The sequence below is a fragment of the Malania oleifera genome, chromosome 12 (genome assembly GCF_029873635.1).
Source record: "Malania oleifera isolate guangnan ecotype guangnan chromosome 12, ASM2987363v1, whole genome shotgun sequence".
Classification (NCBI taxonomy): Eukaryota; Viridiplantae; Streptophyta; class Magnoliopsida; order Santalales; family Ximeniaceae; genus Malania; species Malania oleifera.
This window is the reverse complement of record NC_080428.1, coordinates 86,391,619-86,535,797: the sequence shown is the minus strand read 5'-3', so window position 1 is coordinate 86,535,797 and position 144,179 is coordinate 86,391,619. Positions and strand designations below refer to the sequence as shown.

Genomic DNA, 144,179 nt, shown 5'->3' with positions numbered 1-144,179 from the left:
ACTAAATAAATTGTAAGGTTAGATAAGTTAAAACGAGTAATATTTTCTCGTGATTCGGGTTAACACTGTTGTATTGTTTTGTTTTCTCCGTAATGGTTTTTCTATTAACTATGGTGAATGATTATTTTTTATAAAAATATAGTTGTTTTTTTTTAACTACTTAATGCAGTTAATGAAATGAACAAAAATAACAAGACTAAGGAGACGATAAATTATATTTTGATATAAAAATTTACAGTAGAAAGTTAGTAAGTGGAAGCACAATTAGTTATTTTCTTAAGATTGTATCCGTCATTAATATGGTTTAGAAAGCACTTGATGTATATCTGCTTTAGGATATTGATAATTCAAATTAACTGACAAGGTACATACCTAATCAATGTCTGCAAATTAAATTTGATTTTAACATAATTTAAAAAAAAATATATATAGGAGAAAATATAAATTGAGTTTTAGCAATAATACAAAGCTAGTAGTAGATACATTAAATAGAATTGGTAGGAGAGTAATATCTTTTTAAGGAAGTGCGCCAATATTGAACAAACAAGAAAAACAAAGATATAAACACAAAGGAAAAGATTAAATAATTATAGGGCCCTAAATAAACATTAAAAGCAAGTTTTAGTAACAATTATTTATTTTTATTAATTTTTATAGGCATTTATTATCATTATTATTAAATAATTATTATTATCATTGATGGGATAAAATTATCTTTGTGGATATTACCACATGACAAGTAAACATTGACTTTAAGAGAATCCTTATGCCTTAAAACTCGACCTTCAATAATGGATTACCCATCGTCATACTTAAAGAGATTGATTTTAAAATATGAGAAATAAAAATTACTTTTAAAAGTTAAAACTCATCAAAGTTAAAAACAGTGTGAATATTATAAGAATATTTATTCACACCTATACCACCATTGCTTGCCCAGCTTCGACTAAAGGGAGGGCATCGACTAGCCTACCAAAAATGCTCAACTCGAACTACAACCCTTTTGTATTTGTTTTAGTTTTTTTTTCAACAACTAATTGAATGAAATACCTTATTTAATAAGTTGCAAAAACAAAACATCACCCGTTATCAATATTTTGTTTTCTTTTGAATTTCAATTTTCTATAACAAACGGACTTAATTGTTATTAAAATAGTAATACTATAGTGGTTCATTTTTTTTTACTATGAAATAACAAGAAAATGATTGAGGGATTTTATTAAATTTGCATATTTATGTCTTTAGTCATTCCTCACATTTGAGTATTATTATTGTATATCTTCTCCATCATATAATATTTTTTTAAAATTATTTTAATAATTACTTTAATTCTTATAATGTCTTTTGTACATTATAAGAATCAAAGATAAAATCCAATTTAATAGAATTTGTAATTTTTTATCGTCTAATTTGTAAGAAGATTTTTTTTTTTCTACTAGGAGTTCGAAAAAAAAAACTCAAAATTTTTTCGTTGTGTTTTCTACTTTGATTTCAGAGTTTCAATCACATTTTTAATCGCAAATATTGTTTTATGTGATATATTTTTTGCCTCTAAATTTTATTTGTTGCAAAAACGTTCGTCCCTTGAAAACTTTTGCCTTCTCCACTGATTCTTTACGATCTTGATTTAAGGACACCGTCGAATCATCAGCCCCGTCCGATCACACCCAAAAAATATACATCCGAAACTTGGAGCTCATCCAACGGTGACAACACATCACTACCCATTTCTCACGACCCACTAGATTCCCGCACGCTCCCCTGTTCCTTATCCTACGCGCACTTCGCTCCCCCCACCCCCCGCCCGCCCCACCTCCACTCCCCTTCTGTAATGGCAGAGTTACAACCATCGGAAGCCCTGGTCGCCGCCGCTCCGTCGACGGCGCCTCCTCCCGTCGACAACAATCTTGGACCGACCTTAGCCCCCAAGCGCCAACGCCGTCCCAGCGTCCGACTAGGGGACATCGGCGACCAACCGGCGACGCTCTCCTACGAATCTCACGGCCGCAGAAGCAAGCCCTGGCGGTTCACGAAAGACCCCGCCCTAGCTTCCAAATCCTCCAAGACTCGCCCTCTCACCAACCTCGTGAACGGCGGCGACTCCCTAGAAACCCTAGACGCTGGTGCCGCCGAGGAACATAACTTCTCCGGCGACGGAAATCTCGATAATCGAAGGTTGAAGGAGTCGAAATCGAAAAGGGGAATAGCCGCAAAGAGAGTGAGATCGAGTTGGGCGGCGAAGGTCGACGACGCCGCCGCCGCCGAGCGTGACGAGGCGTTCGGTGGAAGAGAAGACGCCGACGAAGGGTTCAGGGAGTTCGAGCTGGATGGCTCGGAGAGCCCGGTACACTCGTTCGATGACTTAGGGGTCGATTTGTGGCACGCGCAGCATCGGAGGCCGCTTAGGGCTAGGGCTTCGGAGAGCCGGGATCAAGATGCGATTGAATTGGACGGCAGAAGTGATCGGAACTTCGCCAGCGAGAGGGATACGAATCAGTTTCTAGATGACGGAGTGAGAGCGTGGCTTATTGAGCTCGGGCTAAGTCGGTACGCCCCGATTTTTGAGATACACGAGGTGGACGATGAGGTATTGCCAATGTTGACGTTGGAGGATCTCAAGGATATGGGAATAAATGCTGTTGGTTCCAGGCGAAAAATGTTCGCTTCAATCCAAAAGCTTCGCAAGGGACTGTCCTAGTTCTACACCGCTTCATGTACTGTAACTTCTTGAAACCCTAAGCCCATAGTAAATGAGAAAAAAGAAGAAGAGAAGAATCAGAAGATACATGCTTGTCTGTGATGTTGGTGTTCATTTTGCTAATATTGATATCTTTATTTTGGATCAAGATCCTCTAGAGTTCTTCTTTTTTAGAGTTTGTGGAGTTGAAAGTATATACATATCCTTCTCATACAAAAACTCTCTCGAGTAACTCTAGAAGATCTGTTTTCCTTCTTTTGCAACTTCCTTGTTTCCTTTTTTGTTTTCCGTTGTTTACAATATGTTCTAATTGGTGCGGTTGACAAAGGAAAGAAGTTGGAATTGGACTAGGATTTTTAGATATAATTTGTCATTCTTTGTTATATTTAGTTTGTAGTGCAAGCATAGTAGTGCTTTTTGTATTGGCTGGTGTTCTTCTTTCGTCACTAGTTTGGAACGATTGATCCGCCTGCCATGTCTGTGCTTAGCTGCTTGATTCTTGAACTCAAATTCCTGCAAAATTGCTGACCTTCTCTTGCAGCTCTATTCATCGCAATCATGGCAAGTCCTTCCTTTCTTTAAATGTATGCGGGCTTCTAATTATTGATGTTATTTTCATAATGTCTACACTTTCAAGGCTCTTAATTTGATATGACAAGTAGGGGGAGTTTATGCCAGCATGCAAAATGTAGCTTACAAACTGTTTCTGACTCTACTTATGGGAGTCTGAAATTCCTTTTAAAACGAAGAAAGCCTGTAAATGGTAAAATTTTTATGGACTGATTTCTAGCTGACCGAGAAACTACATTGTGTTAAATCTTCTTAGGGAAGGTGCAATAATGTCCTAGTGTATCCTTAAGAAGAATGTTTTCTTTGGTATGGTTGAGCTGGAAGAATTTAGGGGCCACGAATTTAATGGCCACCCTTCCCAGGAGACAGCAGCGGTTTGTATTAGTGTTTTTAAAAAATAGTATATTGCAGGAAGATTATGTGGGTGAGGACTGAGGAGTTATGCTGGTTCTGACCGTGGTTTGAATTGCACTTTATCCAAGAGAAGGTTTAGACTTAGGGTATGTGTTTTCTCTGGTTCTCTTCTGCTCACCCTAATTATTTTTATGAAAGTCCAAGCATCTTGGTGGTGCAGAGCAGCAGCAACGGTTTATTGCAAGAGAGAAATAGGGGGAAAAAGCAGAGAAGACAATGGAAGAAGAAGGAAGAAGGGAGGAGGAAGACGGAGATACAAGGGGAGGGGAAAACAATGAGTTGACTTCTCAATTCAAATTCACCGGAAAACTGACTCTTACATGGATTTTGACGCCCTAATTATAAGAAATCTTAAATTTATAATAAAATTACAAATAAAACCCTGATGATACTAGAAATCGCAAGTAAACCCCAGATAGACACAAGCCTAACTTAAACTAAACATGTTCAGGTTTTGGACCCAACGATCCTTTGACCTATTCTTTAAATCTGGCCTCCAAAGTTGGGTCAATGTTCCATCCAACTCCATTTCCCATCCCACATCAATTCCCTTCTTCCGAAAAGAAGTTAAAAAACTCAACTCTGCTGAGTTGGGGAAAGCACGAATAAGTCCACCGCCATGAAAGGAATCATTATGTTTCTTAGGGAAGGAAGTGTGTGTCAACATTAAAGGAATCATCGCGCTTCTTAGGAGGCCTGGATAGAATATTATCCTCTATCTGAGCGGCAACTTGTGCTGCATACGACATGCAGCAAGCTTGAAGGTAATAGATGGCTTAAGCCCTTTCTATGTAAAGAAATCACCATATCGCCTTCGAACTCTATGATGGCATGAGTAGTCAAATGATAGAACCTATGCGTGTTATTTGCAAATGTCCTGTCTTCTTGCTTCAAATAATTAAGATGCAGACGAACATGCTGCATGTAGTTGGGAGGTACAAATTGTTCTTGCATTGCTTATTTCATCTCATCTTATGTTTTGATCTCACTATATCTCTTCCTTTTGAAGATTCCTGATGTTTAATCCCCAAATTCAAGTAGTTTTTTCCAATTGGTCTTCAAGCAACACAAAGTGTGAGGGACAACTGTGCCACTTTCCTATTTGGTAGGAAGATCAACTGGCATCTTGCCCAAGGCTGCAACTGTAGTTGTTACTTGTTAGCTTATTCATAGTACTATACTAATAGTAATAATCTGCAAAGCATTTTTCATGTTTTGCAGCCTACCAGACAACAGCTCTACCTTGCCAGGTAATCTAATATTAGTCACCATATTAGCCTTTTATTTTCCTGATCTTAATCACCAAAGATCCTTAACACAATTTGCGAATAATATCAATCTATTCATGTAATGTTCTAAAACTTGATTCTTATTTTGTTATAAACATCTAACGTCTTCAAATATGACTTTATTCCAGAATATCTAAAAGAAATTAAAGAAAACTTCTTGCACACAACTCTCAAGGTGCAGCAATGTAAGCTGAAGACTAATAATAGTTGAGTTCTACTGGATAGCTTTGAAGTAAGGTGAAGAAAATCTAAATTCATGTCCAGAACAATGATTTAACAGGACTGGAGTTTTCGCATACACATTACTGGTTAGTGGTGACTTCACGATGATGGTTTTCAGTGTGAAGGCAGATCAGGGGATGACGAGTCTGTTGGTGGTGGTAGTGTGTCAAGATAAGCTATGACTGGAAATTTTGTCACCAGTGCATGGTACCACTTACTGGATGCCTCGTTGGAAGGTGATGAAATTTGGGGGAGGGGCCTTTTGGATGTCTCTTGTCTATGTTGGTGGTGGAGGTGTCGCGAAATGATGCTTGGAAAGTGGGGTTTGAAACTGGGGGACATTGGTTGTAATTTTTGGCGAAATGATAATTGAAGGGAGATTGATATCCTGCCTCACAGCAAGCCAGTTGAGTCTGTACCCAGAAGTTTTGGTGTACTCTGTGTAGCTTGTCAGTAGAGGATCATATTGGTGAAAAGTGTGTAGCTTGTTAGATCCTTTTCTTGATCTAAACTTCTTGTATAGGGTATTTGGCTTTTTTTTTATCCTCAGCTGATCTAATATATGAAGATAAATTCTTACTAAAAAAAATAGATAAAAATATATTATTGGATTAATTCATGTACTTGTAATGTGGACTTTGGTTTCTTTTTTTCCAATAAAGGAAAATGAAAATTGAAAGACCATCTTTTGGATGCTCCTTTTTCTCACTCACCAGCAAAATCCAAAAGGCAATTTTCTTGCTGACTTCATTCTCATTTTTGTTTTTATTTTATTTCCTCAATTTTTTTTTTTTACTAAATAATTGTGTAATATCATTTCTCTTTTTCTATAGAATTGTCATTTTTGACGTAGGATGCGATGCTAAATTTCTGAGATTAACCTGGAAGAAGTTTACCAGTAGGTATGCCAGCGGGTCTTGTATGTCATCACTTCAATTGTAAGGTGCTATGAACGTTTCAATATACCATTCTAAATGAGTTGCGCCTGCCCTGCTTCATTTGTGTCTACTTTCTTTCTCAATAATAAATTTCCAGTGCTCTTCTGTGCCAATCTCCTTTTCCTTCATAGGCGCTTGGTTTCCAAGCCACCTTCTTCATATTTAGGATGGCAAACACGTCAGGTGTCGCAATAATCCTCTAAATTGAATTTGTTATGGAAAAGGGTAAAAGACACTAGTCTCTTTGAGGTTTGACAAAAAGATAATAATCTTTCCTAAGATTTTAAAAATTTCAGAAATCTTCCCTGAGGTTTCAAAAATTAAGGGACCTCACTTGAGGTTTTTATCAAAAATGTACAAATCTCTCCTTGTATAAAAAAATAAATTTATTTTGAAGGGAGATTTGTAATTTTTTGACAAATCTCAAGAGAGGTCTATGATATTTTTGAAACTTTAAGGGAGGTTTGACAAATCTCAAAGGAGATCCTTGAGATTTTTTAAACCCCAAGGAGGTATAACCTTGAAGGCGTAGAAGTGAATGGATGAATACACCTTATACTTTTCTCAGCTGAAGCCGCAAGAAGATTCGTGCAAACGCGTGTTGTGTGAATCCGCAAATCCGCACAGATCAAATGCAGCACGAGCGCACAACACACATCAGTGGGGTATGAAGCTTATTGAAATAACAAGCATAAGGAATCAGTGGGCTCGAAAGTCCAATGGTTTTGCTATCTACCTTGGGCTTTCAACTAGTTCAGCCCAATTCAGACAATCATGGGCCTCATCCAGCCCAATATTGAGAAATGGCCCATCTTTCTTCCTCCATTAATAGTTCCAACAACTCATTTCGAATTTGTGAACAGTATCGGCAACCAATGTTGCAAGCTTTAAAACTATTAAAGGCTCAGAACTCCATCTCAGTCGGTCCAATTACTAAAACACAAGAAAGAGAAACTAAAGGTCGAGAGATTGCTGGGCCTGGGCTGCTCCATGCAAGATTGCTAGCACAAGCCTGTTTGCTCATCATATATTGAGGCCTTGCAACCTATTTTGTTGTAAAATTTCAAACTTATAAAATTTAATATAATTTTATGTTTAATCATTCTTTTTCTAATTTATTTATTTTAAACTATCCTAATTTTAACACTCTGCATATTATTAATGACACCTTAGAAACATGAAAGCATCAATTCTACCAATATCATCATCTTGGAGTTGTCGTTACTTTTATTTATTTTCTTACCATTAATGTGTTGGGTTATTTCCTTTCATGTGGAGGAAAGCCCAAGTGGGTTTTATTAAAAGCCCAAAGTCTAGCACTTTAATGTGTTAACCTATAGAAAGTTATAAAAAGAGAGGGAAGAAGGGAGGAGCCATCATTTCTCAAAAAGAAAGAGAGAAAAACGTTATTTTTCTCATGCTGCCTAGATTTCATCAAACTCCGTCCCGCTTCATTTGTGATCCGATCGAGTTGAAATTTGGAGAAAAGGTTCACGACTCAAGGAGTTACAATATGAACGGTGAAGATCGGATTTTGAGTTCGAAAGTTGGGATTTTTGGCCGTGAACAGTAACTACGATTTTGGTATATTTCTCTAATTCTCTTTGTATTTGCCAAGATTGCTAATATCTTGATGAGATATATTTGTAATTTCTAATTGCGACTAGAGAAGACTTGGTGTACCTATTATTTGGTTGATAGTGGAGGTTTCAACTGAATTAGGTCCTGTGGTTTTTCTTCCTCACACTGGGAAAGTTTTCCACGTAAAAAATTGTTTGTGTTCTTATGCCTTGGTGTGATTGATTAGTTTTAATATTATTTTCAATACCTATACAAGTAGTGATACACTATATTTGCTTGCATATAGGGAGAAGAATTATTCCGCTGTGGATATCTCTCCCAACAAAGTGGTATGAGAGCTCGGTTGACAGATTGTCAGATTGGCAGTTTGAGTTATGGAAGCAAATACTAGTAGAATGATTAATCTCAATGGTTCAAATTATCACATATGGAAAGGAAAAATGGAGGATCTTCTTTATGTGAAAGATTATTACTTACTAGTGTTTAGTGCTAAAAAACCAAGAAAAAAAGAAGAAGAAAAGTTTGATGTTGAATGGACTTTATTACATTGATAGGTGTGTGGGTATATCAGGTAGTGGGTAGATGATAATGTTTTGAACCATATTATTGGAGAGGCAAATTCACTTTCTCTATGGAGTAAGCTTGAACAGCTATATGCTAGAAAGACTGGAAATAATAAGTTGTTTCTGATCAAACAAATGATAGCTTTGAGGTACTAGGACGGGACTCCTTCATCTAATCACCTGAATACATTCCAAGAAATTATTAATCAGTTGTCTGGAATGAGTATTAAGTTTGATGATGTGATTCAAGGGTTATGGTTGCTTGGCTCATTACCGGACTCGTGGGAGACACTCAAAACTTCATTGTCTAACTCCACTCTAGAAGGTGTAATCACAATGGATATGACCAAGAGTTGTTTGCTAAATGAAGAGATGAGAAAAAAAACACATGGATCCTCTTCACAGTCAGAGATCTTGGTTACAGAAAAGAGGGGAAGAAGTAAGAGGAGAGGTCTAAAGAACAAAGATAACATCAGAAGCAAGTCCAAGAAGTTTGCAAATGTTGAGTGTCATCATTGTAGGAAAAATGAACACATCAAGAAATATTGCAGGCAATTGAAGAAAGAGAACAAGAATGAGAAAGGGAAGGGAACAAAGGATGGAGATGACAAAGATGGTGATGATAGAGTTGCCACCACCACTCCTGCAGACTTCCTCATTGTTTATGATAATAAGATGATAAATGTTGCATACTATGAGACCAATCTGGTGATTGATAGTTGTAATAGCCTGCCTCTATTTTACCATATATTTTTAATTTTTTTTCCATAATAAATACTCATAGTAATTCTAACACCTACTAAATTGATGTAATCATGATCAACTTGGACCCATGGGTACCAGGGATAAACCTGTCACATAACTCTGATACATAAGTAGTAGGAAACATAATTTACAAACATGTCATCCAACTAACCACAATACCAGAGTCCTACTAAATCTATTATATATACAATCATCCACTAAAAGACCAAAAAGTAACCTAGGGTCACTTCCCAAAAATAAATCTAACCCTACTTCAACAACTCACCATTTTGACAGGGTAGCTCAATCGGACTCTACTGTCGCGGAGCTCTATCTGCTCCTCTACCTGGATTTCCTTAAATGTTTGAAATATTAGGGTGAGACACCTCTCAGTAAGGAAAATAAATTAACATCAGTATATGGCATCATGAGTACTTTCGTGTTATATATATAAACAATATAATAAACATATCTTGTAAAATCTATCTATAGCAAAACTGAGTAAAACATTATTTGTCATATCATAATAAGGCATACTAGATTTCTGTACATGAAAATGATCTTATATAACTGTACAATATTGAAATAACCCCCAAGATAGATAGCTAACTGATGTCATGTCTTACCCCCACATGACTAGGTAGTGCATCCCGAAGGCGGGACCTAACAATGGTTGACCGACCATGCTAGATCAATCATGAGTCTATAAGTACGATGGGCTTGGCTCTCCTGGTCCCGAACTGCTAGGGGAATAACTCCACTTTACACTAAAGTCACATTGACTATTATCTCCCACACTACTGATCATGTGGTAGCACTATCATAATTTTGAATATATAGCTACGGTATCGTGCTCTTGAAAATCGAACTGAACTATACCATTTGGGTTCTGATAACATATAGTATGTTTCATATACTGAACATAACTGTTTCTGTAAGAATCCGAAATATGAAAAATGGGTTTAAATATTAAGAGAGGGGCAAAATTGGAAATTGCTGGGTCAAAGGGCTATAGAAGGAAATTTCCTTTGCTTCCTCATTAAGAAATCTCAAATATATATATATATATATATATATATCTCTCTCTCTCTCTCTCTCTCCTCTCTCTCTCTCTCTCTCTCTCTCTCTCTCTCTCTTTTCTCTAAACCTTTCCCTACTCCTTCTCTCTAGAATTCTTCGCCGATCGTTGACGGAATCGGAAAAGGGAAGCTACCACGAGGATCGTGGAAGGATTCTCTACAACTTCTACGGATTGGAATCTCGTTTCGGAGATTTTTGGGTTTCGGTGTAAAATCGAGATAAGGTTCGGTTTTTAATTCTAATCCGGTCGATTTGTAGGTAACTGTCTTGTGAACATATTCCGTACTGTGATTTGTAGGTTTTGGAACTCGGTTCGCTGTTTAGGGATCTTGGAGTTTGGGATTTATTTATGGGGTTAAGGTAAGGGGAACTATGTTTATATTGGTTATTTTTGAAATCGGACTCGGTGGAACTGTAGTCCACGGTCCTATGTGTATTTTGGCTACTCATTTGGGGGGATCTAACGAGGAAAACTATGAGTTTTTCATTATTATAGTTTTGGAAAAAAAGGGGGCGATAGGCTGAATCCCGAGTTTTGTTGAAAACCGAGTATATATGTGATTTCTACTGTGATATTGGGATGACCGTGCCTTGACTTGTTTAAACTGTATTTGTTTGGAAAAACATGATTTAGATTACCAAATGAGTGTGGTTTGTTTGGTTATATGAGCATGCATGTGTGTGTGATATGTTGAAATGCTAGTAGGAACGCGGTTCCGAAATTGTTCCAGGTATTGAGAGTGTTTGACTTTATATCCGAAGGCGTGAGCCTATTCTAGCAGATCAGGCCGAAGGGTGTGGATCCACTAGTTTAGCGTCGGTACGATGCCATGGGAGTCGAGGACTAGCCACGTGCCGGTGGCGCCGTGTTTGCGGGTTGGCTATGGGCCAACGCCGTATGTCGCGGGCCGGCTTTGGGCTGAAGAGTGTGACGACATTGAGGATTACTGATTATGTGTATGTATTGTGACGGGGCTGCATATAAATGGCCGCTATATGTGTGCGTGTATGCACTGTGTAAATTAGTACTGGAATGCATTTAACTACGTGTATGTTGTATCATGATAACACTCAAATGTCACATACCGATATAACCTGTATTTTTCCTTATTGAGAGGTGTCTCACCTCTACTGTATGTACATTTTTGTAGGTTTTTTGGATAACCAGAACTAGCGTCCTAGTGCAGAGAGCGTAGTGGCTGGTTTAAAAATCTCAAAAAGAGATATAAAAGATTAGTAGAATGAATTCAAAAAAAAAAAAAAAAGAAAAAGAAAAAAATTATTAATTAATTAATTAAACGAATTTAAAAAAAGAAGAAGAAGAAGAAAAAAAAAGTAATTAAAATTAATTTTTATTTTATTAAAAAAATATTATTATTAATATTAATTAAATATTATTATTATTATTATTATTATTATTATTATTATTATTATTATTATTATCATCAACAAGCTTCAATTCAAACTTATATTTATTATTATTATTATTATTCTTCTTCTTCTTCTTTTCTTTTCTCTACAACTCTCTGAACTCTCTCTCTCTCTTCCTCTCTCCTCATGTTCTCTCTCCCTCTCTCCTCGATTTCGTGACGGATTTTCGTCCGATCGAAAATCTGAAGATACCACTGGACTCCATTCGCCGTTGCCGTCATTTCTACAGGAGCGGATTAGTGGTTGGAGCGGCGTAAGCGTATTCCCTAGGATAAGTCATTTTTTCCTTTTTCTTAAATTTCTTGCAAAATATAAGCTCAATTGACGAATGACCACCACCACGAGAATCTAGGGATGATTCTCTACAAGTTTAGTGGGATGGAATTTTCGTGGGGGTGTCGAGCCAAAACCTCAAATTTGGGATGCAGGGGTTATTAAGGGGCTTGCTTTTAATTAATTAACATTAATTTAGAAATGCTAAAATATTAAGCATGTGAGGCTGAAGTAAGATTTTTGGAATTTAGGGCTCAGGTGAGTGCCGCAGGTGTAATTTTGGGACCCGCAGGCAAAATTCAGAAAATTAAGTGGGGATGTTAAATAATAGTTTAAATATTAATTTAAGATATATGGAACCTAGGGAAGGCTAGATGAATATTATTTTGGAGAAATAGATTAATTAATCTGGGAAAAATATAAATTGTAGGAGTTAAATTTCGGGCGCCAAGGGCGTAGTATTTGGGTCCTAACGAATTTTTTAATAGTCAGGTAAGGGAATAAACTAAAGTAATTATTTTTCATGTAAATTATTATTAAATATGAGTAAATTTATTTTCAGAAAAGCAGATGCTATATTGTTTATTATGAAGGAAAGGTGCGATTGGAAAAATACTGTTATGATGATTAAAATATATATGTATGTATGAGATGCCGAAAAATCATGATTTTAGAATATGAAGTATGACTTTTAACAGTATATGTGTGGCATGAATATTATTTTATGTGAAATGTATTATGATGTGAAAGATTTTACGAACAAAGAATGATTTCAGGTATTATGAAAAGATGAGTTATGTTATGATGAATTTGACGAATATATGATAAATGATTTATTATATATATATATATATATATATATATATATATATATATATATATATACCTGAAACGATTTTGGCGCGAGGCCATGTATTTATGTTATCGGCACGAGGCCATATTTATGTTTTCGGCACGAGGACGTATTTATGCATGATTTCAGCACGAGGCCGTAATTACTATATTTTTGGCACAAGGCTGTAATGATGTTATATATATAACCATGTATTATATGTTATCACAATCAGGATGTTAGTTTAGTTCAATTTAGGGGCTTGGTACCGTAGCTATATGTAGATCAAATATCTACGCTCAGATTAGTACTAACCATTCCACGAGAGGATGGGAGATGGATAATCGATGTGACTTTCAGTAGAGTGTGGACGTCCACTTGGTAGTTCGGACTAGGGTGTGGCGGACCCATCGTACTTACAGACATATTTGACTGGGCAGGGGTTGGCCAGCCATTGTCGGGTCCCGCCTTAGGGCTGCACAATCCGTCATGGGGGGTAATACATGATACTAGCTAGCTATTCATCCTGAATTTGTTTTCAGTATTACCGGTATAACAGATGTTTTATGTATGATATGACTTACTAGAAAATACGAAAGCATGTGATTTTTCAGTATGGTATAATGAATGTTTATGAAATATGAAATGTACTGTATACGTATAATTGCATTAAATATTCATGTTGTCACATAACTGTATTTAGTTTACTTTCCCTTACTGAGAAGTGTCTCAACCCCGAACTTATTTAACTTTTCAGGAAACCTAGAAAAATCGGCGGGTCAAGGCCGCCGTTGAGTGAGTGGAGCTTCTCTACTAGAAGGGTAAACGTTGAACTAGGACTAGGAGATTTTTGTTGTATGGTCCTAGTGTTGTTTTGACTTTTTGGTAGTTGTGTATAAATACAGTATTTTGATGATGTAATAAACTCTGGTATTATGTATGATGGATGGATGATTTCAATTTTATACTTACTGCTACTTAGGTTTCCTCTGTAAATAACAGGTGTCTCTGTTACCCCTGGGTTCGGGTTGACCATTTTATCTATTATGTGACATTTTATGTTAAGAAATTGAGGGACATTACAGCCGGTGTACTGCGTTAGCGCTTGGGTAAGTGCTAGGACTGTAGTTTTGTTGGGTTGCCATTTTGAGTTGTATTTAGGCACCCAGTTTGTACGTTTTGTTAGAGCCATGCTCTGCTCTTGTATAGACTCTGGTATGGTACTGCATATGTTGATATAGAATGACTTTTTCCGCTGCGTATATGATTATGATTGGATGTGTTTAGGGTGCATGGGAACCCCACGGGGTCGGACCCTCATCCTTTGTGCTGTATTTGTGATGATTTGTATGATACAGGGATAGGTTAGATTATATTTTCACCCTCAGGCCCCATTTCCGGGTTCGGGGCATGACAGTTTCATATTTAATAATAATATCTGACATGGTAATATTTCATGAATTCTGTCTTATCATACATGATTATGACATCTACACCAACATGAATCACGACATCTGTGCCAACATGAATCACGACATCTGCCCTTGGTATATTGGTCCTTTTGAGATACTGGAGAAAGTAGGGTCAGTTGCCTATAGGCTATCTTTGCCGCCAGCTCTGGCTAGAATTCATGACGTGTTTCATGTTGTTATGTTAAGAAAATATGTCTCAGACCTGTCCCACATAATCAGCTATGCAGAGCTAAAGCTTAAAGAATCATTAGCTTATGAAGAAGTACCAGTACAGATATTGGATAGAAAGACACAAAAACTGTGCACTAAAGAATCATGATATAGAGGAAGCTTATTGGGAGCTTGAGCAGCAGATCAGACAGAGATACCTTCAGCTATTCCAAGAGGATGGTGATAGCAGGTAAAGTATAAATAATTAGGTAAAGTTTCTTTTGCTGGTACATGTATTGAGTTAGATAGTAGGTAGTCTTAGAGGAGGGAAGAATGTAATAACCCGAAAAAATTAGAAGGGTTCTCGTTGACGAATATAGGGGATTCGTCGACGAGGATATAAGAGTAGCTCGTCAACGAGGAAAACTTATATAGATGCATCGTTTTTTTCTGTAATTTCTTCATTAGTCCATTTCTTTTAAGGGTTTATTGCAAGAGAGAAATGGGGGGAAACAATAGAGAAGAGAATGGAAGAAGAAGGAAGAAGGGAGGAGGAAGACGGGGATTCAAGGGGAGGGGAAAACAATGAGTTAACTTCTCAATTCAAATTCACCGGAAAACTGACTCTTACATGGCTTTCACTCCCTAATCATAAGAAAGCTTAAATTTATAAGAAAATTACAAATAAAACCCTGATGATACAAGAAATCGCAAGTAAACCCCAGATAGACACAAGCCTAACTTAAACTAAACATGTTCAGGTTTTGGACTCGACGATCCTTTGACCTATTCTTTAAATCTGGCCTCCAAAATTGGGTCAATGTTCCATCCAACTCCACTTCCCGTCGCACATCAATTCCCTTCTTCTGAAAAGAAGTTAAAAAACTCAACCCTGCTGAGTTGGGGAAAGCACGAATAAGTCCACCGCCATGAAAGGAATCATTATGTTTCTTAGGAAAGGAAGTGTGTGTCAACACTAAAGGAATACTCGTGCTTCTTAGGAGGCCTACATAGAATATTCTCCTCTATCTGAGCGGGCAACTTGTGCTGCATATGACATGCAGCAAGCTTGAAGGTAATAGATGGCTTAAGCCCTTTCTATGTAAAGAAATCACCATATTGCCTTCGAACTCTATGTTGGCATGAGTAGTCAGATGATAGAACCTGTGCGTGTTATTCGCAAATGTCCTGTCTTCTTGCTTCAAATAATTAAGTTGCAGACGAGCATGCTGCATGTAGTTGGGAGGTACAAATTGTTCTTGCATTGCTTATTTCATCTCATCTTATGTTTTGATCTCACTATATCTCTTCCTTTTGAAGATTTCCTGATGTTTAATCCCCAAATTCAACTATTTTTTTCCAATTTGATCACTTTGGTCTTCATGCAACACAAAGTGTGAGGAACAACTGTGCCACTTTCCTACTTGGTAGGAAGATCAACTGGCATTTTGCAGCCTACCAGACAACAACTCTACCTTGCCAGGTAATCTAATATTAGTCGCCATATTAGCCTTTTATTTTCCTGATCTTAATCACCAAAGATCCTTAGCACTTTCGCCAATAATATCAATCTATTCATGTAATGTTCTAAAACTTGATTCTTATTTTGTTATAAACATCTAACATCTTCAAATTTGACTTTATTCCAGAATATCTAAAAGAAATTAAAGAAAACTTCTTGCACACAACTCTCAAGGTGCAGCAATGTAAGCTGAAGACTAATAATAGTTGAGTTCTACTGGACAACTTTGAAGTATGGTGAAGAAAATCTAAATTCATGGCCAGAACAATGATTTAACAGGACTGGAGTTTTCGCACACACATTACTGGTTAGTGGTGACTTCACGATGATGGTTTTCAGTGTGAAGGCAGATCAGGGGATGACGAGTCTGTTGGTGGTGGTAGTGTGTCAAGATAAGACTAGCAAATGGGCTACTCTGAAGGGGCTATGACTGGAAATTTTGTCACCAGTGCAGGGTACCACTTACTGGATGCCTCGTTGGAAGGTGATGAAATTTGGGGGAGGGGCCTTTTGGATGTCTCTTGTCTATGTTGGTGGTGGAGGTGTCGCGAAATGATGCTTGGAAAGTGGGGTTTGAAACTGAGGGGCATTGGTTGAAATTTTGTGAGAAAATTGCACATGATGAACAGTGCAAGTGTCTGGTTTGTGGAGTGCTTCGTATGGCTTTCTGGGAATTTTATGATATAGAATAATAGTAATGTTGAAGGGTTCTGGTTTGCTGAAGTCAAGATTGTGGAATTGAATTGATGAGGCTGTCATACAAAATGATGCCGGACAACCGTGAGGATTTACTGCAAGAAAGAATAGGGAGCAAAACAGAGTGAAGAGAAGTGAAGAAGAGGAGGAAGGAAGAGGGTAGAAGGGAGGAGGAAGAGGGGATACAAGGGGAGGAAAACAACACGTTAATTTCTCTTTTCAAATTCATAGGAAAACTGACTCATATACATGGCTTTCACACCCTATTTATGGGAAAGCCTGAGTTAGTAGAAAGTTACAAATAAACCCTTAAAAGAAATGGACTAATGAAGAAATTACAGAAAAAAACGATGCATCTATATAAGCCTAACTACCAATTAAACTTAACACTTTGGATTTAGGACCCACCAATGCTTTGACCCTATTCTTTAAAATTGGTGTCAACTTGTGTCAAAATGATCCATCCAATTGCATGTGTCCCATGCCATTTGGTTTGTAGCAGGCATATAGTTTATGACAATGCCATTGTTGTTGTTGACAGTATGGTGGATGGGATTTGCTGGTAAGATAAGCTAATTTTTTTATATATAATTTTGTTTTTTTTTTGCTAGGTTATATATGTAAGTAATGAACAATTGTATTAGAGAGCAAGATATTACAGCCTATGGAGCACTGATGCATGGAAGGGTCCTTTATGCAGAAAGAGGGAGAAGATATTCTGGGATGTTGTTCCTTTGGCTGAGGGCAGGCCTTGGATCAACAGTAAAGTTGCTCCTTTGTGACTGCTTGGTCATGGGTTCGAATCCAAGGAAACAGCCTCTCTGTATAAAAGTAGGGGTAAGGCTTCGTACACTGTGACGGGGAGCCTTCTGGCTCAGGGACGCCCTTTTCTTTTAGTTCCTTTAGCTCTTTTCTGGCTGGTCTGGAAAGATGAAAGCACAAGAGCCTATAAATGAGTTTAGTTGTTTTTAGAGAAATTAAAGAGAAAATGGTTTTTCTGTCTTTACCTTTTGATGGTGGGCTGTTTTTGTGAGAGCCCTGATTCCTTTGTCTGGTTTACGGAGGGTATTTTTTTGGTTTCAGATTGACTTGTTCTTTTGTATATGTTTGTTTTGGTTTCTCCCCCTCGGTGGCATCTATTTATACAATTCTTGTGCATCACAAAAATTCTATGGCACCATGTGGATGCGGGCCCAAGTACAGGAGCACAAAAGAAGCATCAAGGATCAAAGACCTCAATCCATGAAGTGAGGCCTGGCGAAAAATTTCTGGGACTCCAAGAAGACAAAATACAGAAAAGAATCCATTTTTTGTACAGATATCTCTCTCCCCTCAAAAGCTCTTCTATTACTTTTTCCTCCATATACTACAAAACAGACTAAAGGGATTTAGGGAGCAACATCTACACCCTCCCTCCATGTATTTATATCACTACTCTCAAGCTTCCAACTGAAGAAAAGCCTTAGGCAGCGTCACCCAAGATGCAGCAAACCATTGCCAGGTCAAGCTCCACTTGTTTCTTAGCCTTACTCCAGTGGAAGTAACAAGTGATTTGTGCACCCCACTGCCTGCTTACACATGAAGCACCTGTTGACAAGGATCAGGTCTCTCCTCCTAATATAATCCCCTGTAAGAACACCCTCCCAAGCCAAAAAAAGCTACTATCAACTGTACATCGCTTCTCAAGGAAAGCAGACATCAACTGTGCTTCCAGTTCAGCTATAGAAGATTTGACACGGAATTTTTAGATTTTTAACCACCTAATGGATTCCTCCCCATTAGCACAGATTCTGGTTCTACACAGGCTGCTCGAAAGCTAATGTAACATCATCTACTTCCCAATCTTGAACCTCCCTTCCAAGATATAAATTCTACCCTACACCATTCTTCTGAAGAAGAGTTCACATTCACCACCAATTCGCTTTGATCTCTAGACAATCTAAACATGACTGAAAAAAAGGCATCTTTTGAGCTTGTTTTCCCATGCTAGACATCCATTGGAGATCTGATCCTATTTCCATTTCCCACCTACGTAGGGAACCCATACTTCCATTTCATAATACACTACCAAAGACCAATGCCAATCCCATTAGAGAGACAAAGCCATGCCCCATTCTACTTGGCTATATTTACCGTCAATTAATTTGGCATGAAGCCCAATTCAAGACTTGGATACCTCTTATTCCACAATCTACTTTTGAAGGGTTTGCTTCCTATGAACCCCCAGACCAGAATGCTGTCCGAAAATTGAACTCTCAATGCTCTGTAGACAGGATCTAGAGCTCAGACCGAGCAGTTACTCTCCTTCTGTGATAGCATGGCTTTGATAGATTCCTGTGATAGATTTCCTTCATTTTATGCAAGAACTTGCCTATCAGAAGGGGAAGGAAAAATGGGAAACTCATGCAGCCATGCTGCTGTTTGATGCTTTTAGTTTTATTGGGTGTTGGTAGCAAAGAATTGGAAGGTTATTTTGGTCCGGGGCAGAGACGAAGGAAGATGCAGAGCAAGAAGTAAGGGCTAAAAGTCAATTTTACTTTAATCACCCACGCCACACCCACATGGATATCCCGAGTTCCCATGGATGTTGGGCAATTTAACCGCCAGGTATGAGATTAGCAATTTTGTTATTGTCTTCTTGTTTAAATTCCTTCTGAAGTTGTGTGTATATGTAGTAATTTGATCCCTTCAATGGCCTCTACATGCTTCTGATATTCTCTTCTACAGATGGACTTTTTATTGTGTTGTGCACATCAATCACGCTGCCTGGGTGGGTTCACTTTTGAACTCTTAATATTACTTACAGGTAAATAGATTTCATGGGTGGGGTAGAAGTGATTGTTTTGAGTCATTTGAAAGCTGTCCCAGAGGCCTGGAATCAGTAGTTCCTACTTACCAAAATAAAATGGTATTCGGTCTCAGGCTTCTCCCGTATATTATGCGAGAGACTTGGTTTGGATTTGTGCGTATTTGAATAATTGGATTTATAAAAAAAAAAAATTTAATATAATTTTATACTATGTTTTATTTAAATCCACATAGATCTAAATCTAACATGCTTCCAAATGCACAATTGGAGTAAACTTCATCACATGTTCATTTCAAACCCTTCCTGTGCTCTCTATGTTCCTACGAAGTTGCAAGGACCTCCCCCTCCTTAATCCCTTGAGACTCGATCCTGCCCAGTCTAAAGGCTTACTTGGGCTTTATTCGTGTAAAAATTAAAGCCCAGCCCAGTTTAAAGATTAAAAGATTGTTGCACAGATGGCCAAATTGACAAAATTAATTGGTATTTTTGGTTCATTCATCTAATGTGAGTTCGACCTCTAGTTGGTCAAGGTTCAATGGAGAACACTACATGAGTTTTGAAAATAAATAAATAAATAAATAATTATTAACATAATAAGATCGCATTTGAAAATATGAATTTTTTGATTTTGAATTTAGATAAAATTATTATAATTTTTTTATTATAAATTCAAAATAAATACTTGAATTCTAAGTTTCCAAACATATAGATGAGGTTACCATGGAAATTATAATTCCTTGTCAGTATTTATAGTAGTTGAGCTTTAGTTGCTGTAATGGTTTATTATGACACGATTGATTTAAAAAAAAAAAAGGGGGGGGGGGAGTTGGAGTTTTTTTTCCCCTAATTTTATTTTAATTAAAAATATTTAAGAAAAGTTCGGATGGAACTTTATTTCTATAATTGATGCGCCTAAAAAAATATTGGACCATCCAGCGCTTTTTAACTAAAAGATGCTGAATGGTCCAGGGTTTTTTAATGTTCTAGGAGAGCTCACCTATTGACACATGACGGTTGAAAAACGCTATTTGGAATAGTGTTTTTTGCTCAGATATATTTTTTCTTCCTCCTTCCTTTCTCTCTGAGAAGCAAAGAGAACAGAGAGGAGACCTCTAGACGCGATTGGAAATTGTAGGTGAACATTGAGTTTAGATTGGACAATCCAAACGTTTTGCCACCAAGTATAATCCGAACGTTGAGAAGGTAGTATAAAAGAAGAGAGATGAAGTATGTTTCTTACATTAAATCTTGTTCTTGTTTTGCTAAGATTTTGAAATTTGAGTTGAAATTTTTGTTAGTTTGTATTTTATACATTGAATTTGGATTAGAGCAAATTTGGTGATTTGAAGCATCCGTTTGGGAACTCCCAATTTGAGGTTAGGATTTTTTCATGTTTGAATTTTTGCATATTAAATTTATTTGAATAAATGATGAATGCATATGAAATTTTGTGTTTGATAGCATGAATTATATTATAGGATTTTTATTTTATTTTATTTTATTTTAATCTTTTCTTATTATCAATGAGTTCATTACCGAGTTCAAAAATTAGTTAACATTTCTATATCCATTATAGTAATATTAAATAATATGTAAATTCAATTACAGTTCATATACTTGTTTCTAAAATATCAAACATAGTTGATGAATTCTCCGTGTATTGATAATGATAAGAATATATCGACATTTTTTTCCCATTATAACCACTAATCGTAAGTTAATAACTCCCTTAATAAACGCCAATGCAAGCTTCACTCGACATTCCCCCTCCCACTAATTCTGATAATTCCGTATACGATCACCTCAAGCACGTAAATTTTGTCGGACTTTGATGCCGGAGAACCTTTGTTCCCATTAGGGATAGAAGGGTCCTTGTACATTTTCGTAATATATGGAAGACAATGAACTGTAGTAAGGAGGGAAACAGAATGCATGCCAATCATGTTATTTGCATCCATAGAGTATATGTCCAAAGTCCCAAACATATTGTTTCATAGCATTTTTCTAAAATATAAGTTAATAACCATTTTTTTACAACTATTTTGGTATCATTTTGTACAAAGAGGCATTCCTTTATTGATTACAAACTACTAAGCCCATGTTCTCTACAAGCATCAAAGACTCTTTGCCCATTGAATTGAAATACTTCTCTACCAACTCGGCCAGACCCTCACAAATGCAAGCAAGCAAGCAAAATTCCCTGAAGGGTTTAACCCCCTCTTCTTCCATCAGCCCAAAGAGTTCAAGTACCTCACTCCCTCCTCGATTGTGACAACATCCCAACACCACGGTGTTACAAAGAACCACATCTCTTCAAGTTGTCTCCCTAAAAATCACGTTGTTCTAAATTTTTAAAAAATTAGTTCTAATGATAATCTTTAATTTAAAAATCTTTTAAAATTATAAATGATTATCTAAATGTATAGAACACATGTATAATTGTTTTTGTTTTCTAAGATTCGTAATGTAAATATAAATAATAGAAAAATTGTTTAATTGTGCAAAATAGTTTGTTATTTTCTTTATAGATTTCAAAGTAATACGTAAAATTTATTTTTCAATTAAGCAAAGTCTGAAAGATACGATTTTCTGCTTCTAGTAGGTTTTTATTATTTCGGGAGGTATGGTCTAAATGACAAGAAGGTCAAGTAGTGTTTTGGTGATTGCCTTGTTGTACATAGGGAGGAGGGGGGGGGGGGATTATCACAACAGTAGATGACGTTGGTTATAGTACTAAGCCAGTTAGAGTAATCCAAATTGCCAAGAGGGCAAAATTAAACAAATCATAAGGTAAGATATACAAATATTTGCATATTGTTCCAAATCAGTATGCATTGCGGTTGACTGCAAGATACCCTATGCAGGGGTTAAATGATACAATACTCTTTGAGTTTGTTCCTATAATAGATGATTATGGTCTGCACATTGCATTGGACGCAAACAACTCCTACCTGAGAATATTTATACTGTGGAGTTATATGTAGAGATCATTCCTTATATATCAAATACGGAAGTTGGTGTTGCTAAGGATACGCAAACGTTGACACCTGGGGAACAAGTGGCTGAAGTGGAAGAAGACACCCAACGAACACCTTATTACAAAATGGTTGCATGTGGCATGGATGAGCAGTACCGGAGTGTGGAGTTTGGTGGGGATAATTTGACTAATGTGGATTTGACCAGATCCCTCTTCATATGTGGACTCAGTGCCACGACGGTGGACGAAAGTATAAGAACATGACCACTAACCTTGTTGAGTGTTTCAATGCTGTCTATAAAAGAGCTCATAACTTGCCAATAACGACCCTTTGTGCAGTTGACATTTTGTCATGTTGCATATTATTTTAATAGTCAATAGGAGGTCGTAAGGCAGTTGCTGGAGGAAATGCATTTACTCCACACATACTGTTATCTATGGAAAGAGGGAAAGTTAAGATGAGTGAACATCGAGTCACGATGTACATCAGGTCCACTGGTCAACAAGGACCATATAAAAGAAACAATGTTCAGACTTTGAGCATCAACGGATGTCAATGCGCATGTGGGAAGTGACAAGATTTACACTTTTCCTGCTCCCACCTGTTAGCTGCATGTGATGAGACACGGTTGAACGTTGTTAGATTTGTTGACCCATGTTACAGTACTATTGAATACTATGTTACATATGCTCTAATGACCTCAAAATTCATATAAATTTTTTTTATAGAAATATATCTTTGCATTTACATCCATACCTAAGCAGCGGAACATAAATCATGCAAACATTTACATATTTACTATGCAATACCAGAATTCTATATAGATATAAACCATGGTCACACAAAAATACCCTTCCAGCTTCATCTATTAAAAAATATACAGCTCTGACAAAAACTCACCTATAACCAGGGTGATCTGACTACTTTCTATCTGCGAGCCTGATCTACTTGCCTAACTGGCTCACCTGAAAAGTGGTAAAGTAATGGGGTGAGTCGACGCTCAGTAAGTGGAAATATGTTATTACTAGTGTGTGACAGCTAAGTTAAGAATACTTTTAAAAATAGCAATTGAATTGTAATGCAGCAATCTGTAAAAATACATCTTTCAAGCATGTCTATCCTTCTCAATTTAAAATATACTGTATCGTCTGTATTTTCTACTTTCATACTGATAATATCAAACTATACTCATCGTATACTGTAAACTGTATACATATATTTAACTGTACTTATTCCCTGGGACTCTGTACGTCATGATTTGACCCCTCATGATAGGGTTGTGCGGCCTGGAGGCGGGACTCTATCTGGTCGGCTCTCCAGATAATTCAATATACTCTACACTACCTCAGCCAGACCAAACTGCATCCTCTCCTAAGCGCGAGACTGGCTGCTACCTCGTCTAACTGGCCCCCTCTACCCAGCGTACTAGAGAGCCGCATCCTCTCTGAGCACAGTTAGACGGTACCCACACACTATCTGAGATATGTGGTTGCACTCTATCTGTATATAGCAACGGTACCGTGCTCTGTAATCTGTATCTGTATGAAATCTTTCTACAGAGATATGATACTATATACATATATACATATATACTCTTTTATTGTTTCCCTCATGTTTCCAAAATTACTATAACTCTATCTTTCTGTACTGTATATTCTGTAATTTCTGTATACTGTATCCGTAGCATCTTGATGCTACCTCGCTATATATATATCTGTCTGTATCTCTGTCTATATACTCTATATGTTATGGTAATAGGAAACATGACATGCTATAACTCTATATTACCGTTCTGTGTAAAGCTATAATATAAATACTGATATGAATAACTGTATACATGTGTATGTATATATATGTACATATCTGTTTCATGAAACTATTAATATAAAAACTGCATATGCATGTACATTCTCCATATAATCTCTGTGAATATATATATTTATATATATATATATATATATCTATATCTGTATATACTGTGTAATCTCATATACTGGAAAAACTATATAAACTGTATATGCTGTTAATAACTGTGTTTTCAGTATAATATGATACATTATAAAAAATTTATAAATTTCTTCATCACATGAAAATCCACTCAGGCCACACAACATTTAAATTCATATTCTGTAAATACTGTATAATAAACTAGAATAAAAACGCGTCTATGAAATCTCTGTTAACATTATAAAAACTCCTAACATAACATATTTCCCTTACTTTAGCTTTGAAAAGTCCCTTAACAATTCTGGCTCTATACCCGCAGAATTCCTAATTCAACGTCCTGAAAACACAATATCCTAGAACAAAATATTAGTATTTTTCAGCCTACCTCATTTCCTATAACGGTCACAAGGTCAAAAACTGAATAAAAGACCTTATCCTGAATTTGGGATGAAATTCAACTTTGTTTTCCCAACGATCTGCTCTGGCAGACTTGTAGAGAACTCCACCAGAAGCGTCGTGGTAATTTCGGATAGTCGATCCGGCAACTGGTGGGGCCGAAATCGAAGAGAGAAGGGAGAGGATTCGTAGAGAGAGAGAAAGGAGAGAGAGTGGAGCGCTGAAAAATGGATAAAAATCCTGGTTTTCAAATATTTATACTGCCAGATTCGTTGATAAGACACGTCACCTCGTCGACGAGTCCTTCATTAAATTCGTCGACGAGTCCCTGTATTCGTCGACGAAATTCAGACTGCTCCATACTCCCTCTCGGTATTTTCTCGTCGACGATGCCCTGTATTCATCGATGAATTTCCTTATGTACTCATCGACGAAACTCTATATTCATCGACGAATTTCCTTATGTACTCGTCGACGAAGTCTACTGCCTCCTTCTATTTTTGTTTCCATTTTCCTCTCTCTTTAATATTTGAATATCAATATTTTCTGGGTTGTTACATATGCAACGAATTTTAACCTGATTAAACACGAGGACTATTGACCAGCATCCTTATTGCCAACAATGTACGCAAATCTTGCGTTAGCTTGATACAAAGGTCGTCCTAGGAGCTCACAACTACGTAATGAGATGGAACTAAGGGAAGGTAACAAAAAGAACATGTGGAACATATGCCATGAATAGGGACATATATAACCACACAAGGTGTCCGGAAAGGACCCTACCTGGGGATGGAGCTGACCCATCACATTGAGTGATCATGTCATTCGTGGATGAATTAAAATCAGGAAACTCAACATGATACAATCGATAAATGCACATACACAAACCCGATTTTATAGAATATGTTATTACTTTATATTATTTCATTTAGTTAATGATTATATTCATCTTTTCCTTTTTGCAGCATCGATCCAAGGTCGAGTGATCATTCTTTTATGACATTGTTAGATCAAAACCGGTCTGTCCGAGCGTGGACCAACAGTCATGTTGAGCCCCTATACTATCAAGGGGGGATACAATTTTTAGAGAACTTATTTGACGTAGATGACTGCATCATTGCATGGGTTCGCACAGCTGGATTCTACAGTATCTACCAGATCAGCCATATCCAATTGTATTGGCATCTGGTGATGGCCTTCGTGGAGCGTTGGAGGCCAGAGACACATACCTTCCACTTACCACACGATGAGGTGACAATCACATTACAGGACATCACCATTTTATTTAGATTGTCCATAGACGGAAGGCCCGTCACTGGTCATACTTGCAGACTAGCAGACGGTGAGATAGACGACTAGGGATAAGTGGCATTGCACCGTATGTGCTACCGGTTGTTAGGAGTTGTGTCACCTAATACCGCGATACTAGGTTCCTGCATTTGCATGAGATATCTACAGGATCAATTTATTCATTTACCAGCGGGTGCAGATGATTAGACGATCGTATTCTTCACACAAGCCCACATTTTTCGCTTGATACGTGGGATGCTATTTTGCGATATGTCGAGAAGTTATGCTCATTTGATGTTCCTCCCACTGTTATTGGGTCTTATGCAGATTTGTTCCTATAGTTGGGGATTTGCGACACTTGCGTGGCTATACAAAGACATGTGCCACTGCATACACCCATCCAGGAGGGAGATCGTTGGTCCTCAACATTTGCTTCAGATATGGGCATGGGAGAGAAGACCCACCCTAGCTCCTTCCCGCCTGGGTATGCTATAGATTGCGAAGGACGCAGAAGGTTGTTCAGTTGATCGATTACCACTGGCATACCAGTTAATTAGAACTTCTATTATAATCTAGTTGTACTCTGTAATATATGGATTGAGTAGTACGCACTACTTGGTTATATTCTAAAATATATGTTTTTATTTTGTACTGGTGGAGGGACGACATGAGGGCTCTACCGTTGTGCAACATATATTGTCTTGGTACAAGTTCGAGTTGGACATGCATCAGGAGCATGAGGTACTTTCTTCATGAATCACAATTTAAGTTCATAACACATAATCTATTTTTCTGTAAGAGATATGTTGTAATATGTGGCTTATATTGTAACAACCCGAATTTTTAGAATGAAATTTAAATAATAAAGAAAGGAAAATTTGAAAAAAGAAAAGAAAAGAAGGGAAGCTGCCAAGCTTCGTCGACGAACACAGGGTTTCGTCGACGAAGGCTTTAAAGATTTCGTCGACGAACACAGGGTTTTGTCGACGAGAAAATACCGAGAGGGGTTCTGAGGCAGTCTGAATTTCGTCGACAAATACAGGGTCTTGTCGATGAAATTTATGAAGAACACGTCGACGAAGATCAGGCTCGTCGACGAATTCCGCCGCCTATAAATATGAAAAATTCGATTTTTATTTGATTTTTCACACTCCTCTCTCTCCCCTTCGGCTCTCTCACTCTCTCTCTTCGATTTTGGGTTGGTTTTACGCCAGATCAAAGATCTGAAGCTACCATGACACTCCTGGCGAAGTTCCCTGCAAGTTTGCAGGAGCGGATGGTCGGGAAAACGGAGTTGAAAATCATCCTTGAGTTGAGGTAAGACTTTTTAAGACAAATTAGACTTTGAGGTAGTTGTAGAAATTGATGTACGCATGAAAATACTGATGTTTAGTACTGGAGATTTTGAGTTTCAGGATATTGAGTAGGAAATCCTACGGGGGTCAGGCTAGGATTTTGGGGGGCTTTCTCAGTAGCTAGGTAAGGGAGTAAATTAAAGTAGTTATTTTCCATGCAATATTATTATTGATTATAAGTAAATTTATTTTCAGAAAAGCATATGATATACTTGTATATTATAGATGAAATGTACTTTTGGGAAATACTGCTATTATGATGAAACTTATATGTATGTATGAGACGATAGAAAAGCACGATTTTAGAATATGAAATATGACTTTTAACAGAGCATGTGTGACATGAATATTATTTTACGTGAAATGAGATATGATATGTATGCTTTTACGTGTAAAACACAAATTCAGGTATTTTGAAAAGATGGATTATGCTATATTGAATTTGACGAATATATGATAAAAGAGTTAGTTTTTTTTTTGAATGTAAATACCTGAAATGATTCGGCATGAGGCCGTATTGATGTTATCGGGGCAAGGTCGTATTTATTGATGTTATCGGCGCGAGGCCGTATTTATTATGTTATCAGCATGAGGCCGTATTTATGTTATTGGCGCGAGGCCATATATATATATTTGCTATGATTTTGGCACGAAGCCATACGTATGATTTCGGTGCGAGGCCGTATCTATGTTTTCGGCACGAGGCCGTGTTGATGTTACGTATGTTCATGTATTATATGTTATTGCAACCAGAATATTAGTTTAGTTCAAACCAGGAGCTCGGTACCGTAGCTATGGGTTGATTTTGGCACGAGGCCTTATTAGTGCTACCGTCCCATAAGGGGATGGGATATGGATAGTCAATGAGGCTTTCAGTAGAGCGTAGACGTCCACCTGGCAGTCCGAACTAGGGTGCGGCGGGCCCATCGTACTTATAGACATAGTTGATTCGGCAGTGGTCGGCCAGCCATTGTCGGGTCTTGCCTTCGGGCTGCACAACCCGTCATAGAGGGTAATACATGACATTAGCTAGCTATTCATCCTGGGTTGATTTTCAGTATTACAGTTATAGCAGATGTTTATGTACATTACGAGTTACTAGCATATATGAAAATGTATGATTATTTCAAATGATATGACAAATGTTCTCCGACTTATGAAATGTACAGTATATGTATAATTGCACTAAATATTCATGTTGTCACACAACTGTATTTAGTTTATTTTTCCTTACTGAAAAGTGTCTCACCCTTAACATTATTAAATTTTTCAGGAGCCCCAGAGAGACCGGCGGGTCAAGGTTGCCGTTGAGTTATTGAGATTATCCGTGAGAAGGGTAAGATTTTGCACTAGGGTTAGAGTTATTTTGAGTGACCCTAGAGATATTTTGATGTATATGGATATGTATAGAAGTACAGTATATTAATGTTAATATAAAGCTCTGGTATTATGCATTATGGTTGGATGATTGTGATTTTATTTTACTGCTACTAGATTTTTCTGCTGCGATTGACAGGTGTCCCCGTTACCCACGGGTTCGGGTTGACTATTTATTTAATATGTCGCGTTTTTATGGAGGGTCGCTACACATATATTGAGTGGAATACAAGTATAAAGAAAACATGGTGAGAAAATAGAGAAGCTAGTTTTAGAGGAAACCCGATGGATTTAGGCTCAGGAGAAAACCATCAACGGTTTGGCAGAGAACTTCAATGGTTACATCGACGGTTTGGTCTCGAGAGTAAACTGTTGAGGGTATGTCTAAAATCGTCGACGGTTATGCTTGGTTACTTAGCTCTGTTTTTTGAATTTTGAATTAGTAATATGAATAGGTTGGGATTTTGGGGGGAAAACCTTCGGGGGGTTGAAGAGGATTAGCATATATACAATGTTGTATGTTGTAACTCTTGTCTTTTGACCCAATATAGTGAGAATTACAACTGTTTGCTCCTGTGGACATAGGCATTGCCGAACCACATTAATCCTTTGGGTCATTGTTTTATTGCTTTACTTATAATCTGTGTTATTATGCATTTCTATATTGTTCATTGTTGATTGCTGCATTGATCTGAACGATTTGTTTGTTTCCGTTGCGCATTGATTTGTTCAGAAAATTGGTGTCAGAGCAATTGTTACAATGCCTTCTGGGATTTCTTCTATAAAGTTTGATGTTTTCAACTTCAATGGATCAAGAAACTTCTGACTATGGCAGAGGAGGGTTAAGGATCTATTAGTGCAGAAGGGTATGGTGAAGGCATTATACGGAAGTCAACCGGAAGGCATGGACGAAACAGGTTGGAAGGAGTTGGAAGCGAAGGCTGTGGCGACTATCATACTTTGTCTAACTAATGATGTATTGTATCACGTCATGGATGAGGAATCTTCGGTGGCTGTTTGGCAAAAACTAGAAAGCCGGTATATGTCCAAGTATTTGACTTAAGATGACAGAAGGTTCAGATTTGAACCAACACTTCAATGTATTCAATTAGATTATCAATGATTTGATGCGAGTTGATGTAAAGTTCAAGGAGGAAGACAAGGCATTGATGTTACTGAATTCCCTACCTGCGTCTCATGCGTATGAAAATATGGTCATAACTCTAACGTGGAAGAAAAGAAACCTTGAATTTGGAGGAGGTCACAAGCGCTCTGTTAGGCTTTCATTAAAGAACGGAAGCCAGCAATGAGATTTCACAAGGCGAAGGGCTTGTGGTGAAAGGTAATTAGGAACGTGGGAGAAGCAAATTTCGAAGTAGATCGAGTAATAATAAGTCTTGGTCGCAGTCTAGGAAGAAGAAGGACATACAATGTTTTAAGTACGAGAAAAAGGGTACATAAAATCAGAGTGTTCAGAAAGGAAGAAGGGGAAAGTAAAAAATTAAGAGACTTCTTCAAAATCGGCGAATGTAGTGGAAGAAGGAGACTCGGAGAGTGGTGATGGTGATATGTTTTTTGTTTCATTGGGTTCAGATCACCTCACGGATTCTTGGATCTTAAATTTGGTGCGCTCTTATCACATGACACCAAATAAAGATTGGTTCAGCATTTATAGGTTAGCAAATTCATGTTCTGTTCTAATGGTAAATGATGCTTCATGCAAAATTGTTGGAATAGAAAACATCAAAATTAAAATGTTTGATGGTGTTCTGAGAATAGAAAAAATTGTTTTCATTGGGCACTTTAGATTGTAACGGGTTTAGTTTCAAGTCTGAACATGCAATAATGAATGTGTGTAAAGGCGTCTTAATAGTGATGAAGGGGCAAAATTTAGCAGGGAATATCTATGCACTATTGGGTACTATAATTGTAGGAGGAGCTGCAACTGCAGAATCTGAGTTTGATAATACTGTCTTGTGACATATTCGGTTAGGGCATATGGGTGAGCGTGGGATGAAGGAGCTTCATAAGAGAAATCTTTTGAAGAGTGTTAAGACATATATGCTGAATTTATGCAGGTATTGTGTTCTTGGGAAACAGAACATGGTGTAGTTCAAAACAACCAACACAAGATAGAGGGGATTTTTGACTACATTCATTAAAATGTTTGGGGGTCGGTGAGGGTAGCATCACAGAGTGCAAATATGTACTTCATGAGTTTTATCAATGATTACTCACAAAAGGTGTAACGACCCTCAATTTCTTAACATAAAATGTAACATAATAAATGGAAAAGTCAACCCAAACCCGTGGGTAATGGGGACACCTGTCAATCACAGCGGAAACCTAAGCAGCAGCAAGTATAAAATCTCAAATGGGCAACCATAAAACATAGTACCAGAGTTTACGATATCATCAAAATATTGTTCCTATATACAATCTCCAAAAAATAAAAATAATACTAGGATCATATAACAAAAATCTTTTGATCCTAGTTCAACGCTTGCCCTTCTAGTAGGGAAGCTCCAATCACTCAACGGTGGCCCTGACCCGCCAGTCTCTCTAGATTTCCTAAAAATCATTTAATGTTCGGGGGTGAAACACTTCTCAGTAAGGGAAAATAAACTAAATACAGTTGTGTGATAACATGAATATTTAATGTAATTATACATATACAGTACATTTCATATATCTTGAAAACATTCATCATGTCATACTGAATAATCATACACTTTCATATTTTCTAATAACTCGTATCGTACATAAAACATCTGTTATAACTGTAGTACTGAAAACATAATCAGGATGAATAGCTAGCTGGTGTCATGTATTACCCCCCATGACGGGTTGTGCAGTCCGAAGGCGGGATCCGACAATGGCTGGCCGACCACTGCCAAGTTAAATATGTCTGTAAGTACGATAGGCCCACTACACCCTAGTCCGGATTGCCAGGTGGACGTCCACACTCTATTGAAAGCCACATCGACTATTCATCTCCCACCCCCTTATGGGGTGGTTAGCACTAATCTGATCATATACATCTGATCTATAAGCTACGGTACCGAGCCCCTGAATTGAACTAAACTAACATCCGGGTTTTGATAACATATAATACATGATCATATAATACATCATTACGGCCTCGTGCCGAACATATCATAATTTTGGCCTCGTGCCGAAATCATTTTAGGTATATACATTCTGAAAAAAAATCAATTATCATGTATTCGTCAAAATCATCATAACATAACATATCTTTTCATAATACCTGAAAACATACTTTACTCATAAAATCTTTCATATCATAATACGTTTCACGTAAAATAATATTCATACCACACATGCGCTGTATAAAATCATACTTCTTATTCTAAAATCGTAATTCTCTAGCATCTCATACATACATATACATTTTAACATAATATCAGTATTTCCCAAATGTACATTTCATCCATAATATACAAATATAACATATGCTTTTTTGAAAATAAATTTACTCATAATTAATAATAATTTACATGGAAAGTAACTGTTTTAGTTTATTCCCTTACTTGACTACTGAGAAAGCCCATAAAATTTCCTGGTCTAATCCTTATAGGATTTTCTGATCAATACCTTGAAACTGAAAATTCCCAATATTAAACTTCAGTATTTCTACGTATACATCATTTCTTATAACTATCGTAAAGTCAAATTTGGCTTAAAAAGTCTTACTTCAACTTAGGGATGATTTCCAACTTGTTTTCACCAACGATCCGCTCCGGCAGATTTGGATAGAATTTCCCCAGGAGCGTCGTGGTGACTTTAGAACGTCGAACCGGCGTAAATCCAGCCCAAAATTGAAGAGAGAGAGAGAGAGAGAAAATCGAAAAGAGGAGAGAGAGGATGAAGTTAGCTTAATAGGGAAGTTAAAACTTGGATTTTGATATTTATAGAACAGGGGAATTCGTCGACAAGCCACGTCATTCGTTGACAAATCCTTTAATATTTTCGTCGACGAAATTCAGTCCTCGTCGACAAAATTCAGTTGATTTTATACCTCTCTTGGCATTTCTTCGTCGACGAAATTCAGTCTTCGTCAACGAATTCTCTTCTACCCTCGTCTATGAATCCCCTGTGTTCGTTGACGAGTCCTCTGGGTATTACCTTTCCTCTTTATTATTTAAATTCCATATTTATTCGGGTTGTCACAAAAGGTCTGGGTGCACTTCATGTGACATAAGTCAAAGACGTTTGCGAGGTTTAAATTGTGGAAAACTAAGGTGGAAAACTAGATCGGAACGCTAATTCGAGGTTCATGGAGTTGTGCGAGCAGCATGGCATAAGGAGGCACTTTACAGTACGCAAGACACTATAACAGAATGGTGAGGCGGAAAAGATGAACCAAACTCTAGTTGAAATGGCTCGGTGTCTTAGGTTGAATGCAGGGCTTGCAAAGAACTTTTGGGCAGAGGCAGTGAGTATGATGTGTTTCCTGATTAACAGATTACCAAGGGTATCACTAGATGAGAAATTTGCATCTGAACGATTTGTTTGTTTTCGTTGCACATTGATTTACATAACATATATACTACGCTCATCTTTTCCAAATTATGTGCAATTTATATGGAGGCCATACACCGATGACGTTATACTCGACTTATTTGCCGATTATCAGGTTGGGAATGACTTTTGTGGGGCCACTCATATGTTTTCATATTGTCGAGTGGTATCTCCCTGACCAATTTTTGTGTCAATTCAGCTATTGGCAGGGCATTCTCGATCCTTGGTCCACATCGGGGTTACATCTTCATGGGTATGACCTCTATCATATTAACGAACGCGGTCGAGGGTTGACCGATTAGAGGAATTTGTATAGGATGTATGCGGATTTATGGGAGGATCGAAAAGACCATATCATCATAGTCGAGCTAGAGGATGGTCCTTTGCGTCCAGAGGATCCATGTGCCAGATGGTATAGGTCCATCACACAATGCTTCGTGGATAGGACCACAGTTGTATATATGAGCCTCGTAAGTAGACATTAACACACACATTGTAGTTCTATTATGTGGATTTTATTATGTGAATGTACTAACTAAATTTTGTTTTATACTGTAGACCGACATATTGCAAAAGGTAGATCTGATCTCTCTTGATCCTTCAGTACATAATTGGTGAGGGCTAGATTGAGGATTGTCCACGAGGATAGACGATGTGAACATGTACCTTGAACTCCCCCGCCTACATGACATCTAGTTGGAGGTCTAGCTCCTCTAGTATGAGGAGGACATACTCGGTGTGCGAATAGTGGTTTACGGAGCCAATCTGATGAATCTTTTGTAGAGTCACCAATCATACATAGTGAGGGCGTACTTGGCACGTCAACACCACATACCTATTTTACGGGACCTGATATTGCCGAGCTGTCTAGTAGCAGACCATATCTTGGAGATGTTCCTTCATTCTCTTGTCCTTAGGTTTGAATACCCTGTACGAATCTCCTACCACCCCTTGTACGCCATTTCAGTTTGACGACATTATAGATGCTAAGGACGTGGAAGTACTAGTCATTTCACCTAGTTCTCGTCTGGCATCATTATATGAGTCATCTCCCCATCCACTTCATATGGATTATGAAGCAGTACCTCAGGGCGAAGATGTTAGAGCTACAAGACGAGGAGGAGATAGGAGACTGGATGGGGATGACCAGTAATGAGAGGGCGGATGCAAACGACAGCCACCCCGATAGCGGATACCACCTGCATGTGGCACTTAAGCAGTCATTTTATATATGTACTTATTCCTATATTATGTCATACATTAGTCTAATTCTTATGTATTAATGCTGGCCTCATTGCATTATTTCTATATAATTGGGAATGTTTATTTGTTGTTCCCTAATATGCATATGTAATTGGAAAATACTGCTTGCATAGTATGAATGTATACAACTATGTATGAAAGTTGTGAAAGTACTGTGATCGATTGCCGATGAAAATGGTTTTCGTTGAATAGGTGCAAGCATGGATGGGTATATTTGATTTTAAGAGGAGACTCTACTGAAATTTTTATAGAAGTTAGATGTAGTATGAATGTATATAGCTGGGTATGAAAGTTGTGAAAATATTGTCATCAATTGCCAATGAAAATTGTTTTCTTGGAACAGGTGCAAGCATGGATGAGTATACTCGATTTTAAGAGGAGATTTTGCCGAATTTTTTATATTTTTTCAATTATTCTGTTGTACTTGGGTGGCATCGCCTTCATGAATTTTCTCCCTATTTTAGAAATTATCCCTTTGCTGATAATAATAATAATAATAACAACAATAACAACAACAACAACAACAACAACAACAACAACAATAATAATATTATTATTTATTGTAATTTTTTTTGGTAAAAGGGAGTATGATGGTTGTTTGGTGGGGTGTAAATGCAATGTCAATTTTGAGCATAAGAGTGAAATGCTAGAAGCAAATTATGTATAATATTTTCTTTTGTTTCCTTTTAAGCCTTGATGAAGTGATGTGATATTCCTAGACTAAATTTGATGAGAAGGAGATATTGAATGTATATTTGCCTTTTATATGAATTTGATGTCATGAACGTGTTGGATTTAATGAAAATAAAATGTTCTTTCAAAGTAGGTACATGATGCTTGATTTTGATTTTCATGATGATGTATGTGTAAAATACAATGCAAATGAAATGATATATGGAAATACTAATCTTAAACTAAACTAGATGCAAATGAAAATTCTATGCAAGTGCAAATGTTAGATTTGATGTAAATGATTTACTTAATGCAGAAGAGGTTAAGCTTAACTGTTATTATTGAACTAGACTTCATGTAATGGATGAACCAAGTGTAAAGTGGAATTGCAATTTCAATTTTTTTAAAAAAAGGGGTTTTTCATGGAGCTCATAAGAAAACCATGCTCATTGAAGTATGATGTCCCAAGTTGAACTGTGAAGACACATTAGCCTCGGATTTTGAAATTAGATGATTTCTTTTATTTTCTTAAAATTTGGGGCTCTGGTTTAAAAAATGAATGCCTACTTGATGCAATGCATGTATGCTATCATTTGAGGATTGAACGAAAATTCCTAGTATGAGTTTCCTAGATCAAAAGACAAAGGTGATCTAGTAGCATAATCTAAACTTGAGGTGCTTCTCCTATGAGTCTCTTTTCATAAAGAAGACAATTGATTGATTGATTGATCAACCAATAATTTCATTTTACTTTTTCAAAATTATCTTTTATGAATTTGTGAGCATTATGGACTTTCAAAGAAGTTGAAATACGTATTATGCAAAACCTCAGCTCTGATGCACTTGACTTCGCCTATGAAATCTTGACTTTACTCAGTCCATCAATGAACATCCTAGTCCGAACTACCCCAATGTACATGATTATGCTCATCATGTTTAAGTCACACGTCTCTCCAATGACATTGCTTGGATTATCTACCCTAGCATAAAGGATTGAGTTACAACACTTTAAATCTATCATCTCATAATGACTTGATGTTGGGAACTCTAATTCCTTTTGTCCCAATGTATATATTTTTAGGTTATTGTTATAAAAGGATCTATGTAGTTAGACCCTTGCATCAAAACCTTCATTCCCTTATCTTGACAAGACTTGTGCCCTCATGCAGTTAGGACATCTTCTTATTTCTTGGATGAACTCAATGAGCCAAAGAGCATATGATTCCCATCATAACTAATTGAACACTTCAAAATAACTAATTCTTGTCGACTCTTAATTGTCTTACTTTAAATTGAAATGGAAAAAAATTGTAACAAGTATTTAATATTCATTTTTGAAGATTATTTATAAGTAACTAGTTTGGAAGCTTGCCTTTTTGTCTAAGACACCACCACCACTTTCAATAACAATAATAAAAAATAACAAGGCGTTAAATCCTAGTAGATGGGGTCGGTTACATAAATTATTTTCTACCACTGCAACAATTAGTTTATTTTTTATTGATTTAAAATTGTTAGGTTGTTACATTTTTCCTTTTGTGTATGCAATTTGAATTTTTTTTTTTTTTAAATAAATGTATACCCTACATTAGTTCATGACAATATTTATTGAACCTTATCCACTATAAACTAAAACTACACATTCGGCACATAAAAATATAATGAAATTAAGAAAATAGTTCTAGATAACGAGTTCATAAACGAGTCATAACTTCTTTTTAAAATTTTATTATACAAACTTTAGAACACACTCATCATTATTGAAAGTGATAAAAAGATTTAGGAATTAAAATTAAAGGCAATCAGTTTAAATACTCCTAATTTCGATTTATGATTGGTGATTTTTTCTTTTAAATTATTGCTCGTGAATCAATAAAAATTATTGTGACATAAAGAGATATTTTGTTTTAAAAAAAATGCACAATTATGGATTTACATAATAGTAATTATAATTAAAAAAAATTCCTAACATAAAAATAATATTTCAATTGTTGAAGGTTGCTCAGGTCATGCAAAAATCGCTGGTCCAAATAGCGTTTTTTTTTTTAATAGAAAAATAGTACACTAGGTAGCGTTTTTTAATAAAAGATGTCGGACGATCCAATGTCTTTTATTTAAAAAACGTTGTATGAACCAATGTTTTTTTGAGACATCAATTGTGGAAATAAATTTTTACCTGTATTTTTTTTAAATGTATTTAATTAAATTGGAAAGAAACTCAAAAAGGGCGATCATAAAATTTTTGGATATGCATAGAAAGAAAAGGAGATGGATTATAATGATCATTGTGTAGAAGTCGGGCACTAGACATGGTGGGGATGATGGATCTCATTCATTCTCATGCATCCATTGATTTCAGCTTCCGAACTTTTAATTATTACGATGGGATCAGATAGATGGAGATCACATGATGACGCAGTTGACATGCATGCATGTTTACATATGATTTAAAGAAAAAAAATAAAAATAAATCAGGGACAGTGTGCATGTGATAATGCTCAGTGCGCCCCATAATAGTTATACAATCCCAAAGCCATCACCCGCTTTTCTTGCATGCACTCTCTCTCTCTCCCTCTTGGCTGCTAGTGGCTTAGTGCTTCTGCTCTCTCTCTCTCTCTCTCTCTCTCTCTCATTATTCATGCGCTAGTGAAATGATTATATCACTGAAACGTAGACTCTGTTTTGGCATAAATCTTTGCAAATTTTCATATTTTATATTTAAATGTTGCCCATTTAAATCAAAATTTAAGACTTTGTTTGTAAGTACAAGATTAGTTAATTTGATTTCTATCGGCATAATGGTATTTTTATTTAATTTTAATTCTAAAATAAATTTAATATCAACTACAAATTGCTACCCTTGTGTAGTATACATTTAAAGAGCCTTCCAATAAATTAGAAAAATTCATAAAAATGTTGAAAATTTCACTTATAAATTTGTCCTACATTATAAAAATAATAGAATGAGAAATAGACTCTTTTATATATATATATATATATATATATATATATATATATATAATTAGGTTCAAGTCTTAATAGGTTTAAACTTTTGGGTTAAGTCTTAATACGTTTAAGCTTTTGGGTTTAGTTGGTACTCACTCATGTGTATGAAGACCACTCATGGACTCTTTCAATGTTAACAAGTGGTATAAGAGCCGATGTTTCATAACTTTGAGGGAGCGACATCATAAAGTTGATGTGTGATGCTAATTCTCCTGATGTGCTGCGTAATTTAAGGAACATAAATGCGGCGGTAAGACTCACTTGAGCAATTATTGGAGAATTAGGCTTACTTTCACAAGGAAGATACAGTTTCTGTTCAAGAGATGATGGTTGAAACTCACAAATGAGGGAGAAATTGTTAAAAATTCTACTTGTTGAGTTTATCCTACATTAGAAAAATAGAACAGAAGATGAATTATATACATAAGTAGACCCAATGACCCAACATACTTAAACTTTTGGATCAAGTTGGTGCTCATTCATGTGTATCAAAACTATCCATGGACTCTTCCAATGCAAACGAAAAATGGTCATCAATTTATAGTCGATATTTTTATTTCAAAAAGAAAAGTCAATCCTTTAGAAAATAACCCAACTACAAATAATTTAATTTGGGACAAATATCAATCTAACCTCTTAAGCTCAATTCTTTACGAAATTAAATATATATTTACGTTGACGTTGGTATAGACTGCCAAATTACAAATCGTAGAGATAAACATGTAATCGATTGCTCAAACCCCATCATCAACTAAATATATAAAAAGTAAAAAAAATTAATCGGGTTGTTTGAAGTGATTAACCTATTAGCTAGTTGTTTTCCAATTAAGAGAGAGGGGTAATTAAGTAATAGAAAGAAGTATAGAATTCACAAGGGTGAAAAAGAATTAATAAGGAAATAAAATTAAGAAATTAATAAAAAGAGGAAAGAGAAGAGAAGGGGTCTCATAATTTAACAATGATACAGCGAGTAGACTGCCCACATGAAATTAGTATAAGTAATTAGACAATTAATTAATGGGTGGAGGAATTTAATTTCATACTTTAGAAAATTGATTAATTAATTAATTAACCGATCAATTAATTTAGGCACTCCTACCATAGTGTATCACCATGACATGGTCGGCCGTTGAGGAGTGGTCCGGCAGTGGAATGAAAGTTACGGAATTGCCCCTCGTCGTCCTCCACACGTTATCCCTTACGTGCTCCAAAGTCAAGAACGGGAGTAGCTGCTGCCCTCTACACGTTATCTCTACCTGTTTTCACACGTGTGCACACCTACGTTACCATGCATGCCCACTATTCATATATTTAAATATATAAAATATTAATCATGACTAAACGTGAACGCATATATAAATAACAAATAGTAAATATGTGCATAAGACTTATAAATAACAAATAGTAATTATGCACATAAGATATCTAAAAAATTTATAAATAAATGCGTCAATGGGTGAACATGAATTTGGTGTCGCACCATAGTGTTCAAAGTGACACGATCATGACTGAAGTTCTCATGTTATCAAAAAAATAAAATAAAAAATAAATTATATATTTAAAAATAAGATATGATTTTTATTAAAATTTATCTAATATTAAATTTGGATGGTATTAGATTTGGATAAAATATAATACAAAGTTGTATTGAAATCTTTTTAAATCTAAATTTAGAATACAAAATTCATGTTTTCAAATGCAACATTAAAGCAATTCTAATTTTGATACTTGGTACGAATGTAAAATTTTAGAAAACGATCTTCAATATTTTCTACTTAAGATGTTTTTAGATAAACAAATTTAAATATTCTATGATTAATATTATTAATTCATGCCTTAAATATTTTTTTAAAATAATTCTAAACAAGACAAATATTAAGAAGAATTTTCATATATAACTCGTTGATTTTACTTCTAACTTTTCCCTACACGATCATAAATAAAAAATTTTAGTCCAAGGGAATAGTGAATGGAAGATTCCTCATAAATTCAAAATATATTACGCAATATATGGGTCAGCGGTCAGCGGTCCATACCGACAATTCGAGGCTGCCCCGACCCGCTCCCCCGACCCTACTTTTATCATTACGGGGCCCCACCCAAGCTTTGCTTGTAAGCCAAAATTATTATCCGTTTGGACTTTATTTTAATATATTATATATAAAAATAAATATATAGATATACACCAGTTTCAAAATCCACCACCACCACCTTGGCCCCTTTATATAAATAAAATAAAATAAAAAAAGAAAATAAATAAGCATGTACACACAAAGACTTTGTTTTGAAAAGAGAAACTCTAACATTAAATAATTATGCTATATTGTTAATAAATAAGTAATAAAGTACAGCCAGATTGGCTCAAGTGGCAAGCATGACTTTGGTGATCCTAAGGTTACGGGTTCGATTTCTCCTTGAGAATTTACCCTGGTGAATTACCAGGGGCGCATCAATGGGTGGATAACTTTCATCCCTGAATTTGGTGTTGTACCAAAGTGTCCACAGTGGCGCGATAGTGGTTGGAGCCCCCAAATTATCAAAAAAATAAAAATAAAAGAATAAAAAATAAAAAAGCAATAAATATCATTATATTAATCCTAAGTTTTGATGTGATTGACTTATGAATCCTTCTTTCAGTATTACGTATTTAAACACTTATTTCTCCCTCAACAAATCAAGATAATAATTAAAAAAAAAGAAACACATGTATAGGCATGAACAATCCCATGCACGTCTTCTTCACGTTGCTTTCTTTCTTTCATAAAGTCTTGTTTCCTCATCTGAAGGTCAACATTAATACTCCCCCCAATTCCACCTATATATGCGTCTACGTACATTAATTAATTAATTAATTCCTCAACTACAGCTTTTGCTTTAATTAATTAATTAATTAATTATTTTCTTCAAATATAATTAATCATATTCATTATTTATCAATTTATACTAATTTTGATGCTTATTTGTTTTTGGTGCTGGTTTGTGGATGCCATGATGAGGGCCTAAAAATTCTAACGCAGAGTTTGCACCACTCACAGCGTCTGATGGGCCTTTTGGAGGGCAGTCCATGGGAAAACGGAGGGCCCATTGGGCCCAGCATTGCTGAGATGTGCTGGCGAAAGCGTGACGAAATTAAGGACAAATTAAATATAGAGCTACCCAATTGTACCTTTCAGCAGGAATTAAAAGAGAAAAAAAAATTAAAGAGGAAGAATTTAGGAAAGAGATAGAGAGAGAGATGGATTAGGGCATGCAGAGAGAGAGAGAGAGAGAGAGAGAGAGAGGTGGGTGGTGAGAAGGACAGTGTCCACGTGTGATATTGAAGACCCTACGATATGATTTTGATGTGTTCATATCATATCATATGATATCATTTCATATCACAATCAATTTTCTTTTTTAATATTTATATAGGTTATAATGAGTGCATGTCAACTATATCTATATCTATAGTTTATGCCAACATAAAAACAAAATTAAAATTTTTTTAAAAATATTTTATGGTACATCTTAAAGTCAATGTAGTACTCTAAAAAATTAATGTGTATAAAAAAATAAAGGATCAAAAAGAAATTGTCCAATTCAATTCAATACCCACCTTACTTTGAAAAGTTTATAAAATTCCATTTTAATTTAATTAATGACTGTTTAATTAGGATTTTGCTTTGATTTTTGTAATAATATTTATGAAATTCAAAAATGCATGCATGATCTAAAAGTTAGTGGCTAATCATCATGATTGCATGATATTCATAGTGTTTATGTGTCCACATGTATGAAAACAAAATAATGAAGCCCCACATGCAAAAAATCGGATCAAATCACCCAAGATACATGTGTCCTTGGAGAGAGAGAGAGAGAGAGAGAGAGAGTTGTAATAGTAAATGATGGAGGAAGAAGAAGAAGAGAATTAAAAATAAAGTTACGTTGGAAGGATATGATCATGACCATGATCATCTCATCTTTGGTGCACTCTGATAAAAGCTAATGATTGAGTACTTAGTTGCATGTTTGGGGAAGGTGATGGGGTTTGGTATTGTGGAGACAAACAGAACTGTTTCCTAATATATCCTACCTGCCAATATATTATCAAAATTTTACTTTTCATTTTTAGTAACTCGGAACTCCAAATCCGAACAAGCCTTTTAGACCTCACCAGTGACACAAAACAAGAGGCAAAGGCCGAAGCAGAGGCTCACCCTCAACCGTGCTCAAGTTTGTAACAATTCACCCTGATGCAAAATAGCTAAACACCTCTTATTATTTGAAGTCTTACGGTCCGTTCGTATCTATTTAAACTAATCCTTAAAAATTATTATTACTTTTTCTAAGAAATCTTAAAAATTATTCTTATTATTATACTTTGATTTAACTATACATGTTGATTGTCACAAGTGTGAATGATTCCCAATATCACCTGCCCATGCATATATATATATAAGGTAACTAGCTTTAGGGTAGATGACCTCATTAGAGAGAGAGAGAGAGAGAGAGAGAGAGAGAGAGAGAGAGAGAGAGAGAGAGAGAGAGAGAGAGAGAGAGAGAGATTGGGTTGTTGTTGGAGGTAGATGACCTCATTAGAGAGAGAGAGAGAGAGAGAGAGAGATTGGGTTGTTGTTGGACGTAGGTGTTTAATGTGAGCATGATCATGTTTAAATTAATTTAGTAATTGGTTGTCACCTCCTGCATGCATTAATGGCGGCCATGGCATGCAATACAAGAAATCGGGAGAGAAAGAAACTAAGAAAGAGAGATGCATTCAAATTAAATTAGGGTTTAAGGGTTGACCTTAATAAATACTGCCTCACCAATATGAAAGATACTTTGTTATATAAACTTTTGTTTTATAAGAAAAATAATTAATTTGTTATATATAGAAGGAGAGAATGACATCATATACTTGCAGGAGATATATAGTTCAAATATTATTCCACACTAAATTAATAGGAGAATGGAATATTCAACAAGCTCCCCACACAAGATTAAATTAATTATAAGCTTTCAGTTGTAATACGTACAAATGAACTAGTCCAGCTTCCATTTTGTCCTCATCATTCTTTTCTCTATCTTTTTTTTTTTCCCTTTCCAAAATATTTTCTTGGCAAGAAAAAATAAATTTTTTAAAAATATTTTGAATAATCAATTATCTTATCTTTTAAATTTTTTTTTAAAAAACCGATTAGCTGATTTCTTTTCTCTGGATAACCAATATTTGAGAGACTTAAAAAATTAAGGACAATTTTCTTGAGAAAATTTTGGGGCAGAGAACTTCATTTGATATTGCTTTAAAGTAAGGCTTCCTTGTATCAAGAATAGGGCATTTCTGCAATTTTCTGCTAGAATTTTGGTTTGGAATAGGATTTATATGGATTTAAACAAAATAAAACAACAAATTTTATATTTCTTTTTTCAAAATTTACACAATTATGATTTCATTAATAGTAACTATAGCATAGTTATTTTTAGACCCTATTTGGAACTTGAAAAATACTAGGAAAATGAAAGAAAAATTTATAGAAGTCTACTTTTTTGTTTTTGATTAATTATCAAGGAAAGTAAGGAAGAAAATAAAAGATATATTAGATTATTAAACAAAAAATTGATTGTACACATCATTAGCATACTATTTTTTCCCTAAATTTTAATCATATTAGAACAAGAAATAGTTTTTTTTTTCTTATCCCTTTCTTTTTATTTCCCTAAAAAAGCAAATGCTTGATTCCAAACAAATCCTTAATTTATTAAAGGCAAAATTGGCATTTGCGTATTTTGCCAACAAGTATAATATCAATAAACTCCACAGGAACCAAAAAATGGTGAGAAATTGAATGAAAAAAAAACAAAAAAACAAAAAAAAATTATTAGCGTCGGAAAACGCAAACATATCCTATAATACAAAATAGGGCAAAAGACACTCACTTCTCCTGAGGTTTCAAGAATGCCATAAACCTATCCTGAGATTTTAAAAATAACGGATACCTTCCCTAAGGTTTGCCAAAAGGGCATAGAGCTCCTCTTAAAAATTTGTGTTTTTTAATTAAATATAAGGGAAAAGTTTGTATCTTTTTTGTTAAATCTCAGGGTGATCATTTGAATTCTTGAAACCTACCTGAAATTTTTGAAACTTCAAAAGTGGTTAGTGTCTTTTGCCCTACAAAACAAGTAGACATATATATATATATATATATATATATATATATATATATATATATATATATTGTTGTTATAATGAATTTAACACATTAAAGATTAAAACTTTTTCTTAGACTCTAAATATAAAGGTGATTCTTATTTGGTACCAAAGCATCTCTAACCTAAAGAACTAGGGTTCAAATCCTAATTAAACACCCATTCTTAATTATATTGAATTTTAACATAAGGTAAAATGATAGTGTTTGCTTTATCCATACCTCTAAGCCCACTAGACTATGCTTGAGGATCAAGATATGTTATACACACACACAAACCTTAAAAAGATTTAGGCATCATGCATTTACTCATTGCATGAGTCACCAAGGTTGATACTTCCTTTCATTCTTTTAGTTTTTTGTTTTTCAATTTTACACTAGCAACACATAAAAAATGACAGGGGAGCTGACCAACTTATGCCAAACCTCTATGATCAAGATATAAAATTTGACATTCCATATTGTTGACAGCACTCTACTATGCCTATTAGGCAAATAAAATATGAAGATCATTTTAGCAATTAAATAATTGTTGTCAAATTGATCAATCATAGTGGACATATTGAACTATTTTCGATAGCTATTATGCAATGTTTCATAAAAGAATGCTTTACACATTATGAAATAACTCAAATTAAAACCGTAAATATTTAAATTGTTAGGTGGATTTCAATATGCTCGCGTACAAATCTTTGGACTCAAAAGGGCTAATGAAGCATAGGTGACTCATCATTTTATCTTCTACTGCTCACGATTCGAACTCCTAAGTTATAAATTACGCATGATTTGATCCAATATTGAGCAAACACACACTCATGCTTAAAATCCAATGGTTGGCCATTTTATGAAATTCTAGCTAGATTAGCATTAGCTTACCTCGCGTCTTAACAATAAAGGATGGTTGTTTATTTTAATGATAAAACTATTGGTGGCAAAAATTATGGTGCGTTCTAGTTCTAAGGGGATATTATCTATTTTGGCCTCATAGTTTTACTCCATAGCTAGAAGGTCCTTCATAAGGTTAAGACCTAACCTCTCATACTCATATTTTTAAGACCAAAATCTCTCTCTTCTACACACCCCACAAATGTGTACAGGATTAATTTTAACACTAGCAGGAGGAGTGACTAGCTAAGAATAGTACAACGAATAGTGGCAAAAGTTATATTTTTCATTGTAAGAACTTAGGGATATCACCTTATATCGTACGATACCGAACCTATATTGTATATTTTTAAAAGCAAATTTAAATCCATTTATATTCAAATTAAAGAAGTCATAAATTCATAAAGCGTAAAAGTAGGCTTACATAATAACCTATATTTTATTAGTTATTATGTAAGCCCCAAGTGTCCTTTTGATTCTACGGTATTCTTCCGCCATAAGTGAGCGTTATTAATAAACTTAAGATGGGACCGCTATGTGGGTGATTTCCGACTCTTTCCAAAAAAAATTAAAAATTATTTGTTTCGTTTGTGTTAGTTTATACAATGGTTTAAACTTTTGGGTGAAATCATTCTTAAAGGTGATCTTGGGGCATGACCTAAAGATTTAAGAATGTGCTTTCTCATTGTCTCTTAATTAAAGTTCACCATAGACTAGTGTACATAAAGAGATTTTTGTGCTCTAGTTTCTAGCCTAATTTACTTATAAATGACAGTGTGTACGTATTTCTAGGAACTTTCTAATTAATAGCATAATTCTTCTATATTTAGTTTTTCATAAAGAGTACTTCTATGATTTAATTGCAAAATGAAGTGGAGTTAGAATATTGTAGGGGTGAAGTGAAGCATCAAAGTTTACTAAAGTCTCAATAAATAATGTCCTAATGCTTGGGTATTGAGCTTTGTGCTTATTGAGTTTTGTGTTGTTGGAATATGTTTAATAGAACAGTAAGATATATTGGTTTAGAGAATAGATTGTCAAATAATAAATGAGCCATGGATGAGACAGGAATTTTGTATGGAAACACAAGGTTTGCTTCCGCAAAAGGTTTGGGTGTCCGAGTTTATTCAAATTCGATCAATGGATCGTAAATGAGTGCAACTTTACTGATCTCAAGGAAATCTTTTAACATATTAAAATTAAATTGTAATAGAACACTTATATGTCTTTTTTCTCGGTTTATTTTTTCTTTTTTCTCAAATAAACATGGTAATAATTATACCTAAAATATATACGATAGATAATAAATTAAACTTACTCTTTGGCCCTCATCTAATGGCTTCACAAGAAAAAAAAAAAATCAATTTTCTAGTGTTGAATTTATCAGTGACACCTCAAAAAAGGTTAGGCCAGCATATACCAAAAGTGTTAGGTTTGAGTATCAATAAAAAAAAAAAAAAAACAATTTTAGGGACCAACTATCTATATCAATCTTATATACTACCTAAAATATTATAGATAATGAAGAACTTAACAAAATATATATCTTGGTTGAGTGATTCTTCAATATGATATCCGAATCTCAAATATTTCGACACAAGGTATATGTAAATTCTTAGACATGTCCTACTTTGGGCTTAATGGAATTATAGATGTGTCAGCACATGCTACATGTATAATAACTCCATCCTCTAAAACAACTTAAGCTCTTAGTTTTACCTTTGAGTTTTCCTTCAACTCGAGAGGAATAGGCTTCAGAGAACTTACATACGTACACGAACGTGTTTATTATATTATATGCATGTATATCACTCTCCCGATCAGACCATATATATCACACATGCATTGCACCTATATAGTAACTTAGAAGATCTTCTACTCTAAGGTTTCCAATCACGAACACCTACCTCCATTTCTCTTTCACCTGTATTTTTCCAATGGCCTAGCCTCAAAGCTTCTCACATTCTTATATATATATATATACATATATGGGGGAGATGGATGATGATTATGAATGAAACTTTGCTTTCACGAATGCATATGTGTGCAGGTGTGGACTGAGCTAGATGAAGAAAACAGTAAAACCTAAAAACCCATTTTGTGGAATAGCGAAAGCCCATTCAACTCCCATTTGGTTTTGGGGTGGGAAGAGGGTGTCAGGTTGTTTTCTGATAACTCCATCTCCTGCATTCCCTCACATTGCTCCACCAAGCCTATAGCTACCATACTCACCTCCTTCAACCTTACTACACCCACCATCATAACCACCTTAGATTCATCATCATCATCATCCCATCATATAATCAATCTAGCTCTTAAACCCTAATAACGAACAAGCACAAGCTGGGCACGTGAGGATCATGGGGAGCAAACATAAATGTGATGATAATCGGATTTTTTCCCCTTAATTGAACAAACATTTCGTTGGGAGGAATTAAGGTTATGACAAAAAGGGGATTATGGGATAAAGAGGCCAATGAGTACAAAAAGAGAACACATATGCCTGCATCCCTTCATCCCTAGACGCATACTTCCCACCTACTTTTACTTATATAATGCATGTTCTCTAATCATCACAGCTATTGTAATTTAATTATATATATTTTCGTATTTAGTTCTGCTGTATCTGTCATGTTTCCGGCCACCGGCACCAACCGTCAGCCCGGCGGACGGTGGGTTCTGTTCTATACATGCAGCTATATATATAGCTTATTTAGGAGTTTCCGGGAGTGTTACAGACATATATATGAAAATTGAGAAACACAATGCGCATGAATCTGAGAGAAGGGAAATTAATTGAGTAGGAATAATGAGAAGGTGATCAAGTAGTGATGGATATAAGTTATAAATATAAATACCTCTGATTCGCTACCCAGTTCCAGCTTGTTAACCAGATACTTCACTAACAATCGAACTGTCATCCTTCCATCTCTGCTAGCTCATCAATATCATCAAACCCCAAAAAAGAGCAAAAAGCAAAAAGAACTCGTAAATATATATATGAAAAAGTGAAAGCCCTTTTTGTGAAAATTGAATTTAAACAAAAAATAAAATAAAATCAAAAGAGATCTAGAATTAATGGCCCAAAAATAAATAAAGAAATTACTTAATTCTCAGGTAGCTCTTTGGTATCTGAGGCAAAAAAGGTTCTTTAGCTCTGCATTCACAAATCAAGTTCTTCAAATTAATATCCCTACCTAGCTTTAAATTTGAGTGTGTATGTGTGTGTGTGTGTAATTTAAGTTACGTTTATGAGATATGCACTTACTGATTTTGCGAGGCTTGAAGCATACACCAAATTCCCGAATGGGGTCGACGGGGAGCGTCGATCACTCTCAGGTCGGAGCTCGGCCCTGCACCCACATCTACTGCTGCGGCGCCCGCCACTTGGAACGGTCTCCCGAAGTAAGCCCCTCCTCCCGCCTGCGGCGGCGGCATCATCATCATCAAAGCCGCAGAAGACGACGGCGATGACGACGAAGTCGAAGGAGACGAACACGACGAAAACCCTGAAGCTAAACTTCTCACCGGTACAGGCCTAAACGCCCAGTTAATCTCTTGATGAGGAAAATAAGCACCGCCCCCTGACCCACCACTCCCCGGTTGCCACAAAAACGACGTCGCAGCGCCGAACCCTCCGGCACCCGAAGGAACCCGAAACTCCGGGACATGGTACGAGGGGGAAGCTGTAGCGGCCTGCGGCGGCGAGCCGGAGAAGAGGTCAAGCTCGACTGGTCCGCCTCGCCGGGACGTCGTCGGGTCGTGGCCGGCGGTCACATGACCTCCCCCAATACCCAATTGAAGCCACCCAGCTTCATTATCTTCATTATTATTATTGTTATTGCTTTCTCTCTCGTCGTCTTGAGCAGCGATGTTATTTTCCTTGGAGCTCGAGGGAGCTGGTTCGTCGTTGAGAGTAGTACTGTTAGTTCTGGAATCATCTTCCGCCATGGAACTGTTGTTGTACTGATCATAAAGATTAAAACCCTCTAATCGGCTCATAAGACCTCCAGCGCTTAAAATTTCAGAGAGGCGAGCTACAGAAGGAACCATGGTCATACCAGAACGCAAAAACCCAAAACCCCTACTGATGTTCTCTGATCTCTCTGCTTCTTCTTCCTGCCGCTAATCTCGATCTGCTTCTTCTTCTTCTTCAGGTTGTCCATGAGTTGAGCGGATCCTGCGCCGGATTAATCGACACGGGCATGTTTGGAAATTGATGAAGACGAAGAAGAAGAATTGCAGGAGAAGGAGATCGTGCCCATGAAGATGAGAATGGAGAAGACGATGAAGGTGGTTTGGGGTTTCAGTTTCATGGAGAGCTAGCGTATCAGAGGACAACCACCAGAAGAACAAAACTTGCAAATCTCACTTTCCATTAATTCTCTTTGTTTGGAAGCTTGTGGAGATGAAATAGTTGCCGAAAAGAGAGAGGGAGATTGGTGGTCAGTCATCAGTTTTATATATAATATATACATGATATAATTTTTTTCTTTCATATAATATTATATTGTATAGTTTGTATGTGCCACCTGTTTTTTATTGAAAAGAATAAGTTAATGAAGGTCCATGTAACAACTTTTATGTTGAACAAGCTAGGGCATGTTTGGGGAGCGAAATTACCGAAAAGGGTCTGCATTTTTAGCAATATGACAAAGAGGTCCTCCTGGGACATTCCGGGGACGGGGGGGGGGGGGGTGTTAGGATAGGTAACCCACACCTATAATGCGCAAGTTAGCGGGTGACAATTAGCAAATCTTGGTCATGGAGAGAATTTTCGCGAGTTCCTCGTTATGCTGCTTTTGACTCTGGCTGCGTCATAATCATGTTTACGGATGAAGTGCTCTCAAACTTATTTCAATGCATCACCTTCTATTACTAATTTCACACCTTAATATATATAATAATTAATATATATATCATTAGCAAAACCCAAGTAATATTTTATTATTATTATTATTATTTTATATATATATATATATATATATACACACACACACACATATTAATGTACATTTGTAGAATGCTTTGCTAATATTAAGATGTCATCAAGTTTTTTTCATGACTTATTTTTTAATGACAACAGCAATTTGATTGCTGCATTCCAAATTTAATATATATATATATATATTAAATATATTATATATTAAACCTCATTGATTAAGTATTATATGACACTGATTAGAAGTAGAGATGTTTTATTAAGGTTTTGACTTTGAATAATCAAGATGAGGAAAAAAAATTACAACAATGCGTTTGTGTAAGTATATAAATTCAAAAAAGAAAACAACAATGAGCGACTAAGATTTTTTATTTGACAAAATATTTATAAGGTTTTCACGGTCGTAAAAAAGATTTACAACATCAGACTAAATTAAATTGTTATATTCTACTTTTTGATTTTATAAATTATTTGTCAATTGTATGACAAAATTCAATCAAAGCGATTAGGATTAAGAGTACTCTTAATTAGGCTTAAAAATTTCAAAATTAGTAAAACTTTGACTAATTTGACAAATGTTTAAAAAAAAAAAATGCCTTCTAATTCTTACCAATCCATCTGGGTTTGCATGAGTGGTAAGGATGAAGTTTTACTTTCCAGATATTAAGATCTCAAGTTCTATTTCCCTTTTGTAATTTACCTATTGAATTATTAGGAATGTACCAATAAATAGACGGTAATGATTTCATTTTTATGCCTAATTGAATCGGAAGAGTGGCTCATTAAAAAGAAAAATCTTTATCTTACCTTGCTATATGCAAATATAACATGGTTTTTTTTTAATATTATATGTGTGTGTGTGTATATATATATATATATATGATGGCACTAGCTAGTAATTGAGAAAAAGGGGAAGGAGGGGCGCCTGAATCAATGGCAGGGCATAATGAGTTGCATTACCTGTCAATAAGATTAAAAAAGGGGAAAAAAGATTAATTAATTAAAATAAAGAGGGGCATGCAAGTAAGAAGAGGTGGAGGGGTAGCTGCCATAACACAAAATGAGGTACTCATTAATTAATTAATTAAAGGGGTAATTATAAACAAATGAATGGAGAGGGCGGTTGGGTCATGGGTGTTTGTGTGTGTGTGTGCATGCATGATGATGATCATCATCATCATCATGCCCTTTTAATTTCCCTCACCCCGAGATTCATATATATATATATATATATATATATATATTAAATAACTTCTCCCATTTGTCTATATATAAATATATAGAATAGACACGCACACATGGCGACGTGGCAAATGCCCTCCTAAGACATTCGTTGTCTATCCTAAGCATGCATGTGCCTCTCACCCTCCCTGCACTTTTGTACGTACGGTCTATCTTATGAACTCTCTCTCTCTCTCTCTCTCTCTCTCTCTCTCTCTCTCTATTTGGAAATTAAATTGATGGATGAGAATATATATATATATATGGTTGGATTGATAATGATTTTTATGTAGTTAATTCCCATGTTTGTATAAGATTTTGGGAGAGAATAAATAAATATATATGGGTATCCATAATTTTCAAAAATTTCTTATGCCAAAGAATAGGTTGATAAAAATTTCATTAAATAAAGAAGACAAATGAGAAAGGACAAACAAGAAAAAGAAAAAGAAAAATGTACAAATAAGCAAAATAATTATAATAAATCATAATAAGAGATGCATTTAAATATATAAAATAATTTTTGACATAATTTTTTGGTCTGTTTGGAATTTGAAAAATATTAAGAAAAATAAAAAAATATATAAGAAGAATATTATCTTTATATTCCATTAGTCATTTCTCGTGGATAAGATAAAATATGTGATACAAGGGGGTTTTATTTGTAGAAAATTAGAATGAATTGGATAGATTTTGTCCCACTTAATTAAAATTAATTTTACCTCTAATTTTTAGTCATGAGAGTTTTCAATTTATTTGAAAAAAATTACAATCTCTCCTAAATGTTTAGAGAGACTTTAAATTTGAATGAAGTGTAATATAAAATTAGATTAAGATTTTTTCAAATTTACTTAATTCTAAGTTTAGAATCCAAAATCCGTACTTCCAAATGAGGCATAAGTTATAAAGAAAATTTTCACTAAAACTACACGACTTATGCATTTTGAATTAATTGGTGAGCTAAAAATATTTTAAATTAGTAGGGCTGGCCGACCCATGTTATATTTTATTCAAAGATTAAATAATCAATCTGGCAGTGTGCTAGTTTTCTAATTAATAATATTTTGGTTAGTGAGATTTGAGCGTTCAAACTTCGAAGTCATGAGTGTTTTTGTGTGTGTGAATTGGACTCTGGCTGTTCTTGCATGCCTCTCATCCTGAAAAGCTGATTAGTTTCTTTCCGGCCCATTAAACATGCTCCTCTCTCTCTCTCTCTCTCTCTCTCTCTCTCACACACACATACACAGAAATGAACCTTATTTTATTGTTATAATTAAGGTATTTTCGATGTAATTGCACCTCAATATCGAATATCATAAAACATGTAAATAAAAGTGATCATACATAATGATAATTTGAACTCCACCCAGTTAGGTCAGTTCAAGTGGTAAGGGCGACTTGCGATTTTGGTGATCCCTCATAGGTCGATTCCCACTTTAGGCATTATGTTTGTAAATTACCAATGGTATGGCAACGGACATACGACTTTCATAACTGAATTTGATACCACACTATCGTATCCAAAGTGACACGATGGTGGCTGGAGTCTCCAAATTATAAAAAAAAATGATAATTTGAACTCTAAGATGTCGTTTGGATTAAGATTTCATTGGAGAAAACAAAAAAAAAACAATTATATATAAACAATATTAAAGTTTTAAGAATTCAAAGCTAATGACATGTTAAAGAAAATTCTATTCACTAAATTACTATTTTTCAGATAGTTAAAAATGAGAAAAACATTCTTTTCTTTTTTTTGGGTTGAGCCTAAAAACGAAATAGTCAAGAATGAATTAAAACATGTAAAAACATATATAAATTATGAATTGAGTAAAAAAAAGAGTGAATCACGTGTTTCAAAATAAAGAAAAAGGAGATGAGGAGTGCGTGGAGTCCAATGAGAGTGCATGGGCGGGGCATAATTCATATAAGCAAATAAATAAAAGAAAGACTGAATATAAACAGCTTGGGATAAAAGCATACATGAAGGCTGAAGCAATATAATGCACTTTCCTCTGTGATGGATAGGGAAATCTTTCTACCAAAATTTCACCCTCAAGATTAATCTCATGAGTGCTCCCCCCCCCCCCTCTCTCTCCCTCTCTCTCTCTCTCTCTCTCTCTCTCTCTCTCTCTCTCTCTCTCTCGCTCTCTCTCTCCTCTCTCTCTCTCTCTCTCTATGCCTGGAGGGTATACTTGTCATTTTAATGGAACAAAATCGCCATTTTCTTAAAAAAATTTAACGTACAAATGAAAAGCAAGCAACTTTTATGTAATATATAGTTGACTTGTAAAACAAAAAGGCTCCATGCCATCAAAGTACTCTATGCCTCAAAATATTATTTGAAGTTTTTAAAACGTTATATATATATATATATATATATGCAAATTTTTAAATGCCGATTCTCAATTTTGACTGACAACATAAATATTAATCGACGATAAAATTAAAATAATATAACTTTTAATTTACTTTAATTCCTGCACGGTTTCATTACTTCATTATCTCTCTATTTTATAATTAAGAGATTAATTATTACTATAAAAGAGATGTCTTAAATTTGGATTTATATCAAATTTTAAAAAGATATAATATAAAATATATTAAAATTTATATAAATTCATTCAAATGTAAATTTAAATCTAAAATTTATACTGTTAATTAAATGCGGTATTAGAATTTGAGTTCCAGTATTTGCAAGGTAGATGTGGAGTTGGGAAGGGTTTAAAGGGGGTTTTAGGATAGGGGCTTATATATATATATGTGTGTGTGTGTGTGTGTGTGTGTGTATATATATATCACGTAATTATATTAATAATGCATGGGATGTTTTCAAGAGGGACACGAGAGAGGGACGGTATTGGATGGATGAGAGAGGGGCAGGGGAATTTATAATGAATCGTACGAACAGCAGGGAGGCAGAAGATACAGGAGGAGGAAGGAGGCTAGGGGGGGTGGGGGGACCGATTTGTAATAATGGGGTTTTGAAATGGGGATGTCGCCATTACAGAAAGTGCGTTCACCTTCGCTCCCGTCCCCCCCCCCCCCACCCTACATATACACAGTTTAGTGCAATTGATATTTATATATATGTATGTGTATATATATGAATACTAAATGAAAAGCGAGGTAGAAAGAAGAAGTGAAGTGGCTTCAAAGATTAAACTCCGGCTGGAATTGAATTGAAGGGACTCCCTCCCCCCCCCCCCCCCCCGGGGGGATTTAACAGTCGTCATCATGCCATCATCAATGGCATCATCACCATTCACCACATATACCTATAAATATTTTAGCTTTATATATAATTAATTAAAGAACGGGTGGGGATGCATGTGGGATAATGAGTGCCAATGTCAGTCCATGGACATGTTGGTATTATTGAAAGAGAAAAGAGTACCGCATAGGTGGTGAGGGTAGGATCAGCTCACATTCATCTGTGACTTTTGGACCAGTGCAGCCTTCCCCCCGATCTCTGCTCTCTCTCCGTTATATATTATTATTATATATAGTGTATAGAGTATGAGCAGAGAGGAGAGAAGAGATGACGAGTGAAAGATTTAGAAGAGATTGGAGAGAGAGACGCACCACACAGAGAAGGTACACTGCAGCAGCTTGAATGCTATCGTAATTTTCCATATTCTTGATTCCCTCTGTAAGTGGGTTCAATGTTTTTTAGAGAGAGAGAGAGAGAGAGAGGTGTGATATGGTCAAGTCTCCTCAACTGACCTTACACAGGGTGCTGCCCAAACTATATATATATATATATATATATATATATATGTGTGTGTGTGTGCGTGTGTATGTCGAGTACGTGGGAGATTTGCAAATTTGTAGCTGTAGGCCAACGTACATTATTTACTTCACTGTATTCTTATGTAATCACTTCATTATATATATATATATATATGTTGTAATTAATTAATTAAGCATTTGATATAATAACAATATATACAGTAGTTCATTATTTTTAGTATTTTATTAAATAAATTATGCCCCAATGTTTAAGATAATCATTCTATATACTCTTGTCTAATTAATTAATAATGGAGCATTAATTTAATCATCAAGCAATTAATTTTATATTTCAAAAAATAATTTTATAATTAATGAATAATGTCAACTACATGTAATTGCCACCATATATTTCCACCCATTCACTTGCAATGCGTGCATGCATGTTATCCAAATACAACCATATAGTATTATTATTTTTAAATAAAAAATTAATATATATATATATATATATTATATATGAAAGAATTGGTGAGGCCTCCAAATTGCCATAATGTTACTTGGAATTCGTACGCGTTTCAATACCAAAATCAAATACAATTCGTTCTGTTACCCCTCAAATGGGTATTTCTAGTAATTTATTAAAATAAACTCTTAAGAAAAAATTCAATATTTGTTTTAAGGTCACCCGACCAAAAAAAAAAAAGGTATCTGTATTAGCGAGTGCCGGTAGAACAACCAATTGGAATTCAATCGTGGAGTTTTTTTGGTTTTTATATCTTCATGCATAGGGTTTTACATCGAGCATCGATCCCATCTCAGTCTTTAAAGCATAAAGCTGCCCCACCCCCAAAAATAAGTGTGGAGACGCGGAAAGCAATAATGGAAGCCCATCGACCCATGCATGCATGATATATATATAATAGGTCATGCATATATATATATATATATATATATATGCGCACACACACACATATTCAATGTTCAATCATTTCATCTATAGCCAGACGGTCACTTTTAAAGAAGGTGATATTTGATATTTTGAATATAGATTGAATTTATGTGAATTTATATAATATATATATATATAAAATAAAATCTATGTTTAAAAAAAAAATATTTAAAAGTTTAATAATGAAATTAGATGGAGATAAATCAAATTTATTATTTAATTTATTCATTTTTTTCAAAAACTTGTTTGTTTGTTTTTTTTTTTTTTTCACAAATCAAAGGTAATATTAGTACTGTTCACGTCATATTAATATGTGATCCCGTATTTATCTCAATTTTGAGTAACAGAAAATAGAAGATAAAAGCCTATTAATTATAGGAGTGTTGATCTTGGACTTTTAGTTCTCTTGGCCTAAGTCTTGTTTATTGTTGCCGGTACAATTTATATGATAAAGAAGTGCATAGTCTTCCAAAAAGGGGGAAAATGCAATATTATATTCGATCACATGTAATTGTCAAGTGCCTTAACTTTCCTCAAACTACTTCAATAACACATTCTATATTTTATGAAATGGCTTTTTTTGTTCCTAATAATGTGTATCGCGAAAAGAAAAAAAATGGTTGTGCACCTTTATCAATAATAAGCTATATCATTTGCACTAAACACAATTGTACCGTGAAATGAAACTCATTCTAGGGTTTTTGAAGTCAGAAAAAGTAATTATGAGTTAATAAACATTATTATACACAATGAAACTTGAGAAAAAACATAGTTGAAAGTTTTTGTTTTTTTCCCTTCTAGGTCGTTTTTATGCTTAGTAAAATTGTCATGTATGACATTGGTTTGGTATAGAGAGTGGGATGGATATCTACCAACGCAGACCGATGTGCATGTGGGCCTAAGGACTCCTTAATTTGTCTTATCATTCACTTCTATTATATCCAAATTTTTTTCTTACTCTTGTGCAAACTATTTTAAACAAGAAACTGATCGAGGGCAGGGTAGTTTGAATTCGAAAGTTCGCACCAATCTTCCAAATTACTGAAAAACTAGATCTGTTGGGTGTATATAATATGACACAATAGATTATTGTCTATCCATGCACCTTTCCTATCCCTTCTAAAATTAAGAGTTCAAAATATAAACATAAACGATTTCATTTCACATCGATCATTGAAAGAGAGTTAACACAACTACACTGATTTCATTTATATTCCATTAAAATATAAATCGTATTCATTTCGATACTAACTCAATTACATTTGACTGGGAAATCCTTTCTAGGTTTTATGTAGTCAAAAAAATAAGTCATTTTTACATAAATGGCAATTTATTATAAACATGAACGTGATAAGGATCATAAGTGATTTTTTTTTTCTTGTCTGAGATTGGGTGGGATTTAATAACAAAAACTAAGTTATATGGGCCAACGAACTCTTAAATCGTCCTATCGATTTTAACTGTATTGGACATTTAATTTATTCTTACACTCAGCATTTTGCAGATTTAACAAGTGAAATGATCAAGGATACACGTGTTAGATTTCAAATTTCAAACTTCATGCTCGAATCTTTCCATAATTACTTGATTTGAGAACAATTTTTATCTATTGGGCTTGGAAAGGATAGAATAGAGAGAAAAATTTTTGGTAAGATACCAAAAAGGTGTATATCATTAAGCTTATATAAAAGTATATAGTTGAATGTATCGCACAATTACTATAATAAACCAAACCAACATAAAACATGTGGATTAAACTAACTAATATAAAGTTTGAACATCAAATACCTATGTAGAAGCACGATATTTGATATCCTTGATATAGATTATATACAACAACCCAACAATAACATGTGGAATGAGACACCAAAGAATACAAAGATTTTGAGTAATCACATAGCCTAATTGGCGATGAAGCATGGAATGATGATCATTTGATATCGTTAACCCGTCCCTCACAAATTGTGAGGTGTTAAGGTTGTTTGGGTAAGGAAAAAATTTACAAACAATAGGTCACTACAAAATACAAAATCGCCGCAGTGTGGGCCTTGTGAAGCTATCTACAACTGATTGTTGGTATTAAAATAACGAAAAAAAAAAAAACATGTATCGTTTTGTTAACACACTTTCTCTTACTAATATAAATTGCTAATCAAGTGCACAATATGCGTAATTGAGGCATGGAAAATAGGCTTAGAGGTCAACGCTAGAAGCTTCGAGTATGCGGAGAGAAAGAAGATAAGAAGGTTAATGAATTGACGCTAAAAGTGGGATTAAGAGCCCCTAACACAATAAAAGAGATGATGATTGTCATCATCAACTTGGCCTTCAATAGAAGATAATTGATCAGACAAGAAATTGGCTTAGGACAGATGTAAGAAAAGCGCATGTCTTGAAAGACTTTGTTGGAGGTTTGAGTTGACGTTTCATAATGGAAAATCCGGCTTCGACTGATGAAGCAAGGGCTTGCCATGAGACAAAAATGAGTATCCAAATCATAGAAGAGAATAGAAGACTACGAGCATGAAGGACAAATAGAGGAGTTAATTGATGATCCAAACCCTATTCAGTAGAAGTAGACGTTGGTCACAACTTCTGCCAAAATGCTAATGTAAGCCGATTCACGAAAATCCACTCTTAGGCGATCATTATCATACAAAAAAACATAACAGGAGAGCGACGGTTAGATCTTCAATAAAAGAAGCCAATTGGTGCCCTTGAAGATATGTTTAAATTGAGCAGCCCACACAAGATTGTTTGTCTCATCAAGTTTGATAGAGACAAGTTGTGTTGGATTGGGCAAAACAAAATTGGATTGGGAGGAGGAACCAGACTCAGACATGTTTAAAAAATGGAAGCAGGATCTTAAAGAGTAAGCTAGATAAGCTCTGATACCATGAAATATAATAGAGAGGAAAGATAGTTTTGGCAAGATACCAAAACTGTGTATATCATTAAGCTTATATAGACTTTACATTTGAGATATCATATTACAATAATAACTAGCATAACATGCAGGTTATATACCAACAGAATACAAAGTTCGAAAATCAAATAACCTAATTTGATTCATTTCATATCCCTCGTCCAAAATACACATAAACAAACACCCATAATTACTGTTTTTGAAGAAAAGAAAAATCATCGGGGGCCGGTGACACCATTGACATCACATGCCCACTTACGCCACATGGATCTATAATAGTCATAGTCGTTATAGGCTCATGGCATATAACATCACTTTAGAGAGAATTGGCTAAAATTTGGTCTCTTATTTGATCATGTTAAATTTTTTGGAGAATTTTGCATGTATGTATGTTGGGGTTAAAACTGAATTAATCGAGTAAATTCAGTCGGTTCAATTCGGTTAAAAATTTATTTGATTCAGTTTGGTTTTAATTTTTGTTGAATTTCAAATTTTGATTTTTCGCTCGATTTTTGGTTCGGTTAATTTGGTTAACTAAATTAAAATATTTATATATTATATATATATACTAAAATTTTATTTATTTTTATATTATATATATATATTGAAATTTATACATTATTTATATTTTATATATATTAAAATTTTATATTTTATATACATTAAAATATTAAATCAACCAAAATCTGTTAACTGATTTAACCAAAATTCAATTGGACCGGTTTTGAGTTCAGTTAAATATGAAATTTTGGTCAGCTTGCTCATGTAATAAGGGCGACTTGTGACTTTGGTGACCCCAAGATCACGGGTTCGATTCTCCTTTGAGAGTTTACCTAAATGAATTACCAATGGTGTGTCAATAGGCGAACAACTTTCACCCCCTAGGTTTAGTGCAGTACCATAATGTCTAAAGTATTATGATAGTGGTTGGAGTCCTCGAGTTATTTGTTAGCCTTGGTGTATTCCCAAGAGGGGGGTAAATTGGGTATTTAAAATTTCTTCCTAGGTATGTTCAAATCAGTAGCAGTAATACTCAACCTAAGGTCTGTCTATATACTCATAAATCCAAATGCGCAGATAAATAAAATGTGCGGAAATTAAATCACGCACAACATTCACAGAATAATATACATGTGTAGGAATGTAAATTGCGGAAATATAAACAGTGCACATACGATATGTTATCGGGGTTCGGCCAATACTGCCTACGTCCCCCGCCTTGGCTCACCAGCACAAGGATTTCACTATAAACCCACTTAATGGGTGGAAGAAGAGGAAGAGACACGTATACAACCGAAAATGTCAATACACGGTGTGCACGAACTTCAAAAACCTACGGATCTGCAAATCTTGTACATTAGGATGGTGCACTAACTTCTCTAACGTTGGTGGTCTGTGTAAGCCACTCCGTCCGCGTGACTATAACAGGACTAATCTCCTCTTCAGGGCCCACGCCGAGATACAACAGCGATTTAAAACTTTGCGTACACGGAACTCATTGCATTTACACAAGAAAGTTTGTATCCTACCATACGCACAGTATACCTCAATATGCACATCAATAAATAGTCTTATAAGTTGAGTTGAATGTGTATGTGTGCTATCAACACTCAGAAGATATAATCTCAGAAGTCATAACATAAGGTAGTCAAGACAAGTTACTTTTGAAACAGGATTGGATTAACAATTTCACTATGAGGATTGGAGGTTCAAAATGCTATAAGAATATTCAAACCCACTCGCGACATATTTCCTCAATGTAGATAAACAGAAGAGTGTTTGAAATAAAGCTTGTGATATAACTTTGACACACAAAAAAGTGTGCATAAGAATCTTGCAATAACAAGGTTAAGATCCTCAGATGAATGCGTTTTCCCAAACATTAGATTTATTAAGTTAAATCTGTGGGAAACTAAGCTATCTCTCAAAATCAAACAATCAAACAACCAATATGATAGAGAGTATTAGCAATTGAATAGAGTGATAGCCCAATAGGAACTCTCACAATACTTTGGATTAATAAAAGAAAGAGTGTATGAGAGTAGTTGAAGTTAGTATTGGCAAATAGGCTTTTTAAATTTGAGAGATTTTTTGGTGGGCTAATGATCTACTAATCTTTGCTAACTTCACAAATAAACCCTATATCTCGAAGTGAGTCAATGTATTGACCGTTGGGGACACCAAGGTAATTTTTAATATTGTTTTAAAACCATTTAGAAATATTAACCTTGTTTAACCGTGGTAAAAATTAAAAAAAAAACAAGAGTTTCGGGTGGCTGATCCACGGTTCAGTTGCCCGAATAGACTCAATCAAAAAAGTTATTTTTGAAGGTTCGGGTGCCTGAGTCAAGGTTCGGTTGGCTGAATTGAGGCGATTTTCAAAAGGTCCGCGATTCGGTCTCCTGATCCATAGTTCGATTTACCGAACTCATGTGTTCGGTTGCCCGAGGTTATTTTGAACATATAAGTTCAGGCTGTTGTTGTAAAAGGGGGGGGGGGTTGTTGGGTGTAAGAGTCCGGAGTTGGTGGGGGAAAAAGTGAAAGTCAATGTTCGATTGCCCGTGGACGCTGCCTTCAAAATGTTGGTCACCGAAAACCGCAAGTCAACATGTCTGACCTCGTAAGTGTCGGTTCGCCTTGAGGTGTTTTGAACACCCGGGGTTCAGTCGCCGGAAACTTCACAATTTTGCCGTTTATGTTCATTTTCACTTCAATTAATTCTCCTAATATGTTAATTGATTTTGGGACATCTTATGTGCTTGTACATGGACTTGAGGTCTTTCTAAGGTTTTTTTAAGCTATTTAACTTAGCCTAAAAAACCTAGCGTGCCATCAAATGATCTTACTAATATGAGCCTACACACAAACTTGACAGACACTAAATATCTTGTATTTGTCATTATAAAAAACGAGATAGCATTCAAAAAGTCAACATTATTAGAAAAAAATTATTAAAAAAGAATTAAAATTGTGGTCAATTCAGATTTTTTAATTAAACATCACCCCTGTATTCTAAGTATGTATGTTATAATAAATGCATGCATATATATATACACACGAATAAAGCCATGCCACTATGCATATGCCAGAACCATCCAACAAAGCCTTGCCGCCTTCAAAACTCATATATATATATATATATATATATATATATATATATATAGTGTATTGGAGATAAGTGGAGGGGTGCAGTGTGCAATGATGATGATCTCATTTCAAAGTGAAAAGGAGGCCAACTTTCCACAAGAGCCACCACTCCCTTCCTTTTTGGTTTTACACTTTGCGTTGCATGTTCATCTTCCTTTTATCCCCTTCTCCCTCCTCACGTCCTTACAATGAATATTCTCTCCCATTTTCCTCCCCCTCCAAAACAAAAACGTCATTTGGGCGCTCCCATTCATGATTAATTACACGCCTCCAACTAAATCATATAATTAATAGCAAATATATTTTACATTCAATGAAAAAAAAATCAAGAATAATGTTCATCATTATCCGATAATATTGTCTGTCATTATTAGGCAATATTATTGCGAAGCACCACTAACTAGTTCCCAGCGTTAATTGATGAGACGATAATCATTATCAACACTACCGTTGATCGTCGCGACTATTTTTCATCATCAATATCTATATGATGGTCGATTGCAAGTTTTCACCAATCATTAACAACTACTATTTCCCAAAACCATAACTTTTAATTTTAAACATTTATTTTTTAAGGGTTTGCATAGGTATAAGAAAAATGGTTTGATTAAAAGTTTAATCTATTTATATAATCTCAATCCCGACAAAATTGAAATCTAGTTATAATATCGAATCAACATGTTTCTCTAATAATTAACAATCGCACTAATGGCGCGCACAAAAGTAATGCTCGTGATGACATAATAAACAAGCTTTTGAAAAAGGATCATGTCGATGAGGAAGTTAAGTGGGTATGATGATCTTTAAGCGCATTCAATATCGATAAACAAATCATAATCAGTAAATGATCAATTGCAATTAGCATATGACTGTCATATTACTATCGATTTAGGTGACTTTTTAGATGGAAATATAATTAAGAAGTTAAGAATTTTTTAGTTATCAATAAAAATAAAAATTAATAATTTCCAACTCAATAATTAATTAAATGAAGAGCAACTTTAGTTTAATGTTCAGCTGTATAGCTTTTTTTTTATAAGAAGTATACTCATCCGTGACAGAAGAGGGAATAAGAAACAGGGCACGCTTGATTCGACCGGAGCGAGGCACACACATGCATGAGAAATTACGAATGCAGAGGAGCAAAATATTAAAAATCAAAATTTTCCAAAAAGAGAGAAACAGAGACAACGCAGTGTTGCCCTTTTGCATGTCACCAAACCCTAAATATTCCATTCTTTTCCATTCCTTTAATTTCTTCTCCTCTTCCCTTCACTACTGCTTCCCACCCTCCATCATCACCCGCACCCTCATCATTCCCAACCCTCTCTCTCTCTCTCTCTCTCTCTCTCTCTCTCTCTCTCATGTATATAGATATAATTATATATACGTATGTATGTCATCTCTCTCCTCTCATGTCTCTCTCAGTATGTCTCCCTCTCTCTCCTATCTCTTCTCTCTCTCTCTCTCTCTCTCTCTCTCCTGATCAGATTGCTTTCCCCACACAATCTACCACTTTCTTCCTTCTTATCATCATTACCATCCCATTTGTGATTATAACTTTTTTTACTACCATAGGGTACTAGCAATTACAGTCTAATTGACTCTTACCCATCTCATCTCCCTCTTTCTCTCTCATCAGTATATATGTTCCAACACAGCAAACAGACAAGATTGGGCTACCAATCAGTCTTGTGAAATGGCTTTTCCAGTATTATTAAAAAATAAATATGTACCATTTATTCCACATGTTTAATTATAATGAGAATTTGTTTCCGGGTATAATGTATAGAAGAATTCTTGAAAGTATTGTATTATTAATTATTATTATTATTTTTATTTGCAAGAAGGAATGGTAGGAAGGTCATAATAATGTAGCTTTTAATATATATATATATATATATATATATATATAAAATAAGTAAAATATTTATTAAAAAAATTAACACTAATGCCAAAACGCCTTGAAACAATATTATCTTTTTACGACGGTATTATAACACAATTTTGTATGATATTATACAAATTTATTTTACTTTCAAAGTTGACAAAAAACCCCTATTTTATTTTGACATTGTCCAAAAAGAATACTTTGTGTCGCCATTTAAGAATGCATGCTTATTAGAGTAATGTCTTTGGAATTTAAAAAGTTAATATGTTGAAATTATGAGTATTATGTATGTACGTACATTAGACAAGTAGTTAGTTTAGAAAAATTTTAAAAGACGCGTTCTAATCATATATGCACATTTTTCAACATTGACCCACATTTTTTAGCATGTGATATACTTTAAAATGCCTAAGGTGCTTCACATTGTTTTCAAATTTTTTATGCTTTTTAGACCAAGTTTGCAAGAGTTTATTGCAATCAATTTTTGAATAGTGTCAAACTTCTTAGAAAATGCATAATGGCCTCAAGGAGATCTCTTTAATGCACAAGTCAACAAATTATTAGAGTGAAGAGATGAAGTAAATTGGAAAACAAGTATGCACAACTTTTTCTACTCTAAAATATTTAGGGTGGTCTCGTTCTTATCTGGGCAACATTATTGATTCAATGGATCGATATATAAAACCTTGGTACATGGTTGATGTAATATAATCTTTTGTTATTTATTGGTTATCTTTATCTAACGCTTGTTTAGTTGGAAACGATTGATAGGATGTTGAACTTAAATCATAGTCTGGATTATTTTATTTGAGGTATAGCGCATTCTGGGCTTCAAAGCCCGCTATTGTTATTTATATGTTTTTGATAAATGCCCCCCCTACTCTTCAAATGGAGGACCCTAAATCCCATGCTTCAATTGTGTTAGTGAGCAGTGGAAGATCATCTTATTCATGTAATTCTCAACTTAACATTACTATGGATAAGGATATGCTTTGATAGCATAAGAAAGATAAATATTGTTTATTTTTCAATTGAATGATTTGAATGTTACATTCTCATATGATTTCCAATGGTCCATCAACACACTCCATCAAATTTTTCACTTTTGGGCATTTATCTAGGCCTCATACTAGGTTGACAACCCTTTTCTCAAGCTTTAAAAGCATATGCATGCCTTCCTCTAACGACCCTTGTAACGCCCCAACCTAGGTCTATTAGGGAGTACTGTGTCTCTCCGGGAATACTGTGTCTCTCCTCCTCCACCTGGACCAGACAACAGGGGACGGACCTTATCAGACTAATGACTGACCCCACAAACCAACATGTGTCTTTTTCAGTGTGTTTTGTCCTCACTCACATACTACCTGAGAAAACTTCCCAAGTGGTCACCCATCCCAAGATTGCTCCAAGCCAAACACGCTTAACTATGGAGTTCTTATAGGAAAACTCCCGAAAAGAAAGGTGCACCTTATTGATATGGGTAGTAACATCTAATCCTTTTAAGTCTTTCATCCATGGGGTATCGTAACCCTTGTAAATAAAAGCTTTTGTGGATATTTTTCGTTAATTGGAAAGCAACACTAGCTAGGTCCATACTAGATAATAGGAAGTAACTCATCTTGCATCTTATAACCCTTCCCAATCCACTCAATTAGGCTCAAACTAACTTGAGACCTTGTTGGAATTGGTGTATTCTCAAGAGGGGGGGTGAATTGGGTATTTAAAAATTTCTTCCTAAGTTCGACTATTCAGATCAGCAGTAGTATTACACAAACTTAGGGTCTTTCTAGATAATCATAAACCCAATAATTCACAATAGTAAAACATAAACATTCAAGTGCTGAAATTTAAAATGTGAAAATTAAAAGTAAACACACGATATGTTATCATGGTATGGCCAATACTACCTATGTCCCGGCCTCAACTCGTAAGCTCGAGGATTACCACTGTTTCTCACTTAACGGGTGGAGCGACACCGATTATAACCAGGTCAAATTCCCAAAGCTGACCTCAACCTTTACAAACTCTCCTTACGGGGCAGAGAAGGCCCTATCGATCCTTATGGGTTAGATCAACACCCCCTCAGGCCACGTTTGGAATACAACAGTGAGTATCAAATTTTCGTGTACAATTCTAATGCTTCTAAACACAAGCAGATTCGTACCAATACGCACATGCAATAATCAATGCACCTCAAGCAGATAGATCTATAAGCTCAGTGAAGATATGTGAACCTACTCTCAAGATATTGTCAATATGCAATCAAAGTATGAAATTGTGTTACAATAATATCTTTGAAACAATGTATATCAATATATCAATCACAAATAAAGGTTCAAAAATTTTCAAGAGAAAGATCAAATATCTCAAAATGATTTTCAAAAACTTTAAGCACAAGAGATACTTTGTAAACAAAGTTTGTCAAAAATATTTGCTTCACAACACAAGACAAGTTTAAGAATCTTGCAATCAAAATGCAAAGACTCACAAGCTAGCAAGATTTTCCACACACAATAAATTTATGAACTAAATCCATGGGGAAATTTTTTGGCTTAACTCTCTTTTAGAAAATCAACAATCAACACAACAATGAGAGTTTAAGTAGTGTAGGATGATTTCAAGTACTCTCACTCAAATAGGTTTTGCAAAAGAATGATCAAAGAATCAGTATTTGGCTTTGAGTATGAAGAAGGAGCTCTTCAAAATTCAGAAGATATTTTCTTAATCAAACTCCTTAATTTTAGCTTAATCTTGCAAATGAACTCATATTTATAGATATACTTAAAATTTTGACCGTTGGGGACATAAGGGTAATATTTAAAATTGTTATATATGTTTAACCAAAATAACGCTAATTTGTCCTTAATTATTGCGGTAAAAATTGGCCGACCCGAGAGTTTCGGGCGTCTAATTCTTGGGTTCGGTGGCCTGAACAGACACATGAAGAAAAGTGAACTGCATGCATTCAGGTGCCTGGTGAGAGGTTCGGTTTGCTGGCAGTAGGTGATTTTCCAACTTGCTCAAGGTTCGGTCTCCTGACTTTACATTCGGCCTGTCGAACTTCAATATTCAATCGCCCTAGGTGAGTTTGAACATGAAATTTGGGCGCTCGGGGCAAGTGGAAAAATCAGCAATATAAGTTCAATCGATCGAGAACACTCAGTTCTTTTCGGTTCAGTCGCCCGAAACCTAAAACCTTCGGTCGACTAAAGTGAGCCCTAAAGTCTGTCTCTGTCTATGGCCCTTGATTTTTCCTATGGTCCTTACTGAACTTATAGTCCTATTATGCATGACATACATTAATTATTACAGACTTTGAATTAATATTACAGATTCAAATAAATAAAATAAAATATAAAAATACAACTTAAAAGACACAAAGGCTTCATGCTCTGCTCCTTGACAATTCCATGGATTACACCAAAAAATGTACTCGTTCAAGTGCTTGTCGGCCTCCATTTCTCATCTATCAACCGTGCTTTGAAAAATAAACTTGTTCATACACTTAACACGTAGATGAGATATTGTGGTTTGTTATAATCAAAACAGGAGACGGACTCAAAAAGTCAACAGATCTCTAAGAAAAAATTTCAAATTTTAACCACTAGGATGTTCCTTTTGTGAACCTCTTGTAAATTTACGTCATCACATAGTTGTTTCGTACATGTAAGGCTTAAACTATAAAGATGAGGTACTAGTGATGCTCTACAGAATTCATGAAGGTGGATAGACTCATATGAATGCTTTGATGACATTTTATATAGATAGGGCTTCAATTTGATTGGATGTAGGTATTATTTGTCTTGCTTGGAAGCATTGAACTTGGGATTAAGCTCTTGAATTAATTCACTCTACGTAGTGGATCAACTTTCACTTCCCTAGCATCTTACTCGATCGCCCTTCTTCCAATAATTAGCTATGTCCAACCAGGAGTCATTAAGAGTCTCTTCTTAGTCAATATTTATTTTGTCTTTCATATTCATGCCAACTATCAAATCTTAATTATAATCCGCATCATTATTAGTATTAGAATTTATAGGCTTTGTTGGTAGTTAAATTTCTAGCCTTAGGGTGCATCGGATTTTTGCCCCTTCTAGAAAACTAGGGATCTATCCTACTTCATTTCTAAGGGTGTTAGTAAAATATCTCGCATGTAGTTTCCACTAGATATCCACCTACTAGTTCACCACTTTCTCTTTTGTTGGATTGCTCACTTCTAAGAAAGTGAGCTCTACAATTTATCCCTTAGAACCTAAGCTTTGTAGCTAGTCAGGATCGATCAATATTATATGAAAAATGTTTCGAACTATATAGACCAGTAAATGAGTCTTTCAAATAAATAACGCTTACGTATTATTTACCTTAGGTATTGATTTGTATTATCACATTAATTTATGTTGTTGGATCCTACAAAGGCACAAAAGAATGATGGTCAATTTGTAATTATACCCAACATTAGCAATTTTGGATCTTAAGTGAAATGGAGACATAAAATACAAGAATTCAAAAGCAAGCATTTACAACTAGAGATGCATTTAATTCGTTTCTATACATGCAACAAAATATTCAATTGGGTCTCAACCTAGAAAATTTAACTCAAGAAATTCAAGTTAAATTTGTTTGATCATATTGTTGTTGACATTAACCTCAACTAGACTACAATTTCTTTTAAAAAATATCCAATTTGATGGAGCTATAAAGTAGTATTAAGAGTAAAATATAATAGGAATGGTTGACATTTGAAACCTAAGTTATAAAATGATTGGCTATTGAAACAAGAGAAATAAAAATTACTTGCTTCATCTTTTAACATGCATACATATTTTTCATAGATATATATGGTTATCTTTATATTGGTCAAAACTAACTACTTTCTCAATAAAACTAATCTAGAAATGATTCATTAGATTTATCTTAAAAACAGAATGATAAAAAAAATCTTATATTATTTTTTAAAACGATAGAAAAGTCCATGTTTTTTCTTTAACAATTGCCTAGAGTGATGAGGGCATTAAGTCTTTTTATTTTTTTTTCTTAGAGTCACTCTTGTGCAATTGCCTCACACTAGGACAAAATGCTCCTACAACTACTACGTATAAACGACACGACGATCAAAGCCAAAGGCCTAAAATAGAAGGGCATAAGTGTCCACAAGTTAAGAACCATCAAAACATTGTATATACAAATCCAAGGCAACTACTATGGATACCGCATCTGTGAGTAAGAATCTGAGGATATCAATCATCTTTTCGATCAGTCTTAGGGATATGGGCCTTTCCTCGATCATGATTTTGGGCAAGAAATTTTTTACAAATTTAGCTTTACAAGTTAAAGCATGGACAATTAGAGAAGACATGATGTATGCAATCAATCATTCTGGGTTGATTTTTGAAGCGATCCCAAATGCTAAAAATATAATTGTTAATATTATTTCGAGACAATGTCATGATTGGGAGGCCTCTATTTTGGTACATGATATTTGCATTATTAGAAACAGGTTTCTTGTGAGCATTTTCTATTTTGTCCAAGAAGAGAGTACAATGGTGTGACTAACTATATCATTTGGTGTGTGTAAAAAAATGATTCGAACTTTTATTTGAATCCACAAGTTGGACTTTTGTCTTATAACAATACTATACGATGTAAAGGCGCCATACGGATGACACATCTTATGGGATGATCCATGTTTCATATCTAATGAAAATTTTGTTTTATGCTTCAAAAAAAAAAATTATAAACAAACAAAAATAAACAAAAAATAAAAAAATAAAAGAATAAAAAAATAAAAAAAAGGAGAAAGAAAACAAGGGACAAACATGCGCAGGATAGCGCGAGGGGTAGGGGTGGGGGAAGCACAGGATAACAGCTAGCGTACGCTCCAGAAATTCCCGACAGGAGCTGGGCATAAAATTCCACGCTCTTTTTTTGAGCTTTTGCATGGACGTGCGTGGGGAAGAGTGGTCCCCAGCCCCTGACTGCGCGTGCGAAGCCGAACTTCATGGGGGTGCTATCACGTGGGCCCCACTTTCACCACATACAATCCCATTTCCACGCACGTACACTCTTCCTCTCCCTCTCCCTCTCCCTCTCCCTCTCCCATTTTTATTTTCGTATATATCTTTTTATATAAGAAACTAATAACTTTTACATATATATAAATATATATACCAATATATATATATATATATATATTTATAGTACCGCCATCATTACACTCCCAATACACGTAATCTTTCTTTTCCCCCATCTCCACTTTCTCCCATCCTTTTTTCAATTAAGCTAAAACACGTACTCATGATTTGACAGTAGAAAGAAATAAACAGATAACCATTCTCTCTCTCTCTCCGCCCTAAGAATCAATCGTTAGGAATAAATTAATTTTTGCAATTTTAATCGTTATTATATATATATTTTAAGCTTTATTTTATTCCTTTTAGTTACATGATTCTAAGCTAATTATGAATATTATTTTATATATTTTTATAAAATTTAAATGTGTGCAATATATTTCATTCAAGATATTAAGATCTCATTGGCGATGAGTTTATTTGGTAATTATTTTACACATTTTCTAGGTTTGAACAACCTTTTGGATCTGGATTTTTTTTATGAATCGGGATAAAATATTAAATCCACTCAAATTTAAATCTAAGTTCGGAAATTTAAGCTCCCCAAATATAGTAATTTTTATTTTACATTGATATTATCTTAGTTTACTTCACTTGAGAAAGTAGATTTCGTACTTTGGATTTAGATTTGAGTAAATTTTTAAAAAAGAGTAAGTATAATTTTAATTTGATAAAGAGTTTGTTACAAAACATCCAATTTAAAGCTTTAATTTGTATTATAAATCGTTCTTATAAATATACTTTTCAAACAAAAATTGTAATCTTTCTTCGTTAACAAGAATGAGAAGAACTGTTAATAACTTTCAAAAGTTGGCATAATAAAAGTCAAATAGATTTCTTTTTAACTATGAACAAGGACCGCCTATCTTGTAAGGATTATAAAGTTATCCCAGGTTAAAGTTAGTTTGGTTACACAACATAGAGTCGTAGTATTAGATATACATATTAAACAATAGAAGAGAAGTAGTGGCATAAACATCACAAGAGGACTAGATGGTGGAACTTGAAGAAAGATAATACAGTAAAACTCAAAAATAAAATGAACAAAGAATGTGATTGGATGATAGGGGATAAGGTTGATGCAAATATTGTTTGGAATAAAATGACAAATTCTATCATAAAAATAGCAAATGATGTTTTAGGTGAGTCCAAATGAAGACACTTGGGTAGTAAAGAAAGTGGGTGGTGGGATCAAAAAGTTAAAAAATTCTTTAAGACAAAAAAAAAAAAAAAATGGTATAGGATATGACAAAATTGTAGAAATATAAAAATATTGAAAAATATAAAGAAGCGTGAAAAATTCAAAAAAAGACTATCAATGAAGTTAAACATAGAGTTTATGATACTTTATATACTAAGTTATATACAAAAGAAGAAGAAAAATATATTTATAGACTTGTTAGAGCTAGAGAAATAAAATGCAAAGATTTAGGTTTTGTAAAATGTATAAATGATGAAAATGATGATGCCTTAATTAGAGAAGAAGACAAAAAATAAATGTGGCGAAGGTATTTTGATAAGTTGTTCAATGAAAACCAAAATGAAAGATTGGACTTGGAAGTAACAAATGAAAAGAAGATTAAAATAGGATATTCGTAAAATTAGAATCCTTGATGGCACTAAAAAAGATAAAAAGTGAGAAATATATAAGACCAGATAAAATACCAATTGAAGTTTGGAAATATTTAGCGAATAAAGGAATTATTTGGTTAATTAATTTATTCAATAAAATTATAAAAAAAATCAAGAAAATGCCAAAAGAATGGAGACATTCAAAACTATAAGAACTATCGTGGAATTAAAATTATGAGTTATACGATAAAATTATGGGAAAGGGTAATTGAACATATAATAAGATTAGAAATGAAGATTTTAGAAATTCAAATTGGTTTTATGCCTAGGAGATCAACAACAGAAGTTATTTATCTTTTAAGAAGTTTAATGGAAAAGTTTAGGGAAAATAAGAAGGACTTGCATATGGTTTTTATTGATCTAGAGAAAGATTATGATAGAGTACCTATGAAAGTGCTTTGGTAGGTATTAGAAAAGAAGAGAGTTTGCAGTAGATATATGGAGCTCATTAAGGATATGTATGATAGAGTAGTGACTAGCGTTAGGACCATAGGACGAGAGTCTAGAGAGTTTCCAATCTCAATAGGTGTTCATCAAGGTTTTACTTTGAGTCCTTATTTTTTTACTTTAATAATTTATGAAATTACTAGGAATATCCAAGATGAGATCCTTTAGTGTATGTTGTTTGAAAATAATATTGTGTTAATTGATGATAGTAGGAGCAAAGCAGAATCTAAGTTAGAACGTACCTTAGAGAGTCACATTAAAGTCTACAGGGTTTAGAATAAGTAAGAATAAGACTGAATACAAGAAATGTAATTTCAGTAATGTAAGGAGTATCAGTAGAGAGACTATTACAATTGGATAATCAAAAGATTAATAATACAAAGAGATTTAGTATAGTAACCCCGAAAAATAATAGAATTTAAATAAAGAGAGGCAAGGTCTTCAGAATTTCGTTGACGAACACAGGGCTTCATCGATGAGAAAATACCGAGAGACGGTTTGGGCTGCTCTGAATTTCGTTGACGAACACAGGGTCTCGTCGATGAATTTTATGAAGGGCTTGTCGACGAGGTGATGTGTCTCGTCGACGAACCTGACCCTATAAATAGTGGAAATCCAGGATTTTTATCATTTTCACCGAGCTCTCTCTCTCTCTCTACATCTCCCTCTTGCTTCTCTTTTCGATTCCAGCCCCACCTGTCGCCGGATTGACGATCCAAAGCTACCACGACACTCCTGGCGGAGTTCTCTACGAATCTGCCGGAGCGGATCGTCGGGAAAATAGAATTGGATTTCATCCCAAATTCAGGGTAAGGTCTTTTATCCAGTTTTTGACTTCCTGACAATTATAGGAAATAATGTAGGCAGAGAAATACTGATCTTATGTTCTGACATATGTTGGTTTCAGGGTATTTTGTAGGAGGCCCTGCGGGTGTTAGGCTTGTTTTCCCTATGGGCTTTTCAAAGTTAAAGTAAGGGAAATATGCTGTGCTAGGAAATTTCTAAATATTATACAGTGTATTTATTTACAAAAATTATGTATTAAAGTATGGTGTGGCTTGTGAATATGTATGTAGTACGGGGTTATGTTTTACGAATTGTAGTTTCATGATTTTTTTATCAATTTCAGTATCATGATTTTACGGATTTTAGTACCATGATTATACGAATCTCAGTACCATGATTATACGAATTCCAGTATTACGAATATACAATTCCATGTTATGATTATTCAGATTTTAGTACGTTATGCGGCATCATGGTTATTATGATTACTTCAAAATCATGGTAAATCAGATAGATATGTATAGAAATATATTATATGATATCAGACCTTGTTGGACTTGCAGCTACAGAGTACGGTACCGTTGCTACAGATACTATGTTACTTTATGAGTGCAACCACCTATTCAGATAATACGTGATAAGGTCGACCACCTAGGCCCTTGAAGAGGTTAGGCTCCCCATCCAGATATGGGTTGAGGTGGGCAGGTCGACTGACAGAGTTCAATGATTTATTCCTGGTTGGCCGGCTAGGGTAAATCCAGCCTACGGGCCGCACAACCCTGTCATGAGGAGGGCAAGTCATGACACAGATAGCCACAGGGAACAATTTCAGTTACTATTACATACGTACGGATTTACAGTAACAGGGACTATACTTATGTACACTACAAGTATTTGAATTATAACCATAATACTGTCATGTTAAGCAATAGGGGAAAAGGGGTGGTGTATTCTATTATTTGTACTGTACTTTTGTATCCAGTTATTCATGTATATATGAAAACAGATTTGCCACACACTAGCAATAGCATATTTCTTCTTACTGAACGTTGGTTCATCCCAGTGTTGATATATTTTTCAGGTGATCCAGGTAGGCGAGCAGACCAGGCTCGCAAATAGATGGGCTTCAGTAGTGCTTTGCCAAAGAGTGGGTATGTTTTTGGAAGTGTTTTTGTACATCCTAGTATAGTTGAGGGAATTTTTGGGAAAACAAATATATGTGTATATTTTGGGAAAAACATGGTAGCACTCTGGTATTGATATTGTATGATATGGACATGTTATTTCAGCTTATGTTTTTCGTTGCTTAGGTTTATGATTGAGTTTTCTTCAGTATGGTATCAGTGCATGTAGAATATTATAGTATTAAAAAAAAAAAAAAAATCCCCCATTTAAGTAAGCAGGTCGTTACATTTAGATATCTTGGATCTATTATGTAAGGTAAAGGGAAGATTGAAGAAAATGTAATATATAGAATTAAGATAAGTTGGATAAATGGAGGAGTGTGTAAGGTGTATTGTGTGATTGTGGAATATCCTTCAAATAAAAAGAAAAGCTTTATAAGAATGTTATAAGGCCAACTATGCTTTATGGTTCAGAATGTTGGGTAACTAGAAAACAATATATACAAAAAATGAAAGTTGTTGAGATGTATATGTTTAGGTGGATGAGTGATTTAACATTAAAAGAAAAAGTAAGAAATGAACATACACGTAAAAATTTAGGTATAACATCGGTTGAGAATAAGACAAGGGATGGGCAACTTAGATGGTTTGGACATTTAAAATACAGTCCTAGTAAAGCACTTACGAACAAGAGTTAGTTATGATTTCTGACATGAAAATGGGTAAAGATAGAGTTAAAATTACTAGGAATGAGGTAATGAGTAAGAAATTAACAGTCTTTAATCTACTAGAAGAAAATGCTTTGAATATGATGAATTGACGAAAAACGATTCATATAAACGATCCCACCTAGTCGGTTTTAAGGCTTCTTGCTGTTGTTTTTGTTGTTATGTTGTTTATGGTGTGGCTCTTATACTTTGGAAGTTTATAAACAAAGGGAAAAACATATGGATGTGGTCTTGACGCAGAGCGACAGCAAAGACTCATCGACGAGTGGCCTTCTCTGGATCATCGACGAGTGCGTTGTTCTCGTCGACAAGTGGTCACTAGACTGCGAGAAAGAATTTAAATTTTGAATTTGAACATTGGAGTGATTGGGTATTTGGAGGAAAACCTCCGAAGGATTGTTATATATGTCATTCTGGACACATTTCAACAAATAAGAGTGTAAGACAAGCTGAGAGAAGGAGAAAAGATCTTTGTATTGTAAGACTTTGATTTTCATAGTGAATCTTTTGTCGATTGCTCCCGTGGATGTAGGTTTTGCCAAACCACATAATTCTCGATGTCGTTGCCTTTATTATTACTCTCTTTATATTGCTATGACTGTGGAATCTTTTTTGTTTATCACTACTTTTTTGTTGCAAGTATGTATGTGTAATCTTTTATACAATGTTCATTTCGTTGCACATTGTTGAGAGAGGCTGCCCTTATTTTTCACAACAATTGGTATCAGAGCGTGTTGTATGGCCTCTGAATTTGAGGATCTTGTGTTGTAACAAGGCATGGTGAAGGTTTATACATAATTTCAACTCGATGGCATGGATGCAACGACTTGGAATGAATTTGGAGCAATCATTCGTCTTTGCTTGGCTATGGACGTGTTGTATCACGTCATGAATGAGAATTCTCCAACTTTAGTTTGGTGAAAACGAGAATGTCGATATATGTCTAAGGATTCGTCGAAATCTGCAAGTGTAGTAGAGAAAGACTTAGAATGTAGTGTTGGAGATATGCTACATTTGTCATCGAGTTTGGAGTGCCTCATGGGTGATTCTTGAATCTTAGTCACCGGATGTTTTTATCTTATAAAATGGTTTGACACCGACAAGTCAGTTTATACATGTTGTATTTTGATGGAAAATGATATTTCAGGCAAAATATTTGTTATTGGAAATGTTAAAATCAAAATGTATGATGGTGTTGTAAAAGTCATATGTGATGTAAAATATGAATCGGGTCTAAGGAAGAATGGTATTTTCATTGGAAATTTTAAACCGTAATGGATATTGTTACGAGTCTGAATGCAAAGAAATTAAAATGTGTGGTAACTCGATATTGATGAAAGGGGATAAAGTAGCGGGAAATATCTTTGCACTACGAGATGGTATAGTTATAGGTGGAGTTGCAACTATTGAGTCTGAGTCGAGTTTCTTGTGGCATATGTGGTTAGAGCATATGGGTGACTAAGTGTATTTAGATGTTTGTGAACCAATGATGATAGCATTAAGGGATAGACATATATTTTTCGTGGGATTATCGCGAAGGGTCTTGGCGTACTTCATGCAATGGCTTCAACCTTTGAGGGATTGTTATTTATGTCATTCTGGACATATTTCAACAAATAAGAGAGTAAGAAAGGGTGAGAGAAGGAGGGAAGATCATTGTATTGTGAGACTTTGATTTTCATAGTGAATCTCTTGTCGATTACTCCCGTGAATGTAGACTTTGTCGAACCACATAATTCTTGGTGTCGTTGTCTTTTGTATTACTCTTTTTATATTGTTATGGTTGTGGAATGTTTTCTACTTATCACTATTTTGTTTGTTGCAAGTATATATGTGTGATCTTTATATAATGTTCATTATGTATGTATGATCATTTATATAATGTTAATTCTGCTGCGCATTATTGGGAGAGGTCGCTCTTATTTTTCACAATATGTTTCTTTATTAACAAAAAATAGTCTTCCTTTATATTTTTAATTCAATACCCTGATAAATTCTTTTTATAATATAAACGTGAATCTTTTAATATAAAACTTTAAGCATTGAAATATCCATAGGAGAAGATTGTGACCTCTCTTTAACATAATAATAATAATAATAATAATACCTTCTTTAATATTGCCAATTAACTTTCAGCCGTATATGAAATTGTATGCAGAAATATCTTTGCTTGTGCTCTGCGGGTCCCTACCTTTTCCCTAAATTTATATATATATGGACATGGAGGAAAAATTAAAATGGGTTTATTTAGTTTAGTGTAGGGAATAATAAAACAGAGAAAAAAAAAAGTAGTAGGAGAGGGATTGGGGGGTACTGTCATGGTTGGGTCACGTCGACGTTTCATAATTTGTCGTCAGCAACAGAATGAGTAGCAAATATTGATCTTGACGTCCATCATCATTCATCCACCCCCATATTATCTCTCCCATACCTAACATCACATATATACTACTATATATTAATATGGGCAAAAATTAAAATCCAAGGGCACAATTGGGTTTAGGGGGGGATGCATGGGTCTAGACCTGATAAAATAGATAAAAATCCATTAAATCGAACCGCATTCGACCCATTTTAACAGACTTATAATTATCCGTATACTAAATGAGTTGAATATGGTTTTTCATTTTTATATCCGCCCCTTTAACGGGTCGGGTCGGGTCGGGTTTATCCGGCGGATATCCGTGAACCTGCTTATAGTATTAACTTAGGAAAGCCCAACAAGTTACAACCCATCTCAAACCCTTTAAGGCTTTAACCCACCCAGCCAAGTGAGCCCACTGCCCAAGTGCTCACACGGACATGGCCCACATGCCCCGCTCAGCTCAGCGCCTTACTGCCTCAGCCTCTAGCCCTCTTCCACAATCCCACTCCCAAGTCCCAGTCGAGCCCAACAGGCGACAACCTCACAACTCTCAAGTCACAAGACTCACAACCCCTATTACATTCGAGATTTCGAGCCCTAGAATCATAGTGACAACCTCACAAGTCACAACCCCTATTCCATTCGAGCCCTAGAATCACAAGCCCTTGAATTTGATCAACCAATAACTGGAGCCTAGATTTTATTGCTAGAGAGTGCCGCTACCCTATTCGATTCTCCACCGTGAGCGACTAACAAGCTGCGAGCATCTCTGTTCGGACTTCAGAGAACCAGCACAAGAGGAGAGAGTGAGAGACGGAGACCCTTCGAGCTTCATTTCTGGCCTTCGTGAGTTCGTAGTGAACCCTTCAGGCTTCAAACCAGCAGGGCTGCAGGAGCTTTTGCTACACAAACATAGCTACAGAATACCCTTCGGTCCCTTCATAACTCGTAAGTATTATTCTTTTTCTTCAGTTGTTCTACATATCTAATAAATCTGTCATTAGGTTCTCGCATGACATTGGGTTTGAAATTTTTAGGGGTGCTAGTATTTTGGATTTACAAAGAGACTGAAGAAACTTGCTAGTTTGATTTTTTTTTTTTCTCGTTTTGTTGTTTTTAGTTCTTTTTTCCGTTTTGTCCCAAATTTCTTTGGAAAATATCTTAACTTGCTGGTTTGATTTTTTTCTCTTTTTGTTGTTCTTAGTTCTTTTTTTTTTTTTTTTTTCTGTTTTCTCCCAAATTTTTATTGGAAAATATCTTATTCTCCCTTATAAATTCTTTCCCTGTTAATGAAATTTCATTTGCTATAAAAAATAAAAGAGATAAACAGGCCAATGCTTATATACATTCAGCATGAACTCATATATGCTTATTTAGGAATTCATAAGAGTGTACACACACACACTAGCCATGGTCAAGCATTACGTGTGCACTCTACGGCCTTCAAATGTCTTATTATTTAGAACAGATGAGAAATTGTGAAGATATTTCAGGAATTCAATATTAAAATTAGTTTATGACTTTTATTTTTTAAAAGGAGTTAAGAAATGGTGGGAATATTTTAGACATTCAACTTTGAAATTAGTTTATCATTTGAAACACCCAGAACCGTGAGAAGATTGGAAACTGCTGTGCTGGGAAAAAAGTGACTGTTGTATCAGGAAAAAAAAGGAGATGTGCTGTTTGAAAGAGTGAAGGTTAATTCGTAAAATATATTATTACACATTTGTTCTTGTTGTGAAGAGTTATTATTTGAAAATATGTAAAATTTGAGGGCTATTGGAGTAGTTTCTGGGTGATATATATGATTCATGAAAAATGATGATTGAAAATTGTTATAAGTTTGTTTGATTAATAGTAGGCTAAGCGTAAAACAACTCTCCAAATTAATGCGCAAATTAATCGCAAGTTCTCGTATACAACTTAAATTATTATGACAAAAAATAAATTATTAATAAAATTATATTTGAGAATGGCGGATTATCCGCCCATCCGCCATGAATTATCCGACCCGAAACCACCTAATTCGCCACTTAAATGAGTCGAATATGGATTATGATTTTTTCACCCATTAATCCGCCTTATCCGCCACGGATAAACCGACCCGATCCGCTTTGTCAAGTCTAACGGCAACTACACCATCATCTCAATACCCTTCGAATTTTGAAGATTAAAGATGCTTACGAGTTGGTTTCCTTGGAAGGAGGAGGAGAGAATCAACAGGGGTTGCTTGTGCCACTATTGCGTGTTCATGGCGAAGGACATAAGAAGGTTAATATAGAGCAACAACAACTACACCATCATCTCAATACCCTTCGAAGTTTGGAGATTAAAGATGCTTTTGAACTTGTTTCCTTGGAAGAAGGAGGAGGAGAGAATCAACAGGGGTTGTCTGTGCCACTATCATTGCACACCCTCACCTCTATTGAATATCTGTCGATTTTTAAGTGTGAAAGTCTAGTTTCTTTTCTAGAAACAGGTTTCCCCCCCACTCTCGGACGACTTTGCATTGATCAATGTGCAGCTCTGAGGTGCATTTTTCAGGGCGAGGCGGAGAGACTCAAGACCAACTGTCTCAAGTCCTTGGAAGTTAGTGCCTGTCCATCCCTCACGTGCATCGCATCCTGTGGTCAGCTGCCACCTTGCCTTGAATCCTTGACCATTTTTGACTGTCCATCTCTCACGTGCATCTCATCCCGTGGCCCGCTTCCAAGCTCTCTTAAGAATTTTTATATATAGGAATGTAAGTTAGAGTGGGTGGCAGGAGGTGGGATGGCTCCCCACTCCTCCCTTCGATATTTTTCTATTTGGTGTTGTCCCGAACTCAAATCCTTGCCAAATGGGTTGCACGCTCTCAGGTTCTTCCACACAATCGAGTTAGGCGGATGTCGTGTTGGGTAATAAACCGACCTGGAGTAATAATCACGCACAAAGAAAAATTCAAACACACACAATGAACACCGGATTTACGTGGTTCGGTCCAAACTGACCTACGTCCACGGGAGCACACCACTGCACTATAATCTGGGAGAAATAACACACGGAGGAGCCACTGCTCAACTCTCTGCTCTCTGCACTTCTCTCTGCACTCTCAGTACACAGCACACCTCTACTCACGCAGCTCACAAAATTCACACACTCTGCTTACATTTACTCACACACAGCTATACTACTGCACACACAACTCAACACCCCTACACACAACTCTTTACACAGCCCACACACAATTTCACACTCCTCACAACTCATATATATATACACAAGGTGAGGGGGAAGAAGTCAAACAAAGGCTGCTGCAAAGTCACAAGAGGTGGGCAGATTTGGTGGCCTTCCATTTGCAGTTCAAAGTCGGCGGCTGGGCTGGTGCGGCTGCCGACGGCTCCACACCAGCAATCCTAACAATCTCCCACTTGGAGACGGAGACAGCATCTCAACCAATGTATATGCAAATGTTGTGCTCATGTATGTCTTCAATCATGAAGACCAACTGAAGTTGAGCATAACTTCAGTTTCTCTCTCGTTGCCACCTTCCTGTCTGCTAGATTTCTACGGACTAATCTGATGGCTGGCATCTTCACAAGTGGTGTAAAAATGCCGGTGTAGTCAATCCCTTTCTTCTGCTCAAAGCCTTTGACTACCAACTGAGGCTTGTACTTTCTGGAGCCGTCATGCTCCTCTTCAATTCTGTACACCCACTTGTTGTGAAGGCCTTTGGGCAACTTCCACGTTCTGTTGGAGGTGAGAGACTTCATCTCGTCCTTCATTGCAAGCTCCCACTTGCTCGCATCTTCTGCCTGACAGCATTCAAGCTCTCCTCCATCTGTAGGAAGTAAGCAATCTATATACCTCTCGTCTGGTACATAAGGCCGAGTAGATCTCCTAAGCTCCGGTACTGGAGTAGGAGATGGTGGTGCGACGATCTGCTCCACTAGTTCCTCCGCCTGAGGATTCTCGGCATTCTGCTGTTGTGTCCCGACACACTTCTTTGGGGTACGGGTGTTTATCTGGAAACTGACTCTCCTCTGTTTCCTGACTATGTAATCCTCACACATGTCAATCTGCACTGACTGTAGATCACTCAATTTTCTCTTTGAGTGCTTCACCCTGAGTTCCTTCTCGCTCATGTGACCAAGTCGTTGGTGCCAGATGTTGCTGTCGTCATTTCCTACAGCAACTGAAATAGACATGGAGGCATTGGAGGTTAGAAAAAGTGTCCCGCTTTTCTTACCTCGTGCAATCGTTAGTACACCCTTTGAGACTTTCCATTCATCGCCGATGAATTTCGTTGTGAATCCCTCATCTGCCAGCTGACCAACTGAGATCAAATTCTTCCTCAGGTCTGGAATATGTCTGACATCCTTCAGCTTCCATACTGACCCGTTCATTTTGATCTTCACAACTCCCTTGCCGATTACGTCGCAAGGTTGATTGTTGCCAAGGTACACCTTACCGAAATCACCTGGTGTGTACTCCTCTAGGCAATCTCTGCTGCAAGTGGCATGGAATGAAGCTCCGGAGTCTAAGACCCAAGACTCCTGCTTGCTCTCCAAAGAGCAGATCAACATGTCATCATTCTCGGAAGCAATATTTGCTTCTGTCTTCGCCTCAGATTCCTTTCTCGAACCTCTACACTGGTTTCTGAAATGTCCGGTCTTTCCACAGTTCCAGCACTCAACATTCTTTGTGCCCTGGGAACCTCTGGGATCTCTGGATTTGGACCTCCTGGTCCTGGATCTGCCACGATTGTTAGATCGTCCATGCCCGCTTCCCTTTCCCCGGCTTTCCACATTCAAAGCTGAACTTGAAGTGGAGTCATTGTTCGACTGCATTCTGATCTCCTCTGTCAAAATCATGCTGATAACCTCGTCGTATTTTAGCTTCGATTTTCCTGCAAAGCTACTGATCGCAGTTACAATACATTTCCAACTCTCAGGCAGCTGGCTGAGAATTAATAGAGCACGGATCTCACTGTCAAAGGTAATCCCGACCGAGGCGAATTGATCCGACAACTCGTTGAAATTATTCAAGTGTCTGTTGAAGCTTTCACCTGCAGACATGCTTATTGTAAACAGTCGTTTCATGAGATGTACCTTGTTTGCGGCTGATGGCTGCTCATACATGTTCGATAGCGCATCCATAAGGGACTTGGTGGTTGTCAAGTGTTTGATGTTGAAGGCGACAGACTTTGCCAACGTCATCCTCACAACTCCGAGGGCTTTTCGGTCAAGCAACTCCCACTCGCTCTCCTTCATGGAATCTGGCTTCTCCATCAGTGGTAAGTGCAACTCCTTACCAAACAAGAAATCCTCGATCTGCATTTTCCAGAAACCGAAGTTCGGGCCGTCAAACATCTCGATGTGAGAGCATTTCTGGTTCGACATCTCGATTCGCTAATCTAGAGATGGAATTAGCTCAATCGGACAGCACGGTTGGATCCGGAACGGCCGAAAACCCTAGAAATGGTTTAAGTCGCTTGAAAAACGGACCCGAAATGGCTTCAAAAAGCCAAGTCAAACTTTCGATCAAATTTGGTCAACTCGGTCAACCCTGATGACGTGGCACGTGGGACCCACTGCTGCCGTGTCACTGTGGGACCTACTGCTGACGTGGCACTGTAGGGCCCACTGCTGACGTGGCACTGTGGGGTCCACTGCTGACGTGGCACTTGGGCCCACTGCTAACATGGCGTGGGACGTGGCGGCTGACGTGGCGCTGACGCAGCAGCGCTGAAGTGGCGAGCCCTAGCTGACGCGGCGCTGACGTGGACGCTGACGTCAGCGTCTTCAACCTTCCGCTGGTTGCCGGACGTTCGCCGGCGCGTGGGGGCGCGTGAGGTCCACTCCCGACCTGTCGCCGGCGCGTGGGAGCTCGTGAGGGCGTGTGGGAACGTCCTTTGGACGTTGGCGGCGCGTGTGGGCGCGTGCGGCTTCGTCTGAGCTCTGTTTGAGCTCCGGTTACTGCCGTTGGCTTCGTCTCGGCGAGAGGAGTTCGATGGTAGCCTCAAAATTAAATTTTGAGCTACTAGACAGGGGCTCAAAAATCCGGAATTTTTCTTGATCTGGCGATTTTTACTCCGACCAAAGCTCTGATACCAGTTGTTGGGGAATAAACCGACCTGGAGTAATAATCACGCACAAAGAAAAATTCAAACACACACAATGAACACCGGATTTACGTGGTTCGGTCCAAACTGACCTACGTCCACGGGAGCACACCACTGCACTATAATCTGGGAGAAATAACACACGGAGGAGCCACTGCTCAACTCTCTCTCTCACCACAACTCTCTGCTCTCTGCACTTCTCTCTGCACTCTCAGTACACAGCACACCTCTACTCACGCAGCTCACAAAATTCACACACTCTGCTTACATTTACTCACACACAGCTATACTGCTGCACAGACAACTCAACAGCCCTACACACAACTCTTTACACAGCCCACACACAATTTCACACTCCTCACAACTCATATATATATACACAAGGTGAGGGGGAAGAAGTCAAACAAAGGCTGCTGCAAAGTCACAAGAGGTGGGCAGATTTGGTGGCCTTCCATTTGCAGTTCAAAGTCGGCGGCTGGGCTGGTGCGGCTACCGACGGCTCCACACCAGCAATCCTAACATGTCGTAATCTGGAGTCCCTTCCCCAAGGAGGGTTGCCCACAACCCTAACATCACTTACAATCGTTGGATGTGAGAAACTTGAGGAACTGCACAACCCCATTCACCATTTAACATCTCTTGATTATTTGGTTATAACGTCTTCCCTTGGCATCTTCTCCTCTCTGCGAGCACCTAATCAGCGCAGCAACAAGGAGTATCATTGTTCTTTTTTCCCCACCAACCTCAAAACAATTCACCTTGGGGAGCTCAACTGTGGGGATCTGCAGCTGTCCTTGCCCACCTCTCTGCTCAACCTGACCATCTCCAATTTCCCAAATCTAGAAAAACTATCTTCCAATCCATTTCAAAACCACAATCTCTCTCTTCAATTCCTTCAAATCAGAGCGTGCCCTATACTTACATCCATTTCCCGCCACTTGTTGCCCCCCTCGCTTCTCAGCTTCGAAATCTTTGGATGTCATCTTCTAAAAGAAAAATTGCCAAAGGGAAAGGACAACTTTGCCCCAAGATTCAGCATATTTCAAGTGTCGAAATGGATGGCAGATCCATCTTTGAACATTTATATATATATATATATATATATATATATATATATATATATATAAAATTGATAAAAGGTTGATATGAGTCTCATTGGTTGAGAAATGGATGACACATGTTCCCTCACTAATGTGTCTTATCCTCTCATTAATGTACCTTATTCTTTATCTTTTTTATTCTGAATCTCATTAGGTCATTACCTCTCTCATTCTATTTGTCATATGATTTTTACAATTTTTATAAATCTTACTTACTATTTCATAGGGCATTCCCTTGTGCAATAGGACATCTACACCAAAACTTTTAACTCAGACATGCGTAGAATCTAAAACACTCTACTTCTATCATTTTTACATAACCAATCAAATCCTTACTACACATGTAAGAGGTATTTTTAAAGTTAACAAATAGATAAAAGGTTTGAAATGTTTAATACGAAAAATAGATAATGAAACATTGACCCACCTCTTATACTTAAACATGTTTTATCTTAAGAAAAAATTTAAAATCAATATTAAAATAAATCACGAGATAACTATTTTTTTTTCTGCACTCCTATGCTTTGCAGTTTCAAGGATGTTTACAAACTTAATAATTCTATCTTATTCCAAATAAATTTGTAATATATTGTAATAAAAATAATCATCAGTGGCAGGGAGGCGGAATGGACTTCCTGACTCTGAAAATTTTGGCACAGTTGATAGGTTCCTTAAATAATTAATTGATCAAGTGAAAGAAGACATGAATCAAGATTTGTAGGAACCAATTGAGGAGCCTCCTTTTAAAGTCGACCACGTGCATGATGAAAGATGTGTATAATAATAATAATAATAATAATAATAATAATATGATATATATATATATATATATATATATATATATATATATATTGCAAATTTCTTAGGCTATGTTTGGTGTCATTACTGTTTTCTATTTTTTGTTTCTGTTTATCTACAAGGATAAAATAAATTAAAAAAAATGCGTTTATTTCTATTGTCGGTTTTTTGTTTCTATTGCTAATTTTTAATTATTTGTCAAAAAAAATTGAAAACCAGATCTTATGATTCTCAATTGTTTTGTTAATTTGTTGTTAGAAATTTTAATATTTAGAAATAGTTTTTTAGATTAAATTATTCATTTTATACACTTTTAAATTAAAATAAAAATTAAATAATATGAATTTAAATATAATTAGAAGAAAAATATACATAAATTTTAAAAAATAATAATAAATCCAATTACAAAATACTTTTACTATTTTTCAATTGCCATGCCCAATAGAATTGTTATTGTAAAATAAAATTTGAAAGTAGATCAAGTAAATAAAATAATAATAATAAATTTTATTTTTATTATAGTAATTTTTTTTCATGTGCATTATTTGTAATTTTATTATTTTACTCATATTTTAATTATATTTTGATTTAAAGATGAAAGTGAGTTTTTTTAATTAAGTTTTTAATTCGTATTAATTTTACAAATGTTAACTGAACAAGTTATTATTTTCTAGTTTTACTTTTTGTGTTTAATTTTTGGTTTTTATTTTTGGCTTTTATTTCTCTAATTTTTTAGAGTGATACCAAGTGGCCCCTTAGCTACCACCACTGCTTCCTCCCTAATACTAGGCCTTACAAATGACAAAAAAAGAAGCATTCATTTAGGAGATTAATGTTAATTATTAATTTTGTCTCACCTACATAAGATAGATACTTATTTTTTAACGTTTCTTTTAAAGGGAAATATTGTTGCGCGAAACATGTTTAGTAAATATTTATCTTTTAAACATAATAAAAACAAACTTGTAAAAAAATAATGTAATTATTAATTATACATATACATTGAATTAGAATATTTTTGAAAAATAGAAACTCAATTCAAAAATTAAATAAGATATAACATTAAAAGCTCAAAACAAATGAAAATGCTTTCTCACATTCTTAGTTGTGAGACTGTTTTTGTTTTTTTTCTTAGTAAAGGTAAATTCATTAAGGGGGAAGAGATAAACAAGTGGCTTGAAACTTCCAAAAGAAGAATACAAGAAGGTGAAGAAATAAATTCAACCATGGAATAGTTAAGCAATTAAAATGCTATATTAATACTTAGAATTCAATTGAAACTCAAAGAAGAAATCATAGCATGTATCGACAGATGAATTGTAAATCAATTAACATGAATTAATCAATCAATTCATATTTCTAATTCTTTTCCTCATTACGATCCCATCCTCTTCTGATTTTCTTGATCTTACCGTCAAGATCCGCAAGAAAAGCAAGTTCCAAAAATGACCCCAACTCCAACAGATTATGAACGACATTCCCTCCCCAACATTTATTACCAATTTTTCTCTTCTTCTTCAACGGACGCAGCTTCGGCTTTCTGGGCGCAGGCGGGCACTGCAGCATCACCGGAATCTTATGTTTTAACGACGTTGGAGTTATGAACTCATCCTCGTCTTCCACCTTCAACTTGAACACCTCGAAACCTTCTTTCACACCTTGTTGAAGAAGATCAAGATCATCTTCTTCTTTTTCCTTGGGTCGACGTTGAAGAAGATGATGATCGTCATCTTGCGACGAATCGAATGCAATTTCGCTTTTCCGCCCATGATCTGGGAATTCCGCCATCGCGGGTTTCGCTGGAAACTTGAATTCCATGGGACTCAGATCGTTGTCGGGGAGAAACAGCTCAGGATTGGACGTGGCCATAAACGAAAGAGGATTGAATTCCATGAAAAGGTACGTATTTGCAATTGAAATACGTACCCATTGATTCGAAAGTAAATTTATTATGCGAGGTCCTCAGCTTCGAATCGAACTGAATTAAATATTAACCGAACCGACCGAATTTTGTCGGTTATTTCAATTAATTCGATTTTCACCGAAATATGCACACCCCTAGAGGTGGGCAAAATGCATTAATTTGATTTTCACCAAATTCGGTCGGTTCAGTTAATTTTTAATTCAGTTCGATTCGAAGCTGAGGACCTCGCATAATAAATTTACTTTCGAATCAATGGGTACGTATTTCAATTGCAAATACGTACCTTTTCATGGAATTCAATCCTCTTTCGTTTATGGCCACGTCCAATCCAGAGCTGTTTCTCCCCGACAACGATCTGAGTCCCATGGAATTCAAGTTTCCGGCGAAACCCGCGATGGCGGAATTCCCAAATAATGGGCGGAAAAGCGAAATTGCATCCAATTCGTCGCAAGATGACGATCATCATCTTCTTCAACGTCGACCCAAGGAAAAAGAAGAAGTTGATCTTGATCTTCTTCAACAAGGTGTGAAAGAAGGTTTCGAGGTGTTCAAGTTGAAGGCGGAAGACGAGGATGAGTTCAGAACTCCGACGTCGTTAAAACATAAGATTCCGGTGATGCTGCAGTGCCCGCCTGCTCCCAGAGAGCCGAAGTCGCGTCCGTTGAAGAAGAAGAGAAAAACTGGTAATAAATGTTGGGGAGGGAACATCGTTCATAATCTGTTGGAGTTGGGGTCTATTTTGGAACTTGCTTTTCTTGCGGATCTTGACGGTAAGATCAAGAAAATCAGAAGAGGATGGGATCGTAATGAGGAAAAGAATTAGAAATATGAATTGATTGATTAATTCATGTTAATTGATTTATAATTCATCTGTCGATACATGCTATGATTTCTTCTTTGAGTTTCAATTGAATTCTGGGTATTAATATAGCATTTTAATTGCTTAACTATTCCATGGTTGAATTTATTTCTTCACCTTCTTGTATTCTTCTTTTGGAAGTTTCAAGCTACTTGTTTATCTCTTCCCCCTTAATGAATTTACCTTTACTAAGAAAAAAAACAAAAACAGTCTCACAATTTTGTAATTGGATTTATTATTATTTTTTAAAATTTATGTATATTTTTCTTCTAATTATATTTAAATTCATATTATTTAATTTTTATTTTAATTTAAAAGTGTATAAAATGAATAATTTAATCTAAAAAACTATTTCTAAATATTAAAATTTCTAACAACAAAGTAACAAAACAATTGAGAATCATAAGATGTGGTTTTCAATTTTTTTTGACAAATAATTAAAAATTAGCAATAGAAACAAAAAACCGACAATAGAAATAAACGCATTTTTTTAATTTATTTTATCCTTGTAGATAAACAGAAACAAAAAATAGAAAACAGTAATGACACCAAACATAGCCTAAGAAATTTGCAATATATATATATATATATATATATATATATATATATAAAATATATATATCATATTATTATTATTATTATTATTATTATTATTATTATTATTATTATTATTATACACATCTTTCATCATGCACGTGGTCGACTTTAAAAGGAGGCTCCTCAATTGGTTCCTACAAATCTCGATTCATGTCTTCTTTCACTTGATCAATTAATTATTTAAGGAACCTATCACCTGTGCCTAAATTTTCAGAGTTAGGAAGTCCATTCCGCCTCCCTGCCACTGATGATTATTTTTATTACAATATATTACAAATTTATTTGGAATAAGATAGAATTATTAAGTTTGTAAACATCCTTGAAACTGCAAAGCATAGGAGTGCAGAAAAAAAAAATAGTTATCTCGTGATTTATTTTAATATTGATTTTAAATTTTTTCTTAAGATAAAACATGTTTAAATATATGAGGTGGATCAATGTTTCATTATCTATTTGTCGTATTAAACATTTCAAACCTTTTATCTATTTGTTAACTTTAAAAATACCTCTTACATGTGTAGTAAGGATTTGATTGGTTATGTAAAAATGATAGAAGTAGAGTGTTTAGATTCTACGCATGTCCGAGTTAAAAGGTTTTGCTATAGATGTCCTATTGCACAAGGGAATGCCCTATGAAATAGTAAGTAAGATTTATAAAAACTGTAAAAATCATAGGACAGATAGAATGAGAAAGGTAATGACCTAATGAGATTCAGAATAAAAAAGATAAAGAATAAGGTACATTAATGAAAGGATAAGACACATTAGTGAGGGAACATGTGTCACCCATTTCTCAACCAATGAGACTCATATTAACCTTTTATCAATTATATATATATAAATGTTCAAAGATGGATTTGCCATCCATTTCGACACTTGAAATGTGCTGAATCTTGGGCCAAAGTTGTCCTTTCCCCTTGGATAATTTTGGTTTTAGAAGACGACAACCAAAGATTTCCAAGCTGAGAAGCGAGGGGGACAGCAAATGGCGGGAAATGGATGTGAGTTTAGGGCACGCTCTAATTTGAAGGAATTGAAGAGAGAGATTGTGGTTTTGAAATGGTTTGGAAGATAGTTTTTCTAGATTTGGGAAATTGGAGGTGGTCAGGTTGAGCAGAGAGGTGGGCAAGGACAACTGCAGATCCTCACAGCTGTACTCCCCAAGGTGTAGTGTTTTGAGGTTGGTGGGGAAAAAAGAAGAATGATACTCCCTACTGCTGCGCTGATCAGGTGCTCACAGAGAGGAGAAGATGCCAAGGGAAGACGTTAGAACTAGATAATCAAGAGATGTTAAATGGTGAATGGGGTTATGCAGTTCCTCGAGTTTCTCACATCCAACGATTGTAAGTGATGTCAGGGTTGGGGCAACCCTCCTTGGGGAAGGGCTCCAGATTATGGCATCCGCCTAACTCGATTATGTGGAAAAACCTGAGAGCTTGCAACCCATATGGCAAGGATTTGAGTTCGGGACAGCGCCAAATAGAAAAATATCGAAGCGAGGAGTGAGCGGGCCACAGGATGAGATGCACGCGAGAGATGGACAGTCAAAAATGGTCAATTCAAGGCAAGGTGGCAGCTGACTGCAGGATGCGATGCACGTGAGGGATGGACAGGCACTAACTTCCAAGGACTTAAGACAGTTGGTTCTGAGTCTCTCCGCCTTGCCCTGAAAAATGCACCTCAAAGCTGCACATTCATCAATGCAAAGTCACCCGAGAGTGGGGGGAAAACCTGTGCTTGGAAAAGAAACTAGACTTTCACACTTAAAAATCGACAAATATTCAATAGAGGTGAGGATGTGCAATGATAGTGGCATAGGCAACCCCTGTTGATTCTCTCCTCCTCCTCCTTCCAAGGAAACAAGTTCGAAAGCATCTTTAATCTCCAAGCTTTGAAGGGTATTGAGATGATGGTGAAGTTGTTGTTGCTCTATATTAATCTTCTTATGTCCTTCGCCATGAACACGCAATAGTGGCACAGGCAACCCCTGTTGATTCTCTCCTCCTCCTTCCTAGGAAACTAGTTCGAAAGCATCTTTAATCTTCAAAATCAAAGGGTATTGAGATGATAGTGTAGTTGCGGTTAGACCTGACAAAGTGGATCAGATCGGTATATCCGTGGCGAATAAGGCAGATTATCGGGTGAAAAAATCATAATCTATATTCGACTCGTTTAAGTGGCGAATTAGGCGGTTTCGGGTTAGATAATTTACGACGGATAGGCAGATAATCCGCCATTCTCAAATATAATTTTATTAATAATTTATTTTTTGTCTTATTATGTTGTATACGATAACTTGTGATTAATTTGTGTATTAATTTGGAGAGTTGTTTTACGCTTAGTCTACTATTAATCAAACAAACCTATAACAGTTTTCAATCATCATTTTTCGTGAATCATATATATTACCAAGAAACTGCTCCAATACCCCTCATATTTTACATATTTTCAAATAATAACTCTTCACTACAAGAATAAATGTGTAATAATATATTTTACGAATTAACCTTCACTCTTTCAAACAACCCATCTCCTTTTTTTCCCTGATACAACAGTCACTTTTTTCCTAGCACAGCAGTTTCCAATCTTCTCATTGTTCTAGGTGTTTCAAATGATAAACTAATTTCAAAGTTGAATGTCTAAAATATTCCCACCATTCCTCAACTCCTCTAAAAAAAATATAAGTCATAAACTAATTTTAATATTGAATTCCTGAAATCTCTTTACAATTTCTCATCTTTTCTAAATAATAAGACATTTGAAGGTCGTAGAGTGCACACGTAATGCTTGACCATGGCTAGTGTGTGTGTACACTCTTATGAATTCCTAAATAAGCATATCTGAGTTCATACTGAATGTATATGAGCATTGGTCTGTTTATCTCTTTTATTTTTTAGAGCAAATGAAATTTCATTAACAGGAAAAGAATTTACAAAGGAGAATAAGATATTTCCCAATAAAAATCTGGGAGAAAACAGAAAAAAAGAACTAAGAACAACAAAAAGAGAAAAAAATCAAACCAGCAAGTTAAGATATTTTCCAATAAAAATTTGGGACAAAACGGAAAAAAGAACCAAAAACAAGAAAAGGAAAAAAAAATTAAACCAGCAAGTTTCTCAAGTCTCTTTGTAAATCCAAAATACTAGCACCCCTTAAAATTTCAAACCCAATGTTGTGCCAGAACCTTATGACAGATTTATTAGATCTATAAAACAACTGAAGAAGAAGAAGAATACTTACGAGTTACGAAGGGACCGAAGGGTATTCTGTAGCTGTGTTTGTGTAGCAAAAGCTTCTGCAGCCCTGTTGGTTTGAAGCCTGAAGGGTTCACTAAGAACTCACGAAGGCTAGAAAGAAGCTCGAAGGGTCTTCGTCTCTCACTCTCTCCTCTCGTGCTGGCTCTTTGAAGTCCGAATAGAGATGCTCGCGGCTCGTCAGTCGCTCATGGTGGAGAATCGAATAGGACAGTGGCACTCTCTAGCGATAAAATCCAGGCTCCAGCTACTGGTTGATCAGATTCAGGGGCTTGTGATTTTAGGGCTCGAACGGAATAGGGGTTGTGACTTGTGAGGTTGTCGTTGTGATTCTAAGGCTCAAAATCTCGAATGGAATAGGGGTTGTGAGTCTTGTGACTTGTGAGTTGTGAGGTTGTCGCCTGTCGGGCTGGGCTGGGACTTGGGAGTGGGATTGTGGGAGAGGGCTAGGGGCTGAGGCACTAAGCTGAGTGGGGCATGTGGGCCGTGTCCGTGTGAGCACTTGGGCGGTGGGCTCACTGGGCTTGTTGGGTTAAAGCCTTAAAGGGTTTGGGATGGGTTGTAGCTTATTGGGCTTTCCTGGGTTAATACTATAAGTGGATTGGCGGATATCCGCCGGATACCGATCCGACACGCTAAGGGGGCGGATATGAAAATAAAAAACCATATTCGACTCATTTAACAAACGAATAGTTACAATTCGGTTAAAACGGGTCAGATGCGGTTCGGATTAATGGATTTTTGTCCATTTTGTCATGTCTACGCCTTTGCTTGCCTACCCTCTCTATCTGTCCAAGCATCATACGGCTGTTTTGAGTAATATGACTTAAACAACCTTTTGTCATTATAAAAATTGTAGCTTACTAATTATCAATCACATTTTAATACTCAAACACGCACAAATGAAGACTTCATTTTATTTTTCATTTATTGAAAGTCTAAATTGAATTTCAATTACATAGTCCATCTCTCATCCTTCAGTACTTTTAAAACCCGAACCTAAGATATACAACATGAAAGCCACTAAATGGGCTCAAACTGATTTAACACAAGGTTTCATCTCTTACTTAGATCAACCACCCCTCTTATGTAGCAAATACTCCTCTATTTTGGGGGGAGAAAATTCAAAGGGTTGTTTGGGAAGTGGGAAAAGGAAAGGAGCAACTTTCCCATTATCATTTCCAATGGAAGGCAAAATGAAGGAGGTTTGAAAGTAGAGATGCCTTTTTTCCCCTAGAGACAAATTATCCTGTCAACAACTCCATGCATGCATCTGCAAACAAACAAACACTGTCACTGACCAAACACATTTCCTACAGACGCTCTCCCAAATATTTGTCCTTTTATTTTCTTTTTCCTTTTTTTTTTTTTTCTTCCATGTGAGTGGAACTAGTTTACCCACATGCAGGGATATTGAACCTTTGCCACCGCTTTTTAAAGCCTGCAAGCTGCAACTCAAGAAAAGGGCTATACTCTTTTTCTCCTCACCCATTGGTCAACCATTATATCATATATATACTCATGGATTTTTTCCCCTTTTTTCTGAAATATAATTTATCTAAGTCCCGTTTGGAGTTCAGAAAATATTTTTAAAAAAAATTTAGGAAAATCACATTTTTATATTTGGTTACCAAGAAAACTAAAAAAGGAAAATAAAAAATATATCAAATCTATGAACAAAATCTTGATTATACACATCATTAATATTTAATTTTTTCTAATTTTTAGTCATATTAAAATTAAATTTTATTTTAATAGTCTTTAATAGAAAAGGAAAATATAAGGAAAAATAAATTTCCTCCTTACTTTTCTTTCCTTTCCTTTCTTTTTCTCAAGCAAAATATTTAATCATTTTAATTGTCATTAAATGTGTTAAAGTAAAAAGGTTGACTAAATAAACATATGTTTTGTATTCAAAATCATTATACAAACAATTATTTCTTTAATGGACATTTAAAGTAATTCAGTAATTAACTAAAGAGGGTTGCCGCGGAAGGAGTGTCATATCTTCAAGTTGTCAACACAAAAAAGGAAAATTGTCGTCAACCCCCTCTTCCTCTTTTTTTTGACACTATTTATCTCCTTACAAAATCATTTATAAATTACAATACTTACTCTGTGTTTGGAGAGATTTTGCATTTAAATTTATATTAAATTTAGGTAGAAACTTTAATATAAAATTATATTAAAATTTATTTAATTAAATTCACTCAAAGTCAAATTCAAGGTTTAAAAATTCATTCTCCCAAAGCCAACGTACGAATTTTAGTTGATAGTATATATATATATATATATATATATATATATATATATATTTAGAGAGAGATGGGGGAGGCAAAGTTTTTGCCTACAACCCTTTGTCTTCATCTCTAGGAATTCAAATCCTAATCTCCAACTTAGGCCAAGTAAAAACCAAGGGTGAGGATGAGTTTGGTTTTGCTCAGTTTCACAAGGAAATAAAACTAACTAAACTCTCACAATTTTTAGAAATCACAAACTTTAATTTTAACCAAATCACAAAACTAATCCATGTGTGAACTATTCAAACTAGCAAATGGCTACTTTGGGCTAGTTTGAGTCAAAAATTTAGACATTTAAATTTGACTATTGACTAATTTAAACCCATGTAAATGAAATTTCACGCATAAAGAAGAAAACAACAACTGGTCGTACTTCGAATTATCCTCATGGGTATTTTTTTTTTCATCTTTCTTTTTCCCTAATTACTACGTTGACTACAATTATAAACATATAATCTACATGATTATACACTACCAACAATTTGTGATTTTCTTACTCTCCTCCTCACTGAAAAAAATTACCATCATCCAGTGCATCGGACGCACGACAAACACTTTACTTGTATCATTAAGGTGGAAAAGTAGCCTAAAGAAGATTTTGTATTGGAGATTGCTGCTACATAATCAATTATTTCCTTGGAATAACTACCCGCGGAAAGGGGAGGGTAGAGTGCTAAAAAAGGGGCTTCGACTCCTCTACAATTGACTAGTACAAAACACGAGTTCTTTGCATACTCAAATTTATGCCGCAAAACTCTAGCATTTTTTTTTGGCATTGTGCTTTTCACAATCACCCCTCCAAACTCCTACACTAACCCACGATGCGTATCCAAACTCCGACCTCCAAATTACAAACCATTAGCTAACCACGACTCCAACCAATCCTTTGCCTTCATCATGTGTTCCCATCGTCTCTCCTCTTTTTTCCTTTTCTTGCCACATTACCGTTTAAGCCATTCACACCGCTTTGCAATGTTGAATGCATAAATGATAACACGACAAGAAAAAAAATCGCTTTGCTGCGAGACATCGCACAAACACACAATTCTCACCAACTTGTATAATATTGCTCTTGCAGGTAATTAAATATTCTACCTACCAACACAATACAACCTTTCCAACAATTATCGTCGCTTTAAGCCAGCAAGCCTTGGAGAACTAGATCAGAGTCGAGACTTGTTAGAGTTTGATTAAGACTAGAAACTTATGCCACGGATTGAGAGGCTGTCAGTATAAACAAAAATAGTCCAGCGTCAAGTCCATCTCTTATCGGCCGTCTTTATTTAACAAAAATTCCCTAAATAAGCCTAAGGATTGCTCATCAATTCTCAATGGATAGTGCAAGTCAAAATTTTCACCAGAGAAATCTCTAAAATTTCACCTATATAAGAAGAAAAGTCTTCAAAATTTCATCTGTGAAAGACGAAAAATTCCAAAGTTTCATCCACATGAGAAGAAAAAAATTAGAAGGGGGAAGGAAGAGAAACTGCTAGGAGCAGTCAGTGCACCCATCATGAAAAATACAACATTTTTGTTCTTTGGACTCTTGAAAGTATATGCATCACATGCTTACAGATCATCAATCGTTTACTTGATCAAAAACCAAATTATCTTCCTAAGCAATGGATCGATAAGAATTGTATTCAACCTTTTACTCCACTTAAGGGTAGAACACATATAAAGAAAAATGCCAGTAGAAAAGAATCAAAATCAACCCAACATGGATTGAAATGGTTGAAATAATGGAGGTGCATGATAGTGACGGCAGTGGAGTAACAAAAAAACTTTGCAGGTGGATTGTCGATTCTTCATTGAGGAATGGCTTAATCAATAATAAACCAAATCCTCTGTGCTGTAAGATGAACTGTTGCTGTCCTAATTTAAGCTGAATCCAATATAAAGATATTTTAAAAATAGCTGATCAAATTTCCTTATGTGGCAATGCAAGGACAACCAGATGATGGATTTTCAAGAAAGGAGCTAGAGCCATAGAGTTAAGAGAAGTGGCCATGGATGAACATGATCCACACCATCATATCTCGAGGAATTCCCATCCTTTGACGTTGCCTTTGGTATCATGGATTTCAGGACTTGGATTTGGATTTGGAAAAAATTTAAGATAGTGTTTGGGAGCATGGATTTTGGATCTTGAATTTGGATTTTGGGTGATTTGGACAAATTTCAACACAATTTTGTATATCATCTTTACCCAAGTTCAATACAACTCCAAATCCAAAACTTTTCCAAACATAGGTAAATACAATTTTGTATTACATCTTTTTCAAATTCATACAAATTCAAATCCAAGACCTCTCACAAACCTTGGGTGAATGTTATTGTGTATAAAGTACAAATATTTGACACAACATGTAGCGTTCTTGAGAGAGAGAGAGAGAGAGAGAGAAAATGAGAAGGATACCTTGATCCATAGCCATCCCACCAATGAGGAATGCAGTCCAGAGATATAGTTGGTGTGACTACTACCTAAAAGATAATCTCGAGGATAAGTAAGCATCTCAAAAGTCAAAAAGTTCATTATTTCTCATGTCTGATATTGAATGATTAAAATTTTGAAGAAATACCCAAGGATATACAGACCATGATGAATTGAATTTTGTATTTTTTCATATGCATGGAGACCATGAGATATCTAATTAGTCCAAAATGTCAAACATATCGCTAAATAAATACTGCTACAGATATAAAGTCGGCTATGGAGTTGCATACCACAATACATTGAATTTTGCAGTTTCGCATATGCATGGAGAGAATGAGTATATAACCCAACATGTCAACCATATCACTATATACTATATAGATAATAAGTCAGCTATTGAGTACACAAGTAACCAATCAAAATTTGGAAACCTAGTTTCCTATTTACAAAGGAATCTTTTAATTTGCAAAGGAATATGGGTATTACAATGCACCATATGTGATTCAAACAAATCTCCACCTTGGCACAAATTCTCCACCACAAACAAAATCTTCCTAGGCAAGCTCTTCTACAAGCTCTTTCATGCATCTGTTCAGACATCCAACCCCTAATAATAATTACACATCAACATGTACAGATTTTACTAAGAAAATTTCTCCCTTCATCGACACCATTATGCCACCACTGACTTTTGAAATTCCATTCCAAGCAGAGGACCCACATCCAAGAAAATCAAGTCAGCCTAAGAGGTTAAATTCTTCCAAAAAAATATTTTTTATACCTAACATCGACAAAACCCTTCATACTTACTGTAAATTACTTAATGCTCCAAATTGGAGGAACACCAAAATATCCTTCACATTACCCAGCCACAGCCTGGAATTAATTTTTCCATTAAATAGCTTGATCTTAATTCTGCACTTCCCGCAATTTGTATCTTCGACACCACAAATTCTAAGCTCCAACACCAATTTTTAAGAAAAAATCGCAAACAAAATAGGTGCACACAAATTCAACACAATTCAGCCAAGGCCTAATCCATAACCACTATCAATAGAAGGTTTCAATATTTAGCTCACACTCAGAACCAAAACCCAATACACTAAAATCACAATAGGTTCAACCCCAGACTGAGCATTCACAAAATTAACCAAAAATATAGTTGCAGCCCAAAGAAGCCGCTGAATGAAAATGCACAGAATTCACAGAGCAGCATGCCCTCTAACAAAAAGAAAAAAATTGTAAGAGTTCCAACCTTTACTCCTTGCACTGCCCATCTATTCTTGCGGGGGATTGACCTATCTCATATACTCATCATGTTGGATTCCACAGATGCAAGTTTGCGAACATTCAAAACAGTAATAATGTAAGTCATCAAAACCATGTAGTTCCAATCTCCAACTTTAGACCCTTATCAAAATTCCAAAGCAAAATGGCATGTTCCAAAGCATGATGTTTAAATCCAATACAAATTTATAACAAATAGAAATAAATAAAGAGTCCCTACCATTAATCCTTGCAGTGCTCATCTCATTTGGAGGGTGGATTGACCTATCTTATTTTGTTGGGTTCCAAAACTGCAAGTTTGCACACATTAAAAACAAATGACAACACAAGTCATATGGATTAAGATTATAATCTTTGTTAGTTTTCAGCTCTAAAATAGAAAATGATAATTCTAACATGGAGATCTTTAATACGCATGAATCAGCAAAATGCATAAATATATTTATTCTACAATAACAACAACAGTTCTTTGTAGATTGGGAGATTTGTTCGCCCTTAAATTTTAAAATACAACTTGAACAAGAGCTTGACTCACTTGCAAGCAAACTTGCATTCTCATAAATGACCACTAAACTTTGGACATCAATGGCTTAAAAGAGGATCCACTTACATTTGATTCTCTCTATACACAAGGAGGATTGACTGCTCTTTGAAATATGCCAGTATCCCAGTTGAGGACAACATTCCATATTGAGGCACCTAACTGTCCAGTAAACTATTCTTTTGAATAGACAAGCAAACACATAGTTCTTTGTAAAATTTTAGCACCATGGTTAATGGAAGACCAAGAAACTGTGGCCAATTGTGCTGTAGGAAAAGGCAAGGTTTATCCTTTGAAAGATCCCGCATAAGGGAGCGCATTCTCCAAACTATCAATCCATTTCATTTTGTAAAGCTGTAACAAAGTTTCTATACATAAAAAAAAAAATTAATCAGACAACTTAATAACAACCCTTGGGTCAGGAAATCACCAATGTCGGATTCATCAAACATTGTGTCCGTGTAATAGACTTGCAAGTATGTCATGTCACAATGTCATATATGGCATTCAAAAGGGTGCCAAATCTTATATGGGAATGTAAGTTTTAACAAGTCAATCATTAACATCACATGACACAGTGAACCTAATAATTTACCACACATTAGCGGTAAGAGCTATAGAACCGGCCATAATTGTTTGTAGACATAGGCAATACCTTGAAGCCAACAAGGCCAAGACCACATCCCATGGACGACCCTCAACAATTATAAACTCCTTCAAGTACATGGAGACTTCAGCCAGCCAAAAGCAGTGTCTTGATTCACAGTATTCACCACAAGCTACAGCTAATCTTTCGACGCTTACCCAAAAGTGATGTCTTGGTTTTCATATTCAACCACTCCAACATCCCAATAATCAGTCTCCTGTCAGGGTGATAGGTTTCCCCACAATGAAATAATGAACTGCCCTAACTTTCAACCCAAATTAGGCCAGGTTCGTTCTCCACTCCATTCTTCTCATGTTTTTCCTCATGGAAGCTATACATTCCCATTTCCTTCCACAAGCATGCATGTTTGCAAATAACACGTGCATACTCTCATCTCAGCACTTCATCTCTAGCACACGCTAGGCACAGTTCCGCTCAAGCTCAGCATCAATATGGATACACGATCCCAAAGCAAACAATCTCTTGAAACGTCTCTCAAATGGGATATTATCAATCAACTTTAAACCTTTATTAAAATATCTTGATCTTTGTAAAATCCTACCATGCAATTGTAAAAGCCTACCTTGCCTTGATCTAATAGTCCACCATTGCTAGGACATCAAAAACAATTAACTCGCTGAATTTTAATTCAGTGTCGATCATCATAAAAATTTCTTACAGCTTCTGTCTTCAGATCATGCATGGAATTTATTAAGATCATTACATTCCATGAAACTTCACCTTGATCATTAATTGTATCAAACGGTAATTGAGCATTTTGATGTTCTTACACTTAGCAAGTGCATTTATCAAAACATGCATATCTATGAAAGAACTATTGAGTATAGCGGTTTTATAAAAATAGGTTTTTCTATTCAAGGAATGCATCTGAGTTCCAGCTACCAAGGCCGATAAGCTAGAACAAGCATGAAGATCACAAGACTGCGTCAATTCAAAATTGCTCATACACGACATCTAAGCATATCTAAGAACAAACTAAGTGTCTTCTTAATCTCACCATCCCCTAACTGAGCATAGCCAACTATCATTGCTTTCTAAGTAATATCATTTCTATTTGGTGACCCCATAAACAATTCCCAAGCTCCGTGAAGTTATCCATCATCCCATGCTTGGCATCGACATACATGCACACAGTGCATTAGAAAAAGCAAATTGATAAGGGTTGCCCCAAACAACAAAACAACTCCACGGCCTCTTTGCACTACTACAGAGTAACCATGGAACTCCAATGAATCACATTCATTTTAGGAAACTTATTAAAAACCCATCGAACATCATCAATATCCTAGACAAGCTTTTAAAACCAACCCATAAACGACCTATACACTCAAACAAAACTTAATCATACTAACTGAAGTAAAAGTGTTTGGATTCAAACCAATCATCCTTATTTGAGAGACAACTCCATTACCTCCTCAAAATTATCATTGTCAGAGTAGCAAACTACCATGTCGATCCAAGAAACAAAACCCTTATAGATTTCTCTAGCATTAATGACAAACCCAAAAACAAAACATGTGTCAATTAGAGTTGTACCAACAAATGGATTATCCAAGCCAATTGACGTAACAAGGGGTGGGCATGAAAAACCAAAATTTGTTTTTGGTAGTTTTTGTAAACTCTTCTCTTCCTTTTCTTTATCATTATCCCACATGGATCCAATTTAAAATGAAAAAAACCAAACTAAAAAATTGGCTAATCATTTTTGTCGGTTCGATTTCGATTCAGAGTTTTTAATATTTTCGGTTAGTAGTTCAGTTACAGTTTAGCCCATACAATAAGAAATAGAGCTTGGATTATGAATTGAATTTTATTTATGTTCAATTCATGGGTAGATATTTTAAACCTTATGTAGGATGTGAACTTAAAATTTACAAATTTAAAACTTCTTAATGATGATTGAATTTTAATGTTTGAATTTTAAAATTTACAAGTTAATTATATGGAAGAAAAATGTCAATCTACAGTGAATTTAAAATTTTAAGTTGAATCAAATGGTTTTCGATTCGGTTAACCATTGGATATCGACCTAAAAATCGATTACTTGAATTTTGTTAAACGATTCACGATTCACATTTTTTGGCAAATTGAAATTTCAATTTGGTTACAGTTTGAAGGGTATGTAAGGTGTGGTGGTAAGACCCAGTTGAGCAACTGTTGGAGAATTGGACTTGCTCCCATGAGGGCGATGATTTCCGTTCAAGAAGGGAGTGGTTGGAACTCACAAGGAAGAGATTGTTGAGATTTTCACTAAGTTTGTACCACATTAGAAAAATTGAGTGAATGATGGGTGTTTATATACATAGTTGGGCCCAAGATTGACAAAACTAAAGCTTTTTGGTCAAATTGGTGCTCACCCATGTGTATCAAGTTCATCTATTGATTCCCCCATCGCTAATAAAATTGTATTAAAAAATGGGTTTAATTGGTAATATTCTTTATGTAGTCCAGCTTAACTCAACTTCACCAAAGAATAGCAGGTACTGTGCAAATCAATGAACAAAATGTGAAATGAAATTACATTCTCTCAGGCATTTCATCGAACAAACTACGCGCATCCGTAATATTTCAGATTTCACATAAACATTAGAATGGATGATCCAACCAAATAAGCCTAAGCATTCACCTCTCTTTAGGGTTTCGCAATTAAGGTCCTTTCCATTTACGTGTTCATCGTTTAGGATACAACTTTCAGCACAGTGGCACAGACATTCGAACTGAAATATAAAGGGGAGAAAATCGAATGAAAACCTTGAAGGAGTAGAAGTGGAGATGAATGCACCTTATACTTTCCTCAGCTGAAACCGCAAGAAGATTCGTGCAAACGCGTGCTGTGTGAATTCGTCAATCCTCACATATCAAATGCAGCACGAGCGCACAACACACATCAGGGGGGTTTGATGCTTTATTGAAATAACAACCATAAGGAATCAGTGTGCTCGAAAGCACAATGGTTTTGCTATCTACCTTGGGCCTTCAACTAGTTCAGCCCAATCTCAGACTATCATGGGCCTTCATCCAACCCAATATTGAGAAATGACCCATTTTTCTTCCTCCATTAATAGTTCCAACAACTCATTTCGAATTTGTGAACAGCATCGGCAACCAATGCCGCAAGCTTTTAAACTATTAAAGGCTCAGAACTCCACCTCAGTCGGCCCAATTACTAAAACACAAGAAAGAGAAACTAAAGGCCGAGAGATTGCTGGGCCTAGGCTGCTCCATCCAGGATTGCTGGTACAAACCTGTTTGCTCATCATATATTGAGGCCTTGCAACCCATTTTGTCGTAAAATTTCAAACTTATAAAATTTAATATAATTTTATGTTTAATCATTCTTTTTCTAATTTATTTATTTTTAAATATTCTAATTTTAACACTCTACATATTATTAATGACACCTTAGAAACACGAAAACACCAATTCTACCAATATCATCGTCTTGGACTTGTCGTTACTTTTATTTTTTTTCTTACCATTAATGTGTTGGGTTATTTCCTTCCATGTGGAGGAAAGCCCAAGTGGGCTTTATTAAAAGCCCAAAGTCCAGCACTTTAATATGATAACCTAAAGAAAGTTATAAAAAGAGACGAAAGAAAGGAGGAGCCGTCACTTCTCAAAAAGAAAGAGAGAAAAACGTTATTTTTCTCATGCTGCCTAAATTTCATCAAACTCCGTCCCGCTTCATCTGTGGTCCGATCGAGCTGAAATTTGGAGAAAATGTTCACGACTCAAGAAGCTACAATCTGATTGGTGGAGATCAGATTTTGAGTTCGGAAGTTGGGATTTTTGCCCGTGAACAGTAACCACGATTTTGGTATATTCTCTTTAATTCTCTTTGTATTTGTCAAGATTATTGATATCATGATAAGATATATTTGTAATCTCTAATTGCGATTAGAGAAGACTTGGTGTACCTATTATTTAGTTGATAGTGGAGGTTTCAACTGGATTAGGTCTCGTGGTTTTTCTTCCTCACACTGGGGAAGTTTTTCACTTAAAAAATTGTTTGTGTTCTTGTGCCTTTGTGTGATTGATTATTTTTATTATTACTTTCAATACCTATAAAAATAGTGATACTGTAAAGACCCGAAAATTTAAGAGGATTAAAATAATTAGAAAATAAATAAATAAAATAACAGATAAATAAATAAAAGGAATGGTGTGGGAAAAAGAAAAAAAAAATTAATTAAATTAAATTAAGATAAGTTAAATAATTAGTTATTAAATTAAACATTACTACATTGGATTAAAAAAAAAAAAACTAATTAAAATAAGATATGAATATAATATATATATATATATATATATATATTTAAAGTTAAAAGTTAAAGTAAAAGAAGAAGAAAGAAGGAAGAAGAAGAAGAAGTCCAACTTTTTTTAAAAGTGCTGAGACGCCCACCCCCTTGAGATTTCTCCTGTGCGCCTCTCCGTCTCCGTCCCTTTTTCTCTCAATTTCTCGATGAGTTTGCGACGGATCAGGAAAAGGAACGTGCCGTTAGAATCCTGGTTCCGCTGCCGACATTTCTATTGGAGCAGATTTTTCATTGGAACGGCTTAAGCACTGCTCCTGGGGAAAGGTAATTTTTTCTCCATTTCTCAATTTCGTTGTTAATATGCGTTTAAATCGACGATCGGGTACCACTACGGGGTCCTAGTCATTGTTGTCGTCATTTTGGCATAGGTAATTTTTCAATTGGGGTTGTCTAGGCCCTATTCCAAAGCGAGAGTGATATTTAAAAAATTTGACTATATTTAAGGATATTATTATTTATTTAAGAATTATGGCCTTAAGAAATATTTAAATAATATTTTATTCAAAAATAATTTATTGGAACTAGGAATTTAATTTCAGGATCCGGGTGAGCGCCACAAGTATTTTTCGGAGTCCCTGTTGGCGTAGTTCAAGAAATCAGGTAAGGGTTATGCTTGGCTGGAATGGGTTTTAAGTTTGATGAGGAGATACAAGGGTTATGGTTGCTTGGCTCATTACCGAACTCGTGGGAGACACTCAGAACTTCATTGTCTAACTCCACTTTAGAAGGTGCAATCAAAATAGATATGACCTAGAGTTGTTTGCTAAATGAAGAGATGAGAAAAAAAAAAAAACACATGGATCCTCTTCACAATCAGAGATCTTGGTTATAGAAAAGAGGGGGAGAAGTACGAGGAGAGATCTAAAGAACAAAGCTAACAGCAGAAGCAAGTCCAACAAGTTTGCAAATGTTGAGTGTCATCATTGCAGGAAAAATGGACACATCAAGAAATATTGCAGGCAATTGAAGAAAGAAAACAAGAATGAGCACAATAACAGTAATCGGGAAGAGATACAGGTAGATATGTAATGTTTCTTTTATGCAGGTTAGTCACTACATGTACTAATTTTCAGTTGGTAGGTAGTATTTTGGTTTTGGGAGAATTTTATTTTATGTATTTGTAATCTCCCAAAACCCTGATTGTAACCATAATATTCCTTCGCCAAAAGTGAGGGTAAGTAATAAAATAAGTAACACATTCTCTCTTTAAGGGATGGTGTTTAATACAAATAATAAATTTCAAGAACGAAATTTTTATGAGGGGAGAATGTAGAGACACGAAAAATTTTATCGAATTAATTAATAAAAGAAAGGGGAGAAAAGGATTTCTCAAAAAAGGATTTCAGCAGGGTTTCATTGACGCGCGAAGAAGTGCTCGTTGACGAGCAGGGTTCTTGGGCTCGTCGATGGGGACATGCATCTTGTTGATGAGAAATTACCGAGAGGACTATTTCTAAAGCCTGAAACTCGTTGACGAGGAGAAGGTGTTCATTGACGAGACTATCTCTTAGACTCGTCGATGAGATGTGACTCGTCGACGAGGCCACGTGGACCAGCATTCCATATAAGGCAAAGAATTCATTTTTCCTGCGAGAAACATGCATGAATCCTCTCTCTCTTTCTCTCTCTCTCTACCCATCCTCCTCTGCCTTCTCTCTAGGTTTTTGGCCCAATTCTTCGCCGATCCGAAGCCGCCACGCTACTCATAAGAAGTTTCTCTTCATTTTTGTAGGAGTAGATCGTTGGTTAGGCCAACTTGGGCACCATCCAAAATTTGGATAAGTTAGTTAATCTTAGTTTTATTGGATATTTGGTGTTCTGGACTAAGGAGAATATGTTAGGTTCTATAATACTGAAGTTTGTTGGGGAAAAAATGTGAATTTCAGGGTGTTGCGCTGGGAATACTGCAGGTGCAGGATTGGGTGATTTGTGTGCTTCTCAGTAGCAGGTAAGGGGATAAACTAAGTCAAAATTTTACATGAAATTATTTATTTTTCTACAACATTAAATTTCAGGAAAATATGTATATTATAAAATTATGTCTAGAATATACTGCTATGAACAGGGATATAATTTAAACGTGTTTTATTAGAAATTATGATTTTAAAACAAATTTTACATTCAGAATGTTACCCGTTTCTGTGTGGCATGAGTTTAAATTTTCATATAATTATGTATATCAAAATAATATGTTTTTCTCAAATCAAGCACGATATGATAGTTTTTATGGCAATTATAAAACAATATAGGAACAATGATTTTATGAATATAATGTTAAATAGTACAGAGAAATCATGTTCAGTATATTATGTTATGCCGATGCAAATGTCGTGATTCATGTTGGCACATATGTCATGATTCATGTTGATGCAGATGCTATAATCATGTATGATAAGACAAAATTAATGAAATAGTACCATGTCAGATATTATTATTAAATACGAAACAGTTATGTTCAGTATATGAAACATACTATATGTTATCAAAACCCAAATGGTATGGTTCAGTTCAATTTTCAGGAGCACGATACCGTAGCTATATGTTCAGAATTATGATAGTACTACTACACGATCAGTAGTGTAGGAAATAACAGTCGATGTGACTTTAGTGTAAAGTGAAGTTGTTCCCCTAGCAGTCCAGGACCAAGAGGGGCAGACCCATCGTACTTACAAACTTATGATTGACCTAGCATGATCTGTGAGTCATTGCTAGGTCCCACCTTTGGGATGCACAACCTAATCATGTGGAGGTAAGGTATGACATCACTTAGCTATCTATCCTGGGTGTTATTTCAATATTATACAGTTATATAAGATGATTTTCATGTACAAAAATCTAGTATGCCTTATTATGATATGACAAATCATATTTTACTCAGTTTTTCTACAGATAGATTTTACCATATATGCTTATTATATTGTTTATATGTATAACACGAAAGTACTCATGATGCCACGTATTGATGTTAATTTATTTCCTTTACTGAGAGGCGTCTCACCCTCAGCATTTCAAACATTTAAGGAAATTCAGGTAGAGGAGTAGATCGAGCTCCGCGACAGTAGAGTCCGACTAAGCTACCCTGTCAAAAGGGTGAGTTGTTGAGCTAGAGTTAAATTTATTTTTGGAAAGCGACCCTAGGTTACTTTTTGGTCTTTTAGTGGATAATTGTATATATAACATATTTAGTAGTACTGTAGTATTGTGTTTAGTTGGATGACATGTTTGTAAATTACGTTTCCTGCTAGCATGTATCAGAGTTATGTGATAGGTTTATCCCTGATACCAATGGGTCCAGGTTAATCATGATTACATCAATTTAGTAGCTTTTAGAGTTACTATGAGTATTTATTATGGAAAAATAAAAAAATATATGGTAAAATAAAGGCAGGCCGTTACAACTGTCAATCACCTAATCGATCTCATGGTATGCAACATTTATCTTCTCATCATCATAAACAATGAGGAAGTCTGGTGGCAGCTCTATCATCACCATCTTTGTCATCTTCATCCTTTGTTCCCTTCACTTTCTCATTCTTGTTCTCTTTCTTCAATTGCCTGCAATATTTCTTGATGTGTCCCTTTTTCCTGCAATTATGACACTAAACATTTGCAAACTTGTTGGACTTACTTCTGCTGTTATCTTTGTTTTTCAGAGTTCTCCTCTTACTTCTCCCCCTCTTTTCTGTAACCAAGATCTCTGAGTGTGAAGAGGATCCATGTGTTATTTTTTTTTTTCTCATCTCTTCATTTAGCAAACAACTCTTGGTCATATCTATTTTGATTACACCTTCTAGAGTGGAATTAGACAATGAAGTTCTAAGTGTCTCCCACAAGTTCGGTAATGAGCCAAGCAACCATAACCCTTGTATCTCCTCATCAAACTTAATACCCATTCCAGCCAACTAATTAATAATTCATTGGAATGTATTCAGGTGATCAGATGAAGGAGTCCCGTCTTGCTACCTCAAAGTTATCATTTGTTTAATCAGAAACAACTTATTATTTACAGTCATTCTAGCATATAGCTGTTCAAACTTACTCCATAGAGAACGTGCATTTGCCTCTCCAATAATATGGTTCAAAACATTATCTACTCATTGCCTAATATACCCACACACCTATCGATGTAATAAATTCCATTCCACATCAGACTTTTTTTTTCCCTAGTTTTTTAACACTAAACACTGGTAGGTAATAATCTTTCACATAAAAAAGATCCTCTATTTTTCCTTTCCATATGTAACAACTAATTATTTAATTATTTAATTTATTTTTATTAATTTAATTTAATTAATTTTTTTAATTTTTTTTTCTTCTTTTTCCCACGCTATTCATTTTATTTATTTATCTGTTATTTTATTTATTTTATTTTCTAATTATTTTAATCCTTTTAAATTTTCGGGTCTTTACATTCTCCCCTCCTTAAGAAATTCCGCCCTCGAAATTTGTCACCCGGTCTTTCATTTTCATAATTCTACGATTTATCATATCCCACACCATAATCTCAACAACACAATTATATACTTTAAATCCAGTTCACATCCAAGTTCTCCATATAAGGACCAGTCTCACGGTTAAGAAACATCATCGTCGATGGATTTACCGTGGTTTTCAGAAACTTTCGATTGAATCAGAAAATCACAGAAGTCCGCCAAGAGATTTCCGCCTCTAAGTTATAAGACAAAATTCTATACTTCCCTACACCATACCTACTTTTCATCACCTAACCTAACCCATCCATTTAGCATCCTTATCCTAACTGTTTCCTATACTTTGATATAAATCATCTCTAACCTAATACTCTAACATTTTCATATCCAGGCGATGTGAAATTAATCACACTTCCGGCTGGACATTGCTCTAATACCATAATGTAACGCCCCGAACCCTTAAACCCGGGTCCGATACGTTATACCTGATAATCAAGATCCATAACATACGCAGCGGAAAATATAATCATAATCTTCATATAACATATACCAAAGTTTACTAATTCTAACTATAATCCATATTATCCATTTAGCACCTGTATTTTCATAATCTACATAACTCTCAAAACAATTCAGTATTTTCACAATCATTCCTTACTCAATAGTAAGGAAGCTAAACATAGATCATTTAATAGTTTGTATGATAGATTAGGTACAAAAGAAGGGGAAAGAGATATATTTAAACTTGCTAAAGCTAGAGAAAGGAAGAATAAGGACTTAGGAAATGTAAAATGTATAAAAAGCGAGGATGATATTGTCTTGGTTAAGGACGAAGATATTAAAGAAAGATGGGGAAGTTACTTTAGTAAGTTGTTTAATGAAAAACAAATAGAAGGCTTAAATTTAGAATTGTCAAATGAGGAAAAGACTAAAAATATAAGATTTATTCGCAAAATTAGAGTTAACGAAGTTAAGTTTGCACTAAAAAAGATGAAAAATGGGAAAGCTATGGGACCAGATAACATCCCAATTGAAGTTTGGAAATGCGTGGGTGATAACGGAATTATATGGTTAACTAATTTATTTAATACAATTGTAAAAACTAAGAAAATGCCAGATGAATGGAGGAAAAGCACTTTAATACCTATATACAAAAATAAAGGACATATTCAAACTTGTAATAACTATCGTGGAATTAAACTTATGAGTCATACGATGGAACTATGGGAAAGAGTAGTTGAACAAAGATTAAGGTCTCAGAAAATCAATTTGGTTTTATGCCTAGGAGATCTACCACAGAAGCCATTTATCTTTTAAGAAGATTAATGAAAAAGTTTAGAGAAAAGAAGAGGGACTTGCATATGATATTTATTGACCTTGAGAAAGCATATGATACGATACCTAGGGAAGTTCTATGGTGGGTTTTAGAAAAAAAAGGTGTATGTTGTAGGTAAACTGATGTCATTAAGGATATGTACGATGGAGTAATGACTAGTGTAAAGACTATAGATGGAGAAACTAGAGAATTTTCAATTACCATAGGTGTACATCAAGGATCTGCTTTGAGTCCTTATCTTTTTGCTTTAGTGATGGACCAATTGACTAAGAGTATTCAAAAGGAGGTTCCATGGTGTATGTTGTTTGCAGATGATATTGTATTAATTGACGAAACTAGGGATGGAGTAGATGCTGAGTTAGAATTATGGAGAGAAGCTTTGTAATCTAGAGGCTTTAAGATAAGTAGAAATAAAACAGAATATATGAAATGTAATTTTAGTAATGATAGGAGGAATATTGGAGACAAAGTTAAACTTGATGATGAAGAAATAAATAGCACTTGTAGATTTCGATACCTTGGATCTATTATGCAAGCTGAAGGAGAAATTGAAGATGATGTAATGCATAGAGTTAAAGCAGGTTGGGAAAAATGGAGAAGTGCTTCAAGTATTCTATGTGATCGTAAAATACCCTTAAAATTGAAAGAGAAGTTTTATAGGACAGCTATAAGACCAGCTATGCTATATAGATCAGAATGTTGGGCGACGAAGAAACATAATATCCAAAAAGTAAAAGTTGCCGAGATGAGGATGCTTAGATGGATGAGTGGTATAACATTGAAAGATAAATTAAGGAATGAACATATTCGTGGTAAGTTAGGTGTAGTTCCTATAGAAGATAAGATAAGGGAGGGACGACTCGGATGGTATGGACACTTGCAACGTAGGCCTTATAGTGCACCTGTGAGGAAGAGTGACTTAGTTACTATGGGGGGCAATAGAAGGGGTAAGGGTAGACCTAAAATAACTTGGGAAGAGATAGTGAATAAGGATTTAATATCTTTGAATCTATCAAAAGAAATGATCCATGATCGCATAAATTGACGGAAAAGGATTCATATAGCCGACCCCACTTAGTGGGACTAAGGCTTGGTTTTGTTGTTGTTTATTCCTTACTCAATAGTCTTAAAACATAAAGGCATAAAACATGAATATTTACATTTTCCCAAAATTAACATAGAAATATACCATTTTCTTTTTCTATTTCCCAATAATGCTATAAAAACCTCGAGCTATTAAACCTCGATCTCGAGGAAATCTTGAAAAAGATAAATTTACATTCGGGTAAGACACATCTCAGTAAGGGAAGAAACAATATATTAAAACAGTGTGTGGCCAACATGAGTTTATATATAACATATTATTTAACATTTGAAAATCGTTAATATAATTTCTGAAATCATTCCCTGAACCTAATCAAACACATGCAAATGTTTAACCTACGAGATTACCCGAGGATAGGGGTGATTACCTGCCCATACAAGTAACACCCCTCTACTCTGATATTTAGACAACCCAAAGGTCGCAACTAAAGCATACCAGGGCACTCACCTTACTCAGTAAGCTCTCAAGTGATAAATTGATCTTGTACTCACACAGTTCATACAAAAGTTTATCGGCAAAAGCCCTAAGGATAGGGAAATCTACCCACCCATACAAGTAGGTTCCCTCTGCCCTAGAACGTTATGCGGCTACTGTCACATCTGTAGCTACTAGTGCACTCGCCTTACTCATCAAGCACTCACCTTACTCAGCAAGCCCTCAGGCGAAAGGTACGCCTCCCCCAATCATAACATGTTATACGTACATACATAGTTCTAATATCATAATACATCATTCTTTCTATCATTATTCAATCATACACATTTATTTATATTCATGGCTTATTATTGCATTGCATTTCACTTTAAGTGACTCTTTCCTATTTTACATTGTTCACATTTCACATTTCATTTCCATTTCATTCATTTCCCTTTTCATTTCATTTCATTTCATACCCAACATCTTTCAACTGTTTTACCCAACATTTTTTAGCTGTCATATATTTACCCAGCAACTTTTAGCTGTTTCACATTTACCCAGCCACTTTCAGTTGTGACACATTTACCCAGCCACTTTCAGCTGTTACACATTTATCTAACTACTTTTAACTGTTACATATTTACCCAACCACTTTTAACTGTTTTACCCAGCATATTTCAGCTGTTTACTCAACATATTTCAGCTGTTTATATGGTTGCATTAACACACACAAGCAACATAGTTTATATCATGTTTTATTCACAATACATTACTTACTTAACCTGCATCTTATACATTTAACATATATTTTTACACAGCATTCTATTTACTCATGTTACACAATTTAGCAATAAAATTCATACACTGCCTCAAAAATAAGTCAACCAACATTTAATGTTTATATACTAAAAATATCTTTCATGTCTTACATAAATATTTAGAAAATATTTTTCCACTTTCATCAGTTCATTTTCACACATACATATCTAATAAACAGCCCTAAACTCGAAAAAATATAATTTAAATAATTGGCATTTTACTCATACTGAAACATATACACTTACATATAACACAATTTATTTTTTCATTAAATTCATAAAAATTCTGATTTAATATATATTTTTTCCCTTACCTGGTTTCTTGAACTACGCCAACAGGGATTCCAAAAAATACCTGTGACGCTCACCCAGACCTTGAAATTAAATTCCTAATTCTAATAAATTATTCTTGAATAAAATATTATTTAAATATTTTCTAGGGTCATAATTCCTAAATAAATAATAATATCCTTAAATATAGTCAAATTTTTCAAATCCCACTCTCACTTTGGAGTAGGGCCTAGAAAACTTCAATTGAAAAATTACCTACACCAAAATGACGACGACTAGGACCCCATTGTGGTGTCCGATCGTCGATTTAACAGCATATTAACAGCAAAATTGAGAAAATGGGAAAAAATTACCTTTCCCAAGAACAGTACCTAAACCGTTCCCATGAAAAATCTGCTCTAGTAGAAATGTCGGCGATGGAACCAGGGATTCCAATGGCACCTTCCGTTTCCCGATCCATCGTAAACTCATCGAGAAATTGAGAGAAAAAGAAACAGAGACGAAGAGGCGCACAGGAAAAATCTCAGGGGGGGGGGGGGGGGCCACCTCTGCACTTTTAAAAAAAAGTTTGACTTCTTCTTCTTCTTCTTCTTCCTTCTTTCTTCTTCTTTTACTTTAACTTTTAACTTTATATATACATATCTTATTTTAATTAGTTTTTTTTTAAATCCAATGTAATAATGTTTAATTTAATAACTAATTATTTAATTATTTAATTTATCTTAATTTAATTTAATTAATTTTTTTTAAAAAAAATTCTTCTTCTTTTTCTCACGTCATTCCTTTTATTTATTTATCTGTTGTTTTTTTTTTCTAATTATTTTAATCATTTTAAATTTTTGGGTCTTTACAGTATCACTATTTTTATAGGTGTTGAAAGTAATAATAAAAATAATCAATCACACAAAGGCACAAGAATACAAGCAATTTTTTACGTAAAAAACTTCCCTAGTGTGAGGAAGAAAAACCACGAAACCTAATCCAGTTGAAACCTCTACTATCAACCAAATAATAGGTACACTAAGTCTTCTTTAATCGCAATTAGAGATTACAAATATATCTTATCAAGATATCAACAATCTTGGCAAATACAAAGAGAATTAGAGAGAACATACCAAAATCGTGGTTACTGTTCATGGGCAAAAATCCCAACTTCCAAACTCAAAGTCCAATTTCCACCATTCAGATTATAGCATCTTGAGTCGTGAACATTTTCTCCAAATTTCAGCTCGATCGGACCACAGATGAAGTGGGACGGATTTTAATGAAATTTAGGCAGCATGAGAAAAATAACGTTTTTCTCTCTCTTTTTATAACTTTCTCTAGGTTATCATATTAAAGCACTGGATTTTGGGCTTTTAATAAAGCCCACTTGGGCTTTCCTCCACATGGAAGGAAATAACCCAACACATTAATGGTAAGAAAATAAATAAAAGTAACAAGTCCAAGACGATGATATTGGTAGAATTGGTGTTATCGTGTTTTTAGGGTGTCATTAATAATATGTAGAGTGTTACAATTAGAATATTTAAAAATAAATAAATTAGAAAAAGAATGATTAAACATAAAATTATATTAAATTTTATAAGTTTGAAATTTTACAACAAAATGGGTTGCGAGGCCTTAATATATGATAAGCAAATAGGCTTGTACCAGCAATCCTGGATGGAGTAGCCCAGGCCCAGCAATCTCTCGGCCTTTAGTTTCTCTTTCTTGTGTTTTAGTAATTGGGCCGACTGAGGTGAAGTTTTGAGCCTTTAATAGTTTAAAAGCTTGCAGCATTGGTTGCCGATATTGTTCACAAATTCAAAATGAGTTGTTGGAACTATTAATGTAAGAAGAAAAATGGGCCATTTCGCAATATTGGGCTGGATGAAGGCCCATGATAGTCTGAGATTGGGCTGAACTAGTTGAAGGCCCAAGGTAGATAGCAAAACCATTGGGCTTTCGAGCCCACTGATTCCTTATGCTTGTTATTTCAATAAAGCATCAAACCCCCCTGATGTGTGTTGTGCGCTCGTGCTGCATTTGATATGTGAGGATTGACGGATTCACACAGCACGCGTTTGCACGAATCTTCTTGCGGCTTCAACTGAGGAAAGTATAAGGTGCATTCATCTATTCACTTCTACTCCTTCAAGGTTTTCATTCGATTTTTCCCCCCTTATATTTCAGTTCGAATGTCTGTGCCACTGTATTGAAAGTTGTATCCTAAATGATGAACACGTAAAAGGAAAGGACCTTAATTGCAAAACCCTGAAAAGAGGTGAATACTTAGGCTTATTTGGTTGGATCATCCATTCTAATGTTTATGTGAAATCTGAAATATTACGGATGCACGTAGGTTGTTCAATGAAATGCCCGAGAGAATGTGATTTCATTTCACATTTTGTTCATTGATTTGCACAGTACCTGCTATTCTTTGGTGAAGTTGAGTTAAACTGGACTACATAAAGAATACTACCAATTAAACCCATTTTTTAATACAATTTTATGAGCGATGGGGGAATCAATAGATGAACTTGATACACATGGGTGAGCACCAATTTGACCCAAAAGCTTAAGCTTTGTCGATCTTGGGCCCAATTATGTATATAAACACCCATCATTCACTCAATTTTTCTAATGTGGTACAAACTTAGTGAAAATCTCAACAATCTCTTCCTTGTGAGTTCCAACCACTCCCTTCTTGAACAGAAATCGTCGCCCTCATGGGAGCAAGTCCAATTCTCCAACAATTGCTCAACTGGGTCTTACCACCACACCTTACATACCCTTCAAACTGTAACCAAATTGAAATTTCAATTTGCCAAAAAATGTGAATCGTAACTGAATCGTTTTGAATGGTTTACTGAAATTCAATTAATCAATTTTTAGGTCGATATCCAATAGTTAACCAAATCAAAAACCATTTGATTCAACTTAAAATTTTAAATTCACTATAGATTGACATTTTACTTCCATATAATTAACTTGTAAATTTTAAAATTCAAACATTAAAATTCAATCATCATTAAGAAATCTTAAATTTATAAATTTTAAGTTCACATCCTACATAAGGTTTAAAACATCTACCCATGAATTGAACATAAATAAAATTCAATTCATAATCTAAACTCTAATTCTTATTGCATGGCCTGAACTGTAACTGAACTACTAACCGAAAATATTAAAAACTCTGAACCGAAATCGATTGGTTCCATGTGGGATAATGATAAAGAAAAGGAAGAGAAGAGTTTACAAAAACTACCAAAAACAAATTTTGGTTTTTCATGCCCACCCCTTGTGACGTCAATTGGCTTGGATAATCCATTTGTTGGTACAATTCTAACTGACACATGTTTTGTTTTTGGGTTTGTCATTAATGCTAGAGAAATCTGTAAGGGTTTTGTTTCTTGGATCGACATGGTAGTTTGCTACTCTGCAATGATAATTTTGAGGAGGTAATGGAGTTGTCTCTCAAATAAGGATGATTGGTTTGAATCCAAACACTTTTACTTCAGTTAGTATGATTAAGTTTTGTTTGAGTGTATAGGCCGTTTATGGGTTGGTTTTAAAAGCTTGTTTAGGATATTGATGATGTTCGATGGGCTTTTAATAAGTTTCCTAAAATGAATGTGATTCATTGGAGTTCCATGGTTACTCTGTAGTAGTGCAAAGAGGCCGTGGAGTTGTTTTGTTGTTTGGGGCAACCCTTATCAATTTGCTTTTTCTAATGCACTGTGTGCATGTATGTCGATGCCAAGCATGGGATGATGGATAACTTCACGGAGCTTGGGAATTGTTTATGGGGTCACCAAATAGAAATGATATTACTTAGAAAGCAATGATAGTTGGCTATGCTCAGTTAGGGGATGGTGAGATTAAGAAGACACTTAGTTTGTTCTTAGATATGCTTAGATGTTGTGTATGAGCAATTTTGAATTGACGCAGTCATGTGATCTTCATGCTTGTTCTAGCTAATCGGCCTTGGTAGCTAGAACTCAGATGCATTCCTTGAATAGAAAAACCTATTTTTATAAAACCGCTATACTCAATAGTTCTTTCATAGATATGCATGTTTTGATAAATGCACTTGCTAAGTGTAAGAACATCAAAATGCTCAATTACCGTTTGATACAATTAATGACCAAGATGAAGTTTCATGGAATGTAATGATCTTAATAAATTCCATGCATAGTCTGGGGATAGAAGCTGCAAAAAATTTTTATGATGATCGACAATGAATTAAAATTCAGCGAGTTAATTGTTTTTGATGTCTTAGCAATGGTGGACTATTAGATCAAGGCAAGGTAGGCTTTTACAATTGCACTACAATTGCATGGTAGGATTTCACAAAGATCGAGATATATTAGTAAAGGTTTAAAGTTGATTGATAATATCCCATTTGAGAGACGTTTCATGAGATAGTTTGCTTTGGGATCGTGTATCCATATTACTGTGCCTAGCGCGTGCTAGAGATGAAGTGCTGAGATGAGAGTATGCACGTGTTATTTGCAAACATGCATGCTTGTGGAAGGAAATGGGAATGTATAACTTCCATGAGGAAAAACATGAGAAGAATGGAGTGGAGAACGAACCTAGCCTAATTTGGGTTGAAAGCTAGGGCAGTTCATTATTTCATTGTGGGGAAACCTATCACCCTAACAGGAGATTGATTATTGGGATATTGGAGTGGTTGAATATGAAAACCAAGACACCACTTTTGGATAAGCGTTGAAAGATTAGCTGTAACTTGTGGTGAATACTGTGAATCAAGACACCACTTTTGGCTGGCTGAAGTCTCCACGTACTTGAGGAAGTTTATAATTGTTGAGGGTCTTCCATGGGATGTGGTCTTGCCCTTGCTAGCTTCAAGGTATTGCCTATGTCTACAAACAATTATGGCCAGTTCTATAGCTCTTACTGCTAATGTGTGGTAAATTACTAGGTTCACTGTGTCATGTGATGTTAACGATTGACTTGTTAAAACTTACATTCCTATATAAGATTTGGCACCCTTTTGAATGACATATATGACATTGTGACATGACATACTTGCAAGTCTATTACATGGACACGATGTTTGAAGAATCCGAAATTGGTGATTTCCTGCCCCAAGGGTTGTTATTAAGTTGTCTGATTAATTTTAGGGACCAATTATCCATATCAATCTTATATACTACCTAAAATATGATAGATAATGAAGAACTTAACAAAATATATATCTTGGTTGAGTGATTCTTCAATATGATATCTGAATCTCAAATATTTCGACACAAGGTATATGTAAATTCTTATACATGTCCTACTTTGGGCTCAATGGAATTATAGATTTGTCAGCACATGCTACATGTATAATAACTCCATCCTCTAAAACAACTTAAGCTCTTAGTTTTACCATTGAGTTTTCCTTCAACTCGAGAGGAATAGGCTTCAGAGAACTTACATACGTATACAAACGTGTTTATATTATACTATATGCATGTATATCACTCTCCTAATCAGACCATATATATCACACATGCATTGCACCTATATAGTAACTTAGAAGATCTTCTACTCCAAGGTTTCCAATCACGAACACCAACCTCCATTTCTCTTTCACCTGTATTTTTCCAATGGCCTAGCCTCAAAGCTTCTCACATTCTTATATATATATAGATGGGGGAGATGGATGATGATTATGAATGAAACTTTGCTTTCACGAATGCATATGTGTGCAGATGTGGACTGAGCTAGATGAAGAAAACAGTAAAACCTAAAAACCATTTTGTGGAATAGCGAAAGCCCATTCAACTCCCATTTGGTTTTGGGGTGGGAAGAGGGTGTCAGGTTGTTTTCTGATAACTCCATCTCCTGCATTCCCTCACATTGCTCCACCAAGCCTATAGCTACCATACTACTCACCTCCTTCAACCTCACTACACCCCCCATCATAACCACCTTAGATTCATCATCATCATCATCATCATCCCATCATATAATCAATCTAGCTCTTAAACCCTAATAACGAACTAATCAAGCACAAGCTGGGCACGTGAGGATCATGTGGAGCAAACATAAATGTGATGATCATCGGATTTTTTCCCCTTAATTGGACAAACATTTCGTTGGGTGAAATTAAGGTTATGACAAAAAGGGGATTATGGGATAAAGAGGCCAATGAGTACAAAAAGAGAACACATATGCCTGCATCCCTTCATCCCTAGACGCATACTTCCCACCTACTTTTACTTATATATATGAAAATTGAGAAACACAATGCACATGAATCTGAGAGAAGGAAAATTAATCGAGTAAGAATAATGAGAAGGTGATCAAGTAGTGATGGATATAAGTTATAAATATAAATACCTCTGATTCGCTACCCAGTTCCAGCTTGTTAACCAGATACTTCACTAACAATCGAACTGTCATCCTTCCATCTCTGCTAGCTCATCAATATCATCAAACCCCAAAAAAGAGCAAAAAGCAAAAAGAACTCGTAAATATATAAATGAAAAAGTGAAAGCCCTTTTAGGGAAAATTGAATTTAAACAAAAAATAAAATAAAATCAAAAGAGATCTAGAATTAATGGCCAATAAATAAAGAAATTATTTAATTCTCAGGTAGCTCTTTGGTATCTGAGGCAAAAATGGTTCTTTAGCTCTGCATTCACAAATCAAGTTCTTCAAATTAATATCCCTACCTAGCTTTAAATTTGAGTGTGTATGTGTGTGTGTGTGTAATTTAAGTTACGTTTATGAGATATGCACTTACTGATTTTGCGAGGCTTGAAGCATACACCAAATTCCCGAATGGGGTCGACGGGGAGCATCGATCACTCTCAGGTCGGAGCTCGGCCCCGCACCCACATCTACTGCTGCGGCGCCCGCCACTTGGAACGGTCTCCCGAAGTAAGCCCCTCCTCCCGCGGACGGCGGCGGCATCATCATCATCAAAGCCGCAGAAGACGACGGCGACGACGACGAAGTCGAAGGAGACGAACACGACGAAAACCCCGAAGCTAAACTTCTCACCGGTACAGGCCAAAACGCCCAGTTAATCTCTTGATGAGGAAAATAAGCGCCGTCCCCTGACCCACCACTCCCCGGTTGCCACAAAAACGACCTCGCAGCGCCGAACCCTCCGGCACCCGGCGGAACCCGAAACTCCGGGAAATGGTACGAGAAAGAAGCCGTAGCCGTCTGCGGCGGCGAGCTGGAGAAGAGGTCAAGCTCGACTGGTCCGCCTCGCCGGGACGTCGTCGGGTCGTGGCCGGGGGTCACGTGACCTCCCCCAATACCCAATTGAAGCCACCCAGCTTCATTATTATTATTGTTATTGCTTTCTCTCTCGTCGTCTTGAGCAGCGATGTTATTTTCCTTGGAGATCGTGGGAGCTGGTTCGTCGTTGAGAGTAGTACTGTTAGTTCTGGAATCATCTTCCGCCATGGAACTGTTGTTGTACTGATCATAAAGATTAAAACCCTCTAATCGGCTCATTAGACCTCCAGCGCTTAAAATTTCAGAGAGGCGAGCTACAGAAGGAACCATGGTCATACCAGAACGCAAAAACCCAAAACCCCTGCTGATGTTCTCTGATCGCTCTGCTTCTTCTTTCTGCCGCTAATCTCGATCTGTTATATATATATATAACAATGCTAAAATGAACAGTAATAATGATGATATATAGAATATCATTGTTAGCATGATTAATTTTTGCATTTAAAAGGTGAATTTTCTTGTGTTAGTATTAAAAAGATTCATTTTATATGTACAAAGAGAATTCTATTTTGAGGTTGTTCTGTTTTTCTATTCTTTTTTAATGCCTGAAATAAACTATTGATTAGTATATAGGGAATCTTAATAGGGTATTTAAAAGAACTTGAATATTAAATAAACTTCATTATAATTAAATTTAGTGAAAGTTGGAGTACTTGCAGTATAATAATTTATACTTTTTCTGTTTTATTTGTGGAAAATCTGTCTATTGTATCCATACTATGAATTGTCATAACAACAATGGTGAGCAAATGAATAAATTTTAGCTATCCCTCATATATATATATATATATATATATATATATATACATATATATGTATAATTAATTAAAGAACAAAATAAAGAAGGGGTGGGGATGCATGTGGGATAATGAGTGCCCATGTCAGTCCATGCATGTGATTTTGAGAGAGAAAAGAGTACATGGATGGTGGTGATGGATGGATCAGCTACATCATCTGTGACTTTTGACCGTGCATGCCTCCCCTCAATCTCTGTCTTTCTCTCCGTATGTATATATATATATATATATAGAGAGAGAGAGACGCACACACGCACACACAGAGTGCATCTGTACTTTCCATATTCTCTTCTTTTTTTTTGTGAATATCACCGGATATCCACAACCGTTAACCGTCTGCACGCACCGGTCGTGACTAATCTCACGCCCAGTAGCAGTGCCCCACCCACCACAAAGAGGTAAATTCAGGAGCCTGCAGCAGGAATCGAACTCGGGGAGAGAAATCCCTGATCTCATCAAAGGCACCCACCGAAATTCGCCCTGTCAAGTGAGCTACGCCCTAGGCGCTGTACTTTCCATATTCTTTTTTTTTTTGGTACGTCCCGGGTGTCTGTGAAGAAATATCTGAACGAGGAGAAGAGACTCTGAATGTGAAGAAACAGCTGAGCGAGAGAGGAAAAAATTCTGAATCTTATTTCTGATTAACAAAAAATTACAGCAACTGAAATATATATATGAGTCTGAAAAACTAACAAACTAAAAAATAACAAACTGAAATTAAGTTACAATGAAAGCTGTAAATCTAACTGAAAAACACAGCTGGCAGCTAATTTGTTTAACACTGCCCCTCAAGATGGATGGGATTGAGTATGAACATCAATTACACCCATCTTGGAAAGTAATGAAGCAAAAGAATGAAGTCCAAGAGGTTTCGTGAAGATGTCTGCTAGCTGATTTTGTGAAGTAACTTGCAAAGTCTTGATAACACCAGCTTGTAATTTTTCCCGAACTATATGGCAGTCTATTTCTATATGTTTTGTTCTCTCATGGAATACCGGATTAGCAGCGATATGTAATGCTGCTTGATTGTCACAAAAAATCAAAGCTGGTTTTGTATGTTCAATCTTTAAATCTTTGAGTAATGAAATCAGCCAAGTTACTTCGCAGACGGTAGTAGCCATGGATCTATATTCCGATTCTGCAGATGATCTAGAAACTGTCTTCTGTTTCTTAGACTTCCATGAAACTAAAGAATTTCCCAAGAAAACACAGTAACCTGTGACGGATCTTCTCGTTTCAATGCAACCTGCCCAATCTGAATCACAAAAGGCCTTCAACTGCAAGTCTGAAGAAGCTGAAAAAAATAGACCCTGACCTGGAGTAGCTTTAATATATCTCAGCACCCGATATGCTGCAGTTAAGTGAGGTACCCTTGGCTTGTCTATGAACTGACTTAGAGCTTGAACCGCATAGGATAAATCTGGCCTTGTAATGGTTAGATACAACATCCTCCCAATTAATCTTTTGTAGGCAGTGGGATCTTCAAGTAAATTCCCTTCTTCTGTAGTTAATTTCAGGTTTTGCTCCATAGGGAATTTGACTGCCTTAGAGCCTATATAACCTGAATCTTTAAGAATGTCCAAGGCATATTTCCTTTGACAGATGGAAATGCCTCTTTTAGACCTTGCTACTTCTATTCCCAAGAAGTACTTCAATTCTCCTAGATCTTTAATTTTAAATTTGTCATGTAGAAAGTGTGTCAAATCCTTAAACTCCTGTAAATCATTTCCTGCCAAAATCACATCATCTACATATACTAAGAGAGCAGTGTATGACTCACCATTACCCTTGGTGAAAAGAGAATAATCTGCAAGTGACTGTTTGTAACCAAATTCTGTCAAAGAAGTGGATAATTTGGAGTACCATTGTCGTGATGCTTGCTTAAGCCCATAAAGAGACTTGTTTAGCTTGCATACAATATTCTCCCCCTTGCTATCAAATCCAGGAGGCACACGCATATAAACTTCTTCATGAAGATCTCCATGAAGAAAAGCATTATTGACATCTAACTGATGAAGATGCCAGCCTTTGATAGCAGCAATGGATAGGATGCAGCGAACACTAACCAACTTAGCAACAGGACTGAAAGTCTCTGTGTAGTCCAAGCCTGCTTGCTGCGTGAAACCTTTGGCAACAAGTCGAGCTTTGGGCCTTTCAACAGTGCCATCAGAATTGAACTTAATTTTGTAAACCCATTTATTATCAATAGCAACTTTCCCAGGAGGCAACTCAGTCAAGGTCCAAGTGTGATTGTCTTCTAGAGCCTTGATTTCAGCATCCATTGCTTTCCTCCATTCAGGATGAAGAACTGCCTCTTTATAAGATTGAGGTTCAATGAGATTGGTAACCGAGGACACAAAAGCTTGATGAGCAAGAGAAAGATTGGAAGTGGATATGTAAGGATGAATGTCATGAGGACAACCTGGACCAACAACAGTGGCAGAGCAGGAATGATTTTTCAGAGAAGGCAGAGAACAATGATAATCCTGGAGATAGGAAGGAGATCGAATTTGTCTGGAAGATTTTCTCAAAGGAACAGAAGGAATAGAAACATTGAAATCAGTTGGAGAATCAATAGAAGCTTCAATTGGATCTGATGTAATATTTGGATTGTGAGAAGATGGAGCAGATGTGAATGAATTTGGACTGACAATGGAAGTAGAAGAATATGGAAAAGACATAGAGGTTGATAGAATGGGATGAGGAATATCAGAGGAATGATTATGTGAAAAATTCTGAAAAGGAAAAATATGCTCATGAAACACAACATCTCGAGATATGAATATTTTTTGAGTGTGTGGATCAAACAATTTATAGCCTTTTACAGAATGAGGATAACCAACAAATATGCAAGACTTTGCTCTAGGATCAAATTTGGTCCTACCATGTGAAATAGTAGATGCAAAACAAAGACAACCGAAAACTTTAAGATGAGAATAACAAGGAATTTTATGAAACAACATCTCAAAAGGAGATTTGTTATTGAGAATTGGAGTAGGTAATCTGTTAATGAGGTAAACTGCAGTCAAAACACACTCACCCCAGAAATGAAGAGGTAAATTGGATTGAAATCGAAGAGATCTAGCAACGGCAAGAATGTGTTGATGCTTTCGTTCAACAACACCATTTTGCTGTGGTGTATAAACACAAGATTTTTGATGAACAATGCCTTTGGAAATAAAAAAATTAGGCATGTGAAACTCTGCACCATTATCAGTACGTATGGATTGTACAGTAGTATGAAACTGATTTTCAACAAAAGTAACAAAAGACTGCAAGTAAAAACTGGCTTGTGTCTTAGATTGCATTAAGTATAACCAAGTGCATCGGGTATGATCATCAACAATGGTCAGAAAATACCTTGCACCATCAATTGATTTAGTAGAGAAAGGTCCCCAAATATCACAATGCACAAGTTGAAAAGCTACTGAACACTTATTATTGCTGTTGGAAAATGGCAACCTCTGCTGTTTAGCAAGAGGACAGATATTACAATGGCTAGAATTTGATTCTTTTATTTCAGGGACAGATTTATGCAGCAAATCTAGTCTAGGCTTGGATGGATGTCCTAATCTATAATGCCAGACATCAAAATCAAAAGTTTTGGCAGGAAATGAAACAGGTTCAGTGAGTAAGCTATTATTATTGAAAGCTGTATTGGAAACCGACATAGCTGAATGTTTATTGAGGAGATGATAGAGACTTGCCTTCTCTTCACCCAATCCAATCATCTTCCATTTCTGTAGGTCCTGTATGAAGCAATATTTTCCATGAAAAATGATACAACAAGAAATGGATTTAAGAAGTTTACTAGCTGAGATTAGATTATAAGCAAAAGAAGGAACAACAAGAACATCGGTGAGTAGCAAATTAGATGTTAAACGAATTGTTCCAATGTGTGTAACAGGAACAAGAGCACCAGTAGGCAATTTCACAGATGTGTTGATGGAAGTTGTTATGGTAGTGAGAGAATGGACAGAATTTACCATATGATCAATGGCTCCGGTGTCAATAATCCATGTGAGACTAATTTTCTTTCTGCCTTGAGTGCAAACAACAGATGAACAAGAAGGAATACCTGTCATTGTAGAGAAGAGATGATCTTCAGAAAAAGATCTTGTACTGTGAGTAAAAGGTCCAGTAACTTGAGCAACTGAAGGCTGTGGCTGTATTTCAGGTGAAGGATGCATAATTGCCATGATCTGCCTAAGTTGTTCTTGAGTGAATGGAAGTTGCTGCACTTCACTGGATTGCTCAGTGTTGGTTGTCAAGATTACTTGATTTGCTAAAGAAGCATTGTGCTTGTACCTTGACTTATAGCCTGGAGGATACCCATGTAATTTGTAACATTTTTCAGCCATGTGTCCTAGAAGTCCACAGTGAGAACACACAGGTCTGTCTTTCTTGCCATAACTCTGTTTATTCCTTTGATTTCCTGTAGCTCTTCCTAGCATAGCAATTGGTTCAGTAACAATCACTGAACTAATCTCCCTTTGCCTCTCTTCTTGCACAAGCAATGCAAACACCTTGTTTATAGGAGGTAAGGGATTGCTTAGAAGAATTTGACTTTTAATATGACCATATGACTCATTCAGGCCCATCAAGAATTTCATTACATAATCTTGATTCTGATAATCAACCAAGATTTTCAAAGAAGCAGGAGATGTTTCAGGAATTGGCCTGTAACTCATCAGTTCTTCCCACAAAGACTTTAATTGTGTGAAGTAATCAACAATATTCATCTGACCTTGTGTCAAATTAGAAATGGATTGCTGTAGCTGAAAGATCCTTGGTCCATTAGTCAAGGAGAATCGATCTTCAAGTTCAATCCATATATCCCTTGCTGATTTGATGAACATCACACTGGAATAGACATCGTCAGACAGTGAATTAAGAATCCATGATTTCACAGTGTCGTTACCTCGTTTCCAGGTGGCATAATTCACATCAGAAGAGAGAGGAACTTCCAGAGTTCCATCAATGAATCCCAGCTTGTTTTTGGCGCTCAGTGCCATTGTTACACACATGCTCCATGTCTGAAAATTGTCTCGAGTAAGAACCTTATTTACTAGATGCAGGTTTGGACCATCACTGCTTTGGAAGTAATAAGGGTTTGAGCTCGGATCAACATTAGAGTTGACAGGAGAACAAGAAGTATCCGAAGGAGTTGCAGAGGAAGCCATGAGAGAAGAATTTCTCTAATGCTCTGATACCATGTGAAGAAATATCTGAACGAGGAGAAGAGACTCTGAATGTGAAGAAACAGCTGAGCGAGAGAGGAAAAAATTCTGAATCTTATTTCTGATTAACAAAAAATTACAGCAACTGAAATATATATATGAGTCTGAAAAACTAACAAACTAAAAAATAACAAACTGAAATTAAGTTACAATGAAAGCTGTAAATCTAACTGAAAAACACAGCTGGCAGCTAATTTGTTTAACAGTGTCCACTACCGTCAACGACGTCCGTTTTACGGTCCGTCGCACTGGCCTGTGACTAATCCCACACCCTGTAGTATGGCCCCACACACCACAGAGGGGTAAATTCAGGCGCCCAGCCGCAGGAATCGAACCCGGAGTGAGAAAATTCCTGACCTCGTGAAAGGCAACCTCTGGAGTCCGCCCTGCCAACTGAGCTCAACCCTGGGGGCTGTACTTTCCATATTCTTGATTTCTCTCTAGTGGGTTGAATGTTTTTTGAGAGAGAAAGAGGTGTGATTTGGTCAAGTCTCCTCAACTGACCTTACACAGGGTGCTGCCCAAACTATATATATATGTGTGTGCGTGTGAATGTCGAGTACGTGGGAGATTTGCAAATTGGTAGCTGTAGGCCAACGTACATTATTTACTTCACTGTATTCAATACAGGATGTAATCACTTCGTTATATATATATATATATATATATATATATATATATATATATATATATATATATATATGTGTGTGTGTGTGCGTGTGTATGTCGAGTACGTGGGAGATTTGCAAATTGGTAGCTGTAGGCCAACGTACGTTATTTACTTCACTGTATTCTTATACAGGATGTAATCACTTTGTTATATATATATATATATACAAGGCCGGCTCTTCCTTTAGGTGGCTGAAGTGCTCCCCTAGGGCCTCAAAAATTATGGGGCCCTCAAATTTTTTTTAATATAATAATATATTTTTGGGTCTCAAATTTTTTTAAATTAAATAATGTTAACATTATTTTTTATGCTCTCTTCCCACACATGGACTTCCCAACTAACAAATAAATGAAATTATATTTTAAATGTAAAATAAATACAATTTAATTATATTTTTTTTTCAAGTCTCATTGACTTTCCAATTAACAACATTATTATATTTTTAAGTATCTATTACTTTCATCTCTCTCTCTTAGCCTCTCTAAAAAAATCTCTCCATCTCTCACACTCTCTCACTCTCATCTCTCGGTCTCTCTATGATTTTTACTCCGACTCTTATGTTCATTATTTTCGGACCTCCGATTTTCTGTAATTTTCATCAACCCTAATTTTGATTTCAATGTTTGTGCATTATTTTTCTATTATTTTCACTTTGATTTTTTTTTTCTATTTTTTCTTAGATTTTGGAAGTTTTGAGGTTAGAGCGTTGTATCCGGCAAAAATCCGATATCTCTAAAGCCTTACTCGCCGTTCGATTTGTAATAATAATAATAATCAAGTTATATTGTTTCGATCTAATATTTCTATAGATTTATTAAATTTATTTTTATTTGTTTACATAATTTGTCAATGTATAGTTAGTGTTAATTTTAAAATTTAATTATGTCAACGAGAAAATATGAATCCGGATATGAGAAAAGAAGAAAGAAAAAAATATATTAAACAAAATATTAAGGGTCACTGATTAAATCTCGCCTAGGGCCCCATATTATGAAGAGTCAGCCCTATATATATATGTTGTAATTAATTAATTAAGCATTTGATATAATAACAATGTCAAATAAATTATGCCCCAATATTTAAGATAATCATTCTATATACTCTTGTCTAATTAATTAATAATGGAGCATTAATTTAATCATCAAGCAATTAATTCTATATTTCAAAATAAAATTATAATTAATTAATAATGTCAACTACATGTAATTGCCACCATATTTTTCCATCCATCCACTTGCAATGCGTGAATGCATGTTATCCAAATACAATCATATAATATATTTTTTTTCAAATAAAAAATTAATATATATAAATTTAATAATTTGGGATTTCAATACACATTGTACCACTTTTGACTCTATGGTGTGACACCAAATTCAAAGAATGAAATTCATCCACCTATTAATGCATCTTTGATCGAAATACACTTTCAAGAAAAAATTGAAGTTGATATATAACATAATATATATATATATATATATATATATATATATATATATATAATAAAATCTATGTTTTAAAAAAATATTTAAAAGTTTAATAATGAAATTAGATGGAGAGAAATCAAATTTATTATTTAATTAATTCATTTCATTCAAAAAATTGTTTTTTTGTTTTTGTTTTGTTTTTTATACAAATCAAAGGTAATATTAATATTGTTCACATCATATTAATATGTGATCAAGTATTTATCTCAATTTTGAGTAACAGAAAATAGAAGATAAAAGCCTATTAATTATAAGAGTGTTGATCTTAAACTTTTAGTTCTCTTGGCCTTAGTCTTGTTTATTGTTGCCATTACAATTTATATGATAAAGAAGCGAGTAGTTTTCCGAAAAGGGAAAAAATACAATATTATACTCGAACACATGTAATTGTCAAGTGCCTTAACTTTCTTCAAACTACTTCAATAACACATTCTATATTTTATGAAATGGCTTTTTTTGTTCCTAATAATTGTATCAAAAAAGAAAAAAATGGTGCACCTTTATCAATTAATAAGCCTTATCATTTTGTCACTAACACAATTGTGCGGGAATGAAACTCATTTCTAGGGTTTATGAAGTCAAAAAAAGTCATTTTGATAAATTATTATACACAATGAACTTGATAAGAACATAAGTGAAAGTTTTTTTTTTCCCTTCTAGGTTGTTTTTATGCTTAGAAAATGTCATGTATACCATTGGTTGGTTTGAGAGTGGGATGGATATCTACCAAGGCAAGCCGATGTGCATGTGGGCCTAAGACTCTTTAATTTGTCTTATCATTCACTTCTATTATACCCAAATTTTTTTCTTAACTCTACGCACATACTATTTTTAACAAGAAACCTGATGGAGGCATGTGTAGTTTGAATTCTGAAGTTCTCAATCGTCCAAATTACTTGAAATAACTAGATCTGTTGGGTTTATATAATATGACACAATAGATTATTGTCTATCCCATGCACCTTCATATCCCTTCTAAAATTAAGAGTTAAAAATATAAACATAAACTGATTCATTTCATATCGATCCCTTGAAAGAGAGTTAACACAAACTGATTCATTTCATATCCCTTAAAATATAAATCTTATCATTTCGATACTAACTCATTACATGTGAATGAAACTCATTTCTAAGTTTTATGTAGATAAAAATCATTTTACAAAATGGTAATATAGTATACACAATGAACTTGATAAGAACATAAGTGATTTTTTTTTCTTGTTTGAGAGTGGGATGGGGATTTACTAACAAAAACCAATGTTTATATGGGCCTACGAACTCCTTAATCTGTCCTATAATTTAATAGTATTGTACATTTAATTTCTTCTTAACTTTGCATTCTGCCTTTAGCAAGGAACATGATCAAGGCACACGTGTAGTTCAAATTTCAAAGTTCATGCTCGATCTTCCAAATTACTTGAGAGAACAATATTTATTGGGCTTGAAAGATAATAGAGAGAAAAGATATTTTTGGTAAGATACCAAAACCGTGTATATCATTAAGCTTATATAAAATTTATAGTTGAAGTATCAAATTACAATAACAACCAACATAACATGTAGGATATAAACTAACATAATATAAAGTTTGAAAATCAAATAGCCTTGTAGTAATCGGGAAAAATAAAATTTTAAAAATAATAATAATAATAATAATAATAAAATAAAATAAAATTAATTAATTAAATTAACAAGTAAAATGAATAGTATGATAAGGAAATATATATATATATATATATATAAATAAGTTATTATGATATATATGTAATATATATATATAAGTTAAAGGTATATATATATATAAAGTGGTACAAGCTTCTCCAAGAAGCTTTACTTTAATTAGTAATTATTATTATATTATATATATATATATATATATATACCTTTAATTTATATATATATTACATATATATCATAATAACTTATATATATATATATATATATATATATGATTGCACAAGCTTCTCCAAGAAGTTTGCTTTAATTTTGGAAGTGCTCTCTCTTTCTTCTACGACTCTCTCCCTCTCTCTCTCTCTCTTCGATTCCGAGCCAGTTTTACGCCGGATCTACAAACCGAAGCCACCACGACATTCTTGGCGAAGTTCTCTGCAAATCTGCCAAAGCAGATCGTCAAGGAAACGAAGTTGGATTTCATCCCAAATTCAGGGTAAGACTTTATACTCAATATTTGGATTTTTGACAGTTGAAGAAAGTGATATACGCGTTAAAATATTAAAGTTTAATACTGTGAGTTTTCGTTTCTAGGGGTATTGATTGGGAACGTTAGGAATCATCTCATTATTATGAGATGAGATATGTTATGAAAATGCAGTATATTCTGCCATGTTTTGATTTATATATAAGTTTTCTCATATTTGATAAACAGTACTAAATATGTTATGTATGGTATATGTAGAACAATGATTACTCATGTTGTCACACACTAGTATTAGTTTATTTTCTCTTACTAAAAGGTATCTCACCCCTAAATCTTATTAACTTTTCAGGAACCCTAGATAGGAGAGCGGGAAAAGCCCCGCTGATCTAGAGTTGTCAATTTGCCCTTTTTGAAGGGTAAGTTTTGTAAGGACAGTTAGATTTTGTGGGGAAAAGTTTCTAGATGATTTTTGGGATGTATATATGGAAATACTGTGAACTATAGCAACTCTGGTATATTGTAAAATATGGTATTGAGATGTACATTATTGTATGTGTTCTGCTGCTAGGGCTTCCGCTGTATGTTCTGATATATCCCTGGTACCCACGGGTCCAAGTGGATGGTGACCTACTAAGCTGGATGTGAGATGTGTGATATTGATTTTATGATGATATATATATATATATATATATATATATATCTGTGTGTGTGTGTGTGTGTGTGTGTGGAAAATGAGCAGGTCGTGACAGCTTGGTATCAGAGCCTAGGTTGCTAGGTTCTGTAGACTTTAGAATGCAGTAGAAACAATACCAGAGTTTAGGAAATGATTTGAAGTTTTGTTCTTTAGTCTATAGGCAGGACTTCCGTAGTAGTTTCTGTGTTTTTCCTAAGGTGACGATTTCAGGAAAACCATAGTAAGCTATTGTCGGGTTGTGTTCCTAGAATGTAGGACTAGGGATTAGAAATGAGTTGGAAATGTTGAGATAAGTGGTGAGGATAGGTGGGTAAAATATAAGGATAGGATTTTTGAGTTGCGTCTATTGTTTTAGGATGGATCCGAAAGGAAATAGTGCCCATGCCAGTGACAGTGACGGAGCAGGGCCATCAGGTGCAGCTGGGACCGACTTTGATGCAGTATTACGTAGCGTGGCTCAGCTGGTTATGGCTGAGATCGCCAGGAGCTCGAGGGAGCAGAGTGGCCCATCTACAAGCCATGGGTGCACCATAGAGAGAAGTTTTCGAAGATGAATCCTCCAGAGTTCTCAAGTGCAGTTGATCCTGTAGCCGCTGAGAACTGGATGTAGGAGACTGAGAAAATCTTGGTTGTATTGCAGTGTATTGAGGAACAGAGGGTCCTCTTTGCCACCTATAGATTGACAGGAGAGGCTGAGAGGTGGTGGACTGCGATAAGACTATTGGACCAGCAGAGGGTGACTCTGATAGCTATGACATGGGACCGGTTTAAAGATCTGTTCTTTGACAGATATTTTCCAGCTATTGTGAGGGACACTAAGGTAGAAGAGTTCCTAAGTCTGAAGCAGGGACAGCTATCCGTCCAGCAGTATGCAGCACGTTTTATCGAACTCTCTTGTTTCGCCCCATACATTGTTCCTGATGAGGTGAAGAAGGCGAGACAGTTTGAGAGAGGCTTGAGGCAAAGTATATTCAAGCAGGTAGTGGTGCTGCGGATCCAGGACTTTGCTGAGTTAGTTGATAAGGCAGCCTTGGCAGAGGTTGGTGAGCGACTTGATGCAGAGGAGCAGGGACTGAGGAAGAGATCTACATATACCGGCTACCAGCAGGGTCATGGACTGGGCCAGTGGAGAAGAGGAAACCATGGCAGTGGATGGAGACAGGAGACGGGAAGACGCAAGGTGCAGACAGGGCAGGGCCCTCCAGTTTGTCAGACATGCGGTAAGAGGCACTGGGGAGAATGCCGAGCTAGTGGTGTAGTGTGCTATCGCTGCGGTAGATCAGGGCATATAGTGTGAGATTGTCCAATTGGTATTCAAGAGAAGGCTTTGTCTGCCAATTTGATAGTGCTGGACATGCACGGGTTTGATGTTATATTTGGCATGGATTGGCTAGCAGCTAATTTTTCTAGCATAGATTGTCGTGCACAAGAAGTGATATTCAGATCTCTAGGGAAAGCAGAATTTAATTTCGTAGGGTCGCAAGTACAATCCCCGCCTCAGCTAGTTTCAGCTATTCAGGCCAGGAGACTATTACTGAGTGGGTGTCAGGGGTTTGTGGCTATGGTGAAAGAGATGTCAAAAAATGAATTGAAACTTACTAGCACACCTATAGTAAATGAGTTTACAGATGTTTTCCTAGATGAGTTACCAGGCTTGCCACCCGATCGAGAGGTAGATTTTTCCATAGATCTACTTCCAGGTATATCGCCTATTTCCAAAGGACCTTATCGAATGGCGCTAGTAGAGTTGGCAGAATTGAAGAATCAATTGCAAGATCTGCTTGATAAGGGCTTCATACGACCTAGTGTATCTCCGTGGGGAGCTCCTGTTCTATTTGTGGAGAAGAAAGACGGAACTATGAGGATGTGTATAGACTACAGGGAGATCAATAAAGTAACAATCAAGAACAAGTATCCTTAACCCCGTATCGACGATTTGTTTGACTAGCTCCAGGGTACACGGGTGTATTCGAAGATTGACCTCAGATCCGGCTACCATCAGGTGAAGGTGAAAGCAGAAGAGGTCTCGAAGATGGCCTTTAGGACCTGGTACGGGCATTACGAGTTTCTCGTTATGCCGTTTGGATTGACGAATGCTCCTGCGGTATTTATGGACTTGATGAACAGAGTCTTCCACCGATACCTAGACCAATTTGTTGTTGTTTTTATTGATGATGTACTGGTCTATTCAAGGAGCTATGAGGAGCATGAGACGCACTTAAGGCAGGTTTTGCAGACACTTTGGGAAAAGAAGTTGTACGCCAAGTTCAGTAAATGTGAATTTTGGCTGGAGAAGGTTGTGTTCTTAGGGCATTTTATCTCAAGAGATGGAATTTCTATAGATCCTAGTAAAATTGAGGCAGTAGTGCATTGGGCTAGACCGAGAAATGTCTAGGAGATCAGGAGTTTCTTAGGGCTAGCTGGCTATTATCGCCGTTTCGTTGAGGGATTCTCAACGTTGTCAAGACCTTTGACACGACTGACGAGGAAGAATGTCAGATTTGAGTAGGAAGATAGCTGTGAGCAGAGTTTTCAGGAGCTGAAGCAAAGATTAATCACAGCACCAGTATTGGTTATCCCATTTGGGGGTGAGGGGTATGTCATTTATAGTGATGCGTCTTTGAAGGGACTTGGCTGTGTATTGATGCAGCATGGCAGGGTAGTGGCGTATGCATCCAGACAACTGAAAGAATATGAGAAGAACTATCCTACCCACAAAAGTAGTGGTACATGCATTGAAAATTTGGAGGCATTATCTGTACGGCGAGCAGTGTGAGATTTTCTCTAACCACAAAAGTTTAAAGTATTTCTTTACGCAGAAGGAACTGAATAAGAGGCAGAAAAGGTGGTTGGAGTTGATTAAAGATTTTGATTGTACCATTAGTTATCACCCGGAGAAAGTGAACGTGGTAGCTGATGCGTTGAGTAGGAAATCTAGGGAGCCAGTATTGGCAGCTATGGGGATCTAGCATCCTTTCATGATGGATCTGGAGAAACTCGGCATAGAGTTTGTAGAGAGTGATCTTCCAGTATGTATTGCCAGCCTAGTGGTACAACCTACTCTGTAAGAAAGAATTAAAGTCGCTCAAAAGGAAGATCCAGTATCAGCAGAGGTGATATGCAGAGTACAGATGGGACAGGGGGAGGATTTTAGTATTGTAGATGACGGAGCTTTGCGGTTCTGTTCCTGATTATGCATTCCTGCCGATACATAGATCAGGAAGACTATTTTAGAAGAAGCTCACAGATCTTTATATAATCCGAGTAGTACGAAGATGTATAAAGATTTGCGAAAGTAGTACCGGTGGAGTGGTATGAAGAGGGAGCTCGCCGAGTATGTAGCGCAGTGTTTGACGTGCCAGCAGGTGAAAACTAAGCACCAGAGGCCGACAGGGCAGTTGCAGCCATTATTTATCCCGGAGTGGAAGTGGGATCACATATCGATGGACTTCGTGTCAAGACTGCCAAAGGCGTTGCATGGCCAAAATGCCATCTGAGTGATTCTTGATCGGTTAACAAAGACCGCCCACTTTATTCCTATCAAGATCAACTACTCTCTTAGCCGTTTGGCGGAGATTTACATTCAGGAGATAGTACATTCACATGGGGTGCCTATATCTATTGTGTCGGATCGAGACCCACGATTCACATCACGATTTTAGAGGAGTCTGCAGAAGGCTCTGGGGTCTCAGTTATCGTTTAGTACGGCATTCCATCCTCAGTCAGACGGGCAGACTGAGAGGACGATACAGATATTAAAGGACAATGTTCAAAGAGTGTGTACTAGACTTTGGGGGTAGTTGGACTCAGTTCATGCCGCTGGTAGAGTTCACGTATAATAACAGTTATCAGTCTAGCATTGGCATGACACCATTTGAGGCTCTGTATGGTAGGAGATGCCATTCTCCTTTGTTTTGGGATGAAGTGGGTGAGTGGCGAGTTGTGGGGTCAGACCTTGTGCAGCAAGCGCATGATAAGGTTCGGCTTATCAGAGACAGGATTAGTGCAGCTCAAAACCGACAGAAAAGTTACGCTGACCATCACCGTAGGAATTTAGAGTTTGATGTGGGTGATCACGTATTTTTGAAGATACCTCTGATGAAAGGGGTTATGCGTTTGGGAAGAAGGGTAAACTTAGTCCTAGGTTTATCGATCCATTTAAGATTCTAGATAAAGTGGGATCGGTAGCCTACAGGTTAGCTTTGCCACCTGTGTTGTCCAGGATCCACACTGTACTCCATGTGGCTATGTTGAGAAAATACATTCCAGATCCTTCTCATATCATCAGTTATGATAAGTTGGAGCTTGGTGATTCACTAGGATATGAGGAGGTACTAGTACAGATTCTGGATAGGAAAGTACATAAGCTATGTAATAAGAAAATTCCTCAGTTAAAGGTTTTTTGGAGGAATCATGCGATAGTAGAGGCTTCTTGGGAATTCGAAGAGCAGATGAGACAGAGATATCCATATCTATTCCAAGAAAGTTGATGGGATAAAATGCAAGTAGTTAGGTAGTTTCTTTTGTAGGTACATGTAATGGTTTAATTAGTGTAGAATTTTAGTTTTGGGAGAATGGTTTTTTTTTATATATGTAATCTTCCAAGACTCGAAATGTAACCACAGTAATCCTCCGCCATAAGTGAGGGTAGGTAATAAAATAAGTAGACCTTTTTTTGCTGATTAAAGGATGGCGAGTTACGGGAACAGTAAATTTCGAGGACGAAATTCTTTTAAGGGGGGAGGAATGTAGTAACCGAGAAAAATAAATTTTTTTAAAAAATAAAATAATAATAATAATAATAAAATTAATTAATTAAATTAACAAGTAAAATGAATAGTATGATAAGGAAATATATATATATATATATATATATATATATATAAATTGGTACAAGCTTCTCCAAGAAGCTTTACTTGAATTAGTAATTATTATTATTATTATTATATATATATGATTGCACAAGCTTCTCCAAGAAGCTTGCTTTAATTTTGGAAGTGCAACGAAGTTAGATTTCAACTCAAATCCAGGGTAAGGCTTTATACTCAATATTTGAATTTTTGACAGTTGAAAAAAGTGATATACGCGTTGAAATATTAAAGTTTAATACTGGGAGTTTTCGTTTCTTGGGGTGTTGATTGGTAACTTTGGGAATTATCCCTAAGTTGAGGTAAGACTTTTTAAGCCGAATTTGACTTAGTAGTAGTTATAGAAAATGTTGTGCGTACGAAATTACTGAACTTTAATTCTGCGAATTTTCATTTTCAAGGTGTTGAGTTGAGAACCTTGTGGGTACGGGGAAGATTTTCTTAGGGGCTTTTCAGGAATCAGGTAAGGGGATAAACTAAATTTATTTTGTTTTGAGAAAATATATGTGTATATATATATTTAGCATATGATTTTCGGAAAATGTATATATATTTTATATTTGTAAAATACTATGAAAATGATCGTATGATTGAATATATGAAAATCCGTTTGTGTGGCATGAGTATAAAATGTATGAAAATCTATTTTCTGGGAATGTGATTATGGCATGAGTTTTTATGATGGGAAAACCGGCGTACGGGCCGAGATATTTCTATATGTATATATGATTTGCCAGCATACGGGCCGTGCTATGTGGATAAGATTTGCCAACGTACAGGCTGTGCTATGTGATTTGTCGACATACGGGCCGAGCTATATGATTTGCTAGCGTACGGGCTGTGCTATGTGGTTTGCCGGCATACGGGCCGAGCTATGTGATTTGCCAGCGTACGGGTTGTGCTATGTGATTTGCCGACGTACAGGTCGAGCTATGATAAAATGTGTAATTCCGGCGTACGGGCCGATGATTTTCATGAAATATGTATATCTAAAAAATGATATAATTGATTTGATAATTATTGATATGAGATATCCATGTATCACGATTTTAGTATAGGTATATGATATCAGAACCTGATTGGCTTGGTCTAGGCTAGCACTTGCACGGTACCATTGCTATGTGTCCATGGTCCTTGTGATTATAATATCTGTGTTAACGTCGCTGTACGAAGTGGTGTGAGATTGGATGGTCGATGTGGTTATTTTCAAGAAGTGTGCTGTTATCGCCCCCAGTGTACAGACCAGTCTGGGTAGACCCATCGGACCTACCGACTACTGTTTGACTTGGCAGTGGTCAGCCAACCATTGTCAGGTCCCGCCTTCGGGCCACACAACCCAGTCATGTGGGGGTAATACATGACAACAACCAGCTAACCTACCAGGATTATTTTATATTATCATTATTATGAGATGAGATATGTTATGAAAATGCAGTATGTTCTGCCATGTTTTGATTTATATATAAGTTTTCCCAGATTTGATAAACAGTACTGAATTTGTTATATATGGTATATGTAGAACACAGATTACTCATGTTGCCACACACTAGTATTAGTTTATTTTCCCTTACTGAGAGGTGTCTCACCCCTAAATCTTATTAACTTTTCAAGAACCCTAGATAGGAGAGCGAAAAAATCCCCGCTGATCTAGAGTTGTCAGTTTACCCTTTTTGAAAGGTAAGTTTTGTAAGGACAGTTAGATTTTGTGGGGAAAAGTCCCTAGATGATTTTTGGGATGTATATATGGAAATACTGGGGACTATAGCAACTTTGGTATATTGTAAAATATGGTATTGAGATGTACATTATTGTATGTGTTCTGCTGCTAGGGCTTCTGCTATATGTTCTGATATATCCCTGGTACCCAAGGGTCCAGGTGGATGGTGACCTACTGAGCTGGAATGTGAGATGTGCGATATTGATTTTATGATGATATTATATTAAAAAAATGTTGAAAAATGAGCAGGTCGTGACAAGCCTAGTTTGTAAGAAGTATGAGATTGATATCCTTGATATCAGATTATAATAACAACCAAAATAACATGCAAAATGTACACCAACAGAATACAAAGTTTGAAAATCATACAGCCTAATTTGTTGGAAGCATGGAATTGATATCCTTAATATCCTTAACACCCTCCCTCAAATTGGAGGGTAAGGAACATACCAACAATTTGTCACGCAAAATACAAAATCAATAAGCAGTGTGGCCTTTGGTGAAGATATCTGCAACTTGATTGTGGGTATTAACATTGTCACGACCTGCACATTTTCCACAATTTTTTTTTTATAATAATAATATCATCATAGAATCAATACCACACGTCTCACATCCAGCTCAGTAGGTCACAATCCACTTGGACCCGTGGGTACCAAGAATATATCTAAACATACAGCAGAAGCCCTAGCAGCAGAAGGCATACAATCTTATATATATCATCATATCATGCATTACAACACCAGAGTTACTATAAACACTATATCTCATATACACATCTCAAAAATCACATCTAGGGACATTCCCTGCAAAATCTAACTGTCCCTACAAAATCTTACCCTTCAAAAAGGGTAGGTATATAGTACTATATCAGCGGGGCTTTTCCCGCTCTCCTATCTGGGGCTCCTGAAAAGTTAATAGAATTTAGGGGTGAGACACCTCTCAGTAAGGGAAATAAACTAATACTAGTGTGTGACAATATGAGTATTCTGTATTCAACATATATCATATATAACATGTTCAGTATTGTTTATAAAATCTGGGAAAACTTATATATAAATCAAAACATGGCAGAACATACTGCATTTTCATAACTCATCTCATAATAATAATAACATAAAACAATTTTGGTAGGTTAGTTGGCTGTTGTCATGTATTACCCCCACATGACTGGGTTGTGTGGCCCGAAGGTGGGACCTGACAATGATTGGCCAACCACTGTCAAGTCAAACAGTAGTCTGTAGGTTCGATGGGTCTACCCAGACTGGTCCGTACACCAGGGGCGATAACAGCACACTTCTTGAAAATAACCACATCGACCATTCAATCTCACACCACTCCGTACAGCGGCGTTAACACAGATATCATGATCACGAGGACCATGGACACATAGCAATGGTACCGTGCAAGTGCTAGCCTAGACTAAGCCAACCAGGTTATGATATCATATACCTATACTAAAAATCGTGATACATGGATATCTCATATCAATAATTATCAAATCAATCATATCATTTTTCACATATACATATTTCATGAAAATCATCAGCCCGTACGCCAGAATTACATATTTTATCATAGTTCGGCCCGTACGCCGGTAAATCACATAGCACAGCCTGTATGCTAGCAAATCACATAACTCGGCCCGTACGCCGGCAAACCACATAGCACAACCCGTACACTAGTAAATCACATAGCTCGGCCCGTACGCCGGCAAGTCATATATACATATAAAAATATCTCGGCCCGTACGCCAGTTTTCTTATCATAAAAACCCGTGCCATAATCACATTCCTAGAAAACAATTTTTCATACATTTTATACTCATGCCACACAAACGGATTTTCATATATTCAATCATACGATCATTTTCATAGTATTTTGCAAATATAGAACATATATATAAATATATATACATTTTCTGCAAATCAGATGCTAAATATATATATATACATATATATTTTCTCAAAATAAAACTAGTTTAGTTTATTCCCTTACCTGATTCCTGAAAAGCCCATAAGAAAATCTTCCCTGTACCCACAGGGTTCTCAACTCAACACCCTGAAAATGAAAACTCCAAGAATTAAAATTCAGTATTTTCGTACGTACAATATTTTCTATAACTACCACTAAGTCAAATTCGGTTTAAAAAGTCTTACCTCAACTTAGGGATGATTCCCAACGTTCCCAATCAACACCCCTCGAAACGAAAACTCCCAATATTAAACTTTAATATTTCAACGTGTATAACACTTTCTTCAATTGTCAAAAATCCAAATATTGAGTATAAAGCCTTACCCTGAATTTGGGATGAAATCCAACTTCGTTTTCCTGACAATCCGCTCCGGTAGACTTGTAGATAACTTCGCCAAAAGCGTCGTGGTGGCTTCGGTTTGTTGATCCGGCGTAAAACTGGCCCGGAATCGAAGAGAGAGAGAGAGAGAGAGAGAGAGAGTTGTAGGAGAGAGAGAGAGCACTTCCAAAATTAAAGCAAGCTTCTTGGAGAAGCTCTTGCAATCATATATATATATATATATATATATATATATAATAATTACTAATTAAAGTAAAGCTTCTTGGAGAAGCTTGTACCACTTTATATATATATATACCTTTAACTTATATATATATTACATATATATCATAATAACTTATTTATATATATATATATATATATATGTTTCAATATACATATATATATATATATATATATTTCCTTATCATACTATTCATTTTACTAGTTACTTTAATTATTTTATTTTATTTTATTTATTTTATTTTATTATTTTATTTTTTTAAAATTTTTTTTTTCCAGTTACTACATTCCTCCCCCCTTAAAAGAATTTCGTCCTCGAAATTTACTATTCCCATAACTCGCCATCCTTTAATCAGGAAAAATGGTCTATTCATTTTATTACCTACCCTCACTTATGGTGGAAGATTACCGTGGTTATATTTCGAGTCTTGGAAGATTACATATACAAAAGAAAACCATTCTCCCAAAATTAAAATTTTATACTAATTAAACCATTACATGTACCTGCAAAAGAAATTACCTAACTACTTGCATTTTATCCCATCAACTTTCTTGGAATAGATACGGATATCTCTATCTCATCTGCTCCTTGGATTCCCAAGAAGTCTCTTCTACCGCATGATTCCTCCACAAAACCTTTACCTGAGGAATTTTCCTATTACGTAGCTTATGTACTTTCCTATCCAGAATCTGTACTCGTACTTCCTTATATCCCAATGAATCACGAAGCTCCAACTCATCATAACTGATCATATGAAAAGGATCTGGAACGTATTTCCTCAACATAGCCACGTGGAATACGTCGTGGATCCTGGACAACACAGGTGGCAAAACTAGCCTGTAGGCTACCGATCCCACTTGATCTAGAATCTCAAATGGACCGATAAACATAGGACTAAGTTTACCCTTCTTCCCAAAGCGCATAACCCCTTTCATCGAAGCTATCTTCAAAAATACGTAATCACCCACATCAAACTCTAAATTCCTGCGGCGATGGTCAGCGTAACTTTTCTGTCGGCTCTGAGTTGCACTAATCCTGTCTCTGATAAGCCAAACCTTATCACGCGCTTGCTGCACAAGGTCTGGCCCCACAACTCACCGCTCACCCACTTCATCCCAAAACAAAGGAGAACGACATCTCCTACCGTACAGAGCCTCAAATGGTGTCATGCTAATGCTAGACTGATAACTGTTATTATACGCGAACTCTACTAGCGGTATAAACTGAGTCCAACTACCCTAAAGTCTAGTACACACGCTTTGAGCATGTTCTCTAATATCTGTATCGTCCTCTCAGTCTACCCATCTGACTGAGCATGGAATATCGTATTAAACAATAACTGAGACCCCAGAGCCTCCTGCAGACTCCTCTAAAATCGTAATGTGAATCGTGGCTCTCGATCCGACACAATAGATATAGGCACCCCATGAGAATGTACTATCTCCTGAATGTAAATCTCCGCCAAACGGCTAAGGGAGTAGCTAATCTTGATAGGAATAAAGTGGGCGGTCTTTGTCAACCGATCAAGAATCACCCAGATGGCATTCTTGCCATGCAACACCGTCGGCAGTCCTAACACGAAGTCCATTGATATGTGATCCCACTTCCACTCCGAGATAAATAACGGCTGCAACTGCCCTGCCGGCCTTTGGTGCTCAGCTTTCACCTGCTAGTACGTCAAACACTGCGCTACATACTCGGCGATCTCCCTCTTCATAAAACTCCACCAGTACGACTCTCGCAGATCTCTAAACATCTTCATACTACCGGAATGAACTGTATACAAAGATCTGTGAGCTTCCTCTATAATGGTCTTTCTGATCTCAGTATCGGCAGGAACACATAATTTGGAACGGAACTGCAAAGCTCCGTCATCTGCAATACTGAACTCCTCCCCCTGCCCACTCTGTACTCTGTCTATCACCTTTGCTAATTCTGGATCCTCCTTTTGAGCGGCTTTAATTCTTTCCTGTAGAGTAGGCTGTACCACCAGGCTGGAAATACATACTAGGAGCTCTCTCTACTAACTCTATGCCGAGTGTCTCTAGATCCATCATGATCGGATGCTAGATCCCCATAGCCGCCAACACTGGCTCCCTGGATTTCCTGCTCAACGTATCAGCTACCACGTTCGCTTTCCTTGGGTGATAACTGATGGTACAATCAAAATCCTTAGTCAGCTCCAACCACCTTCTCAATCTCATATTCAGTTCCTTCTGCATGAAGAAATAATTTAAACTCTTGTGGTCGAAGAAAATCTCACACTATTCGTCGTACAGATAATGCCTCCAAATTTTCAATGCGTATACTACTGCAGCTAATTCAAGATCATGTGTAGGGTAGTTCTTTTCATATTCTTTCAATTGCCAGGACGCATACGCCACTACCCTACCATGTTGCATCAACACACAGCCAAGTCCCTTCAAAGACGCATCACTGTAGTTAGTATAGCCCTCACCCCCAGATGGAATGACTATTACTGGTGCTGTGACTAACCTTTGCTTCAGCTCCTGAAAACTTTGCTCACAGCTGTCGTCCCACTCAAACCTGACATTCTTCCTCGAATAGACTATTACATCATCAATAAACACAACAACAAACTGGTCTAGGTATCGATGAAAGACTCTGTTCATCAAATCCATAAATATCGCAAGAGCATTTGTCAATCCAAACGGCATAACAAGAAACTCGTAATGCCTGTACCGGGTCCTGAAGGCCGTCTTCGAGACGTCTTCTACTTTCACTTTCACCTGATGGTAGCCGGATCTAAGGTCAATCTTCGAATACACCCGTGTACCCTGGAGCTGGTCAAACAAATCGTCAATACGGGGTAAAGGATACTTGTTCTTGATGGTCACTTTATTAATCTCTCTGTACTTTATACACACCCTCATAGTCCCGTCTTTCTTCTTCACAAATAGAACAGGAGCTCCCTACGGAGATACACTGGGTCGTATGAAGCCCTTATCAAGTAGATCTTGCAATTGATTCTTCAATTCTGCCAATTCTACTAGCGCCATTCAATAAGGTACTTTGGAAATAGGCGATGTACCTGGAAGTAGATCTATAGAAAAATCTACCTCTCGATCGGGTGGCAAGCCTAGTAACTCATCTGGGAAAACAATTGTAAACTCCTTTACTACAGGCGTGCTAGCAAGTTTCAATTCATTTTCTGACATCTCTTTCAAGACAGCCACAAACCCATGACACCCACTCAGTAGTAGTCTCCTGGCCTGAACAGCTGAAACGAGCTAAGGCGAGGATTGCACTCGCGACCCTACGAACTTGAATTCTGCTTCCCCTGGAGATCTAAATATCACCTCTCGTGCTAGGCAATCTATGCTGGCAAAATTGGCCGCTAGCCAATCCATGCCAAATATAACGTCAAATCCGTGCATGTCCAGCACTATCAAATCGACAAACAAAGCCTTCCCTTGAATACCAACTGGACAATCTCAAAGTACCCTACTACATCTTACTACTGACCTAGTCGGTGTAGATACCAACAGTTCAACATCTAATAATTGTGTTTCAGCCCCACATAATTTAACACACCCCGAAGACATAAACGAGTGTGTAGCTCCTAAATCAAATAATGCAATAACTTTAAAAGAAAGCATAATAACCATACCTATCACTACGTCACTTGAAGTCTCAGCCTCACTTGGTGTCAGAGTAAATACCCTAGCTGGTGCCGTATTCCTTTACTAGCCCCCACGTGGCGCCTGATAGCCTCCTCGATGTGGTATAGGAGCTGGAATTGCATCTGGTGGGGTAGGGCAGTCTCGTACCATGTGCCCCGATCTACCACAACGGTAACACACCATACCACCAGCTCGACACTCCCCCCAGTGCCTCCTACCACAAGTCTGACAGACTGGAGGACTCTGCCTTGTCTACACCTCGCGTCCTCCCGTCTCCTGTCTCCATCCTCTGCCAAGGCTGCCCTGTCAACTAACTCAACAAAGTCCTAGATTCACAGCACCACTACCTACTTGAATATATTCCGCCTCAAGCCCCTCTCAAACTGCCTCGCCTTCCTCACCTCATTAGGAACAATAAACGGGGCGAAACGAGAGATCTCAATAAAACGTGCTGCATACTGCTGGACGGATAACTGTCCTTACTTTAGACTCAGGAACTCTTCTACCTTAGCCTCCCCGAAAATAGCCGAAAAATACCTATCAAAGAACAAATCTTTAAACCGGTCCCATGTCATAGCTATCAGAGTCACCTTCCGCTGCTCCAATAGCCTCACCGCAGCCCACCACCTCTCAGCCTCTCCTATCAATCTATAGGTGGCAAAGAGGACCCTATATTCCTGAATACACTGCAGTACAGCCAAGATTTTCTCAATCTCTTGCATCCAGTTCTCAGCGGCTATATAATCAACTCCACCTGAGAACGCCAGAGGATTCATCTTCGTAAATTTCTCTATAGTGCACCTATGGTTTGCAGATGGACCACTCTGCTCCCTCAAGCTCCTAGCGATCTTAACTATAACCTGCTGTGTCACGTTACGTAATATGGCGTCCGAGTCGGTCCCAGCTGCACCTGATGGTCTTGCTCCATCACTGCCACTCGCATGGGCACTATTTCCTTCTAGATCCATCCTGGAAAATAGCAGCTGCAATTCAGTAATCCTATCCTCATAATTTACCCACCTATTCTCACCACTTATCTCAACATTTCTAACTCATTACTAATCCCCAATCCAACATTCTAGGAACACAACCCGACAATAGTTTACTATGGTTTTCATAAAATCGTCACCTCAGGAAAAACACAGAAACTACCACGGAAGTCCTGCCTCTAGACTGTAGAACAAAACCTCAAATCCTTTCCTAAACTCTAGTATTGTTCCTGCTGCACTCTAAAGTCTACAAAACCTAGCAACCTAGGCTCTGATACCAAGCTGTCACGACCTGCTCATTTTCCACATATTTTTTTTATAATAATAATATCATCATAGAATCAATGCC

General features: G+C 36.0%; 3 protein-coding genes across 19 annotated transcripts; 1 reads left to right on the top strand and 2 right to left on the bottom strand.

Moving 5' to 3' along the window:
* Nucleotides 1-1,764: 1,764 nt before the first annotated feature.
* LOC131145088 (uncharacterized) lies at nucleotides 1,765-3,081 on the top strand. The gene has a single exon (XM_058094156.1). It carries the CDS (start codon nucleotides 1,832-1,834, stop codon nucleotides 2,696-2,698), a length of 867 nt encoding a protein of 288 aa, XP_057950139.1. The 5' UTR covers nucleotides 1,765-1,831; the 3' UTR covers nucleotides 2,699-3,081.
* A 35,982-nt stretch (nucleotides 3,082-39,063) lies between these two features.
* Nucleotides 39,064-49,607, bottom strand: LOC131144837 (protein LAX PANICLE 2). Its single transcript, XM_058093720.1, has 4 exons — nucleotides 48,449-49,607; nucleotides 48,287-48,337; nucleotides 48,039-48,111; nucleotides 39,064-39,366 (listed from the first exon to the last, which is right to left on the bottom strand). Exons 1-4 carry the CDS (start codon nucleotides 49,237-49,239, stop codon nucleotides 39,196-39,198), a joined length of 1,086 nt encoding a protein of 361 aa, XP_057949703.1. The 5' UTR covers nucleotides 49,240-49,607; the 3' UTR covers nucleotides 39,064-39,195.
* A 27,426-nt stretch (nucleotides 49,608-77,033) lies between these two features.
* LOC131144838 (protein LAX PANICLE 2-like) lies at nucleotides 77,034-119,776 on the bottom strand. Of its 17 annotated transcripts, none has more exons than XR_009133922.1 (6): nucleotides 118,524-119,394; nucleotides 118,118-118,193; nucleotides 98,081-98,150; nucleotides 97,829-97,983; nucleotides 96,556-96,620; nucleotides 95,653-96,021 (listed from the first exon to the last, which is right to left on the bottom strand). XR_009133922.1 is itself a non-coding variant. In XM_058093725.1 (4 exons), the coding sequence occupies exons 1-4, from the start codon at nucleotides 119,303-119,305 to the stop codon at nucleotides 77,234-77,236; spliced, it is 957 nt and encodes a 318-aa protein (XP_057949708.1). In that variant the 5' UTR covers nucleotides 119,306-119,394; the 3' UTR covers nucleotides 77,034-77,233. The 17 variants fall into 17 exon arrangements, 10 of the variants coding, with proteins under 10 accessions (XP_057949708.1, XP_057949710.1, XP_057949709.1 ...); XR_009133925.1 differs by having other exon boundaries at nucleotides 118,118-118,190; XR_009133927.1 differs by having other exon boundaries at nucleotides 97,829-98,150; nucleotides 118,118-118,190; nucleotides 118,524-119,540.
* Between the last annotated feature and the right edge of the window lie 24,403 nt (nucleotides 119,777-144,179).

Excerpts from the sequence above, each read along its gene's own strand:
- LOC131145088 (XM_058094156.1), top strand. The coding sequence starts at position 1,832 with ATGGCAGAGTTACAACCATCGGAAGCCCTGGTCGCCGCCGCTCCGTCG.
- LOC131144837 (XM_058093720.1), bottom strand. The coding sequence starts at position 49,239 with ATGACCATGGTTCCTTCTGTAGCTCGCCTCTCTGAAATTTTAAGCGCT. Across the intron at positions 48,338-48,448 it reads CTTCAAGCCTCGCAAAATCA|AGCTAAAGAACCTTTTTTGC; the intron begins GTAAGTGCATAT and ends TTGTGAATGCAG. Across the intron at positions 39,367-48,038 it reads AACTGGGTAGCGAATCAGAG|GTAGAGATAACGTGTAGAGG; the intron begins GTATTTATATTT and ends GTGTGAAAACAG.
- LOC131144838 (XM_058093722.1), bottom strand. The coding sequence starts at position 119,305 with ATGACCATGGTTCCTTCTGTAGCTCGCCTCTCTGAAATTTTAAGCGCT. Across the intron at positions 118,194-118,523 it reads CTTCAAGCCTCGCAAAATCA|CAGAGATGGAAGGATGACAG; the intron begins GTAAGTGCATAT and ends TTGATGAGCTAG. Across the intron at positions 96,621-118,117 it reads AACTGGGTAGCGAATCAGAG|GTAGTAGTCACACCAACTAT; the intron begins GTATTTATATTT and ends ATTATCTTTTAG.